The 113,935-nt window shown below is 41.5% G+C and overlaps 5 protein-coding genes across 5 annotated transcripts; 3 read left to right on the top strand and 2 right to left on the bottom strand.

Annotated features, from left to right (window-relative positions):
• The first annotated feature begins 4,411 nt into the window (after positions 1-4,411).
• hip1 (huntingtin interacting protein 1) lies at positions 4,412-30,904 on the top strand. The gene is made up of 31 exons (XM_030776337.1): positions 4,412-4,745; positions 16,685-16,748; positions 17,413-17,555; positions 17,967-18,023; positions 19,059-19,139; positions 19,412-19,488; positions 19,915-19,976; positions 20,845-20,985; positions 21,182-21,239; positions 21,461-21,536; positions 21,743-21,886; positions 22,198-22,295; positions 22,449-22,521; positions 23,118-23,301; positions 23,888-23,976; positions 24,352-24,468; positions 24,651-24,740; positions 25,313-25,507; positions 25,678-25,825; positions 26,039-26,125; positions 26,295-26,402; positions 27,191-27,327; positions 27,703-27,813; positions 28,027-28,085; positions 28,389-28,482; positions 28,652-28,752; positions 28,926-29,031; positions 29,300-29,423; positions 30,071-30,132; positions 30,242-30,359; positions 30,719-30,904. The coding sequence occupies exons 1-31, from the start codon at positions 4,626-4,628 to the stop codon at positions 30,727-30,729; spliced, it is 3,135 nt and encodes a 1,044-aa protein (XP_030632197.1). The 5' UTR covers positions 4,412-4,625; the 3' UTR covers positions 30,730-30,904.
• Positions 30,905-38,061: 7,157 nt separating this feature from the next.
• ypel2b (yippee-like 2b) lies at positions 38,062-39,916 on the bottom strand. The gene is made up of 4 exons (XM_030777766.1): positions 39,809-39,916; positions 39,461-39,504; positions 39,129-39,237; positions 38,062-38,151 (listed from the first exon to the last, which is right to left on the bottom strand). The coding sequence occupies exons 1-4, from the start codon at positions 39,914-39,916 to the stop codon at positions 38,062-38,064; spliced, it is 351 nt and encodes a 116-aa protein (XP_030633626.1).
• A 6,028-nt stretch (positions 39,917-45,944) lies between these two features.
• Positions 45,945-55,552, bottom strand: gdpd1 (glycerophosphodiester phosphodiesterase domain containing 1). The gene is made up of 11 exons (XM_030777809.1): positions 55,462-55,552; positions 55,058-55,206; positions 54,399-54,441; positions 54,066-54,201; positions 53,824-53,869; positions 51,917-52,038; positions 51,520-51,609; positions 50,732-50,865; positions 50,294-50,353; positions 50,073-50,124; positions 45,945-47,508 (listed from the first exon to the last, which is right to left on the bottom strand). Exons 2-11 carry the CDS (start codon positions 55,191-55,193, stop codon positions 47,374-47,376), a joined length of 954 nt encoding a protein of 317 aa, XP_030633669.1. The 5' UTR covers positions 55,194-55,206; positions 55,462-55,552; the 3' UTR covers positions 45,945-47,373.
• Positions 55,553-56,546: 994 nt separating this feature from the next.
• Positions 56,547-61,393, top strand: tmem120ab (transmembrane protein 120Ab). The gene is made up of 12 exons (XM_030777039.1): positions 56,547-56,770; positions 57,011-57,129; positions 57,235-57,351; positions 57,438-57,497; positions 58,703-58,798; positions 58,904-58,993; positions 59,109-59,174; positions 59,492-59,553; positions 59,644-59,736; positions 59,917-59,981; positions 60,752-60,820; positions 61,014-61,393. Exons 1-12 carry the CDS (start codon positions 56,702-56,704, stop codon positions 61,128-61,130), a joined length of 1,023 nt encoding a protein of 340 aa, XP_030632899.1. The 5' UTR covers positions 56,547-56,701; the 3' UTR covers positions 61,131-61,393.
• A 394-nt stretch (positions 61,394-61,787) lies between these two features.
• On the top strand, positions 61,788-103,360 carry tyw1 (tRNA-yW synthesizing protein 1 homolog (S. cerevisiae)). Its single transcript, XM_030777450.1, has 16 exons — positions 61,788-61,945; positions 62,298-62,428; positions 62,535-62,666; positions 62,961-63,062; positions 63,875-64,069; positions 64,215-64,493; positions 65,004-65,123; positions 72,718-72,853; positions 76,191-76,243; positions 76,404-76,522; positions 78,325-78,434; positions 82,882-83,059; positions 85,374-85,509; positions 90,969-91,079; positions 97,051-97,218; positions 103,098-103,360. The coding sequence occupies exons 1-16, from the start codon at positions 61,939-61,941 to the stop codon at positions 103,317-103,319; spliced, it is 2,199 nt and encodes a 732-aa protein (XP_030633310.1). The 5' UTR covers positions 61,788-61,938; the 3' UTR covers positions 103,320-103,360.
• The last annotated feature ends 10,575 nt before the right edge of the window (positions 103,361-113,935 follow it).

The raw sequence follows: 113,935 nt of genomic DNA, 5'->3' as shown, positions 1-113,935 counted from the left end.
GGTGTCATCACTCATCATAAAATCCTAAATAGTTATTCAATGATGACATTACTACCATATTGATGTACATAAAGGTGAATAAAGTACATTCCAATTTTGTTCTATTTTTCCATGAAATACTCGTGCATATAGCTGAATGGTTTCCATTTCAGATTAATAGAAATAGTGTATGTGTCACACTCAAGCTACTGATGTGGAGCATGAAATGGTTCATACAGATTTTTGCAGTTACTTATATAACATAAAGGGACCAACCATTAATTAATCATGTTCACTGGGCAGGGCTATCATGGCTTAGAGCAAACAGTGTGCGATGTGACTGTTTTTGTAGTGATAAATAATACAAAACAAAAGAAAAGGACATGTCCATCCACACTCACTTAAGCTGAGAGATAAACATGTATATGACAATGTAAAGACATGTCATCTTTCCTGCAGACTGAACTCCCTGTGTCCCAGCAAAATTTGACATGCTGTTTTAACAGAAAAATCCTACCAAAACATAAGTAAAATACTAATCTTCTAAAAGCAAGCACACTGTAAACAAACAGTGAGTGTATGAATAAAAGTCTTTTTAAAAGCACATATGCAGCTTTCATACAAAACAAAAAGAGCATAAATATTTTTAGCTAGAACAATGTAGTAAAAAAAATGCAATATTCAGCTCACAGACCTTTGAAGAGTAAGAAATAAAGACAAGTGGACAAACTAACAAGAACAGTAGTAAAAAAACAAAAAAAGAAGCCTGATTAATCCAGCGCTTTCAAGGTGCCTACATAGCCTCTGTTGTGAAAAAAAAATCACACACTCTATACAGTGTAAAAGAAATGAATTATTCATGCATAAGCTTAAGATCCACATATATTGCTCACTAGAGTCATGTATAATTAAAGTGAAGTGAACTATTGGCAAAATAGACCAATATATTAAAAATGCACAAATGAAGAATGACTTCAAATATTGCAGTATTTACAGAAATGAATGTTATTATAATAAATATTGGCATTTGCATAAATAATACGCAAACAAACAACACACGAGAACCCTATGACCTGCCCTGCAGAGGGAGACCAAAGGATTTTGATTAGGCAGTAGGTTCAGTGTGATGTCATCCCTTAGTAGGGGTGGGACCACTTACCTGTATAAAAATATTAAAAACATTGAGTTAAGTGTTGTGATGGAATGAGGTTCCCTTGCTGTGTGCCCTCCTATACTGTCCCAAATCTTATGGCCTGAATTAAGTGTTGGATGATGGATGTGTTCTCACAGGCCCCAAAGGGTGGAACTAACTGTATTGTGAAACTTTGCCACATTTGCTCCATTGCCCTAAAAAGAGGAGCACTTTACCTCATCATGCTGCATTTGGCTCAGATATGCTGCTACCTATTTAAGAGCCAGTTTTTCCCCATGTCTCTCAGACTAGGCCAATAGTACTAACAATTGCTGCAATGTAATCATTTCGGACGAAGAAATTATTCTCCATTTTGCGAAATACCTCACCAGTAGTGATCTGACTGCTTTTGCTGATGTCTTAGGGTGTGTGGTCCAGTGTTTGTGGGGCAGTTACACACAGTGTTTAGAAAACTGTTGTTGACATAAATGTTGAGCATTTTGGCAGTGAAACATGTAAGTAATCTGTGCTGGAGACTGAAGAGAGAGCACTCAGTTTAAAGAGGTACTAGAACCTGCTGACCACTAACATTTCACCTGATGGTAAAGGGGCCTTGAATGGAGATCCTGAGGTCATAGATGTGGGCTTGTAAGAGTATTATGTACCAAGAAGTTTTTTAACACGTCTCCAGCAGCGCTGGAGATCAAGGGGCAGAGATGAGGAAGGATGAGGGAGATGTACTTGCATATAGTTTCATGGAAGGTGGGTCTGAGCAGGAGGATGGAACAATCTGACCAAGGGACAAGATAGTCAGAAAAGGCAGGTTTATGAGTGTGCTTGGGTCTGTTATTGTTTATCAAGTTCTATCCTGCTTTACCAGGTAACATGCCTGTTTCACCACTAGGGCGAGCTGTTGGAGAGACAAAAATAGGAAAAAACATTTTTTTAAATATGCAGCATTATTATGAATATAATAATAATAATAATAATAATAATAATCATAAAAAGGCGTAGAGGCTGCTGGAAATCAGTAGTGGTGTTTAAGGGAAAAAAACAATAATACAGGAGTTTTGACAGACCATTAAAGAAAAGATTATTCATGTTGGTATGTCCATGTTAGTGCAGGGAGTATTTAAGAACTCGTGCACAATCTTAGGACTGATCATGCTCCCTCAGGACTTCTTCAGTGATGTGTTTAAATACAATGCTATTTGATACATCCAGTGGGCAGACAGAGTTGAAGGAGTGCAATACCTTTCACCTGAATCGGAGGTCAAACAATTACAGATATCAGTAAAACAAAATATTCTGCTTTCAACTTGAGACTCAGTCTTGTACTGGAACCACTCAAATGTCACATCTTAATTTAACATATTTTGGGGTGTACTAGGTAAAATCAAAAGGTTATGAATACAGTTATACATGATCAAAAAAGCATCACTACAATCAGAACTGGTTGTGTATCACAGGTATCAGATCAGATACCATAAGTGTCATTGCACTAGTTTGGGATTTTGGCAAGTCTCCTTGACATCTGCAGCTGAGAAGAATATGGATTCTCCTTTGTGAGATCTCCTGCTGGGGGGATAGACACGTCACACAAAGATAACTAGGGATGCTCTCTCAGCTTTTATTCCATCAAATCTACGAAACCTGATCCGTACTGTCATCAACTATGTTTGTCTTGCGTCAGGTAATTTGATTATATTGCAGCCTGTTCAAAGTGACGAAGGACATTACTGGACTATGGGCGACCGTGGCTTTCAAAATGAGCTTTGCTGAGTCGAGACGCGACAGTCTTTCCCAGCATCATCCCCATTTGATCACTCTTCAAGCTTAGTCAAGAAAAAAAATGGGCGAAGGTTATTTCTGACGCTTTATTTACTCGGTCCATAAATAGAACTACAGCGGTGTGTCACTGCTAGCTGAAGCTTGCCGAGAAACGCGTTCACTCCATTTAGAACGGCGCTCAGGCTCAGACTCGGGCCCAGGATTCTTTACCCAGGGAATGAGTGAACCCTTCTCGACAGGATCAAAAAGAGATTCATTTGCAGTCTCTTTCGATGACCAAATAAATGTTTCCAAGCATTTCTAATGTACATTTGGTGGTGTTTATATAACATATAGTTATCCAGACCAGTAGAGTAGCATTTTGATTCATGTAGGTTGTAATGTACTCTTTTTCAGTTCTACAAAGCTGGGAATAGTGAAGCAAATCGATCCTGTATCATTAACCGTATTAACCATAAAAGGCATGCAAAGCTTATCAGACGAGTGTCCTTTGTACTTTACCGAACAAACTGACGTGCTGAGTACAACACGAAAATGACAGTCCGATTTAAGATTAAAGTGCAAAACGACACATCTTACAATATTACGTAGGAGAATAAATCGTCGGGTACTTCCATTCCAAGCTCTGCCAATAAACAGGGGTCGATGTACACTAGGTCACACATCGCTCGAACCCAAGTCCTATCTGAAAGATGCAGATGGCAGAGATGGTATAGTTAGTATGGCTGTTTGTCTTCAGGCATGCAGTTCGTCAGCAGGCGTGTACTAGGAATATGTAGCATATATCTAACATCAAGCGTCCAGGCTGTGATTCTAGATCACATTTTCTTATTGTTTTCCTGAATTATAATGGTTTGGAAATTTGTCTTCCATTGAACGCAATGTGTAATTTCAATTACAGTGGAGGAATCAGATATTTCTTTTGCTATTAGCTGTATTGCGTTGACATAAAGAAAATCCTCCTGAGGCTCAGACTGAAAAATACACCAGTTATTTTAGACAAGGCAAGACGATCTGCATGATGTGTATTCACTAAATTGTCTTAAATCGGTCAAGTGGCAGTCTTCATTTGAAAAGTACACAATTTTTTGATTGATCTGGGTGCATATTGTATGTAATCAGTTCTAAGTATTACCCAGCAATGTTCAGTCAGTTCGGGAATTTTGAAGGCTATTTGACTTTTATGAACCGGTACCGATAATCCGAGGGTGATTGGCGCATGTACACCCGATGTTCAAGCCAATCGGTAAGTCTTTCCGTATCAGTAAATGTCAGTGTTGTCGTCAATCAACCAATTTTTCGTGGTTGAAAACAACTGGGTTAAGCAAACGTAAAGATAACTGTCCTCGTGGGCGGGCACTACAGAAATTCAGCCAGTCGTAGACAATGTAGGGAGGAGTCTTTGACAGTTGCTAGTCTAGGCAGAGAGTTTACACGTTCCCCAGCGTCTAACTGTGCTGGATCACCGCTGATTGATGGCGCATGTGTTCTACATACCGTGCCGTGATTCAGTTTACAGATTTGTGAATATGTTTGGGGACCCATAGTTTGAACGCCCGAGACCGTACCGTGGGACCAGGGTTGTGTTAGGGGGGCGGTGGAGAGAAAAATGATTTCGTCGAGAGCATGGAATTTCGGTGTTCTGCTTTAGATCGATTATCTCCGTGATATTTTGATTTCAGTTGCTTGTTATTGTCACTAATATTTTGGACAAGATCGAAAAATGGATCGAATGAAGAATTCCATGCAGCAAGTCCCGAATCCAATCCCCAAAGTGCTCAGTCGCCGCACTGGTGGAGCGAACAGTTTGGAAGTTGAAAAGGAGAACTTCGAGCGCAGTCAGGTGAGAAATTTGGGAGTTTAAGTTGTTGACATGGCATCTAACTGGTATCTTCCACAGTTCGCAGTCTAGGAAGGGCATTGGCATTGGAGTACAGAGATACTTCCAACAGCTTCAATTGAGGCGCACCATCCATGTTGGTCTAATATTAGCCCATTCGTTGTAGTAAATAATCAAAAAGATTAATCCGCTAGACAAACCGCTCCGGTAATTCAACGTTTCATCTAGCCTTATTTCAAACAGAGTAACTTGAAGAGCGAGCGTCATGCTCTACTTTGACTTTGGGAAATTCAACTGGGCCAAGTGTATTGATTGCAATGCGCTCGCTCAGTCCATGTCCATTAGCTCTATAATAAATTTGATTTAATAGCCTCTCATCACGAGCTACGTATTTAAGGATAATGCATCGTGTTTACTGCTTAAATGCTCTTTTCAGGAAATACAGTGATTTAGATACCTAAGACATTCCAGCAAATACTTGGACGAAGGCCATGAGTTGGTTGTTGTTAAGCCTTGATTGCTTCATTACTATTTAGTTGATCCACTCCCAAACAACAAACTCGTTTGATAACGTATTAATACGAACCACTAATTAGCGTTTCCTTCTTGAGTTAGTACTGGGTTTTCATATCTGTGGTTCGTCTTGGTATCCAAGCTCGTCTGAAATTAAAGAAGCATTTTGACTTATGTTTGCAGGCAGCACAGATCATTCTGCCAGCTTCCAGAGGCCTTAGAAGGCACGCGCTTCCACAACTATAGCTGTTTTGTGGATCCAAGGTTGTGCATATCACCATTTTAGGGACTGTAGGTGTAAATTCGATTGTACATGACTTATCACAGTTTTTTTCTGGGTTTATTTATTTATTTATTTATTTTTTACAGTCAGTTTTACATTTTTCATTCCGAGTTTGATGCTGTGGACCTCTGAAACAGAATCTATGTTTTGCTCCCAACCTAAGGAATGCTGGCAAAATGTTTTTGTGTGGGGCTTCTACACAGACTAACGTATATCAAGCATCTTTAAAAAAAAAAGAGACAAGGAAAAGCTTTTAGTGACTCAGAGATGGAGCACTAAAACCATTGGCCTGGGTGTGATGACTGTGGATTCTGGGAAGAGCCATCAGCCTACATTTCTGATAAGAGGGGATAATACTGAAGTGGTTGGGAGTTTGATTTGAAGTGAAATGGAATCTCCTTCAAACCAGACGTTTTGGTATGAGCTGGAAGTGGCAGGTGTTTTTATTGGTTCTTGGGTTTAGTTTAGTGGGACACTGTCCAGAAAGCCTGACCTCAAAGTGTGTCCCAGGCTGAGGAAATGCATTTTCATTGTGCTTGCCCACTTCCCACTACTCTGGGGGTCCTTCCCCCTCCCCACCCTGCACCAGCCAGCAGAAAAGTAGGTCACATGAATCAAGCTGCGGTACACGGCTATGCTGGTGGATTCCTATAAGTGTTTGACATGCCATAAACAGCTGTCTAGCTGCTGTATATCCGCTATTGTGAGGTATAAATATAGGTAGTTGTAAATATAATTTTGGACTTGTTTTTCTTTTTTTTGTACTGTTTCCTAAAGCGTACCACCTCTCCTCCCTGCACGCACTGACACAAAACCATAAAACAGTTCCTGCTTTTGTTTACAAGTGGGATAGTGACATGGATTAGAGAGAATGTGTGGTGAGACGCATGCGCTGTTTGTCTTTATCAGAACTGGTCACTGAGTCGGGCACATAGTGTGTTTATCACAGGGTTCATCCAGTGTTATTAGGCACAACATGGTTTAGTTAAGTGTCTTTGCAAATGCGGCCTATTATGCTCCATACTAAAAAAAAAATGTATTCTATACAGTATCACAAAACCTTTTGATTTACAGTAGGATTGTGTTTAAAAAAGGGCCAAGGAGATTATGAAAAAATCCTTTTGGCAATTGGATGATTATTTTTGTAATATTAATAGATCGAAAGTTTGTTGTTTTACACCTGGATATTATTCAGCTGTAAGTTACATTTAAGTGCAGTTATATTTTCTCAGCTGTTCTGTTAGGCGTCATATGCTCACAATCCTTCTCTCCAATCACATTTTCATGAAAAATTTGACAGTAAATTCTGAATCACTCAGCTTTGACATGCATGAGAGTTTATACTTTCTTTTTTTAAAACATGTTTTCTAGCCAATTTGGCTATAAACATCCACTTGGGAGTAGGTTATGAATTATGCTGAACCGATGAACTCAAATTATACTTTTGGTCGTTCAGATGCGTAATTTAGGGCTGACTTTCAAGTATTTCTGGAACATTTTCATCTGGAAGTGTGTTCACATGTGATAAAGGCCAAAACCAAACTATGTGGTGTGCATATGCCACAATGCTAATATATTGAACTGAAATAGGAAGCCTTATCATTTGTTAACTTTGTTTTACATTTGTTTGTTTAGTGGGAGGAAATGTCTCACCCAATGACATCTCAACTCATTTTTTTTTTTTTTTCGGTCTTTCCTGGAATGCCTCAAGTGAGATTAAATTGTTACCCTGTGGTCAGGCTGTATATTAAATGAGAGGGTGTCATCTCAACTCTCTATAATGACACAAGCCTGCTTGTCTTTGTGGCTGGGTGTTAGCAGACCAGTTTCTACTTTAGATAGGTCACAGTGGGAGAAGTGCCTCGTAAGGGGATCTTTGTTGTGGCTTGTATTAGAGTGTGATGACATCCGGCCAATCGAGCCAGTCAGTGGAATCCACATGCGTGGAATCAGCCATTCCTGCTGAGCCGGAGCGGTTGAAAACGGATATCGCATGCCATCGCTAAGCTCCCAGTGGAATACTTTTATCCGTCTGAGGTACTGATTAGTCCCAACAGCCCGAACCATTTTGTAAATTTAGCAGGCATGGGCTGTGTGTTGCAGTCCTGCGCTCCACAACACTACCATCCCAGTTTCTCCAGCTGCTGCTGCTGCTGCTGCTCCAATCTCCCACTGGGGTTGGTAGTTTTCTCTCCTCTTCTTCTGCTAGAGGGACAATCCCCCCTCCAGCCACAAGCCCTGTTCTCAGTCTGTGCTTGTACAGCTTTCCGTTCCCCTCTCGTGATTCTGCGTCCTGTTGGCTGTGCTGGAATTCTTGGGAGGAGCCTGGCCTTGTCCCTACAGCTCTTAAAGGCTCCACTTAGGAGAGTCAGACATACATTCTAATCCAACACCTCAGCTCTGCTCTCACTGCAGTCCTCATACACAGTCTCCTTCTTTCGCCACATTTAGTCTCTCAGTTACTTTTATATTTAACAACCCTCAAACTTTTGTTTGTATTCTTCTCGCGTGCTCTCTCTCTCTCCTTCTCTGTCTCCCTCCTCCTCTCGCTCTTTTTTCTTTCTTTTTTTTTTTACTGTCTCTGTGTCTTTCAGTTAGTAGGGGGTTGAGAGGTTTTGATTGAGTGCAGAGAAAGAGAATATATAAAAAGCCCTGAGACAGCAGGAAATGCGGGCTCAGTCTATGCCCTCAATACCATGGCTGTGGATTAAAAATCCTCTATACACCAGCTGTGTGTTTGTTAGAGACAGCGCTGAGGTCAGACTGCTATAATGTGTTGTGACTGAGAATGTTATGGATGTGATGTCTGATCAGAGAGCTACCCTGGTAACAGAGAGTAGTGCAGCTGAATAGTTGTATTAATTTCAAGTGATTTCAGAGAACTATATCAATGTAGTTATAGAATACATATAGTCATTTCAGGTGAGGACTTTTTTTTTTTTTATAATAGCTGAAAAAGAAAAATTGATTTTAAGTAGGAAAGTGGCCATGAAATCTGAGTTCCTTTGGTTTCTGGTGGTCTTACACTGGTAAGTGGAACAGTGTATTCTTCACCTGTTTTTATTGCAGTATCAACCTTGTTCAAGGCCGTCATATGCACCTTGACCCACATGATGACTCAAAAGTAGAGGATGATGAACTCTCACGTACGTTACTATTGTGTGGGCCGCATGCATTTCCCATGCTCATTAGACAGCATGAGCTGTGAGTCCCTGTAACTTCTGCTTGTTTATACTGCACCACAGTGTGACTCACTGGCTTGGACAGTGTTCTGTGGCCTAAGTTGCCAGACAATAGTGGAATATGTATGTGACATATGCAGTGTCTCTGTGGAAACAGTCCCGATGGGCCTGCCACACGGTACCAGGATGTGAAGTGACTTCGTGTTGAAGAGCAGGCATTGTTCTCTCAGCCTCCACATTGCCATGAGTTTTGTACATTTACAGCAAACAGCATTAATGCCTCAAAATGTTGAACAAAGAACTAAACAACATTTTTCAGTCCACACAATAACACGATGCCCTCTATATCTTGAACTTTATAAAGTGCATGTTTTGGGAGCATTTACATTTCTCGAACTGAAACGCATTGTTGTTAATTTGATTGAAACCATTTTTGTGAAATGTACCACCTTTGTCTCAGTTACTGATAAGTTGCAAATGCTGGAATTTCATCTGGGTGAATCAGTGTCAGCATGTGTCCGTTCACTCGTTGTATACCTGAGGATTTCTGTCATAAAGATATGGTCTCCATATAGCCAGAGGAGGGCACCATTCACCTGAGTTGTGCAAAGTCATAATGTTGAGTAGCCTACTTAAAAACGTAAGTGGGATAGTACTCCTTCAGCTCTCTGATGTCTGCTTCAGTATTTTGTAATGTACAGCTCACAAATGAACATTATTCAGAACATAAATTTGTTAAATCATCTTGTGAGCTTAATGTTAATTATGGAATGCATGCGGGCCGCACCTAGTAGCTGTTATTGATAAGCCTTCGTTGTAAGGTTGGACAGTCACAGGCAGGCTTTTAACAAACGAAAAGTATGTTGTATCTCTCAGACTTTGATTTTCATTATGCAAGGTACCAGTATATGAGAAACAGTTAGCCAGAATGTGCTCTGTGGAGCATCGCCACAAACGCTGAGAAAGTGAATGGGCTTGATTTTCCTCATTTGTAGAAGTTTGTAAAGATGGCTAGGGATAGCGTTCTGTCTCATGCACTCTGGCGCCTGCCTTTGGTGGCGTTTTACTCGTAAATCACTTGTGAAGAGTTGTTTAATGTGGTACAAAAGCGTTCATCACAAAACAACACGCATGGAGTAACCACACGCAACCACGGTCCCCCCTGGTGGAAATCCTTTTCTAGACAGTTCCTTTCCGTGTCTCGTCAGTCGGTCGCTGTAAACGTCTACCGCTATCTGAGTTCTGGGCGGCGAGGACAAGGGAAATGAGAGCGCGGCACGGAAGGGATAGAAGACTGACCATTCGATACCAAATCTGGACACATGTTGAGTTAACGGACCATTCCACCTCCGTCTCCCTCCCGTAGCACAATCGCCTTCTCTTTCCCCCGTTTTTGATCCCCGTAGAAGGAGCCTTGATTTCCTCTTGTCTGCATTCCGCTCTTAAAAAAAACTATGGATCTGAGTAAAATGGTAGGTTCCCAATGTATTTTGTTTGCTAACCAACGGAAAACAATAGATTTAAGGGTGCAACAGATCTCGCTGCATGTTTGGGGGTGGGGAGCAAATTGTTTTGGGCTGTTAGCGGGGTAATTTTGTTTCCAAAATTCTTTTGAGTGTTCCATTATTGCTATCAAATTTCTAAGAACACTGGATGTGTAATGTAGCCATAGTATCCACATTGATACTGTTCATGTAATAAAACGCTACATTTAAACCTCGTTATACTACTGTTGTCGCTACAATGTTGTTAGCCTTTTAGCCAGACTGCACGGGTGTGTGGGTATCAAGTATTTTCATCATTTTCTCCATATGAATGGGTCCTCTGAACTGTAACGCATATTGCACTGCATAATGTGAGACGAGTCTTTAAATGTGTGTCTGTATTGAGTATGGTCTTTGGTACACAGATGTACACCGTAGCCTTTGCTGATATACCGTTGTTTTGGCAACTCGCTTTCAGTTAAAATAATCGTAATGCAACTTCTAAGAAAGCCCTCTTCGAGGAAAGGATGAACCATGCCCCTGAATGTTACGCTAGATCACTCCGGAATGCTCTCCTTTTGAGCACCACTGATGATACTTCAAAAGACTAGAAACAAATTATAAGTCTTTGTATGATGTTAGAGTAGCTTCGGTGCTTTGAAACTACCCGTGGTTGTGTTTTTAAGTCTACAATAATGTAATGACAAAAGAATCCGATCTATAAGATTCTATATTTGAGTACTAACTGAATGTGTAATGTCCAAAATGGTATGGAGACATTTCAAATTGTTGTGTAGACCTTATGCAGCCATTCCACCCATATCTCAAAAGCACATAATTGAATACAAGAAATGTAGATTTCCCATTACATCCTACAGTCTGTCATCAAGTATATTGGGAGTGCAGTTGTAAATAAGAAGCACAGTAGTAAACGGTTTAAAAATAAAGAACTAAATAAGCGTTTTGCTATTCATTGGGCTGATTTGTTTGAAGTATTTCAGTTGTAATAACTTTTTTTTGGCCATGCCCTTCTCTTTGAGCTTTCCAGCAGGACTCTGCATGGGATCTCCAGAGCAGGTGCAGGAACTCTCACTTTGCTTAAGGTCTATATTCCCTGTTCTCCCTATAGTGGCTCTGTAGAATACCACCACTGTGCTATTGAGCTCAGTTGATGGACTCGTTAAATTCATAGTAGAACATGTGTTTTCTAACCTAACAGCTTCTTTTCTGATCACTGAGAATGGGGCCAAGACCAGGGCTCTGGAAAGTCTGTACTAAACCTTGTTGTGTTATCAGTATGTGCTTCACTGTTTTGGCTTGGATCTTTGCCTTTTTTTTCCTCTTCAAGGCTACTCCTTTATTTCCTTCACTGTAACCTTATTCAGCTCTGTCCTATGCCGGCTTGCTCTTCCAAACAGTTGTTTGGTAGGCACTACTTAACTATGGTATGAAAGCAAGTCTTGGCAGGAATGAGATTCTCACTGAAGAGATTGTGATGTCTGATTGAAGTCTGAAAGTAGTAATGTCCAATGCTTAAAGCACTATCCTAAAAGATTGTGCCCCACTTTTGACTAGTAATCAACTAACTGAGCTATCATTGTACATTTATGTGGGAGCTGGTCCTTCATAGAAAAGTATCATTTTTGAAAGAGCTTCCCATTCTTACTTTTCATTCTTAAAAAAAACTTTACTTGGTATTTTATGCTGAGTGGTGTCACTCAACTAGTAATCTAGTTGAGTAATGTCTGTCATTGCACCGTTTTGGATGTACTGTATATGAACTTAATTTTGAAGCTCTCAAAAGCAGAGAATAACTGAAGTTATGTTTGAGAATATTGCCTTTGATGCTGTTAGCTTTTGTGCATTTTACGTCAACTCACTTTTGAAAGGGGGCGTTCAGTCAGAGCAAAAGAGCATTTCAGCGTTTTGTTTGTGGCAATTGTGGCCATATAGATAGTCTGATTGCTCTAACCTAACATTCTTCAAGAGCTTAGCAATACTGTGACCCTAAGGTTTATGGTTAAATAATGCCCCCGTTATATGACCATCTCTATTCAGATATCTCTTGCCTGTCCTTTCCAGCACAAAAGATCATTCTGTTTGTATTGTCTTTATAGCTAAGCTGTATAAATGTAAAAATGTTTGTTATTTGGGGGCGTTTGCACATAGCACTTTCCACAGAAGTGCTGCCTCAGACTAAGGAGAAATAGACCAAGTTTAGCGATGAGTAATTGTATGTGGGATTACATCACTGTTTAGACGTCAGTCAGGGTTGTGCGTTCACATACATATTTTTAATGACGACAGCTGATTGATCCTGTGAGGATTGTACATAGCGAATTTCCATTTCAGAATAATAATGAGGTGTTGAGTGACTGTTCCATGAGGGCGGATGTTTGAATCAGATGTGAGTAAATTATAAAATGGTCTTTTAAAGGAGTGGAAAAAAGCTTAGCAACACAGTGGCTGCCTTTTAGTCAGTGACCTTTTTAAATGGGTGGAGAAGAAACTGACAAATGTGCAGGTTAAAACTAACTTTATTTGGGGGCGGGTCATGACTGAAAGTTTCACTCTCGGTCAACAAAGCTGTACATTTGTGTGTGTTTGTGTGTGTGTGTGTGTGTGTTTGTGTGTGTGTTTACCTCATACAGTCTAGGTTTCTGCAGTTTTAAGGATGGTTTGTGGTTCTCTCTGAATGTATGACTGATTTGATGCGATGATGTGATGTGAACTTGCCGCCACATCAGGAAGTGGACGGATATTTTTAGTTCTTTCGACAGTGCTGTTGCACCCATACCAGAACGGAGGAGAAAAATTCTCAGACAGTTAACCGGCTCATAGGGCTCTCTGTGTGTGTGTGTGTGTGTGTGTGTGTGAGAGTGTGAAAGGGGGTGGGGGCCTTTTGGGTCTACCCTTAAAAGGTTGGCGAAGGGAAAAATGTTTTAAGAAGGGAAGCGGGATCTGAGAGGCTTGTTTTGGTTGGCCAGGTTTAGCATGTGGGAGAACAGGAGCAATGCCAGGCATTCTCCAGCCAGCAGGAAACGGGCAGAACAGGGTGTGCCAAGACAGGAAGTGTTGGAGAGTACCCCTCACCCCTAAAACCCTCCTCTCCCCCCCCCTTGTCCTGTTTACCTGTTCTCACTTTTGGACCCAACCAAAACAAAGGTGCAAACCGTGTCTCTCAACACCACCCCCTTAAACTGTAAAACTGTCACAGGGTCACGGATCAATTGCTAATCGTGGTTAACAAATCTTGACTTTGATATTTTAATGCCACACCCAGCCTAAGCATTAAAATAAGTTTCAAAATTCATGACTAGTTCCTCTTTTGGTCTGCACTCCACCCCAGTCTTTTACTAGGTTGTTGAAAACTGCTTGAGCTGCAGCATCAGCATCAATGACACTTATGTGGGTGATTTTTTTTTTTCCTTTCTCATTTAATCATAGTGTCAGGCAGATGCTGTTATTGATTTATTATTTTGCTTACTTTGTCAATGTGCATCACAGAGTTGGACAAGGAATCGATATCACAGAACTGGGTGGATTAGTACTTTTTTTTTTTTAGTTTTCAAAAAGTAAAGGCAGGTAAAACAAAAATGAAGCAGTGAGTGCTGGGTGTATTTTTTTTTTTATTTTTTGGAAAGGAATAGAGTTAATCAAATCCAGAGAGATGCTGGAGCAGAGTCTGTCATTGTTATTTGTTCAGACACAGACACAGTCTCTTCGATGGATTTTTTCCTTTTTTTTTTTTTTTTTATAGGCTACTCGTTCATGTTTGGCTTTTTTTTTTTTTTTTCGTTCGCTTTAGGCATTTCTGTGAACCGTGTGAATGCCGTTATGTCAGCGAAGTTGAACAAAAGACTTTATCTACGGCTAGCTATTTTCTTACAGTCTCCTTTCCAGGACCAACGGTTCATCCAAGGACAGCTGAATGTGAAATCCATGTGAATGCCGTTGTTGTCGTTGGTCCTATTGATGTGACTGATGTCGTGCATTCTTTTCACCCTGAGCCATTTCGTATAAGAGGAGCCGTCAGTACGTCGAGAGACAGATGTTTTTAGGTCACACAGATGCTCTCCTTAACATGTATCCTTAAGCCAGCTATAAAAAATAACTAGCATCCCAGTCATCGTAGGGCTAACAATTTTCTGTGACTGCAGGGAGAAATGCTTAAGTAAACGATGCACAACATGGCAAGTCATTATCAGTGCTTCTTTGAACCATGTGAACTAAATGACTCAATAGCGTACCCTGAATGCTGCCAGGGATTCCAAGGATTGCTTAATAATTGCTAAGTGCTTAATAATTTATGAAGTCAGAGCGATCTCAAATTTCTGTTGCCGGTTGGTTCAGTTTGGTGACAGCGTACACCTTGTAGTGTATATGTAGTTACAGTACGTTCAGCAGGTGAAGAGCAGTGGCACATGTAGGACAGTGATGGAGAGTTTGATTTCTATTCAAACGTGTAGGAACATGTTATAATGACTGCTGTCGTGTCATCTCTCTCACTCTTGCGCTCTCTCTCTCTCTCTCTCTCTCTCTCTCCCTCTCTCCCCCCGCTCTCTTGCTTTCTCTTGCGCTCTCTCTCTCTTTCTTTCTCTTACTCTCTCCCTCCCCTCCTCTGTCTTTCTTCCTCTCTTCATTACAGCTCTAACTTAATTTTAGCAGTCATTACTTCACCTCATCAGCTGCTGACACTGGTAAGAGAGATAATAGGGCGTCGATGCCTGAGAGCCGTCTTGTCAATGCCAGGATGCCCGGGCAGCTGGCAGTCTCATTCACACAGACGACAAAGTCTCAGTGTGGGCAGATTGGGGCTAACCCTTGGGTGGGAACCATTTGCAGTAGCGCTAGAGCATGTCCTGTAGTTTCTACATTTTTATAGGAAAAATTAGCAGCTGTTTTCAACTACAGCAACGTGTGAAGTCATTCCATTTCCTCTGTTCCTCTCTGAAAATGTGAAAATGTGTTGTTAACAGTTCTTGATCATTAATCTTCATTGCGCAATTCCGTTCAGAATGAAGTGATTTTTGAAACTGCTCCATTAACCTTTTTAGAACGTCTCTTTCAAACAAGTGCTCAAAAAGAGATGAAATGTAGCATGTATCAGGCCAACTCATTAATCACAGAGAAGGGGGTTGTGTTTTAAAATGTCTCTCCACCACTCAGTAAAACAGGAGCTGTTTATTTTAGATAAGATACAGGCCAAATACCTCCTCATCTTCATCCCTTCTCCTCCCCCTCCTCCTCCTCTTTCTTCTTCTTCTCCTTCTCCTTCTCCTTCTCCTTTTGCCTTTTCCTGATTCTTAGAACACAGCTGTGACTTAATGAGACACTTATCCTTCAAATCCATCTTATAGATACAAAGCCTTTCCTTGTCACCTTTGGCTGGGTGTCTGGCAGCGAGTGCCGGCGCAGAGGATCAGAAAACAGAGCAGAGCCTCATTCACGTCTCTCAGAGCCCCATACATGTTCACTAAACCCCTCCACTCACACCACAGCAACCTCTTCCCATGCATTCCACACAAACCCGTTCACTTCTGCAAGGTTCAGTCTCACAGCAGTGGTTCTCCGCTCTCGTCCTGGGAATCCGCAGAACGACTCAGTTGGGTTTTTGGGTTTGTGGGTTTGGGGTTTGTGTTATAAATTCAGTATATCTACTGACGTATGAGATTTGACCCATGGCCTGTCTTGGGTCAGACAGAGCTTAATGTGTATGTTGGCAGGAACTAGGATGGAAAAAGATTACTGACCTCACAAGAGCTGATCTTTTCAAGTGAGCTGTATCTTTGGTTGGGGTTAGGGCTGTTTCCTCCTGAGTTACCGCTGCAGAGAGGTTTTTGAACCGGTCACCAAAGCTCTTGACACAGAAACGGTCAAAGAGGTTTGTCGACTGCAGTATCACAGATGCGGCGGAAGATTATATCAAAAAAGCTTTTTTTGGGGTGTGGCATGTACATCGTGCAGATAAGCGAGACAAAAGGAGGAGTCTGCCTGCCACAGAAATAAGTAAACCATCAGAGGGAGCACACTGGGAGCTGTGCCTTTACTGACGGTAATTTGGGTGCTCAGGCTAATGGAGAACAGAACAGTGTGTTTGCAACAGATGGCTGATGGCTTTGTGATGTCTTTCTTTAATTTATACAGCCTCAGGGCTTTTACGGCACTCCCACGTGTGTTGACAGTTGAGACACATTGGAACAGGAGGCCATAAAGTGTAAACCCTTGGGGGTTTGGAAGCAACAAGTGTTTTAGGAAATGCTGTCCCATATACTGTTTAAAAACAGTTTACATTAAGTGACATTTCTTGTAGCGTTGGGGTGGGGGGGGGGTGGGGGGGTCAAAGTAGATTTGACAAACCGAAATGCAAGTTTGCCTGAGTTCCTCAGTATATGCCAGCATACACTGAATGTGGAATGGTGAAATGGATGACTAGCATTAGGCCTAATTTGTTTTTCTTTCTCTCTTCCTCTTGTGCAGGCGGTAAGCATCAACAAGGCGATCAACACGCAGGAGGTTGCCGTCAAAGAGAAGCATGCCAGGAATATCCTTCTGTGTCTGTCTGTGTGTGTGTGTGTGTGTGTGGGTCTAAGTGTGGGTGCTTGTTGCTATAAAACAGAGCAGTAAAAAGAAGTTATAGTTTTGATTTGTAAGAAGAGAAATGGGGAGGAGTTCTGATTTGTTTTTCTTTTGATGCCTGAATTGAGTGTGTTCCTGTTAAACAGTTTGGAAAAAGAGTTTCAGAACTGCTGCTGATTACTTTTTAAAACTGAATGCAAGCTGTGTTTGAGGCAGAGCAAGATAACGTCAGACTGCATACCCGCAGTATGAATTAGACCGTAGACAGTTTAAGAATGCTTCTGTGTTTTACTATAAGCCATGTAGATTAATCAAAGGTTAAGCTGTATATAGTTTGCAACACTGTCTCCTTAAACAAGGGGTTTCTAATTCTTCCCTCGGTTATGTAACTGACTGATCAGGTAATTTTCCTGACGGATCAGATAAGCCACTTTCCTCTCTTTGTGTGTGTGTGTGTTCTGGGCAGGCCTCTAAAGTCGCCTGTTGAGTAGGCCAGGATTAGAAGTATGTGTTGCTTCTCCATGTACTCTGAAGGGCACATGCTGGTGCGCGCCCTTTGTGACCCCATTACTCCTGTCAGGTTACGACCTCTGTCTTGCACTGGTTCTCTCCTTAACCGCAATGTTCACCTTGTATCTTGGGCACTCACCACGAGAAGGGAGCCCACACTTTCTGGGCAGCCGTCAACCGCCTTCCCCTCTCCAGCAACGCGGTGCTGTGCTGGAAATTCTGCCATGTCTTCCACAAGCTCTTGAGGGATGGGCATCCAAATGTGAGTAATAACCCAGACTGTCAGTATCTGTTTTCCATCAGCCTGTTTGTTTGGTTTTTTTTTTCTAAACAGGTCCAGCTTAAACCTTGCCCAAGGGTTACACTGATTTCTGCAACTTATTTTTTGATCACGCTTTGAATTCCAGACAAGTGAGAAAAACATCACAGGAAAAAAAAACACACACACACACAGACTGTCAGTGCAATGCATGTTGGAACAACACAGTAGGACCTTTGTGTTTGTTAAGCTTTTTCTCTGTGCAGCCTTTACCCAAAAAAAAGAAATAAATAAAAAAGTATCACGTGTGATGTGTGGGTATGATTAAACCTGAGTTCGCTGCTCTGTGCCACAGCCTTTGCCCTGTGTGTTTTTTTTTTCCCTATCTTAGCGTTTGTGTGTCTCCTCCACCAGGTTATAAAAGACTCCATGAGAAACAAAGCTGACCTGAACGACATGAGCAGGATGTGGGTAAGGGTCCCCGTATAATAAGGCTGATTATGCACACCACATATTCTATCAGTTTCTCACTGTTATCTGGATTTGTTCTGAAAGCTCAGGATGGCAAATTAGAAAAGGCAGGCTGATGTTTTAATTTTGCATGCATGTTCGGTTTCATATGCATTTGGGTCAGTGTTGTCGTATGCTGCAGTTAGCATTAAATGTGTATGTATCGCTGGCTGTCACCTCACGGTTCGACTGATTTTAACCGACATCCGTGTCCTGTAAATCTGCTAATTTTTGCATAAATTATGCCCTCTCCACTGATGTCATCATAAAAAGAAAGTCCATAACTTGAGAAGGAATATTGACATAGAATATCTGTAGAGACTGTATCAGTGATAGGAAGATGATTGACAAGTTATGACAAATGGTTAAACATGTCAGGCATGCCTAAATCTTGTGCGCCACTTTCTCATAAAATGCTTCTCAAGTGACAATTTAGACGCTGACTGTGTGTTAGCACAAAATCCATCCTTCATTAAGCAGCAGGAAGGATAGGACAGAAGGTGGGGAAACTTGCTGACTGATAAAGTTTAAAAAGTACATTTCTAATTGTACTCTCTTGGTATTTGCTGATGGCATGGTGTATGAGTAAACCGTAGAAGTCTTTCCTGTGAGTGGTGTAATATCCTTCCTATTATGATGTCACAAACAAGTTTATGGGAAAAGGAAGTTAGTAGCTGAAATTCTATTGCTTAACCCACTGCCCACCCCAACACACATGCACGTTCACACACTTTTTGGAGATTGCTCTCTAATCACCCTCATGAGTCATTGAAGTAATTCTCTCTCTCTCTCTCACGCACACACAAACACACACACACACACACACACACACACACACACACACACAGACTCTTATAGATGCAGTTTTCTCAGTGAACTAAGTGAGTACAGAAATTGGTCAGCCATAATGATCCCCTTCTGTAAGCGAAGACTTGATTTAACTTTGATGTTATCATTCACTCTCATATATTCTCTTTTCCCCCCTCTATGCTTTAGGGTCATTTGAGTGAAGGCTATGGGAAGTTATGCAGCATCTACCTCAAACTGCTCATCACCAAAATGGAGTTTCACATCAAAGTGAGTGCTTTATCCAGCATCAGACCTCATTAGAGCAGCTATCTACCTCTCCTTGTCTTTTATTACTCTTTCTCAGTTACCTGTTCACGTCAGCTTGCTGAAACCTGCCTCCAATTAGGGAATAAAATGCACGGATGTGCAAATGTACTCCTCTTGCCTATGCAAAATTTAGAGAAACTCAACTTTGATTTGCAGGCATGTTGTAGTTGTTCTGCAGCCGGAGATGTATTAAAACCTAATTTCTTCCCCCGTGTTTTTTCTGTCTCATTCAGAACCCTCGTTTCCCTGGCAACCTTCAGATGTCAAACAGACAGCTTGATGAAGCGGGTGAAAACGACGTCAACAACTTGTGAGTGTTTCTTTGTTTCTCTGGCACAACTTAATCTGCCACTCAATGTCTCAGCCTTTAGAATATATTGTCTCGCTCCAGTGAGAAGGGTGTTACAATCTTAGATGATCAGAACAGCTTTCCTTTCCAGAAGGACCACAGGTTTCTGTCATATACGTCATATAAGACCTTAATTACAAAAAAATTCTCACATTGCAAGTCAATTACAGTTCCCTGGTAATTCTCCCAAAGACCAAGGAATAATAAATGTCTTGCCATTTACTTTAAAATGTCTTTAAACAACTTTTTGCTTACTGTTTGTGTTTGTGTGTGTGTGTGTGTGTGTGTGTGTGTGTGTGTGTGTGTGTGTGTGCGTGTGCGTGTGCGTGCGCGCGTGTATTATGTCATCGCTCTCATTCTCTGTGTCTTTTCCATTTGTGTGTTAAGCTTCCAGCTAACAGTGGAGATGTTTGACTACCTGGAGTGCGAGCTGAATCTCTTCCTTGGTGGTAGGTGTTTCTTTTTTTTTTTTTTTTTTTTTGGTGGATTTTCTATGGAAGAGATTTGATAAAAATGTGTGCGCATTGGGAGCTTAGACAGGGATAAACGTCTCAGTAATGTGTGGAGAGGGGGGCTGAATATGTCTGTGCTTGTCAGTGGCTTAAACGTAATTGGATTTGCGGGAGCTGAAGCATGGTTAAATGTGTCTTCGCTGGCAGCTGAGAGACAGTCGAATCTGCTCTGGTCACCGGGGAGCTAAACGGACCAAAATATGTCAGTGTCTGTTTTTGACTGCAGTTCCCTGAGCCCTGGCACAGGAAACCACACCTCTGTGTGTAGAGAAAAGCCTGTCACATAGGACCCTGCACCAGAGCAAGCGAAGCAAGTGAACGAGGGAGCGAGGGAGGGCGGGCGGGAGGGAGGGAGGGAGGAAGGAGGAAAATGGTGTATGGTGATGAATGTGAATGAGGGAATGGAGATTGTGAGATGGCTGGAGAGAGAGGAAGCATAAGAATGGGTGTCAATGAGGAGAGGATTTTACACAGTGAGAACATGAAAACAAGAACATGGGGACAGAATGGAGCCTCGAGTTAGCCATTTTGATTCATTAAACTAAACTGATTTCAGACTTATTACCACTTGTTACATATATATATATTTTTTTCATTTTAGTTTGAGGCTTTTTTTTTTCAACTGATTTTGGAATAAGTTGGTTTGGTCTTTTCAATATCCCATTAATAACGTGCAGTAAATAGATACCATTCGCAACCTTTTCTTTTGTGTGTGTGTGTGTGTGTGTGCGCGCGTGTGTGTGCGTGCGTGTGTGTTCATTCATTTGTGTGTCGATTAATGATTGCACACTCTCTTGCCTGTCAGTGTTTAGCTCGCTGGACATGTCTCGCTCAGTGTCGGTAACAGCAGCTGGCCAGTGTCGCCTGGCTCCTCTTATCCAAGTCATTCTGGACTGCAGTCATCTCTATGACTACACCGTCAAACTGCTATTCAAACTGCACTCATGTGAGTCCTTTTTTTTTTTTTTCCCCTCTGCGGTCTCTGCACATTAGCGGCAGTGGCATTCGTGCCTCCAGATTGTTTACATCTAGCAAAATAAATACGCGGTTACAAATACATCCACAGCCAGTTGTATATACAGCGTACACAGCTATAACACAGTCGTTCATGCACGCTCTCCCTCCTGCTTCCTGTTTTCCAGGCCTTCCGGCAGACACTCTCCAGGGACACAGAGATCGCTTCCAAGAGCAGTTTAAAAAGTGGGTTTACCCAAAACTTGGTGAAGGGCTGCAGAAGCCTCTTGGGAGCCTGTGAAGTCTGTGCCTTCACACACTTTATCAGTGTACTCTTTACACAAAAGCCAACTGTCTCCCTCTGACTGACTTTCTGTCTTCTGCTCTCCCTCTCTCTCTCTCTCTCTCTTTCTCTGTCTCTCTCTCTCTCACTCTCTTTCTTTTTCCTTCTCATTCTCCGTTTGTAGGCTGAAGAGTCTGTTCTATCGTTCCAGTAACCTGCAATACTTTAAGAGACTCATCCAGATCCCGCAGCTTCCTGAGGTAAACTCAGACGTTTCAAACCAAACAAATCAAAAACCTGTCTAATTCTCACAAGTCGTGTCATTTTCCTTACATATCCATATTTCCCTTGACCAAAGTACAACAAACTGCGAAGTCACTGAGCGTTTTTACAACAGTCATGTTTACAGTCCGTGCCGTCCGGTCATGCTACGCACCACCCTAACGTTCACCAAATCCCTCCACAGAACCCTCCGAACTTCCTCCGCGCGTCAGCGCTGTCAGAGCACATCAGTCCGGTGGTAGTCATCCCCGTGGAGTCTTCGTCCCCCGAGAGCGAGCACGTGGTGGAAACGGAGGATCTGGTCGACACAGACATCCCAGTCCAGCCGGTACAGTACCAACACAGCCAGACCGCCGTCTGTCCGGTTCCTCCGCTCCATATGGATACTGTCTGTCTAGTGCTTGCAGTCAGCTCTATTAAAACATGTCCAAACATGTCCGGTATTTTCAGGACCAGAGAATTTCAAGGTCAAACATTAGCAGAATGGATGACTCACTGATTCAGTGAGTAACGGCGCCGTCGCTTTTAGAAAGCTGCCGTCTGTTAAAAGGGAGAGTTTGAGGCTGTCGTGGTTTCACATTTCAACGGTCATCGTTTTTAGCGGTTTTTTTGTTTGTTTGTTTGTTTGTTTTCGTTCAGAGTGCCGTGGAAACCAAGTTTGATGACTTGTTCGGAACCTCTGCAGCCACCGACCCTTTTAATTTCAACAGTCAAAATGGCATGAGAAAGGATGACAAGTAAGACACTTCAGCGTACCTGTGTCCTGAAAAGATTTCATTTTTTGCTTAATGATGTTATATCTGTGAACATTAATATTGTTCCTCACATGATCTATTCATATTAATGTTCAGAAGGTTGTATAACCTGGTTTGTGTCCTCTCTCTCCTCAGGGATCGCCTGATAGAGCAGCTCACTGCAGAGCTCCAGGCCTTGAAGGAGGAGCTGGAGTCCTTCAGACTGGAGGTGAGGAAGAGATGAGTGGGAGTGGACACTGGAGGAGAGAGAGGAGTGTGGAAGAGAGGGATTGAAAAGGGTTTAAAGGTGTAAAAGGAGAAAAGGTCAAAGGACGACCGGGCCGAAAGTACACTGGTATGGAAGACAGGGATGACGGGGGAAGAAAGGGGGATAAGAGGAGAGAGGTGGAGATGGACAGCAGTATGATTAATAAAAGTCGGTGCCCGTGGTGTACACTGCGATCAGTGAGAGGTAGAGGCATTGATATGTTTGTTTACTGTAGTCGCTACCGTGCCATTTAATGAACACGAGGGTTGAAATTGTACTCATTTTCTTGGTTCGTCTTCATATGTTGATACTGACATGGAAGTTCCCACATGGATCAGTAAAGTATCTTATCTGTGAGCCTTGTACTGTGCACTTTGTTGCCATGGCGATCCTTTTACACCACTAGCATGTGAATGAGATCAAGGGACAAAAAAAAACAAAAAAAAAAACAATGAGTAATCCAGAATGAACCCATGCATTTCTGAATTAATGAAATGGACTTCCCAGTTTAAACACTCACCTTGGTTTCATTCGACCTCACTTCCTCTCGGCATCAGAGTGGGCGCTTGTGCCAGGTACTGAGGGGTCGTGTGAGCGAGCTGGAGGCGGAGCTTGCCGAGCAGAGTCACCTAAAACAGCAGGCATTAGGCGAGAGCGAGTTCCTGAGGGCGGAGCTAGACGACCTTCGCAGGGTCAAAGAGGACACGGAGAAAGAACAAAGAAGCCTAACAGAGATTGAAAGTGAGATTCCATTTTTCAGTTTCTGTTTTGTTAATGCTTCAAATTTTTTTTTTTTGTTTCCCTAATTTTTGTCTTTCGTTTTAATGAATCATTCTTTTTGTACTTCTGCACGTACTGTGTTGGTCTCCCAAACGACAGCTCCATTTGCAGTGACAGCATCACTTCAAAAGAGTGGCTTAGTTATTCTGTCTTTCTGTCTGCCAGCATGATCACTTTGTGTGTGTGTGTGTGTGTGTGTGTGTGTGTGTGCGCGCGCGCGCGTGTGTGTGTGCCAGAGAAATGCTAAATTTGCTGGGCTAGCTGTATTGCTTTAGCCTGTTGAAGTAAACAGAACCTGACAATACCAATAAACAGGATTTATGGCAGTGCAGTTACATCACCTGCAAACAACCAACCAATCTACCAAAGTCCTTGAGTTTCCTTGTGTGTCTGTATGCATCTGAGGTTGTACTTACAAGAACACACATAATTTGGTTAGCTGTAAAACCCCAAGATTCCGCTTTTGACTGGTCCTTATGTGAAATTAGTAGAATAAGGTTTGTTTCATCAGACGCTTTGAACTAACTGGTTATCACGTGTGTTACAGAGAAAGCCCAGGCTAATGAACAGCGCTACACTAAGCTGAAGGAGAAGTACACAGAGCTGGTCCAGAGTCACGCTGACTTGCTGAGAAAGGTATTACCTCCACTCTCCTTTATGAGACATTGATATTCCAGCCACACACACGCACGTCCTGCTGGAACCTCTGTAGTTTCTCCACCGTGTCACGTATACCGCCTGTCTGCTCCACTCCTCTGCCGTTCTGCTCTCAGATGTCCCTGCTGCGTTACTCACACAGCTGTAACTTGGCATGAACTCATTGTCAGCGTAAAGCTAAGGCGTTGCAGTCATACCCTCTGCCTCGGGCTGGCAGACAGCGGCATTTACTCTCTGTCCTGGGGAAATGGAAATGGGGCAGCCAAGTATCTGTGTACTTTAAATGGTTACAAAACTGCAAATGCATGTGTGTAATTGTGTGTGTGTGTAATTGTGTGTGTGTGTGTTTACCAGAACGCTGAGGTCACCCGGCAGATGACTGTGGCGCGAGCAGCACAAGATGAAGTTGAGAGTGTGAAGAGGGAGATGCAGGAAAAAATGAGGGTGGCACAGGAGGCAGCCAATCAGCAGGTGGGACACGTCTCAAACACACACACACACACTAAACACACTGTACAGCACTATATCTTAAACAGTAGTCTAGCCCATAGATTTGGTTCTTTCTGTTCATGTGTGTCCTGGGACAATTTTTATTCTTTTTTATTTATTTATTCATTTATTTACTTATTTATTTACAACGACCATGTCTTCAGGTGGGACAGCTCCAAGCTCTGCAGGCTGAAGTGGAGAGCAGCAGGACAGAGCTGGAAACGCTAAGAAGCACCATGGCCTCCTCCCAACAGGTCGGCTCCCTCTCTTTATCCCTCCGTTCATCCATCATTCCACATTAAACACACACACACACACACAGACAGACACACATTCTCATCATGCATCCATTCTTCCCTCTCTGCACTTACACAAAATATATGCACACATTCAAAGCTCTCTGGTCTCTGTTTAGCTGATCTCTCATAATGACACTTCTCTATGGGGAGAGAGAGCAATCTGAGAAGGTGAAGGTGACTAAAGTTATTTTCCTTTCTGGGGAGTTATCACCGTTATCTCAACATCTGGTGCATTAACATGGAAAGCAGAGTACCTGAATGATGTATACAGACAGTGTGTAGGAGGTGATCTCTCTCCAGCGCAATGAGTGAATTCATCACCCCATATTATTAGTCTTCCCCCTCTTCCCACTCTTCTGTCATCTTCATCCTGCTCAGGTTGTCTTTCAACCTTTTCATTTTATTCCGCCTTTCATTTTCCTCCCTTGGCAATCTCTCTGCTTCCTGTCACGTTCAGTCTTTCTTTCTCTCTCCCTCTCTCTCCCACACACTCCTGAACTTTGATTCTTGACTCTCTCTTTCTCTAGTCAACCGAGGAGCTCAGCACCCAGCTGTCTGCTTTGGAGACTGAAAAGGCGGAGCTTGTCGAGACGGTGTCTAAGAAGGAGGTGGAGCTTGCACAATTGGGGGAGGAGCTAGGGCGCATACAGGAGAGTCTGACAAGCGAGAGGGAGAGTGGCGTGAAAGCCGCAGAGGCCCTACAGAACCAGCTCAATGAGAAGGTAAGAGAGGCCACATACGTTTCAGGGATTTTATCGTGCGGCGCCCCCTGTGTTAGACCTCCTCTAAGTCAAATACATTTAATCGAACATCCATAAGAGAACCTGACCGTACCATAGTGTCTGTTGAACCGACTGTACGAGCGCGCCCACCTCTTTGTGTTGCTTGACAGGAAAGTCGCGAGCAGGCTTTGGAGAGCCAGCTGGTGGCGTTACGCTGGGCGACAGTGCAGGGGGCTTTGGAAGAAGCTCAGAGGATCATACAAGACAGCCTGAGTCTTATGGATGAACCAGCGCACATCAGCTGCACCAGCTCAGCAGGTCTGAGTCATAACTGCCACCTCAAAGCAATCCTGTGCTGTCTCTCTCTGACCACACTGCAGCTTATGAGTAGCAACCACAGGGATCAGCACAGTTCTCTACAGTGATATCAGTCCTGAATATAGTACTTTTTTTCTCATTACGATTTGACTCTGTATGTTTGACATTTTGCCCCTTCTTTCTGTGTTTCTGTCTCTCTCTTTCTCTCTCTAGATTATCTTTTGTCCAGGTGCCAGGCTGCGTTAGACTCCGTGGACAGACTGCAGTCAGCGAGAGACGGCTTTGTCTCTGATAACACAGGTATACACAGCTATGCAAACCTCACTCAGTTCAGCATCGTGTTTCCAGCACTCAGACATTCAGCGTTTATTCATAGGTCTAAAAACATGATAGCCTTACTTCAGAACAGTGACTGGAACGGAGGCTTTGGCGTGTGAAACTGACCGTGTCTCTCGGGGTGGTTTTATAGAAGTCGCTGGACTAGTGCGGGCCGTGACTCAGTTTGCCCACCTGGTGGGCGACACCATTGTCCAAGGCAGTGCCACCTCCCACATGGTACCTGTGGATCAGTCTGACTGTGAGTATAAGAATTTCATCCAAATAGAGCACTTAGATTTTGTCACTTTGACGAGGTAGCGAAAACCTTGCGCGTAAAAGTACTTCAGTCAGCGCACATAGATATCTCGTCAGCTTACTGACAATATGCATTCATTTATTTTGTAAACAACATAAATCTGTAGTTATCATCTCATGACATTAACATATGCTCCAATACAGTGTTGTCATATTTTACTGCATTTTTATCGTGGCCGTTTGCATGATGTTATTGTGTCAAAGGGCTCGAGTTGAATTAGTTACAGAGTAAGTATCCTTGTCTTATTACGCTGACTCTTCACCACTCAGCCCACATTGATCTTCCTCCCTCAGTGGGTGTTTCTGTCTCTGCATCACTGTGATATTTATTGCCTGTGGCTGGTGGGTGTGGACTGAGTAAACGATCTGTGCTTTGTCAGACCGTTCAGTGAGTCCTGTGGAGGATTGGCCTCTCCCCTCCAGGAGGCAAACACACTCATCCCAGTTCCCAGTCTGAGCCACAGAAAGTGCTCTCTCTCACAGACGCACTGAGGCTCCGAAACACGCACAGACGCGCTCTCACAAAGTCCACATCCACAACACAGTTATACACGCATAATACACATGGACAGGGAGTGTGTGTGTTGTGACTGCCTGTCTGTGTGTGTGTGTGTGTGTGTGTGTGTGTGTGTGTGAAGCCAGATGGCCTGTCTGACTGCTATGTCTCTCTCCATGTGTGTCTGTATGTTTGTGTCTGTATGTTTGTGTCTGTGTGTGTGTGCGTGTGAGCAGCACTGACTGAGAGTGTGAAGACCTGTGGTGCGGAGGCCCTGGCATTTCTATGCCAACTGAAGGAGCAGGAGTCTGTGGGTACAGCAGATAGTGCCAAGATAAGGGCATCCTTGGATGGCATCATGGGTATAGCTGAGGTGAGCTACACAGCAACTGAGACGCTTTCTGCTAAAAAAAAAAAAAAAGAGGAACCACCAGTCTTTTATGCAGAACTATTTTAGTGCCTCTTATCAGTGTGCAAACTGAGTGAATCATAAGGAAACTTCAGAGTAAAGCTTTATAGGTAGAACAGTCCTGGACTGCATGTATACGTTTCTCTATATATTGTATGTCACCACCATGCCTTGAATGTTTTCAAATATTTATGAAGATTATGAACATATGAGAGTATGTATTACTTGTACACTTACCTATACCTATACTTATACTTATACTTACCTTTTTTTATTTCTTTGTTTTACGTCAAAACTGGTCTCCCTCTTGACATTGTGGCATGAACCCTGTCTTTCCAGAAGCTGCGCCCGCGTGGTTTAGAGTTGCAGCAGGGTGAACTGGGAGATCTGGTGGAGCAGGAGATGGCTGCCACCTCCGCCGCTGTCGAATCAGCAGCCGCCAGGATAGAGGTGACTAGCTTGGCGTATATTTCATGGCCTTTGTTTTAAGGATAAAAACACTTGGAAGCTTCTGTTTCCCACGCATTGCCAGACTGTCCCGCTGTGAGTTTGTGGGTGGGCGAACTCCTCGGTTGGTCTGCGCGTTTGTGATCGTAATTGTTTTTATTTATGCTTGCATCCGTTCTGCAACTGAGTCTCATCCTTTGTGTCTCTCATCAACAGGAAATGCTTAACAAATCTCGAGCGGTTGACACGGGCGTAAAGATGGAGGTCAACGAAAGGTCAGCTATACTTAGTAATTACAGACAAGCTCGTGTTCTTTTTTTGTCTTGTTTTTTTAACCCCTGTATTTTTCTTCTAACATGAACTGTCATACTTCTATAAGTTAATACTAACAAATTTCTCAGTAAACTTAAATGCTATGTCTTGATTCCAAGCTTTTTTAAAACCTAAAGAAAAGTTCATTTTTAAACCCAGCTGAATGTCTTGTGAGAAATTCTAAAGAGGCATGTCTGTGTCACACTCTGTGGTCTTTGATGTAACTGACTTGTGAAGCTTCCTGCTCCGTTCACTCTCTTCCTCAGGATTCTGGCCTCCTGCACAGAGCTCATGCAGGCCATCAAAGTGCTGGTGCTGGCATCCAAAGACCTGCAAAAGGACATAGTGGAGAGTGGAAGGGTGAGCAGAATCCTCACATTACTGAAACTGGGAACAAAAGGGAAACATGAAGGGAAGTTAAAAGCGTTACAACAGTAGTAACCCCACAGAGGTCAATGAAGTCTTAAAACTAGTTGACTGTGTAGTGTGTCGCAGTCTAACTGTTCTGTTGTGCAAACCCCTCCTGTAGGGTGCAGCATCTATGAAGGAGTTTTATGCCAAGAACTCACGATGGACTGAAGGTCTGATCTCGGCGTCTAAGGCCGTGGGCTGGGGTGCCACGGTGATGGTGTAAGTATGTGTGTGTTATTGACAACGCGGCGATGTCATTGCACTATACAAAGAGGTCGTTGAGCAGCCTGGTTTCACATGGGTTGTAATGTTATGGCTGTGAGTTATGAGGGTTGTAGGGGCCGTGACATTGGCTGGGTGAATGAATTGTGACTGCGATGTTTATCCTGCAGGGATGCGGCTGACCTGGTGGTGCAGGGCAAGGGCAAGTTTGAGGAGCTGATGGTGTGTTCACATGAGATCGCTGCCAGCACTGCCCAGCTGGTGGCAGCATCAAAGGTAACTGAACACAAGCATGAACACATGATCATCTGATGATAGCCTGATAGTTTGACCTGTTGTCACATTTTGATCATTTTAATCGTCTTCATAACTAATCTCGATTATCCCCCGCCCCTCCGCCCATCTCTCTCTCTCTCTCTCTCTCTCTCTCTCTCTCTCTCTCTCTCTCTCTTATACTCACACACACACTCACTCTCACTCTCTCTCATTCAAACGTATTCCCTCACTCTCACACACTCACTCACTCTCCAACACGCCCACACAGGTAAAAGCAGACAAGGACAGTCCTAACCTGACACGCTTGCAGCAGGCCTCCAGGGGAGTCACTCAGGCCACTGCTGGGGTTGTGGCATCAACCAAGTCTGGCAAGTCCCAGATAGAGGACACTGGTGAGCGCGGTTTGAAAGCCTCTTTATTTGATAGCTTAAAAAAAAACTTGTCGAGGCGTGTGACTTTTGTTATACTTGTAGACATTCATTTGTAACCGCATTTGAAGAGCAGAGCGTGCTTCTGATGAAGAGAGAGAAACGCTATTTTGGTTCCTGTTGACCTTCACAGTCGCATTGCCCCTATTCCGTATTTAACTACAGCACTGGAAACTGGTTTATTGTGCACTCTAGAGAGACAAGCAAGAGCAGAACAGTCCACAGAGATCCTTCTCCCAACACACACTCTTATAGACACATGTTTAGATCTGCTTAGACAGAACTGTCACTCAGCAGTGGGGTCAGGCACATTTAGAGCTATATCGATCTCTCCCCCGCAGTTAGAGCTTCCTATCAGAGGAACAGAAAGGACATTGACCTACAGGAAATCACTCATTTATAAAAATTTATGCTGATACATGGTTGTAATTCACACAGAGTTGCCTGTAAAGGTCGTCGCAGTGACTTTCGATCAGATGAGCAAATGAGAGCACTGTCAGTGATTCTAATATCCTGTTTCACTTCTTGAAAGCTAGGCCTTGTGTTAAGTGTACACCTCCCTGACCTGACTACAAAATTGTTTTCTGTTCTTATTTTTTTTCCTGTGTTAGACACTATGGATTTCTCCAGTATGACGCTAACTCAGATCAAGAGACAGGAGATGGACTCACAGGTAAAGGGATGAAAGCTTTTCAGAGTGTGAGGGAGAGGTGTGTGTGTGTGTGTGTGTGTGAGTGTGTGTGTACTTGTGAAGAGATGAGAGCCTTTTTTTCTGTGTTCAGGTGATGGTGTTGGAGTTGGAGACGCGACTACAGAAAGAGAGAGAGCGTTTGGGAGAACTAAGGAAGAAGCACTATGAGCTGGCGGGAGTGGCAGAGGGCTGGGGAGAGGAAGAGGAAGGTGAGATCACACAGACACACGGTGGTTTTTCATTGTGTGTGTGTGTGTGTGTAATTGAAAAGGCTTAAGATTTCAGAATCTTTCAGCATCATTGTAAATCCATTCACTGGCCCAAACCCCCCCCCCCCCCCCGCCTCTACGGTCATTAGGGCAGCGGCATAAAGTTCTTAAGCTAGATCACAGAGGCCCTAAGAAGACAAATAAAAGTAAGCCCTTGGGGAACTGGCTACATGGATGCTGTATAATTACTTTTGCCAAGGGTGTGGTGCACTGGGGTGTGGTAACGTCTGTATACATGAAAGCAAGAGTAAATGATTCACAACCACTCTCTCTCTCTCTTCCTTCCTCTCTCCCATCAGGAACGGGTTGAGGCCTGCCCTCCATCTGCCTTCCAGCCTAAAGATTCGGCTTCTCTCTCCTCTCTGATTCCTACTCACTTAACTGTTTGTACACCCACAACGGTTCTCCCGCTTCCCTTTTTCATTCTAATCTTAACTCCTTTTTTTGTCTTATCATGAATTGAAGCCAAATAAAAAGGTGCTTTTTTTTTTTTTTTTTTTTTTTTTTTTTTTTAAACTTTCTCCTTCCTCTGCTTGCGGAGTGAGATGACTTCCATGAGGACCGTAAGGAGATGACGTGGTGAAACTGGGGGAGTAACTAAGCGATGTGGAATGTGTAGCACACCACCTAGTGGACTGAGGGAGAATTGCACGCTTGCTGATTTACCAGAGTATTTATTTGAGGGTTGTTGTTTTTTTTTCTTCTTCCTCTTTTTGCTTAATCCTCCTCCATATGTGGAATGCATAAAACTCCACGTTCACCTTTTAGCACAATTCCATCTTTCGGTGAGAAAACATTTCCCAGGATCCACAGCAGAAAAGGGTGACTCAGCTGATACACATGGAAAGATGACACTGTGCCATGACCTTCCAAACCTTCGTCACTTTCAAACACAACATAACTGTGTGACTTCCACCTTCTCTTCCAAGCTCATTCCTCAGTGAACATCTTTAGACAACAAGAAAAAGGGGAAGAGGTGTAGTCTCAGAGGGCTTCCCCAAACATGGGCCCCTGTCTGGGGCCAAAGCTTCTATCCCTCTCAAACAGTGGCCTTGCCCTGGACTCTGGACTAATAGAGAGTGTTGGACATGAGATTACCAGATTACCCTCTGTGGACTAACACATGTATTCATACACATACACACACAAACACTCAGACATACACACAAAAACACTAGCGACTGTATGAGAACTGAACTCTCTCGCTCTCTTTCTATGTTTAAGTGTTTGTATTTGTCTTTTTTTTATGTTTTCTTTCAGTTCACTCAAAACAATGTATCCTAGGCAGTAGCTTCTAAAAAAATGTCTCTGACTAGTTTTAATCTGTGGTCTTTTAACTATTTCACTCTCGTATGCCTCATTATGGTCTTGAGAGATATTAGTCATCATAGTTCCCTAGTTTCACGATTTGAATGAATGATCCGTGGAGAAACAAAAGAAAATGTGTCTTTATGCATTTAATCCGATTTTAAATCCATGACAACAAATAAATTGACTGTTTGAGACCTCATGCTGTAAACCAGAACTAGTTATAGCCAGGGACTCTAGTTCTTGTCCTGAAGAGCAATCATAGGTCAGTGTGGTTTAATGCTCTTTCATAAACCGTATAGTGAATGGTCCTCTTCAGGACCAGAACTGGAGACACTTGGTTGAAACTTGATTTGAAAGTGCTGTTAATATTGCCACTGTCTGTCTGATATTTTCCAAACTGTTTTCTACTTCCGGCTCTATGTGCACAACTCTTCAGTACGGAGGCGGGAGGAGACATCCGTGCCTTTCAAAGGGAAAAGGGTCAAGGGTCACATTCCCTCTTACAGACTTTTCAAGGTTCTCTGAAGTAGCAGGTAGAATTTTTCTTTTTTTTTTTCCAGGCGATTTCTATGAGTTGAGCTGAGGGCCTGAAAAGCTTTTGACTTTTTGATTTCCTCTGAAGAATGTTCTGGAAAAGGAACGGTACAGATTTCTGTACCAGCGACTGACTGTTTTAGTTTTGTCTGTCTGAGCTTCCTTACTCAACGTTCTCCGGCTCTGCAGGTCCGTAAGCCTCTCCGAGAGGAGAAGTAGAAAGTGCGAGATTGAATGAAGAGGCCTTTTCGGTGTTTTAGCCAGTTCTTGTTAAAGCAATGTAGACCAGATAGCCTATTATCACCACCATTGTCTGTCTTCAGTACTGCCCTTCTTCAGGCACACTGGTTCAGGGTGAGCTTCACCAAGCTACAGGAACATGCAGTCCTCATTTAACTACACACCATGGTTATCTCAGCTGCTCCAAACATGCTAAACAACCATATTAATTACCTAAAATTTAAGATGAGGATTTGACAATATGACAGTTTGGGCACCGTGAGCTTGAGTGGGTAAAACGATGAGTGTGTGCGTGCGTGCGTGTGCATGGTGTATGTGTGTGAGGCGTGAATAAGATGAGCTCAGTTTGTGTTCCTATGTCTTAATTCTCTCACAAATTTTTTTTTTCGATGCACTGCTTTGGCTGTTATGTAAAGTTTTGACACTGGGTATTTAATTATTATTTTCGAGAAATCATCACTTCCTTCTCGGTTTTGTCCCACCTTGTAGCCTTGGTTCATGTCCATAGTCTTACCAGCTCTGCCAGCCTCTCAACTGCCTCTCACTTTAGATGACAAAATATTAAATATTCAATAACATTTTGAAAACAAAAATGTCTTTGTATGATATACTAAAAACTATCTGTGTGGGTTTGTTTTATTTTTCAATTTTTAAATAAATATTTCAAGTCATTAATAGTATTAGTGGTCTGTATGCTTTTCTGATATTGTCTAAGCTATGCATAAATTTTATATATATATATATCTGTGGTTGGATTCTGCTCCAGTTTGTTTTCTGTGATAATTTAGTTTGTAATCTCTCTCTCTCTCTGGTTGTTCAGTCTGATAGTGTGTTCCAAGGTGAGGGGAACATTATGAAACTGTTAATCATATTGATTGATGTTACTGACTGATTCAGAAAGAGATTAAGACTCAATGTTGAGTAATAGTTCATTTCACTGGATTAAATAAGCTCCTTTTGTGCGTAATCCTGTTATGTAACTATGATACCTTAAAATTTAACTCTTGATAGTGCAACAGGTCTTGTGGGGTTTTTCCTTCACGATGGTAGCAAATTTTCTATATTATGCTATGTTTTCTTGGTGGCGTCTTTGGTCTTCAAACAATCAAAAAAAAAAAAACCTTCCTCTACAATCCACCAGATGGCACAACATATCTTTGTTGGTAAGTGCACTTTACACTGAACTGCTGAGACACTTGGTTTGGCATCTCATTCAGATATTGCATTTTATTTCAATGGCACACTGTTCTGCAACATGTTGTCAGATTTCTGTTGAATGTAAACCTTTTATATTGACCACACATCTGTTGCTCTGTAGTCCTAAGAGCCATCAGAGGGTGTCTGTCTACCACAGTGTATAATGTGGGGAAACCAAGTTACTGTTCCATAGATATGAATATGAATTTAGTAATGTTACTTTTATACTGAATGCAGGTAATGTCTCTCATGTACAATGATTAAAATAATCCAGCGCGCTCACCTCATGCTCTCGCAATATCACACACAGACACATTACAGTCACACTTTAAAAACAGACTCCAAGTAAATCAGTTCATATGATCTGAAAGAAATGCAGAGATTGTGAGCATCCTTAACCAGAGGGGAAAATACTACTCCAGATCGGTTATTTGTTCTGCAGCCTTCTCATTTTCATATTTACCACTAATACCGCTAGTATCCATATTACTTCCATCAACAAATAAATAGAACTCTTTCAGTGACGTGGTAATTAAGTATTATTTCCTCTTTACATTTTCAGTGGTAACTGTAAGCAAAATCGACAACGTTGTTTGACAAACATTTTTCGAATCTTCATAAAATACACTTTTACTGTTTAAATGGTACACACACTTTCTTATAAATGACAGCTTTTCATATCTGGGTATTTGAAAGTGAGGGCTAGTGGCCTATGACAGATTTATCAAAAATGTGTTTCTACCGTGAACCCTGCCGCTCCTTGTCAATATAATATTTTAGCTTACAGTGTGGCATTTTGTTCGTTTCGTTTTTGACTAAGTTTCTCCCTTGTTTATGGTGCATATCTAAACGGCGTTGCATTGTGCCTGACAGGCTATTTTCCTTCCCCTTTTTATAAGATGCAGCAACAGAGTGTACATCTTAGTCGAAGAAAGAAGCTTGGTGAGCAGGGCTGCTATTTTTAGCTGCCGCAGTTCTAGCTAGCTCCTTAACGGGTCTGTCTGAATTGGACCTCCGTCTCTCGCCACAGGGGGAATGCCACCCTGAGGATAAAGAAGTACTTATAGAATAACCTTATGAATGTGCTCTCTGTTTTGTGAAATGGGTGGGTTAGCGTGTTTGCTTCGAAAACAATAAACCATCATCGCATCAGTCTCCCACGGAGCGTATTGCTCTCCATTCCGTATTCTTTCCGTGCTGATCGTACAGAGCTGCTCTGTCGTGCATACGGTAAGAAGAGGTCGATGAAGATGTGAGGTCATAGCCGTAAAAACGGTGTCTGTCCGAGAGGCTTGTACCTCCACCAGTAAACAAACAAAACCCTGCCCATATCGAGTTCAGTTTCTTCTCCCTGCAGCACGCTTCATCGCGAACAAGAAGCGATCGTTCCGCGCTCTAAACTCATCGCTTTGCAGCTGACTCACTCTCTCTGGAGAACGTAGCAGACAGCGAAAAAGATTCTCATCCTTGAAACCACAGATAATGAAATATGAATTTGTGTGGAGGAGCACCTACAGGTTTTGGGCATTTGCAATCCTCTAGAAGATATTATTTTATTTAGTTATTTAGCCCTCTTTTAAATGTAATGCGAAAAGAAAGTGCTCTTTAATATGTTTCGCTGATGGCAGAATTAAATTACATTGCATCCTATGGATGTCTGATTCATTCCTCGTTATTGTTTGCGTTATGCACGAGGTACGTCTTTACTTTCAGACAAATACAGACAGACTGGGCGGGAGATGTAAGTGTCAGGGTCCCAGGTCAGCTGAGGTCTGTAGTTTCGAGGCCCAGCCTTAAGACTGCGATTGGAGGGTAAACCGGGTCACTACCATATGAATGATCAAAAGCTATATTAATCAACCATTTTTAACTTTTTTCCTTACTGAGGGGCATGATGATCCGTGCACGATAAAACTCTCATCCGTTCATTCACACGTAACGCATCCCACAGACCTCAAACAACCTCGCTGACTGGGCTGTGCTGCGTTGTGAGCGACTGCGTGCGTGTGTTTGTGTATGTGTGAGAAATCCGGCCCTCGACACTGAATGACACCAGCCCTTCACCACATGCGCTTGCACACGCATACACCGCCTCCTTTGCAGTTTGAGGAATGAGAAACCCAGTTGCTAGGAAACCTCGCCCCAAGTGCAAACAGAGAACCATCTGCCACAGTAAACAGGAGACTGTGGGGCAGCTGAGAGGCTGGCACCCTCATTGGAAAAACGGAGAGAAGCCACCATCTTTTTTTGTGCCCCTCCATACTGAAATGTGGCCACTTGCATCATTTAATCCCTTCTCCATATTTTCAGAGGCCTGGTTCAATAAATGACAGTGTATGTTAGGTATCCCAGTAGCATGTCAAATATCACATTACAACAGTGCTGAGGGAAAGGCTAGAATGCAAAATCCTAATTTTCACTAATCCCATACAAGTGCTACATGTTATATAGTAAAATCTAAATTTAAAAAAATGCACAGGCAAAAGAGAGTGTTTTTTAGATATTTATTTTTCATTTTGATGAAGTCTCAATAATGTTGTCATCATCTCCTCATCCTTTAAAAAGATGCATTTTCAAAGAGTAAAAAAGTAGCAAATATTATATACCCTGTGGGGGATTCCAAACAGAACGCAAGGAATACGCTAAAATGATACTCAGAATCATAAATAACAAACATTAATATGACTATTTACATTTTTTTTGTAACACAGAGATCAGCTTAAATCATAACACTCTTGATGAATATATATGTACGAATGTATATATATATTAACATCTGTCATTTACAAAAGAAAATAATGCATTTTATTATAGAGAGAAAGGCTATCAAGAAGCTTGGCTTTCCGCAATTCTTAATCCCATGCTTTGCCACTCTCTGCCCCCAAGCAAAAAGGACATTTTTGTTTGGTCGACTAATTGTAGACGGATGGCTTCTTTGGTTATGTGTCGGGTAAAACTTCAGAGCAATATTCGGTGTCATAGCTGTCATTCTGTTGCCTTGGATACAGAGGGGTTCTACTGTCATAATGGCGATGAGGCCATTTGGGTAACTGTTATTTGGGTTTTGTTATTTGTTTTACAGAATGCTTGTTAGGGAGAGAGGCACTGTTAGAGTCTGACCTCAAGTTGCCCAAAAAAGAAAAGATCATCCCACACTGAGCAAGACCTTAGAAACACCCTCATATCTTGTCTTTAAACTCAAACGGAGCAGAAGTACAGGTACGACAGAATACAGTGAAAAGTGGGACAACCACAAACTGCGTTCACTGAGCACTGGAGTGAGGTTAAGACATGATACCACGTAAACAACCACGAAAAACAGGTTTACACATCTCTATGTGTACGTGAAGTCAAAAGATTATTAACTGGTATCATCGACTTCTTACTCAACAAAAAAAAAGAAAAAGGCATGACAGGTCATTTATACGCTTCTGGTTTTTTTTGTGGGTTTTTTTTTTTTTTTTTTAATCTGTCGGCCCTCATCATGTGTAACAGCTCATGTTACTCACTGTTCTCCTCAGAGGCCCATACAGACATGGGTATAGATATTATCTCTGGTTCTCCATGCTCCCCCCCTCCCACCCATGCCTCCTTCAGACCCCTTTACCCTGTCCCCATAACCGGGCACTGTGCCCCTGTTACCCTTCAGTGCCAGTTTCGCTGGCCCATCTGGCAATGGCCCTGACTTAGCTGGATTTGGGATAATCATCTTAGCGGTTCTCATTCACACACAATGGAGAGAGTCCCATCAGCTCTGTAACACAGGGACCCCCTTATGTTGCCAAGGCTTACACTCTCTGCAACGACACCCCGTCACACTCACACACGGGGCCGGACTGAAGCGAGTGCATTCGGGCCGGGGTGGGAAAGACATGCAAAAGGTCTCAGTGGGTTTGTTTGTGTATGAGTATGTTTTTCTTGTCTTTGTCAGTGAGTGTGCATGTTCATACATGTACATAAATGTATGTTTTCTGACTGCGTCTTGTTACTGTTTTGGTATACATGTCTTTTTTTTGTACATTTTTTTGTGTGTTTTCATGTTTCCTCGTTTACAGTTGGTACAGACTCTCTCCTCCAGACACACACAGTTCCTACAGACGACCCTACCCAGCCCCAGACCCAGGGCAATCTCTGTTCTACACCTCCCACCCTTACCTCGGAGACTAGGGGTGTGTGTGTGTGTGTGTGTGTGTGTGTGTGTGTACGTGTGTGTGTGTCAGCAGGAGAGATGGTATAACAGGGGGGCAGAGGGTAATGGCAAACAAAAGTCACACATTCACCCATTCATCCGCCATTTGAACTCCTATCATCCACTTTTTTTTTTCTCCCGCCCACCACGGTGATCCTCCAATCAGCCGGCTCAGTCCCAACCGTTGTCCTTTATCATGTGGGCCAGCTCAATGATAAACTTTCCCTCCTTGTACTTCTGACTGCTCTCAAAGGCATGCTCCTGGCAGGAGACGAGGGGAAAAAAGAGGGAGGGTGGGAGGAAGGGAGAGAACGAGACATGGAGAAAACATTGACATCAGCTTCGCATAGTCTGGCAGCAGTCGGTATGCATTCAGAAGTATTCTGCCAAGTGTAAACTTCTTAAAAGTATTCCTTTCACGTATTGTGTTTTAATAGTTTCAGTGTGCCTGTCCTCAGTGAAATTCAAACAACGCGTGAGACACAACAGCGTGAAACACAACAGCGTGAAACACTTGGCCCTGCAGTGTCCTCTGTTTGTGGCTTTGCTACAGGTCACTTTCGTAGCATGGTCCTTTAACATCTGTTTGTTTTTTCTTTTTATAACTGATGGATATGAGCAGCAGTCCACACTCATCAAATGACACAGTTTAGAAGTGCACTAGGTCAAGCTTCCCTGGAATTCTCACATGGAAACGCTGGAATGGTCAAGCCAGGATTATTAATATCTGCCCTGATAAATATCTGGGCCACAGTGGGTGGCACAGGTTGGTGTCATTTACGTCTTTGTGGTTGTGTATTTGTCTGTAAAAAGACTCCAGTAGCTCGACTGTCACACATGAGCGGAAATACATTAATGCTGGTATCTGTACAAAAAAAAAAAAAACCTCACGCATGTGGCATGCGAAGCAGCTGGTGATTAAAAATGAACACATGCTAGGCATGTCCCCTGCTTTGAAACACTTTCAGTACAAGCTTTTAATTGCAGAACTGTGTGAAATAACACCAGAGCTGTTTATTTTTGGGAACCCTAACCAGCAAAACTGTATCATTCAGTTCCTCCGGTGTTATGCTCAAATAAGGAGTTGTAGTTGTACGTGAAACTATTTTATCAAGGAACTACAGTAATACACATGCACATCAATTCAACCTTATACAGTGTTCATTATTAGAAAATTCAAGAGTGAATACTGTCCTTTGCAAATTCTAGTATTGTCTGCGTGGGAAGGTTATACTCACATATTTCCAGCCAAGAGTGGTCTTGCAGTTTTCACAGTAGATATCTGCTACGGCGTGTAAACCTGTTAGCAGAACCCTCTCTTCCGCTGGCCCACAGCCCACATTCACTCTGAGAAAGTTAGAAAAGTTAACAAATGAGGGCTAAAATATATTAGTGTTAGTCTAACAGTCTGTAGAGATTTGAACATTCCTATCTACAAAACTGACTCATGCACCAACTCGTATCACATATTGCCTCTAAAAATGTGCGCTGTAAGCAACGTGAATTGCCAAATGCCCATGTTCTGAATGACTCACTGTTTAAAAATCTGAAGCACGAAGCAGGTACTTACACTGAGTTGAACAGATAAGCTCTGCCTTGACTTCCTTGAAAAGACTGAGTAGATACGGAAAAGAAAGTTAATTCAAGATCAATACACTAACCATTCTCTTGATTAATGGTTTAAGAGTGATTATTTATGCAACTGTTCATCGTATGATCAAAATGTATGTGAACATTTACTAGAAGAAATAAAGTGACATAAAGCTTTGTCCAACTATTTCTCAGCAGGGTATCGAACCCATAGCTCTGCCTAATGACGTCAACAGTTGTGTTGACGTCCATTTGGACCTCTGTTATCGGGAAGAGGTTAACAAAGACTGGGAAACAGCTGTTGTCCTGGTGACAGCTCGTTTATCACCTTGGAGATGAGCTCGTCATGGTTAGCCAGGTGCGCTCTGCAGTGGATGCAGCTGTAGGTACGATGGCAGCTGGGCAGGTAAGCCTGGAAGGTCTTGGATCGTGTCATGGTGACCGTGGGCGGGGTTGGCGGGCGGTGCAGGAAAGGGCTGCCGGCCCAGGTCGGCTCGCAGGGGAAGCACCGCAACACACAGGTGAGGGCCGTGGTGGGGCGAGGGGTGGGAGGCACACACCTGCATGGGAACAGAACTGGGTTCTGGACCGGCTCTTTCTTGACACATGGCAGTTTACAGTTATTTTCATCTAAGCAGAAACATGGACTTCCTCCATCTAGGGTGGCATCTGTCTCATGCAGCTTCATCTTGATTGACACTCTAGGTACAGGTGCAGATGCAGCTCTGAGAATAACTTGCTATTCGTCATGCCATTGGTCTGTGCAAAGTGTGAGCCTGTCTGATGGCTGTTTTAGGGCTGCCCATCCTGGGGTGGCTGAGGTCAGAGTGAAAATGACCGTTTGCTCCAGGATAAGAGCGGCCCTTGTGTTCTCTCTATTGTTACCCAGCCAAAGGCGTGGGCCTGGGGCATAAAGAGACTACTGAGTGACTGTGGCCCATCCTACACACACCACACACACACGCACACACACACACACACACACACACACACACACAACATATGCATCCATACGCACTAGCTCACACACACACACACACACACACACATACAAATAAACCCTCTCATTACGATGCAAGCAACCTACTCTCACCCTATTCCTCCCTTTTTCCACACCCAGCACAAGGGTATGTTAGGATTCGAGGAGTCCTATGTCAGGGTTTGTGTTAGGTCACACGACGGAGCACAGCCTATGGTGTTTTATTACAGTTTACTGTCAACTCAGAGCTGTTCTCAATGACATCAATACGTTAACTTCCTAATGGATGAGCTCTTAGAAAAACACACACTCCAGCTTACATAAACAGTCAGATAATCTAAGAAGATTTTAATATTTCAAAGACTGTCGACTGTCTGTCTAACACTGTAATTACTGCTAAAAGAACCGCCTCTACATATGAACAAAAATTCTTTTTTTTTTTGGGTAGCAACACCTTCACAATGTGTCTCTGGTCTTCTAGGACCATGAAAACTGAAGAACTTTTGTCAGTAAGGAGGGAAAAATTGAGTGCTGTGTGTCTGTTGGGAGTGGACAGTGCTGTACTGTTTCTTTCCCAGTCAAATTACCATTCTGTCTAACCTGAATTATTAATCATTTTCTCCATCTCCCTCTCAAGAACTAACATTTCTGATGAATCAGTTTTCCTGATTTATCTATTTAGGGGTAATAATCTTAAAAATGCTCTGATGAATGGTAATGCAGTACAGAGGCTATGAGTGATGAATGTTTGGCTGACATGTGTGGGCTGAACAGTCAGAGTCAACACATCATCAAGTCTATGACCCAGAATACTGACCACTGATCAGCCTTAGGGCAAAACCAGGATCCCAATCAATTCAAATATTAGTCATGAGTCCAACAGGCAAATCAGTCCCATGCACATGAACCAATTTTAAAAATGGGTAGTCACTGAGATTTAGAGGCGGCGTTTTGTTCATACCGATAGAGCCGACGCGATAAAAGTGACTACAAAGAATACGAGATAGAATTGGACTAACCAGAGAAAGCTATTGTGGTTTCACACCAGCAGTCTTAACAACACATAACACGACCCTCAGTGGCTATCAGATGAATGCAAATCAGACTGAAAGGGTGATATTCGGTTTCACTGCAGCAAAGCGGTGATGTAGGCCAATAAGTTGCTGTGTGCACAGAAACATTTGCATAAACCATTCACATTTTAACTACTTTATCATGCTGTACCTCTTTATGTAACCTGCCCCCAAAACACTCTGCTGATTAGATCGTGTAAACCTGTTATCCCACAACTAACTATCCATTCAGAATCATTTGAAAAAGAACATGAAAGCCTGTTTGATAATGGGCAGTGTTTGATAGACTTAAAGGGTGGATGTGTCTCTTTGAGGCTATTTTATGTGCAGTTGAGCCTTCAGACACAACAAGAAGATACTGCACTGAGACGAGCAGCCCCCGCTTTGAAACAAGGCTGGTTGTTTGTGTGTGTGTGTGTGTGTGAGAGAGAGAGAGAGAGATAAGAGAGAGAATGCCTTCATCAACGACCTCAGAGGGTAAGGGCTGATTAAAACTGTTAACTGACAATAGGGATGCTTCCCTGTCATCTCCCCTGAGAGAACACAGCACCAGACAAAACTCATTCTGGACTGTACAACCCGTATGTAAACAACAACATACAAACAACAACAGCATTACAACAGTCCAACGTAAGACTGTATGTTTAACCTCCTAAGAGACCGTAACAAAATGATGCTGTTTCTCTCCTCTTCACTGCCCAAATGCCAGGAAAGCAAAAATAAAATGGCAAGTGTAAACACCAGCATTTAGTCAATTCATTGCCCCTGTTCTCTGTGTCTGGGTACATTTCCTGGGGGGCTGGTGAGTGCTCTGACGCAGTCTGTGTGACAGACAAGGCTATGCGCTACAACACTCATCTTTCCAGGGCTCGTGCACCACAACAACCTTACTTATGTAACTGGAGAAGCGCTGATGGTGATAACAGAGAGAGGGGGGAGAGAGAGAGAGAGAGAGAGAGAGAGAGAGAGAGAGAGAGAGCGTCCTTGTGCACCACCCTGTCCTTCACAGCGGGGTGCCTGAAGTTAGTCAGCCTCTAGAGTTTGAGTCAATCTGATCTACGTGAGGTTTGTCACAGCTGCAGTATGCAGCGTGTGCAGTATCAATTAATGTAATAACTATAATACTTGATCCAGACTGAGCATACCTGATGTCAATGTCATGATTTCAGATCTCCTTATCCACCCTTCATTCAGTGAGCGCTTTTCTTTTTCTTTCTCTCGTTCTTTCTTTTTAAATTCAGCTGTATTAAGTCCAGCTACATAACAATAAATTACATCACAAGGATACAAACAAATAATAAAGGCTCCTCTCACTTTGAGTGGTAAGTGCAGATCCTGCATAATACATTCCCCCTGATTCCTTTCAGTCTTGGTTGTAGTTTTATGCCTTGCAAGTGGAATGTGTGCTGTGTTTCTTGAGTTATGGTTTAAGACAAAAAAGAAATTCTCACGGTCTATCTAATAAACCGAATAAACGCATTGGTTACGTCTAATAAACCAAATTAACCCTTATTGCTGGTCAAAGAAGGCCAATCAATTGCCAGTGCTGGTCCAGTAAACCCAATGATATCATCATGAAAACACTGACTCTCCTGGGAGCCTCCATATGTTTTTTTGGAACTTCCAACTCTGCAAATTTAATTAGACCAAACAGTGCTGGAAAAATGATTTGTCAGCATACCAAATGCTCTGTTGCTCATTGAATTGTTTTTTTTTCTTTGTATGTGTCTGTGTGTGAGAGAGAGAGAAGTAATTAAATGCTCTGTAACTTCTCAGTATTGCATATATTTGCATTTGAGCTCTGTTTTCCATGGTATACTTGCATATATCTGAGAGTGCTGGCTATCTGTATTTGTGAACCAGGTCAGAAGCACTGGCAACAATGTACAGGCTACACCACTAGGCAGAATTTAGGGCAGCATTTCAGCCAATACAGTGAACAGATGGCATAAATGCCTTAGCTGGGAAATCTAAACACAGACAAGAGAACACTCAAGACAACATACACTATCAAAAGTGGGAACATACAGACAAGATAAAATTAGAGCTTCCTCTGTTACACTGACTATAACGATTAAACTTGATAGTTTGCTTAGGAAGTTAACTCCACTTTTTCATGCCATCTCCATGTTCCTTTTGTCGACTATTACACTTACAATTTAGCATTTCTCTTCATACTGAATTGAAAACGGAAAATAGCTGATGCCCTGCATCCAAACAGAAGTACTGCATCCAAATAAAAGCAGACTTGGACTACAAAACGTGTTGACTCAGTCAATAACCCTAAGTAGTAATGCACCTTTCGTCTAGAATGAATAATTAATATCCAAAGCAAAAGAGGAAAACATTGTGATCTATACTGACTTCAGTAACGTGTCAAACGCACCAACTTCTACTTTCAAGATACAAAATGCATGTAACGCTCCATTTCTCTAGAAACAATAATAAATAAGGTATTATTTAAGCACAAAAACAAAATAAGCATGACGTCCAAAGAGTCAGAATGGAGACAGATTTTGAAAAAAAAAACTTGTGCTCCATCAGCTATGACGATCTTTGTTATATTAACAGTAACATCACTCTTGCACGAGCGTTAATGATAAAAGAATGACATTAAGAAAAAAATACTGTCACATTATGACAGTAAAATGCTCCATCCAAGACGCAGGCGATGCGTCTCTTTTCACTGCTGCTGGTGGCGCAGAATCACGCCACGCGCTCTTAAGGTTAGGAACGGTGTGTAATAACAAGCAGCACCACTGCGGACTTCGTCATCCCCTGCCTGCAAGAAAACATCTCGTCTGCAACATCCATCATCGAACTTAACTGAGCCAAGAAAATTAAATATGACAAGTGGATTAAAAGCTCAAGTCAGGAGAACCTCTAATATTTAAATCTACGGTTTATAGTTCACTGTGTTTATTGCATCACTGTAGTTTCCTATCTGACTAAACAAACAATAACATCTCATATTTTACCTTTGAAAAGAAGAAGATTACAACGATATCGTTTCCCCCTCCTCGTGGAAAAGGTTTATGGACAAGAAGTCTTGCGCATTCCTTGCGAAGCAAATTTCTTTTATCTTCGCAAATTGCGTGGACGAGCTATTTGGGGAAACGATGTATAAACCAAACCAAGTTTAATGCAATCGAGCTGGATCACACTGTACTTCAGCTACGGACAAACTGACAGCTGTTTCCACCAACCCATAAAACGACAAGGCCTAGCAACACTGCACTCATTGGCTAAAAGAGCGCACAAACAACCAATAGTAGGCTACGCTGTTATCTACCTGCAGCTGTAATTTTGTTCTAAGGAAAGAGTTTTCAGAACTGAAAGAACCAGTTAGCTGGCTCGATGTGTTATGTAGTCTCTTCATGAAACAGTAAGAAGTCGTCCACCTCGCTACAAATTATACATTGTGAAATAACAGAATTGCAGTACATTCTAGTGTCCTGTAACTGAACATGAAATCAACTCGATTCTTTAGAGTTCAAATGTTGTCAATTTTATGCAATGGATATTTAACAGAGAAAATATTGTCCGCGTAATGTTACCACTCGCATAAAACTGCGCTTATCAAAGTCGCTCGTAGCGTAATGTACAAGATGCAAATCTGGCACCCGGGCTGATTAACGAAATGTTAACAGAGAGAAAATTGTCTACTCAGCTGCATGCTCTTTTCACAGTAATGGACAAGTGTTAATAGATGGTGCCATCTCGTGGCCTTTAATGTCAGTTTTAACACCGATTCTTCCTCAGGTAGCGACGTTGTTCCTTCAGAACAAGGAAAATACTTTTAGAATATAAACCGGTGCGTAATATTGTACAGACAATAATTAACATCAACAATTGGTCGCTAACTTATACAAAATGTTCGTCTAAAATGATTACACGAGACTCAAAAGTGCTTTTGAAATATTTTCATTGAAAAATATATTAAAAGACAAAACATCTACAGACATGAAATTCAAATCAATATTTGCTGGCTATGACAAGAATTCAACGTTCACTACTTCAACAGAACATTTCTATCAACATTAAATGCGTCTTGTGAATAGCTTTACATTTACTGAATGTGGTAGTTTCATCCCAGAGAACTGAAAGACTGCAAGTCCGTTCAGAACTCTGTACAATCAGTACAATACTCAGTACAATTCAGTACTGAGCACAATCTATTGCAGCTGGACAAGAATATGTGAAAATATGCAAAGAGTATGTGAAATTCATGTGGCATCTGAAAAAAAGGGATTGCCATTTTACTTTCAGATTGCTTTTTAGTAGCAAAGATATTTTTGAGGTACTTGGATAGCAAATCTGCTGTAGAATTTCACTCCTCTGTTTGTCAGGTAAATGTGATTACCAGAAATCAAGGAAAGCACAACAAAAACACACTGGGAAAACAAAAAGGCTAAGTGTTGTTGATTCAATCTTAGTTCAGCTCTGCTTTTGAACACTTCATGGATATCAAAATCTAGTCACGTGGTTGCCATTCGATTGACAGGAGTTTTTAGGGGGACTGGAATGTTTATGATATTCTATGGTTCATTAACAAAGTCATGGTAAGAACTGGTCTGTAACTAGCAGACATTCTCCCAGGCCTATGTGGTTTTAAAAAGCCATTTCGTAATGTGTCTCACATGAGTGCAACTGACAATGTGGACATCATTAAAGAACTTAATTAACAGTGTGTAGCTATCACTAATACACAGTAATACTTAAACCCATCCACAGGCAATACTGTACAAGTGTTTTGTCCCTTAGAGGTGCCTCACAGGCTAACTCTGTAGTATTAGTCCCACATAGCCAGACAATGAACAGCAGATTGAATTCAACAGTTCAACATCTGGCCACACAATATTACTAAATCACCAAAGACTGAATGGTACATATTAAAGAATATTGCAAAAACATGGTGCAGAACACTTGTCTCGGGGGTTCATGCTTAATGCTATTTCAGGCAGTATGTTTGATAATGCAGAGGCCAAACTGCAAAGTATTATGTCAGTGTTATGTTCTAAAACAATTTAAATAACAAAAAAATAAAGGCATCTGCATTTTGCAGACGATCCAAACCAACCTCAAGTAACTGGCAAGATATTTTTAAAAGTCTCATTACAGAATAAGGCCTTTTTGTACACCATGGAGCAAACACACAGAGAAGTACATCACAACACATAGTGGTCAACAATCATACTCCAACAATAACATTCGGGTGGTTCTTCCAGCCTACATTCATGCTAATGCCTCCCACAGCAGTTATTTATTGCCTCTGTAACAAGTAAAACATACACAATACTGCAGTTTTTCCATTCGTAACTGACTCAACAAAGGCTGTGCAATTAAGTTGGGAGTTCCGATTTCCAAGTAATTACAAAATTATTAAATGTCTTAATCATTAAAGAGAGCACTCCGCTCTTCTTTGTGCCAGTAGACACAAGCATAGAGTTGTAAACTTAATCAAAAGGTAAAGAATAACACTGTTCTAAAAACACCTGTATTAAAATACAGTCTGTGGAGTACTGGAGAAATTCGATTCAATGAAAAAGATTTTCCCAAAATACCATGCAATCAAATGTAATCAAACTTCTGAACCTTTTTTTTCATAGGCCGGCAATTTTCTCCAGCTTGTTGTGCATATCTTTAGTAGCTTATGGATTCTGTCACAGCTACTGATCTAAAAAAAAACAAAAAAAACAAAAACAAAAAAAGGCCATCATATCCTTAGCAGCCACTTAAGCTTTCACACCTATGGTTAAAGTGTGGGTGAATGCCCTGTTGAGAGCCAGACAGCGAGTGTTGTTTTAAAGACTGACTGGCGACGCAGGACGGTTTGGCAGTTCAGTTGGATTTAGGAGTGTTCTGTTTCTCCATGAACTCCTTCAGCTTGGTTGGGAAGTCCGTCATGATTCCTGTGGCACCGAGGTCGAAAGCACGTCTGAAATCCTCCTCATCATTCAGTACCCATAAATATACCTGTAAACAGACAGATGCAGTCATTTCAAAAACTACTGATATCCTTGACAAAAAGAATAGTGGCTGGATATTGTAATTTGTGTGCTCTCTTCTGTTATACTGTAATACACTTGGTTAGATTTTTTTTTTTCTAAAGAAGCACCAGATTTTTTCCTCAAAAAAAGCTAGTGGTCAATTTTTTAACAACCATAAAGATTATTAGAAATACAATCAAATGCAATTAAACCAGGCCATCCATAAGAAAAACAGTTTGAGGGTGAGAGGAAAATGCCCTGAAGTCCCACAGTTGGAAATTTGGTTACATCATCACCAAGTCTCCAAACTGACAATTAATTCCTTCTTCGTGCCAAGAGGCTATTTGGAAGGATTTGGCAGAGAAAAAGTTTTCACTGACAATCCACAAATATATGCGCCTAGTGTTTGCAAAACAGCACTAACTCTTGGACTGGAACCAAGCGCTATGGTCTGACAAGATAAAAATACAGCTCATTGGTAATAGGCACAAACTGGAGGTTTAGTGTCTTTCAGGGACAATGGCATGATGAACTCTGTCCATTACCAGGACATCTTAGCCAAAGACTGTTTGCTTTTTCTAGGACATTGAAATTTAGCTGCATTTGGATCTTCAAACTAGAAAGGGTGCCAAAGAAGTTGAGGACCCAATAAAAAATAGTTAACTGACCAGAAACCAAGCATTTTTCTATGGCCATATACAGTACCCTCAGAAATTAGTCAGACCACTTCTTTTTTGGTTGTTTTATAGACTTCATTCAAAACTAATTTTTTTTTTTTTGCTCTCAATCAACACCAATACCCCATAATGACAAACGGAAACAGAACTTTTGAAATTTTTACAAATGACTAACAATAAAAAAAAAACCCCGAAAACCATCATTTGCATAAGTATTCAGATTCTCATGCAGTGACCAGTAGGACAGCCTTTCGCAGCGATTATAGCCGCAATTCCTCTTGGGGATATTTCTACCAGCTTTGCACTCCTGGATTTGGGCAGTTTCTCCCATTCCTCCTTCCACGTCTTCTCAAGCCCTGTCTGACTAGATGGGAAGCGCCGACGAAGTTCCATCTTCAGGTCTCTCTTGATAAAAGACCTGAGGATGAACCTTTAAGCATTCGCCTCCATTCACTTTTCCCTCTATCCTGACAAGTCTCCCAGTCAGTTCCACTGTGAGGCATCCCCACAGCATACTGCTGCTACCACTATGGTTCAACGTAGGGATTATATTAGCCAAGTGATGAGCAGTTCCTGGTTTTCACCAGATATGGTGCTTGGCATTCAGGCCAAAGAGTCCCATTTTTGTCTCATCAGATCTGAAGATCGTTTCCTTCGCGTTCACAGATAACCATTGGTGTCATTCATTCTCCTAGCAAAACAAAGCCACAGGGCTATTCTATTAGAGGGCTTACTACTTACTCTGAATTAACGTAACCAGAAGTTACCTGGATAAGCCAGTTACCTCGCTTTGTAGTACAGCCCTCAGATGGGCATCATATATCATTTACTCAGGAGTGGCTTGAACGTAATGGATTGGTTTTTGCTCTGCCGCGCACTGTCATCTGTAGAACCTTACACTGTTAAGTGTGTGCCTTTCTAAGCCATGTCTAATTAAGTGAATTTGCCACAGGTGGACTCCAATCCAGTCCTAGAGACTTCTCAAGGGTGATCAAAAGAGATGGGATGCACCTGAGCTCAATTTCGAATGTCAAAGGAAAGTGTCTAGACGGTTATGCAAATGACAGATTTCAGTTTCTTAGTTTTAATACATTTGCAAACATTTCTTGTCTTTTCAATGTGTGTGGTTGCTATGGGGTGTTGTGTGTTGAATGATGGCAAAAAATATCAGTTTTAAAGTAAATCTTAAAAGTGTGGAAAAAAGTGAACAGGTCTGAAGACTTTTTTAAGGCACTGTATGTCTCTGGTTTTAAGTCCCGTTGACAACATATGGTACAACTGAAAAGATCTGGAACATCTTTCTATAGAGAAATGGTCTGAGATCCCTTTCAATGTGTTCTTACATTACAAAAAATGCACAGTGATGTTGCCAAAGGACATTGCAAACGTACCTACCTAATGACTGTGATGCTCCATTTTATGGGAAATCAGTGTATAATTTTAGCATTGTGTGCTTTTAGTTGATTCCACTGAGTGGTTAATAAGCTACAACACAGCTTGCGTGTTGGGAAACTACAATACAGCCCAGTTCTAATATAATTATAATATTTTATTCTTTTTACTTTCTTTTTGTTTTCTTTTTATTCTCTTTGTATCTTAATGAGGTTGCCAGTAATTCTGTGAGGTATCATGTGACTTTCCATATCATCGTGCACAATGACAGCTCAACATTAAATTTCTGAGTTCCTTGAGTAACAGGCATAAAATCACTTAGAGCTGTGTGGTGTTAGACCTGAACAAACACTTATGTTGTGTGCTTGTTAGCACAATTCAAACAAGTGCATTTTTCATTTCCATGGCTAGCTTTCTATTCTCTGTCTAAATGCAGAAGCACTGGATACAAAGACATTCCTGCAAAGCAAACATCACATACCTGTACCCCCCTGGCCGTTAGGTGATCAAACAGGGATTTTCTCATTAGCAAGCTGTGAGAAAGAAACAATTCAGTCAGTGTCTCTGTTGGTCACAGTAGATATATTCTGTATGTGAAGAGTAATAGGACAAAGTGTCTTCTCTTATAGATCAGACCATATGAGGGGAAAATATTTGCAGTAAGTGTAAAGCGAAATGTTTCCACTGTTGATTCACACTTACATGTCTGCCAACCAAGTTATGAAACGCTGGCTCCTGGTCATACGGTCAGGGTCTCTCAGTCTGCAGGACAGACAAGAAACATAGATTAACAGCAAAAGAAAATTGCAGAACAGTCAACAATTGGTTAATACCTCCATAAAAGGGCTAATGTTTTGGTAAAAATACAGGAAAACTAGGTCCCACACAAATCACCATAAGTACACTTAACACCGTCTACATAACAAAAAATTTGCTTCGCTAAAAGCGTAATGATATATTATATAGAAGAGGGAAAGGCTTAATGACATATTATATAACACAGCAAAACACAGGCTCCTGTGTTATAGTCATACACATCTTGATATCCTGGAGTGTCAAGAATTTTGCTTAATTTTTTTCAGTGATTTCTTTCGGTTCATATCTCAGCATAAATATAAATGTGAGAGGTATAGGGCTCACTTGGTGATGATGGAGGGCATGGGGATCTCCAGAAACTGCTCCTTAAGGGGAACGAAGGGCAGCAGGCCTGTGTAGAACAGCCCCAGCAACAGCAGCACTCGTGGCATACTAAACAAGACTGGGATACGTGGATTCTTCCAGAAGACAGACAAGAAGACAAGATGAGCTGATTTGCAACTGTACACATGACTGAAAATCGGCACACCTCCAGGCAAGGATAAAAGTGGTAAATCCAAAAATGACCAGAATGTGAAATTCTGAATCACGCCTATGTTTCGGTCTGGTCGGTTTTCTGTCTGGTGACTCTCTGTCTCATATTTTGCCCTTTGACTGCCGGGTACAAGGCTCTTTGAGACTTTGTCTGTGCTCTGTCAACACGAAGCAGATTTAGAATGGTACATTCTGCGTGTCTTTGAGTTGCAGAATGCAGCTGGTAATTAGCGGCTTAGGTGTTTGTTTGGATGGCCCTCGTTTTGTAAGAGACACTGTCATACAAGCCGCTGCACTCCTGTGAGAGATCCTGTGATCCATGCTGATACTATGTATTAAAACACAGTTTTCCAAGAACCTGACATTCATTCCTGACAATATTTAGTAATTACTGTAAGTAAGTAACACTTTAACATAACACCTAAACTATGATTATACAATTACTCACTTCAGTGCTTCGGTGACACTCAAGGTAAGGTGGGAAAAAAAAAAGAAAAGAAATGTTCTTAGCAGGCAGTCAAAAGACTAGAATATACTTTGACCGGCACTGCCCTGGTTGATTGGCACAGAGTCCTTACCTCTTTGTAGCACTTCTGAACAATCTTGTTACTAGAATTTCCCCAAACTGTCAGATCTTCTCTGTCATATTTAATCACCAAATCTGAGACCTGCAAGGTGGAATCTATTCAGTATTCAATATTCCATCCTCATGTTCATATCCCTATAAATCCAACACATCAAATTCAGCTGTGTTAAATGAACAGTGTGGTGTCACTGGTGACTTTGCTATGAACTTTTCATTAATGTTCAGTCGCTTTATTTAAATATTTTAAAGCAGAGAGGGACAGAAACAACATTGAGTACCACTATTAACAACTGTTTGGGAGCTTTTTAAAAATATTAGCCCATTCTGTTTTTCATAATATTTCCTCATTATACTAAAACCAGATAGCTGAACTTACAAATTACACCCACCTTCTTAATAAGGATGTCATTGTCTACTTTGATGTCAATGTTGATGGGGGTTTTGGGGAAAGCCTCAAAAACATCCCTCAGTAGTGGTATTTGTTTATCCTCTCCTCCTTCACAGTAGCATTCTGCAGACGAGGTTAAATGAATGGCCACGAAAGCATGTTTCCGTGTACAAGAACACCAGTGAATCACTGAGATGCGACACACTCACAAAGTGTAAATCAGACACACAGTTAACTGACAAAATGAAGGAAACACAGACGTCCAGTGTCTGGGCCGTCAGGTTCAACATAAACCTCCAGAACAGTTTCAGAATGCTTCGGAACAGATTTAACAGGCATCTCAAACTCTACCGGAAGGATATAACACCATTCCTCTGACAGAAAACCCGTCGTCTGGCGTTTTGTTGATGGTTGAGGAAAACACTAACTAAGGCACCGCTCCAGAATCTCCCAGAACTGCCGCCAGAACCCTTCTCTGTGGGAAACAAGCACTCGGATCTGTTGGCTTCTTTTGGCATGCGCCACACGCTCACTCACTTGTTGAGAACAGAGTGAAGGATGATTCATCTGACCATATGACTTTTTTCCTTTGCACAACAGAGCACAGACGATGTTCTTTATATTAGTTTACTCACAAACATGTATTTTTGGGTAATAAAGAGTTTAAACCTTGAAAGGTTTTCATAGCATCTCTCTCTGTAAAGTTCTTGACAGGCAGCTCTTGATAAAGTTGTCTGCCAATGGCCTTGACTGATAATTACAGTCACTGGATTCATCTGCTCTGCCTTGAATCTCAGACCAAAGACCTTTGAACTACAGCTGACTGTACTTAATGATGTCTTTCCTGCAGACGTCCATGGCAACATCAACCTATTCACCATTCACTGGGAAACAACAGCAAGTTCAGCAGACTTTTACACTAAAGCTAGTCACCCAATAGCAAAGTTAGTGGGCAAACAGCTCTTAGCACTGCAACGTATCATTTCTATAATCGATCGATCAATCTATTGAAGTTTTTTTTTTTTGATAAATTGACTAATCTAATTATCGTTTTCCTAAAGTATTCCATCAGGGCTCCTGCCATCCCAGAGGTGCACGAGTACACATAAACGTGCCAGAGAAACACCAGGAAAAATTAATTACTGATATAAGTAATAGTCCTGTTTTTAGAATGCAACGTAGAGAAGTTAGCCATTCAAATGTAATATAACAAATATCAGAAAAAGCACGCAGAAAAGACCGGCTAGTCCTGTATTTCACTTATTTTACAACACTGAACATAACATCACTGAAACATCAAGCTCCCTCAATGGGACATTCTGTTTTCCAATATGTGGGGTAACCCAGTGTTAACCGGATAAATATTAGCCAGTTAGTTGGTAGTTAAAAGCACTAGCTAACTATCAATAGGAGGAGAAGATGCATCGTAGTACAGGTGCTTTGGTTTTAAATGTTTGTGCATCACTGATTAGCTGCTGTGAAATGCTATCTCTGTTTTGCATACGCTGCACTTTACCAAGCTGTTAATTACATGAGGGCCGACGTCACCAGTTTGGTCGAGTAACTGTTGCACCCCTACCAGCTCCGCCAAACTTTTTTGTGGGTAAACGTAAGCACAATGGGTTACTTAACCATAAGTGGTTAATTAACTCAGGAATCACACCTCTGCAGAAGCGCTCTACAGCATGAGAGTTACACACCTATTGACAGTGCTTCTACAGAGGTGTGTAATTTGCATGAATGTCATTTGCATTCCAGATTTACTCAAGTGTTTCCTTTATTTTGGCAGTTACCCGTAGTTTTCAAACAGATACAGCTGTAGGATGCATCCAGAAATATCTAAAATAAAAAAACAGGAAAACAATAAACCCTGAGTTCCTATAATCTCTAGAATAATGGAAACCCTACCTTTCTGAAAAGTCACTCCAAGCCTGCATAAATAAGGTGGGAGTTCCTGCAGTGAATACACACACAAACTCTTTCAATACAAGTTGTATCAACTTCCCTATACACTGGGTCATAGCTATCTAGTTTTCCATTAATTGCAAACAGAGACCAAATGTCAAAGGATCGGTGTAAGATTAGTGTGAAAGTGGGCCGTATCAGGTAGCTGTTGAGCTTTGCCTGGGCTTTTGCCTTATTCAACTCACAGCATATGTCAGGTCTGAGATGTAGGCGCTCACACCAGTCGACCTTTTCAGGTTAGAGTCATGTAACACCACCACCTCTTCATCTTTAGTTAGATGACAATCCAGCTCCAACATGTCGGTGCCGAGAAGTACTGCACTGTGAGGAAAAACAGAAGGAATAGTGGGACAAAAGAGGAGGAAGAAGAGAGAGAGAGAGAGAGAAAGACCAGAGAGAGGGATGAGTGCTGACACACAAAGAACTTGGCATCAAGTTAAGTTAGGTGAATGTATATGACAAATTTGTGATTGTGTTTGTACCGCACTGTATAATAGGAATGCAGCAAAATTACTCACTGTTTAAAGGCTGCCATGGTATTCTCCAGGTTTTCCCCAGCACCTGAAACGAGTGCAAATATCTTCACATAGTATTGACAATGTATGACTCAGCACAATTCATCAGAGGACTTCAGCAGGCTCGACTACAGAGTTAAAAGGTTACTAAAACAAGGTCATTAAGGACATCATTAGGACTTGAAAGGCTTTAATCTACAACGTGTTTCAGGGCTTATGGATTTTGGTTAAATGCATACTAATACATCTCTAGATTTACAGAACCATCAACCAAGTATTTCTATCTACCGTTCTTAGGGGGAGTTTAGAATTACTGAGCGTGCCTTTCATCTGACAAAAACAAAAAGTCCATTTAACAAAAGCTTAGCTTAGCCTGAAATGTATAACAAGGCAACCTTTCACCTGACAGGCAAACTGGTGTTATAATCTCAAGAGCTATTGGATAGGTTCATTAAATGATTTCAGTTATCATGGCATTAGAGATGTTAAACAACTTGCTACTAGAGTGAGAAAACGACGTCGACAACATCAAGGCAGTTTGCAAGCCTTTCATTATATCCACGCTAAGCCATGGCAAGTCTAACTTCAGACAGGAACATCAAATACACGCAGTGCGACTCAATAGAGAATGTAAATATTATGGAAAATCGCACTCCACTCACCACCGCGATGCGATATATGTCTGCTGCGAAAAGCAACCCGCTTCTTTCGATGCAGAAGTGACGGACATTTCAGTAGTAAAGCAGAGGTGAGAACATATCCAGTCACCGTGGACAAAACGTAAACCGCGGCACTCATGCTTGGGCAATGACTGTTGGAAAAAATAAATGTGAACAATGCAACAATATGAAAACAATTCAGAACTACATCTGAATATATTACGCAGTTACAGAGCTATGGTTTTGTAATTCGAGCGTCCACTTTGGCTTGCTAAAATAGATTTCTCTTTATTTAGTTAGCGAGCCTGGTGACAATTTCATAGAGCCGGAAGTGCAAAATGATCACAAAGCCGATGGGTCAGCATTGTGCGATGTCCTACTTCTTCGCGATACAGCAGGTGTCTTACCTCTGCCACCCAGTTCTTTCATGTACAGACTTGGTTGTTCAGTGTTCTCCGTTTTGACAACGTTTTGCGGACATCGCAGCTGATAAGATCGCAGTTCGCCTTACCAATGAACTGCGTGCATTCAAAGTACGTTCAAAGTCTGCGCATGCCCAGTAAAATACTTAAACGAAAAATCCAAAAGAGTATCTGTACGGAAATGTAACTGGACAGAGAAATAGACGAGTGAAAATGACTGCAAATGCTCAACCTTGCATGTCTTGCTATCGCTTCTTAAAGAAACAGTGCTCTAAATTTTCGTGGCGGTATTATTTCTATGGAAATATAGCAAGCAACTGTTAGATGAAACCATCAGTTGGATGAAACCATCGTTCAGTCATTCGAACTGAAATTCCTTCTTCCACAAGCTGGCGTCGTAATTCTCTGATATTTCAGTGTGTTCCCCCCAATTTTCATTCCGAGGTCATTTCCCGGCGAACACAAGCAGAGCTTTCTGTTCACGTCCGCTCTCTGGCATATGTAATCTAAACAGTATTATTAATAACACGCCCTCTCTTGGCGACCATATTAATGTAATCAGGACTGTCATGTAGTCTGCGGTTGTCCTTGTGTTACGAGTGGCCTTAACTGAATTACAACAGCAACATACTCTTTGGCAAAATAAAATCTAATAATGATGACAACAACAACAACAACAACAACAACAACAATAATAATAATACAGATTCGGTGGCTTGTAACAAAGAAGTAAAATGTCCGTGGAGCCAGTCTCTCATGGGTTGATTATCATACTGTATTACGAAATTAAGGGCAATGTGTGGCAGCACAGAACGCGTTACCACTTACAATCATAAAAGAACATTCAACGTAAGATAAGCAAGTGAATGCTCTTATCAAGGTGTTACCAACTTTATATGAATGGCTAAATGAGAAAGAGACATCCAAAACTATTAAGCATTGCGTAGTGTAGGTTACCACATTGGTGTCAAAGGTGAGCCAAGTTGCAGCAGTCAAAGTTCACTGTCTGTCATAAACAGAGTTCACAGATTGCTCGTATTGCTCACTCTGACTCATTTCAGTTCGACAGCTATGAGGAAAATCTGAGAATTTGAAGCTCATCAAATAAAGGATTCTCAATAAACCAGCTGTCTGTTTACTGATTGACGTTAAACACTAGCGGCCTTTGTCATCGTGGGTCACTTATTTATTGAGTGTCGTTAGGAATCAAGACAAACTACACAACATGTCTTCAAGCTTAACGGCTGCCTTGCAGGAATGGGAGAGCCTTGATAAAGAGTTTCGGAAGATTCAGGTAAGATTTCTTTCATAATTTTTTTTATAGAAAGGACACCTTTCTAAGACTCAGGAACAAACTGATGCCAATGCAATATGATGTTACAAAGCCATGGATAATAAATACAGTTGAAGGTTTTATTGTGTAACAAGATAGTACAAAAATACTGCAATGAAGATTTATACAATATAAAGAGAGGACACAGAATGCAATGAAGGCATGTACAATGAGGACACACGTTTATGTTTATGTTTCTAGGAAACTCAACGGATTTACATGCAGAAGCTGGATGAAATCTCCAAGCTTCAGCAGAATTTCACAACCTCCATAACTCAACACAAAAAGAATCTACAGGATTTATCCAAATCTTTGGACAAGTGGGTATTAGTCCCTCACCTCATGCACACAAACACAGAAAGTTGAATACTTCCCTGATTTTGTTCTCTTCATCAACATTTGACATCTTTGTCTTTTATTCACAGGTGCAAGAAAGGGCTTACCGAAGATGAGACCAAAACATTAGAGGGAATAAAATCACAGATTCGAGAGAGACCAAACAATTTCTCCGAAATGGAGGCTTTCCTTCCAAAGAAAAATGGGTATTTGGACATCATTACTCTTTAGTTGCTTCATAGGCATTTGACAGATTTGCTGAATTTGTTATATCTGTGCTTTTGTCCTCCAGACTGTATCTCAGACTTGTTCTTGGAAATGTAAACGTAAATCTGCTGAGCAAGCAATCAAAGTAAGTAATGTCTGAACGGCTCTCTTTTGTTTAATGTCCTCACATCGCTGTTTTTTCCTTCCTTGTATTTAGATGTATGCCTAGTTTCTTGTCCATCATTTCCATACATAAAACTAAATACCATTGCACAGCCACAAGATGGGGCTGTTCACTATTATTTTTAAGGCCTGAGCACCGGCGGTGCTGCACCTTCGTTGTCCACCGGAGGGCGCATGCACCGGAGATGTAGGGCCCTGTTGTATCTCCTAGGATTCTTTATTCTTTTTCTTCAAGACTTGGCCATTTTTGAGGTGGTTCCCATGGGCGAAAACTCGTGAAAATTGGTACACACATCAGTGATTGTGACAGTTACTCAGGGACAGAGTACATTTGTACATTTTGACACGTTACATTTTGACATTCTCCTCCTAGACGGTTCATTGGATTCATGTCAGATTTGCGACGTATGATGTTAGCACGTTTCTGATTTTAAATTGCAAAGGGGTTTTTGATATCTTGCAAGGTGTTGAAATGGCGAAGCAGTGAATTTATATGTCTCGCCACACAAACAGGACTGCATCTTAAATTCACCATGCATTGCTTGATATGGCTCAGACTTCACAGGTTATGCAACATTTATCACATCTATACAAATTTCACTTGCTTGATGTAAGCACAATCCAGAATCTAAACTTTCCAGATGTGCACTGATGATATTAATTTGTGTGCTGCAGCACACTAGACAGTTGTGGTAGTTATGCTGCTGCATCAGATGATGACATTCAACCTTCACAGGATTATTTGCACATTGAGCATAATGCCATCTGCATGTGAAAAGTGTGTCTATGTTACAGTGCCACCATCTGGAAACAGGAAGATGGTGCTCCCAATGTATAAAAACTCATGAAATTTGGCACACACATCAGATGTGAGTGCATTCTTTGATGCACTCAATGTCATGGGTTGTGGATTGCCAGAGGTGCGAGGGCCCCCCCATCACCGCTTGAGGCTTTAATTACAATTGTTACTGGTGCTGGACCTAGATAGGCCTTGGGTGAAATCAGACTGTAACCACACTGAAATTTGTGACTGTATTAAATGTTGATTCTTTAAGTAAAAGTGTTGGTTGTAATAAAACTAGGAATGTTTGGTGGTGTAAGTTTTAAAAAGTAGAGATACAAAACAGAATGAAGCTTGACACAAACTTTTTTTTTTTTTTGCTCTAGATCAGCCTACAAAGATGAATATGAAAAATTCAAGCTCTATGTCACTATTACCCTCTTTCTGATGGCCTTCCTGTGTCTGTTTTTTGTAAGTTCCAGGTGAGACTTAAACTCTTATTGCAGCACAAGATCTGATTCTAAACTTTTCTAAATACTCCTGTGTTCGTGTGTCACACTGTACTTTCTGTCACATGTTTTATGTAGACTATTCGATGCACTCCTGAACTTCCTTCTGGTCTGGTACTATTGCACCCTGACAATCCGAGAGAGCATCCTTATCAGCAATGGATCCAGGTTAGCCTACTCTCTGAACGTTTCTGAAAATATAAAAAATTATATCTGCTTGCATGGATACTCAATGGATAACTTCTACTTGTCTGAGGAATGACTGTAGTCTTTGCTGTTTCAGAATCAAAGGCTGGTGGGTCTTCCACCACTACGTCTCGACCGTTCTGTCTGGAGTCATGCTGACGTGGTGAGTGTTTCTAGATCAGCTACTGACAGGGTGGACGGTATTTGTGTTACAGTATTTCTTATATTTCCTGTATGGCTTTTACATCAGACACTAAAAGAGTCGACTTAAGTAATATTTTCAGTGGTTGTCATTGAATAGAAATCTAATTCATTACACATGTGGGAAGTCCTTGACAGAATTCATGAAATTGAACATGCTTCATAGAGGGATTAGTTCTCTCACAGAACCACCAATGTACGTTAATATGTAAGATAAACTCATGCAGCCTCCACAGTCAAAGGTGACATGACCTTCCCTTTGTTCTGTGGTCTATGCAGGCCTGATGGTGAACAGTACCAGCTTTTCAGGAACCAGTTCCTCACATACTGCTTATATCAGAGTAAGTTAAAAAAAAGTTAACACATTGACTTCATGAATTCAGATAGTACCTGCAGGCTTGTGAAAAGGTTATGTGTGTTTTAATTTTCAGATTTTGTACAGTTTCTTCAGTACTACTATCAAAATGGATGTCTGTACAGACTCAAAGCTCTGGGAGAAAGACGTAACCTGGACCTGACTGTAGGTGAGTTTGAATTCAACAGCCCACACGGTCATGACGTATACCATTTTATCTAATATTTTGTCTGATGTACCACTTATGCATCTTTTATATTAATCTAATGTAGCGAAACAAGAAAAATTTCATATATAATTGTCACAGTTGCACCTAATATGACTTACAATATATTGTTGTCTCCTATAGAGGGATTTCAGTCTTGGATGTGGCGAGGGCTGACCTTCTTGCTTCCCTTTCTGTTCTTTGGTCAAGTGAGTGTGTGGTTCACTTCATGCCCATCACATGAGAACCTTGCTTACGAAGAGAATTTGAAGCCTAAGATTCTTGTAAAAGTCACCATTTGCTTGAAGGATGTTTCCTCAAAACAAGTTCCAGTCTTACAAAGCTAAGAGCACAACACCTCACAAGCCACCAACAGGACACATCTCAGATTACATATATATGCTTAAAGTTTATATGACTATTCATTTAGGCTGTGTCTTAAATGAAGCTGAAATAAATTTGTTATCCCAGGCAGCATTTTTGGTGACAGAGCAATTTACTTTCATTTTTATTTATTTATTTGCTCGCTTATTTACTTACTTATGTACTTATATATTTGTTTGTGTGTATGTAATGGACAATTTGAGAGGTGCCTTGCTTTTGACATCACCATTTAATACATCCAAAAAAAAAAAAAAACCCAAATGAGATTCCTCAGTCAAACATACATCTTTGCTTTATTTCATTTCAAAGAAACTAAACAAAACTGGTTTTAAATATTTATACATCTAATTAAATCTCATGCCTTAGAAGCAGTCTAGTTGCTCTGGCTATTCATCATCACAGTCCCACAGAAGTCTGTGAAATCTATTTGCAAATGATACCAAGATTTCACAGACTGATCTTAGAATGCAGATTTTTGTTTTATTAAAATAGGTTTTTTTATATTATCTTATAACTCTTTATATTATAACTGATGGAGGCACATTACTTGCAAATAATTTGTTTGTTTTCTTTCTCTGTGTGGTTTGTGTTGCAGTTCTGGCAGCTTTACAATAGTGTCACTCTGTTCAGAATGGCCCAGGTCACAGAGAAAAAGGAGTGGCAGGTCAGTACGCCCCCCACCCCCGTTACAATCAGCAAAAACTGTCTGAGACTTTACTGAGCATGCTAAATCTTATTTTGGTCCTCTTTAAACACTATTATACGGGTGAACATACCCTACATTTTCCTCCATTTATCCTTAAGATCAGCTCAGATTAGTGCAGATTTTTAAACTTCTGTTGTTCTGTCTCTTGTAGATGTCCATGTGTGGGCTCTCCTTCCTGGTTCTGTTCCTTGGCAACTTCCTTACCACTCTTGCTGTGGTTCGACACAAATTAAAGAGCCAGACACAAGGAAAGCCCAAAACTCCTTAAAGAGAGACATGATAACTTCAGACTGGCTATTAACCGTTCTATACCCAATATAATGTCAATGCACTTACTATCATATGATATGATATTGTAAAGTGATCATTTTGTTTTTGATTACAATTTTCCAAAACTGTAAGACTTTCAGAACTGTTTTAGCCACAATGCTTTCTCTTTACATTGCTGTGAAACAAGATGCACTGATCTTTTGTTCAATTATTTATATTTACGCTATGCTGTAGTACTCCTTGTCATACATTGTAACGACAAATAAGCACCAGTTACTATCGTGAGGTGGTTTGATTAAAAACCTTTACGTCCAAAAACACTGTGCACGATATACTGTGTTAGTACAATCTGACTGCGAATTGTGATAATCGGGGCGGGGGGGGGGTCAACTTTTTCTCCAGGACTACCATCGGATAAATAAATGTTTCGACCCCCCCACAACTTTTGTTTTTACCTCTTTTGGGGGGATCCAAGTCCTAATTCTGAATCCAATGTCTCTATATAAAATTGTCCTAATGAAATTATCTATAGCTAAAAATGTTACGTGTCCTCATCTTAAGTGCAACATCAGAGCGCTTCTCACTGCCCCTGTTGGTGACCGAAATTAACCTTCCTATAATTCAAATACAGCAACAATATGGCTGCGCCCTCGACTGCACATCGCTGAGGTTCCAAGTCATACGTATCTGTAGTAAGACAAATTCACCGACCATTTATGTACAAGAAAACCGCGGGACAAAACAGTGGACATAGACAATAAACAGTGCAGTCATAAAGTTTGTTGTCTAACGTGATTGATGCCGAGATGCAAGGTGAGTATTCGCCCGGTGGTTTGCTAGCGGCCAGCCGAAGTACATGAGGCTATCATTGCTAGCCAGCATGCTAACTACTTAGCAATTACCTGTTCTGCGATGTGTGGTGTATAAAGTGACTCTGATGTTCATACAGATGTATACATAGGTGGGATGGTGTTAACGTTATTGGGTACTAATTAACCACGGCTAACGGGTCAAATGATTGAGTCCTTCAAAGTGCACAATTTTGGAACCTCAACAACCTATTGCTTAAGTAGCGCGTTGAAATTTCACGATGCTACTGCATCATTGATTATTATGCGATGTGTATACTTAATCCGGTTACTTTGCCCCTTTTGTGAAATTTTAGGGACAGTTGAAAACATTCGTGGCTTCGCCGATGGGTATTTTTTGCTGGTATGGCAGAACAGGTTGTACCTGTACACCGCTGCAGCTGTTCTCATAGGACTGTGGTTAACTTTGAGCATGGCTTTTAAAAAGGTAAACATATAGCTTTCCCTGTGATACTCAGTGGTCTATGTGCCAATTATTTGTACAAAGCAGAGAGTAAATTTGGGTTTAATTGGTCTTATCTCCCTCTCAACAGAAAAAACTAGTCAGTGTTGTTCCATGGCTCTACAAAACCACAAAAAAGAACGAATATCCTCCTGAAAAAGAGAAGGTTGTTCATGTCGCAGGTGTTAAAATTTTCTTTGGATCTCAGACTGGTACAGCAAAGGTATTGTATATATATACTTTTAATTAAGTTGTAAGTGCATTTACTTTGGTTTCTTTTGGAACTGAAGTGAGACTTAAAGCATTTTATTGAAATGAGGAAGAACTGAAGTACAATTTCACCTTATGACGCACTAAAGACAACTCTGTTTTATCAGCATGGAGCTGTGCAAATAAATATGTTTATGTTCCGGAACATAAACATATTTATTTGCACAGTGAGTCCAACTTGTAGCTTTTTTGGATGCAGTGAATGTTTGGGTTAGCTGTAAATATAAGAATATGTGAATTTTTTCAGGGGTTTGCAAAGGAGCTAGCTGAAGATGTCAGAAGTCTTGGTTTCCAGTCTGAGATAATTGACATGAAAGATTATGACCCAGATGACAGATTGTCAGAAGAGGTGAGTTCTCATTCATCTTGACTGACTGTCATCAGTTTATGGCATTTTAGACACACACACACTCACACACACAGTTTTTACACAGAGAACATGGAACGCATCTCTCCAATCCAGATGTTAAGCATCTTATTCAAGGGCACATTTGCAGTTAACTGGGAGCATGGAGCCCCCTTGACGTTACTGTCTCATGTCAAATGAAAATGAACTGTCTTGTGCACAATATTTTGAGATTCAGAGAGCGAAGTAATGGAAACGAATTTGCCGTACAGCACGTGTGTGAGATATCATATCTCTGGCGTTGTTATGTATTCCTCTGCTTTGTTATGTATTCCTCTCAGCACAGAGAGATTAATTGCCCCCATCCACACATCAAATACCGCACAATGCAGGGTCAATTTGGGGATCGTTTGCTGAGGCAGAAACATTCGTATTTGTACAACAGAATTACTGCCAGTTCCATGATAAGAATATCACAGTGAGAAATTGTCATGGGCTTGCAACTGGCCTTCTGCTGAATTATAGATTCACAGTACATTGACCCTTAGTGTCCACCTGTCAGTCACTGGTTGCCGTGGAACTGCCATGCTCAGTCAGGGATAAGCTTAGGAAGAAAAGCCGTTATTGTTGAACAGATCTTCATTATTTTTGTAAAAGGATTTGCATAAGGTCTTGTAACTGATTTATTCTGTCTGTGATCTTCATTGCTTATGGTACATTCAAATGCCATAGCAAGCTTGATTAGTTTTTTTTTCTTCTTCTTCCTTTTTTCGTCACTGAAGCCGCACTAAAGTTTTATTTGCTTCTTTTTCCAGTGCACAAATAAAATGGTGTGTGTGTTCCTCATGGCCACATACACTGATGGACAACCCACTGAAAATGCTGAGTGGTTTTGTAAATGGCTTGAGGAGGCTTCCACAGACTTTCGATATGGTAAAACCTACCTCAAAGGGCTAAGATACGCCGTCTTTGGCCTTGGAAACTCTGTGTATGTCGGCCACTACAACACGGTAAGAAAAACACACAAGTCTTGTTTGCAGAAGTGAAAAGTTCATTTTTTTTATCCATCTCCTGTTAGTGTTACAGCAGACTGCCATGTACATGCACAATCTCTTTTGTGAAAGATGGTTATAACCCCTTATAATCTTATTTCAGGTGAGCAAAAATGTGGACAAGTGGCTATGGATGCTTAGCGGATCTCGTATCATGACACGGGGAGAGGGCGACTGCAACGTGGTGAAGAGCCGTAATGGAAGCATACAGGCCGACTTCCAGGCCTGGAAAGCCAAGTTCCTGAGTCGTCTACAAGCTCTGGCTAAAGGGGAGAAGAAGGCATGTAGTGGCAAATGCAAAAATGGCTCCTGTAAGAACAAAAAGAAGCACAAAGAAGAAGCAGATGATAACCACTCACAGCCAGAGAAGAATAGCTCAGAGGTACGTTAGCTTGTATCTCGAGATGCTGTTTTAATTCTTGTAGTCATGGTAACAGGTTTTTTGGGTTTTTTTGTTGGTTTTTTTGCTCCACACTCAGAGTGGCAGCTTGTTCCTCTGCTGCCCATTACTCACAAGTGTAAACGGAATGTGAGTAGTTACGGTGACATTTTGCAAGGCACTTATCACAGTCATGCTTCCAACATGGGTCCTCTGTTATCCTCCAGTCAGTAGAGAGGATGCACATGTTGTGCAGCATTTCTTTAAAAGGCATGTGGTCTTGTTTGAATTTGGTGTTCACAAATATGCATATGCTTTCTCTTTGCATTTAAGTAAACATGTAAAAGGTGACAGCTCGTGCTGATAGTAATTTTAAAACATATGGCTTCGCCTTAAATGACATTGTTCAGTTATTTTCCCTTATATGTTAGTAAGAACTGTGATCTGAGGGAGGTCTTATGGGGGGAGCAGGTCCTGTGAGGTAACAGACATTGCTGTGTTTGGGGGTCTCAGGCAGAGCTGATAGAGTCCAGCAGTGAGGAGGAGTCTGCTGCAGAGGAGGACACAGGCCATGGTTCTGTCATTGATATGGAGGATCTGGGAAATGTGATGAACAGCATGAAGAAAGCTAAGGTAAAACATCAGCCTCCATTTATTTATCGGAGGTATTTACAAAATACTGAATGTTCTGTTTTCATTTTCGGTTGTGCAAAAAGCTTTTTTGGGTCTGGTTTCATGTATTTCAATGCATTTTTCAGTGTCATTTGTATTATTCACAGCATTCAATAGTTAGAAAACTAAATTTCTGCCTCACAATGTACATGCAAATTTGACCAATTCAAACCAGAAGCCAAAGTGAAAGAGGTCTATTACCAATGTTTGAATTGCCAGAGGGAAACCTTAAGGGTAGCCCATAGTTAGAACTTGTTATTGAAAGTTTTATATCTCAAGTTTATACCAGGCAGCACCCAGTCTGTTAAAATTTGATTACTATCAAACTCACATCACAATCAGTTTTAATCCACCAAGTGCTGTATATGTACTAGGAATTTGTTTTGGTGTCATTGGTCAAGAGCACATAAAAACAGTATATCTAGGGTGACAGAGCATAAAAAGCATAAACCGTTAGACAGTGAAAATCAGAAGACAACACCACTTACATTAACGAGGAGAGAAGTTACATGCTAGACCATATCCAAAAATACGCAGAAACGCATGTTTCTTCACCCTGAAGTTGTACTGAGTTGTAGTATAAGGCAAACAGCATCCAGTCACCTTCTCTGAAGATTTGAGAACCCTTTGAAGTGTCTGCCCTTTTTAGAGTGTACACACAAATCCAAATCAGACCATGTCTGAGGATGTGAGGGTGCTCTCCGCTGTAACCTTGTGAAACTGCACCAACAAGTGCTGAGTGACCTTGATTTTCTTCCAGAGGCTGAGGAAGTAAATCCGTTTCTGAGCTTTTTAAGTGATGTTGGTAATGTTGCCATCTCATTTGAGTTGGTGGTTCCCAAGAACTTGAATGAATCTGCCACTCTCAGTGCTGTATTGTTGATTTTTAGTGGGGTGAGTGAAGGGGGGAGTCTGTTGGCCTGTACATTTGAACTATTTTCCATGTTAAGCTGGAGATAGTGGGCAGTGCACCGTAACACTAGATGATCCACCCCTGTCCTTCACGCAGTCTTGTCTCCATTAGTAATGAGACCTAATAGCGTGGTGTCATCAGCCAACCTCAGTCATTTTATTGCTGAGTCTGTGGAGATGAAGTTGTTGTTGTTGTGCAGGGAAAACCGCAGAGGGCAAAGCACACAGTTCTGTGTTGCTTCAGTGCTTACAGTAAGTAAGAGTCTGACAGGTAAGAGCCCAGCCATCCATACTGCCTCCTGTCAGTCAAGAAGTTGGTCCACTGACAGATGGAAAGTGGTATATTCAGCCTAGACAGTTTGATGTGAAGGATTTCTGCAATAATAGTAGTGAACGCCGAGATGAAATCCACAAACAGGATCCTTGAATATGCACCTGGAAAGTCCAGATGCTGCAGGACATAGCGGAGACCCATATTTACAGCATCTTTTGCTTTGCTCTTGGCTCTGTATGCAAACTCCAAAGGCACCAGAAGTGTGTCTGTGATGGACTGAAGGAAGCAGAGCCACCAAGTGTCGACAGCAAGTGTCCATATATTTTTATGACGACAGATATGAGGACAACAGGTCTGTAGTCATTTTAAAAACTGGTTATCATGTATTTCTTGGGTATAGGTACAATGACAAGAGGATTTAAAGCAGGCAGAAACTGTACACTGGTTCAGAGACTGGTTCAACAGACCTGTGAACAATTGTGCTAAATGGTTAGCACAGTCCTTCAGTATAGCATGGGGGACTCACTCTGGGCTGGTTGCTTTTCAGCTTTTTTGGCAGTTGAAGAGCTTGTACACTTCCCATTCTTTGATGAAAAGAGTGGGGTAGAGGGAGGTGCAGTTGACAGGCAGAGCCTGTGTTGAATTTATTGAATGCGTAGCCATTCAACAGATTCACAAGTACTACACCGTACATTTTTTTTTCTAAGCCCTTCAAAACAGAGGAAAGAAGAGGAAAGAGTGGTTTCATTGAGGGAGAGACTAGGGTGGCAGATGGTTTAGCAGCTACAGTAGACAGCAGCTCCAGCAGGCAACGGGAGGATTTGCGTAACTGTGAACTGTGATCGCTGACGCCCACTCTGCAGGCCTGTGTGGAGGAGAGATTCAGGAAACAGGAGCAGGGAGAAATCTCCCCCACTCAGTCGCAGCCACTTCTGGACCAACGGCTGTTACAGGGTAGAGCCGCAAGGATCCCTCTCCTCTTACCAAGTCCAACATGACACACTTAGAGCGGCATTTTTATACCATAATAAAGTATCTGCATCCTTAGCAATGACAACAACAACAACTGTCTCTAATTTGAGCTTTTTTATGGGGTTTCTTTGGCTTTAACATGATAACGTGGCTTATTTTCACGTCTTGGAGTGACAAACCACAAAATGATCACCTGGAATTTTGTACTTCATGTAAGAGCTGGGGTTGTTCTGGATGACAAGTCTCATGCTGGTTATTGGTTGCTTTCTTTTTTTTTTTTTTTTTTTTTTTTTTAAAGCTCTTTCTGTCCTGGAGATTCAGTGTTTTAGTTCTCCGCTGAGCTGTCTGACAGCATACATGCCCAGACCACAGAACCAGTTCCTCGGATTCACATCAGCTGTCTGTTAAAAACAAATCACAGCCATCACACACACGGGCTCCCTCAGTTTTCTTTCACCATGTATAGAAGTATTTTGTTTGCAGATGGAGGAATGTAGCCTTGTTTGTTGCTTTCTACAGATTTGCTGTGTATCTTTCATTTGGTGTTTGGCTACGATTGCAGCACTCTTTGTAATTGACAAAAGCAGTCTTTATGAGTCAAAATAAGTTTGATTAAAAGTCCTCATCAACTGTATTTTGAGCTCTCATAGAGAATATCTCTCATTCAGGGTGAAGCTTTTAAAAATCACACTATTTATCCACTCAGAGGTTCCTTTGTCTTTAAATGAAGTGTGTAATTACTTGGAGCATATTGCAACAGTATCTGAACAGAAAGATACAGCATGAAGTTAATAAGCTTTGGGAAAGTTTTTTTTCTGATAAAATATTTATAACCAGTTCTAAGGGCTCTGTTAAGATAAGATTCAAAAGGCCATGGAGGGGAACTTCATGATTCAACAGTGAGTCGTTTTTTTCGTGATGAGAAGTCATTAATTCATGAACCTCTGGGGAGGCATTGAGAATAGTGTTATCAAATACTGAGTGAATGGATTGAGTTAATTTCATTTTGCCTCAAAATATTCTTTCTCAGTGCGGTCTGTAGAGGGCATTAGAGATGCAGTTTTGAAGGGGCTTCATGTGGAGAACTGGACTTGAGTAATCCATTCCATTTTTACCTGGCAGCACTCTCCTCTTTGAAAGATAAGATGTTTCAGTGGTTTTCTGACTTTTTACAACCTCTTTTTTTCACAAGTCTGTCGTTCTTGTCATATGCAGCGTGCCCTGTTTTTTTGGAGAGTAGGCTTAAATGTTTCTTGAGGATGTCAGTAGAGACAACCAGTTGTACATGTTAAATTTCTCAGTGCCTCAGATGTGGACATGCGATGCATTGTGTAAGGTGTGTCTACAAGATTTTGTGTAGGCTGTGCTTGGCTGTAACTATGTATAAAGCTATAGTGCTACTTTATTTCAGGCAGAGCTTCACATTAGCACTGGGTATTCAGGAAACAAAAAACAGAGTTGTAAAATTAATCTTATCGGTTGTTGGGAGTGAATTTGTGGTGGGTAGTGTTCAAAGCTCTCCGTATGAGTTTTTCGTCGCTGTATCTGGCAACCAGTGTCTAACTTGCATTGGTTTAAATGTTTGTGTTGTCTAAATTTATACATAATACATTTCAATCCACGGAAATTTAATTTGTGGCAGTGCTTTAGGTCTGTCTGTGACAGAATATTGGTTGCTCCAGGTTAAGGTTAAAAGCATTTCTCATATTGCTCTGCCAGAGTTGTCTGGTTTGCTGCTTGAATGTGTTGAGACTACCACCTGGCTGCCAGTATGGCGTTGCCTGGAGCAGGCTGGGGTGTATGTACCTATAGTGCATATGGTAAAACTGATGGGTACCACCTTGATCAACTGTATACATGTGAATGTGAGATGTCTTTGAGTCAGCTGTAATACACAGAATGTGAGATGTCTTTTGGTTAACCAGTATACGCATGACGTGCGATGTCTTTTGTTCAGCCTGGATGTGAGCTGTTTTTGGGTCCTCAGGCACAAAGATGGTATGGCTCACTACAGGGTACAAAGATTGAGTCAGGGCAGTCATTGGGGAACCCAGAGTAATTAATTACCAATGGCCTGTCACGCTGCAAAGTTGAGACTGTTTAATGTAACACATCGCTCAGTTGATGACAGCTTGTTTCTCTTTCTTTGATTTTTGTTAAAAGTTATAACTCTGTGCATAAAATGCCCGTCCAGGTTGTTATATCTTATTCCGTAGTTATTTTATATCTGTTTTTTTTTCTGCTCTCCATCTCTGAAGGAACACTGGATAAGTCAGTCATCATTCCGGCTCAAGCCTCAGTAACAACAAATAGCGTTATACATTCTACTCGTATTTAGAGGTATCAAAAGATCTCCAAGGCGTACGTTTGTTTTCTGTTTCCTGTGTCTTCATACGGGGTCACTGAGCAGCAGGTTTTGGTTCATTTATCATAGCGTGTTTACTGTTGTGTACATGACACAGAGGAGCAGCGATGTGTGAGCCCTGGTCTTTGGGGCTCTTTTGCCGCTTTGACCCTGTTTGTGGGGTCTGCTCCTGTTTCCCTTCTTGGAGGAGTGTTGAGGTTAATCAGATCAGATATGGTTCTGGTTCCCTGCTGGCCCTTTTCCCAATCTAATTTGGAACTGGTAATTAGGGCTTTGGGACCTTAAGGATGGGAAAACGTCTCTCGCTCCTATATCTGCCGTAAGATAAGATGATAAGATGATTGGCAGACATTCTCCACTGGCAACCTCTCATTAGCCTTGACGCTAGTGTCAGACGCTAGCAAACCTCCCCTAAGCTACTGTATACGTGTTCTCTTTCTTTCCTGTCAGAGCTGGTGTGTTTTCCCTGAATCGTATACGAAGGAAGTACACTATACATATTACCTAATAACTAATATCTAAGACTTGTCCTTTGTAATAGCATGTGTTTGATGCTATTATACAGTTTATACTTTATAATTAATTGCCAAGTTATAAACCGGTTTTCTGCATCTCCTAAAATACTCATTGCATTTATGTGTATACATCTCGGTAATACTAGAATGGTCTCCATTGAGACAGGTGCTGTCCCACTGGACTGCTGGTTTGGCTGTCTTGTGAGGTAAATGGAAGGCAGCAGTGTGTGGGTAGCAGTGGCGGGATGGAGAGCAGGCCGATCGTCTCGGCATCGCCGCGACTGGGTGTCAGTCTGCATGTGTCAGCTGCCAGGCCCGTCCTCTCCCGGGCCGCTGCCCACATCACCGCTGTCACTCGCATGGGCAGCTCCGGGGGAAATGGAGCGTCTCCGGCGGAGGAGAGCTGCTCCGGTTCTGTCAGTCCGGGGAGAACGCACCTCCTTGCCTGAGCTTTAATAGCGCCGGTATGCGCGGTGACAGCGGGATGGATTCTGGGTGATGGATTGCAGCCTGGTCAGCTTTATCTTAAACGTTTCAGCTACGCGACAGGTCTCGCTGTGAACGGCCTTATCATTCACTTGCCAACCCCCCCACCCCACCCCAAACGCACACACCGCTTGTGGTCTTCTTGTTGGAGTTTACTCAAGGGACACTCGCTGCTCTTTAGCCAATCAGCAGAAGCATAGTTGCAGCAAGAGGAAACATGAAGGGATTTCTTGTGGCACCTGTCTCACCTGGAAAGAGAGGTCATTGGGTACAACCAGAGCAGCCACATTACAGGACAGGAGTCTGGTAGAGGAGGGATTTGAATAGTAATATGAGTTCTAAAAGGAAAAGGATAGAAGAGGATCAAAAGCATCCATTTAATTTATTAACATTTTGGTAATATAGCTATTTTTATTCTTTCTGTTATATTACTCCGGGCGTCCAGTCACGTCTTTTATATCTTGCCCCCTTACAATGGCCCCCAAGACTCCTTGTTAGCTGAGAAAGAAAGGAATTCGCCGGTGGAGCTGCAGCAGCCGAATCCGTTTTCAGCCCGTCTGGGGCCCGGGAGCGCCAAACAGCGTGATGGGCTACTTATCCTGGGACACACATATTTTGTTTTTTGGAAAGCCCAGCATGTTAAACAGGCCAAACCCCCTGGAACATATCTGAGAATAGTTCTTTCTTTGACCAGAGGTCACCTGGATTTGTCTGACTGGAGTTAGGAGAGAAAGAATATAGCTGCAAGGCACAGCGGCTCGACTTGAGCACAACAGTCTGCTCTACAAACAGAGATCATCAGTTGCATTTTAACTCTGACAGCAGCCATCTGATCTATTTGGCCCATTCATGAAATGACTACCCTCCAGCGTCGCCAAGAGAATATTGGTTCTGAATAATTTTATGCCTTACCTGAATTTAAATGGTATGGCTCATCTCAACTTATGAATGGTGATGTCATGCCCAGGTCACGTTTCCCCCTCTCGCTCTTCATAAATTATGACATCCGGTGTAATATTAACTTACGTAAAACTGGCTAAAAATAGAGAGGTAATCTCCATTTACCTGTCAGGTTTTACATATTGCAGATAAGATCATCTGACTGACCTGTAACCAAGTCTTTGCCTTTTCTCAGATTTGTCCTCTGCAGTTGAAGCTGTTTAGCATTTCAAGAGGCTCTGAGAGGAAATAGTCACGGTAGTTCAAAAAGGAAGAATAGGGTGCACTTTGAATGTGATATGATGTTACATCATCCAAATGTCCAAAAAATGATTTCATCTCAGTTTTAAGGAGGGTTTATGTCTTAAATATCTTTGAAGGCCTTTGGACTTTTTCACAGCCAAAGAACTGCCAATTTCTTTTTTTTTTAATGGTATTCCTTAATAAGTATAGATACTATAGGTTCTTTTTTTTAATTAGGTGCTGATTCAGAATATTAAGAAAATATTGTGACAGAGATGATATTAATCATAATTGTTGCTTAAATAGGTTTAATTTTGTTATTTAACACTCAGATGAAGCTGATTAATTAAAAGCAAAACTTCTGTCATTATTCGGAGAAGCATCGGTAAGACAAAGCAGTATCACTATAATTAAAATGCTCCCAGCATCTCTACTCAGAAATTTATACCGTCATGGGAGAAGTGAAAGAAATTGCCATTAATCGAGGTTACGAAATTAGTCCCACCTCGTGACCCAGTTTAAACCCCACACGCACTTTAATTTAGTGAATGAAGTGTCATCCTGTTCTTTTTGTCCCCTGAGCTTACTATATTTTTGTAACATAGTAAATATACAGAGAATTACTGTTATAATTCTTAAGATTTATCCCATGCAGTTTCTATGGTGTTAAGGAAAGACCAACATTAGGATTGAACAATACGTGAAAAACATTCATCTGTCGCTGTAATTTTACGCGCAGTTGAATTCCCTCTGTAATGTTTTGGTTCATCCATTAGCAAATTTGCCATGAGCTACAGAGCTAAGATGAAGATGTTCGTGTGTATCCAACCCCTGGGTTCTCTGTTGCAGAGAAAGATGGAAGGTGAAGAAGAGGAGTCTCACAGGGTTAGAGTGTCCAAACTGAACGGTGTGAAGAAGACTGAGATGGAAGAAGAGAGGAGAGAGATGATCACTCCTGCTCTAAGGGAAGCGCTCACTAAGCAAGGTACGATGTGTGTGTGTGTGTGTGCGTGTGTGTGTTAAATGATTTTAGGTGTCTCTGACGACCTGTCAAGCCCCATGGCTGTGCCAGAGGCAAAATTATAGAGAGAAGTAATTTCATGTGTGTTCAGGCCTCAATGTCAAATGTTTTAAAGGTTGACACAAATTAGCAGCTTAAAACATGCAACTTCAGTTCATACTGAAGAGAGTTGTTTGCTCCTTTACTGGAAATTGTTTCCTGTTTCCTCAATTGTATTAATTGCTTGCCTGTGTAGCCTTTTTTTTCCCACCTGTCAAACTCTCAGGTTTCTTGACATCAGCAGTAATTACAGAGGACTTCTGTGCCATGAAAACATCATACGTGGAACAACACATCTTACTTTCACTCATGCTTCAATTTTTTTCACCCTGTCATCAATTTCTCACTGTGAGGCTATTTCAAATTCAAGTTCCTAATGACGTAGCCACCTCACTGCAACTTTTACCTTTGCTGTGAAATAAATCCAGCCCCCCTGGAGTGAAATTGAACCACACTTTGATAGAACCAGCTTTTTGATGTGACTGTGCCTAACGGGGCTTAATGATGCAGCAAAGTCCAATTACACCCCCCCCCCAACCCCCCACACCAAGTGCTGGAACTCCCCAGAGTCCTGGAACTCCACACCTTTCATTAGCACCGCCTGTCTCCAGCTTCTACACAAACTCACAAGGGCGATATGGCTTCAAGCTACATAGCTCTCACTCCTGCCTCTCTGGCTTGAAGTGTACGCTGAAGTGACTTTGACTCGTAATGAACCAAAAATGCTTTCCCTCCTCCTCCAACCTTTCTTTTCTGTGGTTTATATTATACCGGTATTGTATGTTTCATGTATATTACATCATAATGTTGCAAAAAGCGTAAATATTTGCCTCGAAAACGAAGGCTTGTCGCCCTATTTGCCTGAGGTGTTCTGGAAGTGCTGAGTATTATGCCATACCAGTGGTGTGTGTGTTTCATACGAGTGCGCTGAATAGACCCTCACACACACACGGATACATAAACCATCCGCTGTAATTTTACTGAGATCCCCGATGCCGCGGTAGACCTAGCCTGGAGTCAGGAGGAGAGCTACATCTATGATCTTATGTAACTAACTATAATAAGGCCTTGGCTTATAACTTTGCTTTTTTTTTTTTTTTTTTTAACTTATGTACGTCTTTAATGCTAAACACAGATGATCCCATCAGACTTTATTAGATAAGATTTCAAGATGTTTGAGTGAGTTGGGGTTCGCAGGCTTTTAAGGCGTACCGGATATGGAAATGTAGCGTTTTCTAAGAGAATACTGAGCAGGAAGTAATGACAGCGCTTTCGGTGGAACTTTGGATCAACAGCCAAATATGCCATTTTAATCTGCGTTCAAATTATGCTGTCAGTATATCATAGATTTCCGTATAACATATGAAGTTTTAGGGTATGTTTGCAGAAGAGTTGCTGGTTTTCTTTATTTCTTGATTGTCGTTTTAGATAAAAAAAGATCTGTAGTTTTTCGGTTTTGTTACATACAGGATGGGCATTATTGAAAAAGAAAGAAACAAGGATGGCGATCTGATGATTTCTTGGTAATTCTGACCTCTCTTCTGAGATTGTGCTGTTGTCACTTGTAAACCTGAAATTCATCACCGTGCTAAACATGATTTGCTTAGTTTTGTACATTTACATTGTGAACCTTTAGTGCTATTGGCCTGTGAGGGACAGATGGAACCAAATACCTTATTTTTCAATTCGTATTTAAAATTTGCCTCGTATTCGGCTTACGGCACTTGCCCTTGGTGGCTCTGAAGACTAGATTAAGCTTTGAAAAAGGAGGAAAAAAACACACCTATTTTTCAGTTCTTCATGCGCGCTGTTTGTTAATCGGTCGAGCAAGAGTTCTTCACAGCTTTGTTTAAACTGACCAAGCACTAAACTGTTATCCAGAGAATTTTGGTCCAGCATTCTGCTCTGTGGCACTATCCAAACATGGAGTTATTTAGAGAGCTGATCTAGCGCACCTATCCTTGCATCATGACTCCACCGAGCTATTTGCAGACATAAAAGACGAGCGTTTGTTTGATGTAGAGTTTACCCTAATGAACACAGGGGGGGAAAAAAAAAAGAGACTTTGCATTAGGATCATTAACGCACGGCCCACTCGCATGCTTCCCTGCTTTCCACTGCTTCCAGCACTCCTTCAGCCTCCATCACTCCCTTTCATGTAGCTGAGGAGAGCTGGGAGAGAGAGATGTTGGAGAGAAACGAGGGTCCGTATTATCTTATCCTTTGGGATTTTCACCATCTTAACTGCTCAGCAGTTTACTGCATTGAGTTACTTGCTTCCCTTTCCCCCCTTGTGTTTTTCTGGCAGTTTCCCTGACATGTAATATTTATTGGATACATTTATATTCCATAATATTTCTAGGACCGAATGACTGTGTGAACTTTTATAATACACACTACCCTGAGCGTGTGCTTGGCCTCTTGGATAGCCTGTGCGATGGCCCTGGAGTATGAGGTTAAATACTAAATTGAGTTCAGTTCCCTAGTGGGTACTTCACATTGCTGGGAGAATGTACCTGTGTACCTTTAGGATGACAGAAGTTACTTAAGAGACATTGGAAATCACACCGTGCTTGGACTTAACAACGCAGGAACCTGTATCCATAGCTCTCCAAGACAAATATTAGCATTCAGTACGTGAGGTTTGTTCGCTTTTCTTGCTGAATTGTCTGGAGTAGAACGTGTGTCGTAAAGAAACAGTCTTCTTGCTGAATGTGTTTCTTTCTTTTTTTTTTTAAATGGGTTTTAGATGTAATGTGCTGATGCATGGGCCGGTCTTGCTCGGAACGTTGAGAAATGATTAAAAGGGTACAAATAAAAGTATTCTGTTTGATCTGCTTACATCAGAAAAATCTGTCAGAGTAAAGGCTGAAACTCTTCAGGCTGAGACCGTATCATCCAGGCTTGATCCGATGAAGGACTATTGGGGATTCCTTAACATGAAGGCTACTCTTAGAGTCTCACAGTCATTATGTCGCTGAAGACGCTGCGTGTCGATACGGTGAAACATAAGAAGCTGAGGTGTTTGATATTGGCTTTTACATGTATGCACTGCAGAAGTCTCGGAGAAGTTGTGGAATTATTTTGAAACACTTCGCTAATGAGATCGTGAAAAAGAAATGTTGATTCACCTACTTTATCTCAGCGTGACCCTGGGGTATTTTAAGCGTGTCAATAATGAATCTGTGGTAAATCCAATTCTCTTGATGTTAATATAAGTAATCCCCGTTTCTGTGTTTCTCTGTCTTGGTCTGTTTTGCAGGGTACAAACTGATAGGAAGTCACTCAGGGGTGAAATTGTGTCGTTGGACTAAGGTAAGAATTTGGCTCTGAATGACTCCATGTTACATCACCTAACGTCTCTATCCTGATGCATTCTCTCTGACAATAAGGTATTAATAGTCATTCAGAGAAAGTCCTAAATTTATTCTCTTGGGAAACACCTCCCAAATGACATTTTCTTTTTCTCCACAAGTCAATGCTTCGAGGAAGAGGTGGATGCTACAAGCACACCTTTTATGGCATTGAATCTCACCGTTGTATGGAGACCACCCCAAGCCTTGCCTGTGCTAATAAGTGTGTCTTTTGCTGGAGGTAAGATAATGTTGTTTTCTGCTTGTTGAAAATGGTTTCTATAGACTTTCTATATTCATCCGGGCAAGTTGCATCCTGGAATCGTTCATGAGGCTCTTCCTTACACCTGAACAATTTGTTGCTCGCTCTATGCTGGTGAAACCTCTAATCATTCTAATGTCTCATTAATAACGACGAAAACAATCAACTGTTTCTGGCATTGAGTGATTCCAGCACTTAGCGTCAGAGAACCCGTAGGTCCAACAAACTGCATTGATTAATAGCCACACTAATTGAAAGTGCAAAGGTAGACACAGCTATGCTGATTCGTGATGACACTGGGGGGGAGCGCTAGGGTTAGCAACTCCTTAGTTCTCATCTAATGGAATAAAGGTCTCCAGCAGTCTGTATTACAGTGGAGGGCTGTCACACACAATCTCCGCATCTCCGCTGAAGCCGCGATCTGGGATGACTCCTTTCAACACAGAAATGTCGATTTAGCCTGTGGTATTACATTTAAGCCAGTGGCGCTGAAAGCCAGGGGAGTGAGTAAAAAAGTTCAGGCAAGAGAAAAATGATATGACTAAGAGCAAACTTTAAGGTTAGTGTGTGTGTGTGTGTGGGACAGATGTAAAGTCTCTAAACAAACAATGCACGACGCCCTGCACACAGGATGTGCAGAATCTTGTTCTGCTGTCCAGACGTTTGACGTGCCCTCAGACCCGCTCCCGAGAGCGCGCTAAAATAATTGCACCTAATTATGTGCTGATTTTGTCTTGTGATCACCGTTCATTTTTGGACCTCATACTTTTGGATGTCGTATTATAATCAGTTATTTTAGGTCTGTGGACATGACAAAAATATCTGGAGTGCAGGGTGGTTAAGACTACACTTTATTTGAAGTACATTGTGGGACTAAGCCACGGTGACTCAGTTATTTACTTGGTAATTTAATTTACTTTTTTTTTAACCCATTTCTTCACCACATATTGTGTGAATCCTCACATCGTTTACAGCAACAGTAGAAGACAACATTTTAAATTGCGCTCAAGGTTTTGAAATAGATTAGCACAAGGCTCTAAGTAAACGTTAGATTTGTAGAAATATCGAACTGCTTTCCAGAACACTAATTCAGCCGAGTGGGGCACTTGAGTAAATCAATCAGAAGAAGGCCAGCACTGCAACGGCTGGTGGAGTGTGTTTGTGTCTCTCTCTCTCGCTGAGCGGCGCAGGAAAACAAAGATAAAGCGTTTTTTGGTGGTGAATAGCTGCTTTGCTCCCTTTCAGGTCAGGGTGCCAAGGAGAAATGTTTATGCCTGCTGTAATACTTAAGGGAACGGGCCGGGACGGATATGCAGCGGCCCAGGAGAAGTTCTTAAGGAGTTAGAACTTAGCCATGAAACCAGTGTACTTCTGGGGTCCTTTATCCGTGCCATATTGACTTTTTTTTTTTTCAATCTGGCTCACTCACTAAATCAGTACTGACAGCAGTGTCAGTTGGCATAGTCTTTCGTAGATGTGAGGAGAGTATGAATAAATGTGTCACCGTGTGGAGAGCAGGGCTGAACTCTTTTTACTTTCTCCACGTCACCGGTCAGCTCGGAGGCATTTCTGTTATAACCTTTCGGCTGATGTGAGAGATGCTCATAAGGTAGTCAGAGGCCAATTTAAAGGGCGGTGGTCTGAGGTTCAGATGGCTCAACTTGTCCCCCTCCCCTCCTCTCCCCCTTCCCCGGGAGCTTTGAGAGCACCGCCTGGGGTTTTTGAGGTAAGGGACGGAATTTTGCTGACAGGAGCTGTCCTATCACATTGTCTCACCGCAGACACCATACCAACCCGGTGGGCACAGAGTGGCGTTGGAAGATGGATCCGGCTGAGAAAATCCTACAGGAGGCAGTGGAGAACCACCAGAGCATGATCAGACAGTTCAGAGGTAAGTGCACGATACCCTGACAGCGTCTGCCCTCGCCTTTAAGACCTTTTACCAACGCTTATAATCAATAATGATTAAAGTTATAGAGATCTGAATACAGTGCCTCAACGATTCTGTATGGTGTACCGTCGTCGTTGTGGCTGGCTTTTTTTGTAAACTGTTGAGTGCTGTTTAAGCTAGATGGAAGTATCTCTTTTACTCATTCGGCTGACCTGCTTGTCTTTTGAGGGAGGAGAGGAGAGAGAATGCAGTATTTATCTTCCCGGGCCTGTACTAAAGAAAAAACGAGGCATTTGGATTATGACTGCCGTCGCAATAATACGCTGTGACAAAAAGCAGTCTACGTCTTGGGAAAAAAAAAAAAAAAAAACCCTCTGCTCTCTGAGACTTCCTGAGTGACGCAGAGAGATATTTGGCTGTCACATTGTCCTGAGCAAGGCAATGATATTGGAAGCTTTCAGCACAGTGAGACTCAGGCCTAATTTATTCATTTGCGCCCTGTCAGTTCGCCTGCAGTCAGATGCTTCGAATTGTTATTGCAGCCATGCCAGGCTGCATTATTAAAAAAAAAAAAAAGAGACGTTTTGATTTGATCAGCTTGACAGCACGAGATCAAATAGTTAACACATATTTCCCAGAATTCATTTACAGCCAGCCGAGAAGACAGGAGCTTCAATTTCCCTGCGTTTCCCCGAAGGTAACTTTGTGCCTGCCAGGGCCTACTCGCTGACTTTAAGAATTGCCTATCTGGCATTGATAACCTAGGCAATGGTGATTTTAAGCCAAACTGCTCCTTTTAGAACCAGCAGGAATACCATTTGATTTTTATTTTGTTATTGCATATTGAAAAACAGAAAAATCTCATTTAATTTCATTATCTCTCAATTAGTAATAGAAAGAGGATAACATTGGATTAGATTACATTGGATTAGATTAGATTCAATTTTACTGTCATTGCACATATTACAAGTAGAACAAAATGCAGTTTTACGTCGAAGCAGAAAGTGCAAATAGTAGAAAAAGGTGCTGATGAGGCAGTATATACAGGTGAGAGTATATCTGATATATGGTTATATAAACATGAAATATATACAGATAATGAAAATAGGTTGCCTATAAGGCAATATTTACAGATAAGGTACAAGGGATAAGTTATACATGAGTTATATACAGGTGGAGTGAAATGAATATTATATGTGGGAACAAGTACAGACAAATGTTTTGTTGTTGTTTGATAAATGAGTAAATAAATAAATAACTTGTGCAAAGCAGATTTGGGGGGGCAGGCAATGATACCCCGAGGTAGATACTGAGGTATAAATGAATTGATGGTCGTTTCTCATTTGTACATATCAGATGTTGATGCCAAACGAAGAGAAAAAAGCAGCTAATTATTCCCATCTCTCCCATGCAATGATTTTTTGGATGCGAACCAAATAGTGGACCTTTCCTGTAGACACCCAGTGAACAGCTACTGAGCAGCTGTCTCAGATAAACCTCTGCGCTCGCAAAACTACATGGACCTGTTTGAATCAATTTCTGTGGATGACTTCCCCTGTCAGCTATCTCTAAAACAATGCCATAAGGTTACCACAAGCCACAGTCTTGTTGTATGCTTAGGCTACAACAAAATCCCCCCAAAGAGATAAAAACACAGGCCTTGGTAGTCTGTATCATTATCTGTCCACAATACTGAAACCACCCTGGAATTATTTCACAAATGACATAATTCTATATAATTTTCAATATATTTTATATGATTGTGGTGCCCAGCAAAGAGGATCTCTGTATGTGTCTCGTAAAGTCCTGGCCAGAACACAGTTCTTAGAGCCATTCCTGTGAAACGCAGACATTTGTAAATAGTTCGATGAACTTCTGGAAATGTTATAGGGGATCAACTGACATAGTCATATTATTGACATTTAGTTATAAAATATCCGAAACAAAATGTAAATGTCAAATGGTTTGTCAGTACCAGCAGAGTTTATCAATTCAGTGCATTGAATATCTACATACAATTCATGTTCACCTTAGATCGTGTCAGATGTAATTTATTCCTAATGTTCAGAGAAACCCTCTTCCAACTGACCATGGTATTGTATGACTAAAATGGGCCCGTAGGCTACCAGGTAGATTACAATTTAATTATAAAACTAGCACTCAATCATGTAATCCAGTCATATAATCAAGTCACACTTAAACCATTACCAGTGTGCCCCGGCTGTGAATTTGTGAAAGTGGCTTAGATTTTCAGTTCACACATGTAGCCAGTTTCATCCTCTCTTGATTGCACGCCTATTCTTATAGACAAACAGTTAATTAGATACAGGTTAGACTGTAGGCTGATTCTACACAAAAGATGAATGCCTTTGTAGCCAGTTGTAATAGATCAGGAGTTACTATGCAGTTTGCTAAAATAAGCTTAGGTATGTAAGCTAATCAGTACGTGTCAGAAAAAATGATTACAACCCAGCATCTCCCTTTTCCATGCCCATGACGTCAGTGTCTGGAGAAAACTGGGGAGTGGTAGCTGTTATTTACCTTTTGCCCTTTGTGATCTAATCTTATCTCCCCGAACTCTTTTATAATAAATAGCGTATGAATAAAGAGAACCAAATGATTTTCCTGATGTTACGCCGGGGTAACGTCTTATTTGTTCAGTAACCTCGGTGTAGAAAACGGAAAATGCAAAAGCATGTTTCAGAGCTGAGAGAACCTCCTTTAAGCTGTTCTCCAATACCCAGACGTTTTGACCTCTGGACCTGGCTTATAGACAGTCGCAGTGCAGTTTGACTTCCGTCCAAGCCGGGCGAGAGGAAGACGGCCTGGGGGCTAGGGCCGTCATCGCGTGGCTTTGATGGAAATGACTCCTGATCGCTTTGGGGTGATTTGACTTTGCCATCATAACATTTCCTTTCATACACCTGTTTTTATTTCACCGCTTGACTCTCTTCTCGGCGTCTCAGAATAGAGCGATTTAGAGATTTTGTTTTGTTTGTCTGTTTGATGTTTTTAGCCCCTCTCCTCTGTTGTTTGAAATATTCATGCACAGTGAATGACATGAGAAGAAATGCAGATCTCTTCTTAGCTGAGGCTCTGGTGTTGCTCTGGAAACGTGGGCTTGAAATGTCACTTTTCAGAGTGGCGCAGACTGAGAGTCGATTTTGAGAGTGCGTCTCTCTGGAAGATTTGTTTCTGTTTTGGGAACGTTTGCTGTTTCAAAGCCTGATGATGATTATGATGATGGTGATGGTGATGACCTACATTACAGACATTTGTCTTTCGCTGATATCACTCCATTTCAAGTTCATTCCAGTTCCACTGCCTCAGTAGTGTTGCTGTTTATGTTGTGTTGCTATTGGCATTATGATAATGAAACACAGCAAGCGGAGAATGCAAGACAGCTTATCGTACGAGGCATGATTTTAGCTCCCTCGCTCACCAGCGGTAAGAGCCTTTTAGAATACATAGCGCTTTTATAAAGAGATTGGTTCTTGGTCTATTACCTTTATTATCAATTTATCACCAGCAGAACTACACAGCAACAAAGTAGCTGTATGCAAAAGCATACCCTGGTTCCCCACTATGTCCGTGTAAATAAACGATTGAATGCTTTGATGCATTTGATTCAATGCCTGCTGTGGTAATATTGATTTCTTTTGTGGTGGATCCTTTATTTGATGCTCAATAGACACCGTGAAAGGGCAGGATGTATGTCGGTAAGCAGTGGCAACACAACCTCTTTTGTTTGCCAAGAAATCAGCGCTGATGTATCTGAGCCAGAAAGAATGAGTGCTCCACTGTGGAGAGTGGTGGCCTTTGTCCAATCTCTGAGGCAGGGTCAGGTGTGTGTGTGTGTGTATATCTATGTGTGTGTGTGTATGTGAGAAAGAGAGAGTATGTTTGTGTGTTTGAACCACACATGATGCCCCCCTACCCCTTCTGTCTCTCATATAGACTGCATCTAGTTCGGTTCCATTGCATAGCTGACATTTAGCAATAACATCAATACAACAGGCAGCAGGAGTGAGACATGATGACCTGTCTGTGAGTGAATAAGCATACTAACAAATGAACACACACAGAGTAGATAAAAGGCCAGACAACAAACTGTGCTGTGGGTACACAGCTTACATGTGAACGCCAGGTCCCTCTCGAGAACTGGCTGGGAGGGGGGCGTCTGCTGGCCTTTGTGAAACCAAAGTTGCGACCAAAAATAGCGGCGGATTCGGAGTCTTTTCACCTGAGCGCTTTAATTGTTCCGATGCTGAATTCTGCTTTCAGAAACCTTTCTTTAAATGTGTTTATGTCAGCACATAGCCACATATCACTGTAATTACTCAAAGTATGTACCGATTATAGAACATGTGTTCTGTTCATTGATAGAATTTCCTTGTAATTAACAATCTTGGAGTGTTATAAGTGAGCGTGTTGTGTTTATTGACAGGGGTTCCTGGCGTCCGGCCGGAGCGGTTTGAGGAAGGACTGATTGTAAAACACTGTGCCCTGTCTCTGGTGGGAGAGCCCATTATGTACCCTGAGATCAACTCCTTCCTGAAGCTTCTGCACCAAAAGCACATCTCCAGTTTCCTGGTTACAAACGCCCAGTTCCCTGAGGAGATTAGGTACAGTTAAAGGTTCCACATCCAAACACCTCCACGCCCTTGCCCCCTTTCGCCCCATACCAGTCTGCCGCTCTCCTGAATATGATTATTATTCGATGAGATTTTGTTTCAGGGTTTAAGTTTACCTTCTCAGATACTGGTGTGTACACAGGCACATTCATTATTCATTTGTCAGAGTTCAGTACGCATGCAGAGAGACGGAAAAACAAATTGGTGTCAAGACTCGTCTCTAATTTATTTGGATGACCCTGAAGCTTGCCAGTCCTTACCTACCAATCACATCGAACTGACTCTCAGAGGAACGTCCAATGTGTTTATGCCTCTGTGGAGTCCCTGTGATTCTCTTTGTTTTGGGCTGTTCCTGGGCCAATAAAAGTAAATCAGGAACAGAATTGTAAGTTATAGCCCTGTTTGTGGTCTGCTCCTCAGCAACTGACGTAGGAGTTGTCCAGGAATTTTTCCATCAGCGGTATATGTGTAATTGGCTTTCTACAACCTCTGTGTAATGCGTCCTGATCTTCCCTTGTACACAACTTCTGTTTGGAATCTGAACACAGATAAGCCCCAGTTATTTTTGGCACAGAAATATAATGTTGGATAATGGGAACAGATTTTTTTTTTTTTTTTTGAGAGGAGTAAACGCTTGTCAACTTATGGCAGTATTAATTTTCGGGATGTGTGCCATTCCGGAGAAGACGATAAGACACACGTCCCCCTGAAACACAATTAAAACGAAGTCCAGCGGAGGGAACAAAGACATTTTCTCCCTCACTATCTTTTTTTTTTCCTCACTCATCTCAGCACTTTGCCTGCCTGTGTCAGACACTCAAGAGCCCCAAGTGTCCCAGCCTGAGAGACACAGAGATGGTATTTCATTGAGCATAATGAAAGCCATGCACCCATTACATTATTCATATCAATAATACGGTTTTCATGTTTTGCTTATGTTGTCCTTCAAGGGTAAGTTGTCGTACCAACCTGCAGGCCACAGTTTGTTTAAGAAAGTGTTTCCGCATGGTTTAAAACTTTGTGTAGACACTAAACGCTTCACTTCCAGCAAGATCTGAAGTATGCTAAGTAATCATGGTTGCCGGTTCATCTTCTCTCTTGCTGTAAAAGTTCGTAAAAGTGATGGTGCTTTTCTGATGTTCACTTGCCTCTTTGTTCTTCTTCCTTATTCCCTTCAATTCCCTTCCCCTGAATTGCACAGCTCAAGAATCAGTGGTATCAGTGCAGGCTCCCCTGGATTTTAAAACCACATTATGAAAAATCTCACTTAAATGCAGACGTTTTTAAGACCCGTGGACTCTTACTAAATAACCGACTCATGAAAAAGTCAGTTTGTAACGTGTTTGCTTTTTGGATTACTTGAAATGTCATTCAGTTACAGTAAAATTATGTATTTTCAATTTTTTTAGTCGATGTTTTTACATTAATACATACATCTTATCTTGAGCATCTAAATAAGTTGAAATGTCATTAGCTGAAACGCTAATTGTCTTGAACAATTTTTTTTTTTATGCTGTATATTTAGTTTCAAGCCGCTAGATAAGAAACCCATATGTAGTAAGATGTTTCTCACTGACCTGAATGCTGATATTTCCTTATTGCCCATCAAAAGCTGCTGAGGAGGGAAATCCAACACCCAGTCACCCTGAATTTGAAAGGGTTTGGATTTATAGAGCTGGACAGGGTCATGTCTTGATTGGACGTTTAAGAGGGTTGGGTCGAAGCAAAGTCAAATTTTCAAATTCTGTAGCGCTTGCCTGGATTTATGTGGCTTTTAATAGGATGTGCATTCCCTAGTCCATATTATATTAAATGTATTTTGTATCGATTTTTTTTTCTTTCTTACTGTGCTCTAGTTTGTATTTTTTTTACGTGTGCCTTGCTCACCTGATCCCCTGTTGTGTTCAGACTAATGCATTTGCTTTAACAGTTTACATTTAATGCAATTGAGCATGTTCACTCAGTGTAGCAGAAAGAGATGAGAAGGGGGGAAAAGTGTTCTCTCATGCTCTCTCTCTGAGTAAAGTGCTGGTGGAGAGAGTGCACAAGCCCTAATGCCAGTCTGATTCGTTGTGTTTTTCTCCAGCTTCTCAGTGACAAAGCAATTACTGTCTAGTTGAAGTCTTGACAGTAATCCAGTCAAGTTTTTAAGTTTATCTTGTTAGCATGTTAGAGTGGGGCTCTCAGCAGGCTCCCAGTGTTACACACAGACAGGCTAATTCGATCATTTCTTGACTTTCTGTCTACTTCATCTCTCTCTCTCTCTCTCTCTCTCTCTCTCTCTCTATTCCATCTGCATCTATAGGAATCTGGTTCCTGTGACACAGCTCTATGTCAGTGTGGATGCTAGCACCAAGGACAGCCTGAAACGAATTGACCGTCCACTTTTCAAGGACTTCTGGCAGCGTTTCCTGGACAGTCTCAGAGCTCTTGGAGAAAAGGTGTGGTCTCTATGTTCATGACTGTAGTTGTCACACTGACCACAGCGTTGCCTTCTAGGCCTTTATTAACATGGGACTCTTAACGGAGGACTATAAATCATCCACCATGACTTTTGGGAATTTTTTGACCTAATTATATGGGTCCATAACTCACATGACATTGGTCCTTCCCCCTATGAGATTTGTACATACAGTTGGTTTTACTGTCTGAAAATCAGAGCTTTAGTAGTGAATTATTACATTTAATAGTTATTGCATTTTTTTATGGAACTATGATAGCAAACCTATACCATAAATACTACCTGCCCTTAATTCTGCAGTTCTTCATTTTTCTCCCCCATGCGTAATGTATGAATAAATATAGAACTGATCAAAGAAAATCTAACCCTGGTACTGCTTACATGAAATTCATTATGTAATTCACAGCTTGCTTTAGCGGTGTGTAGTCTGACGTAGACCTGTTTTGATAGAAGAAATAATTTGCATAAATATGTGTGATCCAAATCCACTAAGCACAATGGGAAAACTTTCTCCTGTGTCTGTCCCAAACCAATAGGAGGTTCTAAAACAGAGACAGGCGATGCTCTTTTAATTTGAAATTTCAGTGTTGATGTAGATCTGTGTAGGACAGAGATGAAAAAGAGGTGCTGTCCATCATCAGTTTAAATTCAGAAAGCGGGGTTAAAGCAACTCCAGATGACAAAAAGGCCGCTTTGTTCCCCCCGGGGGCCCCGACTTCGCTAGCTGATTATTTTTAAATACCATTATTCAGGAATGATTCACGGCGCCTTTTTGCTGAACTGCGCCTATTTACCGTGCTTCGAATGATGGCTCGTCTCAATGCGCTATTGAACACACCGGCGCTCCTGTGCCCCAGATTCTCATGTTTTTTTTTTTTTTGTGAGAGCGTGTGAGTCATCATCAGAGAATGAAGCAGAAAAGATCTGTCTTGCTTCCCTCTACTGTCATTTTCAGGTCGTATGAGTGGAACTCACCCCTGGTGCCACCTCTGGGTACCGTGTCTGAAATGCCCACTGTTGCCCACAGTGAGTCATACATTATTAGTCCATTCAGGTGTTTTTTGGGGGGGGTGTGGGTTTGTGACGCGTTGGATGTTAGCGAGTGTGGGAAGCTCGACTGACCGACCCCGTCACGGGCTATACCGTCACGTCGCGATACTGGTCTTGTTCTGTGCCTCGGGTCAGGGAGAGAGAGAGAGAAATAGTTTCCTTTTACATCCACCAGTAGTTTTGGGTACAAGAGATCACAATGATCTTGGACAGCAGGAAGATTCTGTCAGCTTGAGCTAAGACAACAAGCGGCAGAGCCAACAGTCAGACCCTGACACGTTCACTTTAAATGACGCTAACCAGCCACCATGGTCTGCTAGGCTTTGTTTTTAACTGATTTTGCCTCCAACAGGATTCTACAGCACGTGAACACACGAGTGACCCAAATCCAGGCACTGTTAAATTCAACACGTCAGGACCGCTGCAGGCTTTTCACAGAGAAAGCAGAGAGGGTGGGCTGGGCGAGTGTGTGTGTGCGAGTGTGTGTGTGTGTGTGTGCGAGTGTGTGTGTGTGCGTGCGCGTGTGTGTGGGGGGCGGGGGGGGGGGGGCATCCTGCATTAGTGGCACAGCTCCGCTTTTCTCTCTTTTTGTGTGATGTCATTATCTTTATTAGCAAATTCCTGGAAAGCACGGCCAGGAAAAACAAAAATGTTCCCCTGTCTAGCTTAATGACCTTGAAAAAGAGCTGGGTTGTAAAATCAGTCGTAGGGAACTCTCTACACCAATAATCCCAACCCCAAACACGCTTTTAAAATTAGCTTTCCTCTCTTACCCCTCGCCCGTGCTTCCAACTGTAGCTAAAGTCGACGTTCAACTGTCAGCTTGAGCAAACTGATATGAGTAGGGATGTCCAATAACAGACAGATAGTTGTGAAGGCTGTGTGTCATTTGCTGTGTGTTCTCGTTCTGTTTTTCATTGATTCTGATACTGTTATTGGAAATCTGAACATGGTGCATTAGGGTAGGACAGAGAGATGCTTTGGTCCTGTAGGGTTCCATTTATGTCTGACTAACTGAAGTGGATGCTTTGAGATATTTCGATGCTTTTCTGGGCTCAATGGGGCTGCTCAGGCTAATTAAGCTACAGCACGTAGTCTCACGGGAAGTACAGAAACAACCCTCAAAGCGTCTAACAGCGAACTTGTTTACTCCTCTACTTTGGGATAACATGATTCCCTAATTTCATTCCGCTTACGTTCTGCCCATACAGTTTAAATGAGGACAGTCCTTCGCTGAAATTATATGAGGACGTGAATTAGATGTGCGTATGTCCATTGAGATGGACATGGTTTTTGTCTTTTTTTTGTTGTTGTTGTTGTTGTTGTTAGTTTAGATTAAGAGGGGTCATTACTTTGGAGCAATAAAAGCCTCTCAATAGAGACCTCCCAGAGGTACCTTATTTATGTCAGAAAGCATAAGTAAATGTAATAATGCTGTATCAATGTAGTGGAAATATCCCGAGGAAGGGTGTTAGGGAATGGGTGTTTGCTCTGAAAAACACAGAGAATCCCAGCTCTATTAGTTAGGTCCTCTATGAGCTGTGTGCCCAACACCCAAACAGCACACTGGTCTTCTTTTCTGCTCAGTGATAAATAGCTTGTGTCTTACCTTCTCAGGTCTGTCTCCAGGAACACCCCACTGGGACAGGTTCCCTCAAATAGTCAGATTTTATGATGATTTTTTCACCTTAAAGTCTATAACTTCTCTCTCTCTTTCCGTACCGGAGCAATAAGTTGACATTTTTTTTATTTGCCATTTTAAATACAGTACTTCAAGAAACCCTAGCAAGAGAAGCAAGAACAACTGCTCAGAGAATTTATAGAGAGTTTTAGCGTGCAGAGGAACTCTGTCTATTAAAAAAAAATAATAATAACCTGAGGGCAGATTTGTTATATAGGCTAAGGGAAAAAGTTATACCACTGCCTCCCCTCATCTGAGGAAAAAAAAAATAATACCAAGTTATTTTTCTTTAAAACCATGCTTGAAAAACATTGAAATTCATTGCTGGCTCTTCGGGTATCAGCAAATTTTATGCTGGCCTCTGTAATTGTTTTCGCGCCCTTATGTGGTCAAGTGAGCCTGTTAACCTGATATTCTCTCATGTTTTGACATAAATGGCGACCTCTATTTCATATTAAATTTGCCCTTGGCAGGTTTTGTCCTCTGTAAGATGAGTATTGCTCTAAAAGACTGTCTCAGCACATTCTACACAGAGGACAAGACCACCATCTTCACCCATTCCACCTGTAGCTTTTCTTGTAAGTCTCCTTCTGCTAATTGACTGTGGCCTTTTATATCCTGTCTGAGACTGCAGTATACTGACATTTGAAGGGACGCCTGTTCAGAAAAAGTGTCAAAAAAGTGATGAGGAGTGACATGGTACAGGTTGTTCATCAGAGAGATAAAATATATTACAATGTGATGTGAATGTCTACATTCATTCTGTTGAGGCTTGGGTTGCTGATGAGTACCCTTATTTTGCAGAGAACTGTGGGGGATCTGATGGAGGAGGTTAGCTGGAGTGTGCTTGAAACAGGCGAAATCGGGGGTGTGCGCAAATGATTGACAGCACTACAGAAATGAGCTAAAATGGAGCTCCCCATCAAACGTAGTTGTTACCTGATCTGATTCTCATAGATTCCTCCATGAGAGAATAGCAGGTGGAGTGAGGCTTAGCACTGCATTGATGCAAGAAGTGGTTATACTGACCCGTGCCAGATGCTTACGCTAATACTTTATCATATTATCCCGGGAATGCCGGCTGACATAAGCCTTTAGCCTTAGCTAGCTGTCATGGCAACCTGTGTCACAAAATTTGACATAAGTCAGATGCACAATACTGTTTTATGATAGATGCTGTGAACTTACATAAAGTGTCATGATTGCGTAAAATATGTTATAACAAATATAAGACAGTGTAAAGTCGCCCTTATGATGGAGGGTTCAAGTAGAGTGTTCCTAATTTAAAAGAACAATAAACATCTCCTCATGTATGTATTTATCATGTATTTGGGTGTTTTTGGACTTCTCGGAAAGTTTGAAGGTTATGGCCAAGTAATAGTCGTCACAGCACTTATCCAAACCTGTAAATATGTCTCCCACCACTTCCGCCTCACCTTTGTCACTTTGAATTCTTTCCTCGTCTACTCTAAATGACTTTGACCTTTTCTTTATGGAAATCACTTTAATTCAGGGTGGATTTTCCCAGGCACCAATTAAGCCCAGTGTAGTACTGAAAAGAATTTTCCGTGGAGTATACCCATGAAGAAACAGATTTGGTCCACAACTACACTCAGTCTGTGTCCAGAAAGTTTGATAAGATCATTTTGTCCCAGCCACCTGCCATATTTCTTCTCCAGTCTTTAAGTCACTCTCACTGATATCCAGCCTGACCCAGCTCTCCCGGAACAGGATTGATGGACCTTTGCTGTCAGATTTAAAAAAAAAAAAAGAAAGAAAGAAACACAGCTGTAAATACCACACCTGCAGTCATCGCTCTCCAATCAGCTCTCTCTCTCTCTCTGTCTCACACACACACACACACTTCGACAGAGAGAAAGGAGTTAAAGCGCCCAGTCGAACAGATTCGGACTGAATCTGTCCAGCTGTTGTCGGCAACCCAGGGTCAGCAGCACCACTCTCATTAGCTTCCTTTCTCTGCCTGATCCATTCGTTATTATGGAGCTGCCTTTGAAGCAGAGGACAGTGTAGACACAGTGCAGACATTTGCACTCTGTGCTCTGCTGTGGCAGTTGTAGCTAGGGAATAGCTAGTGTAGCGATGCAGTTACCTGGGGGCATGTCAGTAAGTGACAGAAACTCACCAGGATGTCACTCTGACAGAGTGGAATAAAAGCCAATAACAGACGTTATCACTCAAAAAAAAAAACCTTTTTTTTTTTTTTGAGAGGTCCTTTCTCCTTAGGGGAACAATGTAGGTTTCCAGTGAGTAATGATGGATGTGTCAGTGTGTGTTTGTCATGTTGTCATATATTCACCCACCACTGGCAGGCTGAAACCTATCAACGCAGTCTAAGAAGCATACTTGTCAGGGTTGTCTTCATTAACAATACCATTTCTAATTAATGTTGCTGTTCATTAACAGACTGTCACAGGGATTTTCCTATCAAAATTATAAGCTACCATACAGTAATATCTTCAGCGTACAGCATTCTTACAGTGATGTGCTATTCCTTTTTTGTTACAAACTTCTACAAAAAAAAATCTTATCTCCTGCTAAAACTACAGGAGAGTCTGCTGTCTGATGACGTGTGCTCCAGAATATGTGCACAATCTAATCGACACGTTTTTGTTTTTCAATCTTTGAATCTTTCCGTTCGTGAGATATTGCTGTCAGTAATATTTCCTTCTATTTCTGCCCACATCCAGCAACAGCGCACAGTGTACAGACTGACTCTGGTGAAGGCCTGGAACGTGGATGAACTGAAGGCCTACGCCGAGCTTATTGCTCTTGGACAGCCGGACTTCATTGAAGTGAAGGTGCGTCATTTACCACTGAAGCTATTTTCAGTCTGGGCATTTGCTCTCTCTCTCTCACTTTGCTCCAACTCGCTGTCCTGAGGATATTAAAGCTTTGTCAAGGTGATGGCAGAACCCCTTACACTTCTCTTTCCAGCTCATTAGTAGGAAATCAAGATAATGACCAGACTGATTAACCTGGCTTTTCCGTCGTGTTTCCGAAACAAGATCTTGAGCAGATTGACTTAATCTGAGCTAAGATTAATTAAGTTAGATTTGGGAGAAATGGCCTTTGGGTAGGATGCTCTAAATCTGGCAGCATTCTTTCTTAATGATGGTATATGGTACGTATGATGTGCAGTTCAGATGGTTCTAACTCAGTCCATCCAGTCATGTTTGAAACAATATGGGAACAATGAGGCATCACACTTTGACTTACTCTCCAAGGGCACTTAGATTCCAGCCCATTCAATTTTGAAATTGTTCTGTGATAATGCATTAAAGCCACAGGAGCGTTTGAAGTTAACATACCCTGCAGGAGGATTGGGTTCCTGCCCATTACTTTTACCTCATGGGCTGCTCGTGCAATCAGTGATATTGGTTCTCTTTCTCATTCAGACCAAGATGGCTTTGCGGTCTTGCAATGGTAGTAATTGAAAAGAATCTAGGTGAATAATTAAGATTACTTTTTAATGAACCTCCAGGTTCATCACATGACGAAGGCCTTTAAATCAGCCTCTTCCCTACATAAATATTCTCTCCTTTTTCTAAATGTAACTGACAGGAACTGCCTGCAGTCCACTGATGTTGGATTTGCTGCCATGGAATAAACAGTAGACAGTTGTCTTCCCCACCCTGACCAGTCGACATTCTTGTGTTCTGATATTGAGTTCCTATAGCTGTGACTACAGGTCTTAAGTGTGAAGTAACTTACAGAGGCCACAGCCCGTTCCCTTGTCTCCGCTCTCAACAGTCTTATAAAAGCACCAACACCTTTATACTGGCCTTTGGATGCACCACCTCAGATGGCTCTGGAAATATTGTAATGTATAGTAAATGTCAATGGAAAATTTGTTTAATATTCATTAAATGCTGTGAAAATGTTAACCTTTTTCTCTGCACATTTTTTTTTTTTTATTGGAAGAAAATGTTTTATCGATTAAATAACCAGTCCCACTCAGTCCTTCAAGGGGAGGTAGAATTAGCTCAGACAACTCGTACATAAGGCACTGATTTATTTCTGCTTTCTCGCTCTACCTCTCTATTCATCGACCTATAATTGGTGTCTACGCTAATTTCTTGAGGTGCTTTGACCGTCTCCTGTACACCTCTTATCTTTGCCATTAGCATTTTCTTCTCTAATGGAGCGGAGGAAGGTCTTGCGTAAGATTGTCATGATACTTTTCCTGTAATCTCATTACCAGCAATAGCCAATGAACATCTCCAAGAACCCCTGCCCCACAGGGAGTCTAGCGCATTCTCATTCAAAGCAGAGAGGCACTCCAAAGCAAAAACGAACTTCAACTATGACATCCAGTTACCTAGCAACAATAATCGCCCACTTTGATAGACTACAGGAGCTGAGGATTGATGCCCGCCTCTCTACTAAAATAAAAGCTATGAAAGAGTGCAAGAAATATTGCTGAATATAACCAAACAGCATTTGGCTGTCTGAGACCTCGGTGTGTGGTGTTTTATAACCAGCAGGCCTCTGTTTGATCGATTCTTGCTTCTCATTTCGTTGCAAAACTGTCTCCTTCAAGTCCATGATCTTGTCCATGTGTAAAAAGAAAAGCGAGGAAAAAGGATTCTTAATAATAAAGCAAAATCAGTTAGCATAGTGTGATCTTAGACCAGATTTGCTTATCTCTTATCTCTCGTATTCCTGTACGAGCTTTTAGCAGCTCTTTAATATTACATTTGTCCGAATAAAGTGGGTTTACCAGATGACTTTCACTGGGCATGTTCTTACACTCCTAGCTTTGCAGTTGTGAGAATGTTAATTATGTTGGCAGGATTATGCTGCTGTCAACGGAAGGTCAGAAAGTAGTGGAAGAGTGGCTTGCCTTTAACACGCAGTTTTTCGGTGTCCTAACAAAGGAGCAAATATGTCACAGCCTCAAAGCTCAGATACAGTGTCCTTACCAACTTTGTAATGTTACAGCGTCTGCCGCTGAATGTATTGCCTTGCACTAACTGCCGCTGTTTGCATTGGCCACTCATTCATTGTGTGTCCCCTGTGCTCTTCGAGCTTAGAGATAAATAGTAGTGTAGATATTTTCAATACTCTGGGAGCGGCCTCTGTTCTAGGTCGCATTGGTCAAAGAACGTTCATTAATTGGACGGTTTGACCTGATATAGTTAATGTATTGCGTAAGTGGCCTTGCCAGCCATTGTGCTGTGTAAGACTGGACTCAGCCCTTGAGACTGCGCACTGAATGGAAGAATGGGAACTTTTTGATTTATGTTGCTGATAATGAAATTCGGTGGGAACAGGACACACTTCACAGTTCCTAACTCACTCATGAGTTATCGGCAGCTTGGCCCACTCCAGATGTTCTTTCCATTCTTATAACCCTCGAGTAATTAGATCTCTGATCTACATCTGTTTACTTACTCTTAATATTTTTCAGTGTTTTAAATCCCACACGAGCCTAAAACCTAGGCAGCAGGTGTCTTCTGCTTGGAAACAGTGAATTCAGAATAGCTAACTTTTCACATTTGTCAGTTTCTTGTTTTTGCTTTGGCCCAAAGGGATTTGTAATTAAAGAATTCAGTGTGGTAGTGTGGCTTGGGCCCACTCTGTCGCAGGAACTTTTTTGAAAAATTACCCTAGTTGCTCAGTCCACCACCAAGGCCAGGGAGAGCGTCTGGCTCCCTTACAGTTTAGTGGTTAATCTCATGTTGTTCTGCCTTCCTGTAGCCGTCCTGTCTTTCACGTGAGTGCTGATGAATTGGCCGGCTTTGGCAATATTGATCAAAACATTATTCCTGTGCAATTAGCATGTCAGGACAGTGTTAGGGCTGACACTAAGATGAAACACTTTTGCTGAGATTTGAAATGAACTCTGTGTCAGTGATCCATGAGGACAGCTTTATCTATGAGATGTGATCAATATCTTAACGGTGTACCACAGGTTCCTCTTTTAGCGAAAACACACCATCATTGATATAGTATGTATTCGCCTGGTAGTCCATGCAGGATGAAATATGACCATTAAACATTTCATTTCTATACACTGCTTAGGCCATAGGTATTGGTGATTTGTAATCAAACAATCTATCATGTTTTTTGAAGCGATATTAAAAGCCAGCTGTGCGTAAGTTTGTCTGAAATGGATCTGAAACTCAGCAGGGTTAGGCTCACTGAGAGATAATACGGTCCTTCTCAGCTGGACATTGGACAAAGTTGATATATTCTATTCTATCAATTATCTATCTATTCTATCAGGTTGCTGTGGTATTTTGAGCTTTCAAAAACCTTCTCACAGCATGGCCCTCTCTTTCTCTCTCTCTCTCTCTCTCTCTCTCTCTCTCTCTCTCTCCCTCGGTTCCACTGATTTATCAATGCAGCTTTGTAGGTAATCATTATTCCGCAAGGCTACAGTGCAGCTTGATAAGAACAGGGGCTCATCAATTCTGTGAGATGTCAAGATTATCGTCCTCGGAAATCAGCCACAGTCCAGAGAACCAAATTGTGGATGCCGCAAAGCATCTTCTCCTCATTATCCTTTAAATGTTGCTGTCTCTATTGTCCTAGGGATGGATAAGAATGTTTTCATTTCTGAAAAAGGATAAATGGATTATGTTGTTTTTGGTTTGAATAGGTATCACAGAAAAAAAGTAGTGGAAATGAGACAATTTGCTGGTACCCAAAAGTTTATGGTGTTTTTTATGTGTGTATTCGTGTAGAAAGCTGTATTGGAAAATGTGCAGTTTTTTTTGTAGGCTATAAAGTCTGAATGTGCGGTATTTGGGTCAAACTGAGTGCAATCAGTCAATTACAATTCATTTGTCACTTAGCCTTTGCTAAATGTGTTTAATTGCTGCTAATCTATACAAACAAACGTAACTGCTTCAGTCATTTTTCTCCTCTTTAACTCCGTTTTATCTCCCTTATTTTTGTCCTTGGAGACGGAGTAGTTTGTGTCACCTCTGCAGTTCCACACCATGGCTACAGAGACTCCACAGATTGAAACTGATGAATATACAGCAAAGTTTGTCCTTACATTTTGTGAAAAGCTTAGCCTAAAATGCACTCTCTCTTACAGTGTTTCTATCTGTCTCCATTCACAAATACTCGCTGTGAAAGATAAACATTGAAGGCGTGCAGCACTTCAAACAATGACACACTGCTGTTTCAACACAATCTGAGCACTGTTCTGTCAATGCCGTTGATTCTCCTACACCAAACTAAGAAGCCCACATGGTATAATGAGAAACGTGTTCAGATGAACCCACACCACCTACAGACTGTGGATGTGTACGTTTCACCGTTTCATTACTTGTCATTGACGTTTCTGAGGTCGTTCCTACCTTGGCCTGAAGCTAGCAGAATTGGATAAAGAACTTTTCTAATTTGGAGCTTTGACAAAAACTAATCTCTGTGCTATTGAAAAGCTCTGGTGTGAAACCGTGGTTGTGACCTCAGGAGAATACACCACTGATTTGTGAGTAACGCTGTCTGATACCTCCTAAGTTTGAATGACCTGAATATACCCTACATGTTGTCTTTGTGGGAAACCTGTGTGGCTCATTCCTCCCGATGGTAACATGGCAACATCTGTGAGGTGCAAAGTGAATGCAGTCCTTTCTGTCTAGTGTGTGGGCGTTAGTGAAATTATCTGGCCCTTTCTGTCTTTCTCTGCCATCCATAGAAAACTCAATCAGCCTTCATATACAGGCGTTGTCCTTGGGCTGTGTGTGCACAAATATGATTTATACTGCGTTTGTTGTTCAGTTCTACCTTTTACCGTGAGGCATTGCTAACTAGACGTCCTCTGAAGATATTTCTTTCCCCCCCGATTCATTCCCTCACCTATCCATCACAATCAAAATTTTACAAAAGTATAGACTGGTCACAGCGGCCTCTTTATTAGGTACACCTACTTATTTACACAAATAACCTGCTCCTCCCAACAGCAAATCATATGGGTGCAACTCAGTAAATGAAGAATGGAGACGTGGCTTAGTTGTTGTTTGACTAAACATTAGAGTGCCTAAGATGCCTGATTGAAGTGTCTCTGACTGTGGTATGATTTTCGGGTACCGGATGTGGTGGTTCTGGCATCTCAGAAACAGCTAAGAACAGGAAAATGAGGCCACTAAAATTGGACTAGTGAAAAACATTGTCTGGTATGACGAATCTCAGTTTTTGCTGCAACATACAGATGGTATGGTGAGAATTTGGCATAAACACCATATATTCATTGATCCATCATGCCTTGTATCAACGGTGCAGGCTAGCAGTGGTGATGTAATGATGTGGAGAATGTTTTCTTGTCGTACATTCGGCGACTGAATACCAACTGAACATCATTTGAGAGCCACAGCGTACATAAGCGTTGTTACAGACTATGTGCATCTCTTCATGGCCGTAGTCTACCCTTTTTCAGATGGATACTTCCAACAGGATAATGCACCATGTCACACGGCACATATCATCACCTTTGAAATTAGGTAGAGGTTTGCAACATGAGCGTTTGGTGCGGCCAAAAAATCTCCTGGAACTTATCAATGTTATGGAAGCCACATGGACCAAGACCCCTTAGGAATGTTTCCAGCACCTTGTTGAATCTGTTCTAAGAAAAAGTCAGGCTGCTCAGTAGGGAAAAGGAGGTTCTACCCAATCCTAGATAGGTGTACCTAATAAAGAGGTCACTTAATGTGCCTTCACTTCCTGTATGTACCATCTGCAGCTGTAATTCTGATTGGATTATTCTATTTGGCTTGAGTAACTGGATCATCATCTTTGCCTTTCTCTGTTCCATAGGGAGTGACATACTGTGGCGAAAGCTCTGCCAGCAACTTGACCATGGCTAACGTGCCCTGGCACGAGGAGGTCATCTACTTCGTGCAGCAGCTGGCCGACCTGCTCCCGGAGTACGAAATCGCCTGCGAGCACGAGCACTCGAACTGCCTGTTATTAGCTCACTACAAGGTAACACACACACCCACACCCACACATACCCCTACCACAAGAGTTTCGTCACCCGATGGATAGATAAAAAGATCAATAGATAGAAAGGGTACTTGATTGAGTGGAAAAAAATCGAAAGTTCAAGTTCAAATCTGTTCTTCAACTCAGACCACCTGTTTTTGGTCCTTAAGAGGTGGTATTAACTTTGAAGAGCACTCTGGTGGTTTTCAGTGGGTCAAGAGACATGTTCTCAGTCAGCACCTTTAATCATTTATCTCTGTTGAATACCTCTCTTTATAATGACTCCTCATATTCTTTGAATAGTACAGCAGTGATTGGACAATTAAAATGAGCCAGCCATGGAATTACAAGGAGGTTTTTTTTGTTCTTATTTTCTGGGCACTGAATATCCTTTCTGCTGTCTATCTCTTTGATCCCTTTGCGTGACTTGTCACTCTTTGCCTTAAGAACTTGAGTCTGTGGGATTTAACAACAGATTACTGTTAAAGGGTTTTTTTTTTTCACTCCACATCTTTCCTCTGACAGCTTTCCTAATGGTTTGTGTGGGAGGCAAGCCTTTCTTAGCAATCATCTCTTGCTAACAAGTAGCCTATGTGAACATTCACATATTCACCAAATCTTCCACACCTGTTTTATTATTTGCTATTTATAGTGAAATAACTACACACAGGTTTAATATGTGTTTCCATTGCAAATTTCTGTTTTCTCAGGCAAGCACAATGGGACCCAGTGGGGTTTTTTTTCTACATCTATGTAAGACATACAAAACAAGGGCTCTGTAAGGTCTTTGGTCATTATCATTGTTTTTCCATTTTCTGGTTTGATGCCTTCTCTGCCTTTGACTTGGTTTTACAGAGTCCCTGAGTCCCTCTGACTTCACTGATCTGTGTAACAACGCACTACCAAACAGTCATCATTTAGGAATTATGATTGATACGCCATGACTCCTAGACTTCACCCAAGTTCACAGCCCCTCAAGGTTATGATCTGTTTTAACGGAGAAGGTTTGGCATGTGCTGAGGGCACTGTGAAATGCCAAGCCAAAGACTCCACATTTTTCTTCCATCATTCCCTATTTACTACTCTTTGTTTGATACGACCTCCCTATCATAATTATCTCAATTCCACCCATGTCTGTCTGGATATTCACCCACATCTTTCAGCCCCTAGACTCCTAAGCCCTTTGGAGAAGCAGGCAGTGGCAGGGTGAAAAAACTTGATGTGATTCTAATTGCATCTGTCTGCTAGCACTTGGTTTCTCAGACAGTATTAGAGCTATCCAAGAGTGTCCTACTGTTAATCCTCTTCTTCTTATGTAAAGTTGGCAAATATTAAAGTTGTCAACTTAGAACTTGTTGAGTGGGAGAGTTCAAAGCAGTCACCAGCCAAGCACAAACAAGGTCATTCTCTTCCTACCTGCTTGATGTTGACAGACAGGCAATCAGACAGACAGTCAGGGAGACAGACAGACAGTCAGGCAAACAGACAGGAAGACAAACAGACAGACAGACAGGCAGGTCTCTTGTCTGTGTTCCTGCAGTGGCAGCGGGGTTGATTTCATACATGCTGACAGAGAGGAGAAATGCTGATTACATGCCTCACAGGTTTGTACCCCTGTGCTGAGACTCTAGATGGATGGATTAGCCTGTGCTAAAAAGCATGTGAGAACTGTCCCCTTAGCAAAATGTGACTGTTTGACAGCTGGACAACCCTTAAATCTTTACATATCTGTCTGTAAACATGCAATCAATATCAAGCCTGTGTTGCTACTTGTTGGTATACTTTTCACCTGTTTTTTTTTTCAGCGCTCTTGGTTGAAATTGGACACACACACACATTCTTAACTGACAGTTCGCAAAGCCACCTTGGTTGAAATTTGGTAAAATTTGAATAACCTTAGCATAAAGTAGGTCACCTTGACAACAGAACCTTACACAACCAGTAGAGCAGTGATTAGCATCAGGCTTTTTGTCCTGGCCTCATGTGTCTCACGGGCTTGGCTCCTGAAGTCAGAAAGCTTGATTGAATAAGGTGGCATTGAAGTGAAGGTGAAAAATGAACTCCCTCTGAGTTAGTACCAGGCTCACAGAGGCTAGCTCTCACCCTCCATTCGGTTCCGCCTGGCCATGACTCACAAGGGTGCTAAAAAGCCCATTGTTGCTGTAATATGGAGCAGTTTTTCACATGAAAGCCTGGAAGGCCATAGTCAGTAATTCATTCCATTGATTTTGTTTTGCCACCTTTTTTATTTATTTATTTTTTTTTATTCTCACCCAGTTCTAATGCTTCAGCCCTTAATCGGTAGTGGTGTTGACACCAGGTAAAACTCTGCTATTAATTTACAGCTCCTCACGCTCGGAGAGAGACAGACTTTATCTTCATAATATCCCTGTGTTTTTGTCCTCCTTACCTGCCCTTCCCCTCAATATCGCACATAAAAATGACCGAATCGTGCAGCGGTAACTGTATCCACAAGACTGATGCGTGTTCCGGTTGAGGTTTTTTTTTTTTTGTTTTTTTTTTTTTGATGCAAGGCTTTTCTTTTTTTTTCTTTTATTTCTTTTTTTTTCTTTTATTTCTTTTTTTTTTTTTACAGCAGCAGTGCAAAGGCCTTCAAACCAGGGGTAAATAAGGATTTAAATCCAAAGGGATTCCGCTGTTTTAACACTTCTATAGTGAAATAAAAGATTTAATGGTGGAGTATACACTATGTACAACAATAGCCCGTTAGCTGCTCTTGTGATTATTAAATAATTCATAAAAAAGAGGAGCTCTTGAACATTATGAGCCCAGAAACCCTCTTAATCCCTTTTACAGAGTTTGCAGATGAGCTACAGCAGTGCAGAACCGCTTCAAGTGTCTTTGCTGATTGCGAAATACATCAGGCCACCCTTTGCAATTTAGACTAATATTGATATAACATCTGCAGTGTACAAGGAAAGAAAGAGAGACTGTCCCTTTTCTTTTTATGTTCATTACATCCTTGTTGGAGTCTATGCGAAGACTGTGGAAGTAGATGTTCTGTTTGTTTGCTTTGTTCAGGTTGTGAAATCTTAACACCCTGAAGTTCACGCTGCTCCCATTAAGGTTGTCAAGAGAAGTGTTCACTGAAAATATGCCACCTGAAACTCAAGGAAGGAAAGCAACTCCTAGTAATTATTTTAGATTACTTTGTTAGTGAATTCTTAAATTTGAATTTGAACTGAACCATCCATACCCCTTAAGACATAAAACTGGAGCGATAGGACTGGAACTGACCCCCCCCCCCCCCACACACACACACACACATTCGCCCCAACCACACACACACAAAAAAAATGATATATCACTCACTGCCAGATGTCCATTGTCCAGGTGGAATTGAATTCCACAATTTTGAATCAAGCACAAGCCTGTTACACAGTGAGGGATTTGTCCATCCGTGTTTCTAAATACAGGATTGAATACTTCACACTAGCAGTTTGGTGTGATTCTTAAGCACCGGTGAATATTTAGAGGAATGAGAGAGCGAGGGAGAGAAACACATGGAGGTGGAGGATAGATCTGACCTCCTCCTGCGGAGAGGAGCCAGGCCTCCTGGGAGCCCTCATCCTCACTCTGTCTTTTATCTGTATTGGGCCTCAGACCACAGGGAGCTCACCGGGGTGATTCACCTCAGCAAATGACTCTGTAATGAAAACACAAGGCTTTTGGAGACAGGCCCACAGAGGCCTTCACTACTGAAAGACTTCACAGACTAACTGCCGAGATAGCATTTGAGTCTGCCTGTGCAAAGCTGCAGGTGAGTGGGATTGAGGCGATAGCACGGCTTAGAGATGAACCTGACAGGTTTAGCGCTGCGCTAACAGGACGGGGTGGCGTCTCCAGGGGGTTTTCACACGGAGAATTCAGACCTAAGCCTGAATTTTGCCCTGCTCTGTAAAACATGGCCGAGCTGTCAAGCAAGAGTTGCTGTCAGGAGCTCAGACTATCTCTCTCTCTCTCTTTCTCTCTCTTTAACAGAAACAGTAAAATCCAGACATGGTCGCTTGTATTTCTTTTAAAGATTTCATTAGCGTCTGAGTGAGTCTTCCCCCTCGGTGCTGACAGCGACGAAGTGTCTCAGTACTGGAATAACTCCAGACATTCCCTCTGTGAAATAAAATAGTTCCGCTCATGTCTTTAATTGGACATCCTTAATGAGACATATAGATGCATTATTTATTTATATTTATCACTGAAGGGATTGTTGAGCCCTCTTTCTGAGCTTTTACTTTCACTGGTTTCCATTTTATGCCGGTTCAGCCTTTCTTTTCTTTTTTTTTTTATGTTTTTTGTTTGTTTTTTGTTTTTTCTGTGGGTTAGGGGATTATGTGTTTCCTCAGAGCTTCTCTTGCTTAATGGTGTCAGAAGTGATCAGTCACAGAAGAAAATGGAGGTTGTTCGGTGGTTTTCACCCTGAGGACAATAGTAGCTAAAAGTAAAATGCCTCCCAATTCCCAAACAGCACTTCTTTTTTTCTTTCTCTCTTCTGCCATTTCTCTCCATCAGTTCAATCAGACATTTTAGAACAAACCAGAGGAGTATATGGCCACAGAGCCAGAGGTACACGGAATAGCATTCGCAACCACATATCTCACACACAGCCTGACTGTATGGAGGGGAGAAGGTCAATGAAGGAGGGGGAATGATGGAACAGGTTCGGGTCCCGGTTGCTGATTGTATCACCCGGGATGGATTTTATTATTGTGTTGTGTTGGTCTAGGTTGGTGCAGTTTGAAATGTAATCAGTAATCACTACCCACCTCTGTTCTCTGTGGGTTCAGCACAGCAGAGTTTGTCTTTGGCAGTGATGGTATTGAATTAAATTCATCAGAACACCGTCAAAATGAACTTGTTTTTCTGCCTTCCTCTGGCCTCAAACCAGAGTGTCCGTGGAGGCTGAAATTTGATTGGGAGGGAAATGTTTGGGAAAGTTTGGTTGTAGCGAACCAGTAGTTCCTAAAACACATGTAGCTCATCTGGTACCTTATTCTCAAAGCACGAGAAGTACTGTGTGTGGGGGGCGTGGCGTATTCCTAAAGTATTAAAAAAAAAAAAAACTCCCAGTAACGCACTGTAAACAAGCTCAGGAGTAAAATGAGTCCTAATGTAGAATGGGAGGTATTTAAGTATTTATATGTTTATTCCTACTTTCACCCAGCAGTAATATTAACCTCCAAAAGCATTTCTTTGTCTAGTTTGCAAAAGTTGAAAAAGTGAAATGGGTTCTGGCATTGATGTATTTTGCTCATTATACCCATGTAAAACTGCACTGAGGTAATGTCCTCTCTAGTTAAGCCTCAGATCATGACAGATTATATGCCTTCTATCAATGCCTTTGCCATAACACTGTATCAGTGTACCACTAAATGATGTTTTTCCTTTCACAAAACGCTCTCAGATGTTGCCTTTTCACTGCTGCTGTGCCAGTTCTAAAGGGCTTAGAAATGTTGAAATTTTGGTTGATTTACAAGTTTGTGTAAGCCTTAGGGATTTTTATGAGAAGCATCATTTCCCAGCGTAAAACTAAGAGCAGTTAAGCCTTGTTCACAGAATCTTAGCACATTTAGGAGTAATTTAATATTCTTATTCTCAACAAATACCCACATAGAAGACCTTAATTTTCAGGAGTCCCGTTCTTGTCTCTAAGACGGGAAGCGAATACCGCTGCAAGAGTTTACTCCATTCTTTCGCACAGTGGGGGAAATGTAACACTGAGAGATATACCAATGAATCTTATAAGTCAACAAGGGCCTTCACCAAAGTTGAGGCTTGCTGAAGGATCCACTTGTATCTTCTTGTATGCCTTGTTTAGAGCTTCCACTCAGCTGTTGTCTCTCTGTGGTTTGTCTGTACAGTTCAAAGTGGACGGCGAGTGGTGGACATGGATCGACTACCCCCGTTTTCAGGAGCTCATTCAAGAATATGAAGAGAGTGGGGGCACCAAGACTTTCTCTGCTCAGGACTACATGGCCAAGACCCCCAGCTGGGCTGTTTTTGGCGCCAAAGAGAGAGGCTTCGACCCTTTAGACACTCGCTGGCAGAGGAAGAATAAGACCAAAGATATCTCAGGATGCTGATGCTGGTTTTACTGGCAGTTATCAATCCACTGGAAGGTGATTTTTTTTTTTTTTTTTTTTTTAAAGAACTCCTCATAAATAAGATACCTTTTTTTTTCAAATCATCCTTGGAAATCATCAGATGTCTTGGATGACACTGAAATTTGGACTGGTGTAGTTTTTTTTTGTCCTCGCTGAAGCTCATTAGTTTGCCCTCTGCCATCAGCTCAGCGGTGAAAATCAATCTGGAATGTAACTCCTCATGCCACCTCCACCAACGCTTTCCATCTCTCCTCTCTTATAATCCATATAGATCCTCAATAGTGCCCTTTTTTATGGTCATTTTATAAATGTCACCCATTTGATTTTTAGACCTGGATGCTTTAATGGAGAGGCCCACAATTTAGGGGATTTTTTTTTCTTTTCTGCTTTGAGGGCTGGCGGCTGGTTAACAGCATTGCGGGCTAAATGTACCAAGCTGTGGACATGTTTGGACTTGTCGGACTTTCCCCTAGGATATAATGTATCAGCAACTGTCTATGCTGACCTTTGCTCCAGTGCACTAGTGAGGCACTAATTATCCACAGCAGTGAGGTGCACAGGAGCTGAAAAGAATGGGTTTTGCACAATGTAAGTCGCTCCTCTAGATCTAAGTAGCGCAAAAAAACGGTCAGAGAGCCAAAGAGAAAATAAAGTGCATCTGTGGCATCGATATTTTTTTTTTTTACAAAGTCTCTGGCCCTCGTTTTTACGAAATCTTAGGGAGGGTATCAGTATTTCATCAAGGTCTTTCCAGAATGTTCTGTTTTAATTGCAATAACTTTACACCAGCACTGCAAGAGCGAAGGGATTTAATGAACGTTGCCCTTCCTCAGACATTGCATAGATGGCACGGTTCAAAACTTGGACGACACCTTGGTCTTTTTGCTCGTTAGATTTGTCTAGGTGAGCTTGTTGCACTTACAGCAGGTGAGGCTTGAGTGCTTTTAAAAATGATTTTTTTTTAGCCACGATTTTTCTTCTCCTGACCTCCGGTGAAAGTCACTTGGGAGCCATGCTCTGAAAAGAACTTGTGTGTGTGTGTGTGTGTGTGTGTGTGTGTGTGTGTGTGTGTGGCACTGCCTCTGAGATTACAGCAAGCTGTTGCATGAGAAAAGTATCGTCTCCTTTGCTACTGTGGTTGGTCAGAGAAGGGTGTATGCTGTTTATATGAGTTTAAAGATTAAAAATTTAAATTGAACCCTATTTTTTTTTATGGTATTCCCATGTTTTAAGTTTTGTAACTTTTTGTGCATTGCACTGATGTGGTGCTTTATTTGAATAAATGCTGTTTAAACTAGGGCACATCTTTTTGCCTGTGATCTGTTTTTGAATGAGTTTTCTCTTTGAATGACTCTTTTAAAATAAAATAAAATAAGATAAATGATACATGTCACTTCATACAGTGTTTATGTAACTCTGATAATGTGTGACTAAGTCAAATGACTTATCTCTCCTGAACACAATGTCATCATCTATCATATTAAAAATTTATACGAGGAATCATGTATTACAGTACAGTATTACAACATCAGTGCCTCACTTTTTCACAGGAGGTTTCTGTGGAGTGCTAAATGGACTACTTATTTTTCAATAATCTGCTCTATCAGTATGACTAGACTGACTGCAGAAACGGGACACATTCAGTATTTACCAGTAGCAGAGCTGAAATGCCACTTTGGTGGCAACACAGTGGTGTCCCTGAATCTGTTGAAGTCGTAACGATTTTATACAGCAGGTTTGTTTCTTTGATTTATCTCAGTCTTTGTTCAGTGTTGTTCAAGGGGGTGCACACAGCAAATCCATAGACTACAGCAGGGACACATGTCATACTCAATGACAAGCAGCCTGAAAAGCTATTGATTTTTCATGGATGCTCCCCCCAGCCATAAAAGGCGTCTATCTTTGTCTGATTTCTCCACACAGATCGAAGTTAATGCACATCTCTGTGTCACTCACACTTATTTTGTCAATGAGGCTCCAGGACCCTCCAGGAAGTCCTCCTGCCCGAACCAAACTGACCTTCATAGACCACATAAAAATGTTTGGTCACTAGCTCTTGTAAGACTGCTTTTTATCTAAGTGTTTTTCCATCTAACTGACAGAAGATGAGGAGAATTAGGAAGAGCAACTATGAAGGAAATATTGACATAAATACATTAAGCGTCGACAAACATACCTGATGACATCGTGAGGTATTATTTGCTAAGCTTTAATCACTTTTTATCGTCATCTAATCTCACTGGGACTGTTGGTTAAATAGTTAGAGTACCCATTCGACATCCGCAAACGCGATTGACCGCAACCCATTGTCCCAAACATTGCGCCTTTATGATGTAATCTTTATCTTTTGTTTGTATTAAGCACCATTTGTTTGCACAGGCTTAAAACATATTGTGGGAGTTTAAAGAGGCGCACGTATTGTAGTAAAAGCAACTTTAGCTTTGGTCCTCAGGGACCGTCCATTTTATTTCTAAACCACCATTATCACAACCCGTGGTGATGATGATAACATTAAACTTGTCGACTTATTAACAAAGCTGAATCGAGGGTGTGCTGAGTTGCCAAAAAAAAAAAAAAAGGAGTTCAGTGGAAATGAGAGTGAAAATTTTCAGAGTGAAAATGACTGATCTATAGTGAAGCACAAAATCTGATTTAAGAAAATCGATTTTTAAGAATCACATTTTATGAAGCATTGAAAGGGACTGCACAATACTTGCTCTGGTTTGATCTGTGGATTGTTTAACGCAAATCTGTCAATACAATGGGCTCGAAAATTTAAAGGCTCAAATTGGGAATCCTATAGACATATCAGGTGAGTAAATTAAAGAATTAGTGGCTGTCAGTAGCCATGTTAAAAGAAATGCAGCATTTTTTTTATTATTATTGTTGTGTTGTAATATGGGAGAGATGTGATGACATGATATGTCTAATGGTGCTTTCATTTCATCAAACTGCTCCACTTGAACCCACTCAACGGGAATAACTGTTTCCCTGTGTGCCTAATTATACAGCCTTTACATTAAATTAACTCGTATTAACTTACTCTCAAACTATAGTTCAGCATAATGTTAGCATTTTGTTGGGACACATTAATGTACAATAAGCAAAGCTTATGTCCATAACTTAGACCCATAACTACAACCATTTATACATACATAGTGATATAAAACAAGTTCTCCAAATAAACACAAAATGATCCAAAGAGTTTTCAGCCTTGGTGAGTTTAACATCCCTTGCTTTTACAACTCCGATTTTGCTCATTGTTTTTCTGATTCCACTACACAAAATCCTAGAGAACTTACATTGTCTCAGATAACAGTGATTTGTAAAAACTAGGATGGGAAAGGGTTGAAAGAATTGGACTGAACTGGGACAGTTTAAATAGTAAATCCAGCGCTTTTGTTCTGATCCTCAGAATATAATGTGTTTTATGAACACCAGAGAGATCTGGAGCCTCTTCGTCTAAAACATCACAGGACGTTTTGCAGCTGACACACCATGACTAAAAGCAGACAAGCAGAAAAGAAATTAGCTTGAATTCACATCATGTTTTTCAGCTCTCACATTTCAAAGTAATGCAGAAGTAATGCAATAGATCAAGGACTCAATGTCTACATCCTGTCTTTCACAATCAATGACGGATCCATTTCGGTGACTATCACTACCATCTTCATCTGTTATCAAGAAGCCGTTGTGACGCTCAAGTGTTCTGTGGACAAATTCTCCTTGAAGAGGGATCAGCTCAGGAGAGTAAGTGTCTTCCTACTGGGAGGACGATGTGCTTCTGCACCAGTTGAGTGAGTGAGTGTGAGAGTGTGTGTGTGCGTGTGTGAGTGTGTGTGTGTGCACTTTAATGATGCTTGCAGATGGCGAATCATGTCTGTTTCTGGGCAGACACTGAAAGGATGTGCAGGCAGCGTTGCAGCCTTCAGCGGCTTTGTGCTACAGCCATCCATCTGCTCTGCATTTACAGGAGGCTCTGTCAAATATATGGATTCTGACTGTTGTTTGGGTCCAACGCTTTCACATCTATTTACACACACACACACACACACTCTCTCTCTCTCTCTCTTAACTTAAACTCCTGAGCAGCATCGGAGTGTGACAGCATTGTGCCAATGGCAGTTCTGTGTTGGCAACAGAGAATAAGATCTCTGGCTTATTGTCAAACTAACAGATTTCAAAGTCAATTGAGCCAAATTGAAAGCTACGCTTTGCCAAATAGGAAAATGCTTAAAATGAAAACAACAGTCTTAATTCAAATCTGAGCAAGGACAGAAATGGAGACCCTAACAGAATTTGACTCTAATCGGTGTCTTTGTGAGGTGGAACTCGTAGCCTCGTTTTGGCCTGTAATAGTTTGTACAGAGTTATGGTTATTGACATTTAAAAAACGTTTTCTTGACCGTTTTCTAGTAGTTTTTACAACCTCAACTACATTAAAACATCAGTGGGCTCAGTATTTATGGCTAAGGCAAGTGCTACAGGGCTAATGTAGCCTGCTATTCTAATTGGTCAGTAATCCTGTCATGGTACTCAGTCATATGTAAAGTGAGATTTAATGGTGTTCTTTGACCTCTTGAATGATACCAGCTGCTGAAAATGGTCGGGATGATCACGGATCTCGTATGCGACATAATTCCAGAAATTGCGTGAGCGGCACCAACGCTAATTCTCTTGTTAAATGAAGCAAGTCAATTAACCGAACAGCAGAAGCTCATGCATCTTGTCTGGTTTACTGATGTGTAAGGGTTTTTTTTTTTTTTTTTTTTGTCTTTTCATTTTGGCTGTTAATTTGCATTTTAATGAAATAATGAACTTAAAATACTAATGACTCGCTCTGAATCCCAAACATCCCAGTAAATTAGAGTTAATCCATTTTATTTAGGACAAGCAAAACATGAACAAAGCGATGTGCTGTCACCCATTAACCAAAGATCTGTTGATTATGTCTTTCATCAGACTGGACTTGACCCGTCACATCAGACCAATGCTCGCGCCCTCAGCAGCCGAAAAAGCAAAGACTCTATAGGAATCTATAGGTTGTTTAGGGATGAACCAATCTGTTTTTTTTTTCTCAGGGACATGAAGTCCAGAGAAAAGTGTGAGAAGGCTCTGAGCCAGCACTCGATACTGAATTGTATTTGGGATTAATATGTTTCTATGTGCCTGATGGGTAACCCTGCAGAGGCATGCTGGCTAACATGGTGGCTCTTGCATTGCACATTGCTTCAGCAATTAGAACTCTGACAGTGGGTACTGTTGTGTTCTCAGCAGCCAGGTCCTCCCATGCGGGCTTGGTCATTATGAACCATTTCACTAATCACATCTCAATTACCGGTTGTGTAACGCTGCATGATTTGTATTCAGGTGTACACACATGCATGCTGTCTCATGCTGATTTAATGGCATTCGTATGGGAACTGTGTGTTCTAGCGGTCCTGTTCTTAGCAACATGAGTCTGACAAAACTCTCTTCATGAATGTGGAATAGATTGATTGTTGGCTACTGTAGGGATAGGGACGGCGCGTTCCTTTTTTTCTAAGTGAACTGTTGGCTGTCAGAAAAGAGTCGTATCCCACATTTCACAACATCTCACTTGTAATCCCATGTATGATATGTGTTAGGAGTTGTGCTGTGCAGTTTTGAGGTGCGATTTGCGTTATGGTAATCTCTCATGTTTATATATGTAATTCTCTCCCCTCTCGTCGGTAACGCTGTACCAGTCCTTTGGGGACGAATAAAGTTATTGGATTGAACATATCTACAGGGAAGAACGCCAAAACCGTAACTCATATCGCAGCGTGTTTGTGAGCTATAAGCTGAATAAGGCATTCTGTGACCCACTGTACTGCATGTTACCGCAACACACAGTCTGTGTGCAAAGACCCTGCAGATGACTTGTGTCAGAGGTAGTGGGAGCAACTGTTTACCCTGCTGGCCTTTGCGTAAGAGATCCTGGCAGTACTGAGAGAGCCTGAGAATAGTCTACAGCCAGACTGTAGCCATGGTAGCTCCGGAGGGGGAAAGAGAAGAGGGCAGCATCGGTGCCAGATGACATAATGACACGCCAAAATGTGTGTCCGTGCTCCACAGTGCCTTCGTCCCTGTTCCTGCCCCCCCACATGGACTATCCTGAGAAACCAGACTGCCACCCCCCTCAACCCACAACCTGTCTGCTGAACTTACTGATCAAACTACCCAGGTGGTATTCGCTGTAGAACAGTCAATATACATAATTTACCATGGAGTGCCCAAATTAGCATGTGTGCATACATTATCCATTTCCACACAATGAGTCACTGTGCTTTACACTGAAAAAAAAAAAAACCTCAGTGAAAGTTCAATTTAGATAACACATGAAACAAATGTTTACCCCATCGGCATCTAGCGCTTTTATTTAATGATACTAATGCTAATAATTAGATGACCAAGGTTAGAAACCGTATAAATGTATTTCAGGAGATCTGGATTTAACAGGTTGTTTTATGTGAGTGAAAAAAAAAAAAGGTTGTACAGAGTAGAGTTTGTAGACAACACAAGTTATACAATTGTAGAAAACGGCCACCCTGCTCTGAGTGTGAAGCAAAATCGGAACCAAAAAATGAGATCCGCCATCCCTCCTTTCTTGAGCAGAAATGATTGTAGATAATGGTGAAGGTGCAGATAGAAAATAACCCTTGTGTTTCTTGTTTATTCCTCCCTGACTGAAGGACAGGTCACACTCAAATCAGTCCCAAGATTAGCCCTAGCTAGGGACAGCCCCCTGCTTTAACAAAGATGCACCGTCTCGTTGACACATGTAGACACACAGAGGGAGACTAGTCACGACTCAGTGAGCTGAGAGCTGAGCATTAGGGATGTGTAATGGAGTTGCTCTGCCCTGCACCTGCCTGTCATCCATCTTCTCTCTGCTGTGACACAGGCCAGAAATGATCTGTGCTCCTCCACCTCAGCTCGGGGAACCTCCTGCATGCCAAAAGCTTTATCTTTCAAAGCGTTCATCACAACACCAATTCAAATGTACACGCTTCTTTTTCCACCTGGTTGCTTTCTAATTTATGAACTATTATTCTAGGTTGCTTTCATACTGAGGGGAGAATGTAAGCATAGAGCTACAGCTGAAACTGGGCAGGAGAACCAGTCGAGATCTGCACAACTGAGTGGCTTTTAAATAGGGATCCGTAGAGTGTAGTAATCACCTGTTTATCACTTTCTACAAACTCAACCAATCTTTATCAACATATGTGTTTAAATTATGTGCATTCACAGGACAGATAAAACCCTAAACCTGACAACAATAAACACCATGCATCAGCAAAACCCGAGCCTCCAGCCCAGCCGATAGCTCTGACTGACCAAAACAGTTTTGGGTTTTAGATGCAACAAATCAATTGTACCAGGAACAGTATTGAAATTTGTCCTCTGGTTCCTAAAATAGCACCGAGGGAGTCATAGAGTGATGCATTGGGTTGAGGTTACTGAAAATACAGGAACCATCATTTGATCCTTTTCTGTTGGCCAACTTGGGTAGCAGGTTGCCCTACTTTGCTAATGAGAATGAATGAATGAATTCTTCTTATCTCACTCAGCCAGTTACAAGCTATATTTCACAGATTCTCTTTTAGAACCAACAGAAATGTATAAAACCTAAACCAGATGCTGGATTCCTGATGTTCTCACATATGTTTCTTTTGTCATGTTCATTTTAAAAAATATTCCTCTCCAAGTCTGTGTGTTTATGTGGACGCGCTAAGAAATCGGTCTCCTTGTTTACCCAGTGATTGTGTTTACTACTTTAATGAAAATGAGCTGTAATAGAATGTGACATCCCTACATTGCCTCACTCTCAGTGTGGAAAAAATACACTATGTCTAAAAAGAACAGCATGGCTTATTTCAATAATGCAGCTGTGGTTAAGCTATACAAACCAAAGAGAGACATTTACTATTGATGTGAGGCTTGCTGCCTGAACAGTGACAGCAATACAGAGTCTCTTCTTTCTTACGTGATCCGCGGTGTAAATAAACATTATCAATGGCTTATGAAGTGCAATGCAATTACTATAATACAACAAGTTCACATTTCAAACCTCAAGTGAAAATATATGAAAATACAGCCAGTGAGATAAAATTAATATACCATTGTCCCTCTCCACTAAAAATACTCTTTGAGGGAAAAAAAAGTGAGATAAAATTGAGATGCATTGTTCCTTCCTCCTGCTAATAAAATATTGTTGATGTTTGCCTCATGTGGAATGGTGTGTAATCTTAAGGAATTATGTCAGAAGAGAGCTTTTTCACTTCTAAACCTAAGGACAAGAGAGCAAATGTTTCTTTGTGTGTTTTCAATATAAGCCTGAGTTGGAAATCTGAAAAAAAGACAACATTAAATGAACTTTTTTTTTTGACAACCATGTTGCTACACCTCCCAATATATTAAAATCACTCATAATTCTTTCTGTCTTATTTTAACAGAGGTGCCTTTTTTTTTTATCAACTAAACGATGTCTAAACTTAAAAACCCTTTATTCTGACAAATGTTAAATTATTGTATTCTTGAATTATATAATACAAATCAGTTTGTTCTCTCTTCTTTATTCCCCATGTAGTGAAATTGCCACATTACAGCAGGGACAGACACAGTATTGATTACAGAATCATTACACTGTTTGGAGCAGTTGGAAAGAGAAAAGGCATCACACAGGTGTACACTGAATTCCTGTGATGTCACCTGATACTTGAATTTAGTCTCATGTTTACGACTGAAAGGCCTTAGATGTCCCTCTTAGCTTCGGCCTGATGTCAGTTCGATATTTAATGAAAGACTACACACACACACACACACAGACACACACACACACATATATATGTCACATACATTGGTTCTCCAGCATTGCAACTATGTCATAAGCAAGCTTGCCTAAGCTTCTTCTCTGCTCTTTGGGCTTGAGCTCAGTCTATGATATCTCTTATTCACTGACAGCAAAATACTCTTTTGAGCGACAGTGACTTTAAAGGGACAGGAAGTCATTTTAGATCCCGAAATGGTTTGCATAACACAAATAAACTGAAACATCTCCAACAAAGTGACCAAAATAAGCAGCCTGACATGACAGTTAATCAGGCGTTGAAAATGTTTCCTTGCACTGACTGTCACCTCTGTCCACTGTGTTGTGCTTAAGGAAGGTGGTATTTAAGGTTTGTCACTTAAATCAACCAGTTGTCAGGGACATTCAGGCTTTAATCTCAAGGCCAGCTTGTCCTATGTGGCTCTTTTTGACTCATGATGTCTACCGAAAAATCCCATAGGGTCTCAGTAACACGCTGTGACTCACTGATTCAGCTCCCCTGTTAGTGAGTCAGCTGGTGGAAGCATTTAGCAGACACTGCGACTGAGAAATGAGGGGGATTCTAATTATCACATCATAATATCACAGTGCTGTTCAGTGAATGTGCCTTACTGAATGGATGTGTGTGTGTATGTGTGTGTGTGTGTGTGTGTATGTGTGTGTGTAAGTGTGTGCATGTGTGTGTGTGTGTGTCAGAGTCTAATAGGTCATAACGTTCTCTGTGAGGGCTGAGCTGACAACTCAAAGCCTAAAATAATTGCATGTAAAATGTAATCATCTGGTGGGGTTTTCAACTAATGCTCTGTAGCTTAAACTATAGAATTTCACCTAAAGGTTATACCTCTGACACCTACGATTAGTATTATTCCAATATTTTTGCATCAAATTTTTTCTGTGTTTTTAGCTAATGGAATCAACTGGTGCGCAATTTCGCCCACAGAGTGCAATGAACGAAATGTATTCCATGGTTCACTGTACAACATGAAAGCAATTTTGTTTATTATTTGCTTTTTATTGTATTATCCAGCCTCTAGGGGAAAAGAATCTGTGGTTTAGAGATATATCTTCTCTAATTTAATGTGTAACCTCCAGAGGATATGGTTGTTTTCTTAAGATTCTTATCCTTCAAGAGATAGACAATACATTATATCTTGCTTGTGCCTCAAGATGTCCATAAAGAAAAGCAGTTGACTGAATGATACATGGGCAGGCTGATGTTCTCATCCTCGGCAAACAGTGATTAATGGGTGAGGGGTTACTGTTGGGGCTTGTATTACTGACCTGAGCGTTTTTGTCTAATTTCAGTTAACTTTTTAAAAAAGTATTTATTAACTCATATGTTTACTTTCTCATCATGTTCTGACATTCTGTAATTCACATTGTTAGGATACTTCTGTAAAGAGATAAGCTTTTTGTGTAGTATTTCACTCTATTTATAATGGATAACAGACGGAGAGGTGGCATTTCATGGGATGCCTCTGTTCGTGTCGCATTCCCCAAGACAGTCATTAACCTAGATACATGTTTTCCATGTCTTTATGGAGTTCATAATGATGACAAATATTATATAAGTGTAATACGTACCAGAGAGGAAATCGTATGATTCGGATTAGATCCCACAGAAGAAGTACCCGTCACTTCTTCAGTTTCTCTCACCATTTTTTAGTCTTTTTTTTTTTTTTTGTCCTAGTTTTCGTCCAGTTTATCTTGTCGCTGTCGCGCCCCCCTCCCCCAAGTCTTGCTC

Source organism: Chanos chanos, chromosome 6 (genome assembly GCF_902362185.1).
Source record: "Chanos chanos chromosome 6, fChaCha1.1, whole genome shotgun sequence".
Classification (NCBI taxonomy): Eukaryota; Metazoa; Chordata; class Actinopteri; order Gonorynchiformes; family Chanidae; genus Chanos; species Chanos chanos.
This window is presented reverse-complemented; position numbering and strand designations above follow the sequence as displayed.

Bases quoted from the DNA above. Each gene is read 5' to 3' on its own strand.
- tmem120ab (XM_030777039.1), top strand. From the start codon at position 56,702: ATGTCTTCAAGCTTAACGGCTGCCTTGCAGGAATGGGAGAGCCTTGAT. The intron at 57,130-57,234 runs GTGGGTATTAGT...TTTTATTCACAG, and splicing joins TTATCCAAATCTTTGGACAA to GTGCAAGAAAGGGCTTACCG. The intron at 59,737-59,916 runs GTGAGTTTGAAT...TGTCTCCTATAG, and splicing joins TAACCTGGACCTGACTGTAG to AGGGATTTCAGTCTTGGATG.
- hip1 (XM_030776337.1), top strand. From the start codon at position 4,626: ATGGATCGAATGAAGAATTCCATGCAGCAAGTCCCGAATCCAATCCCC. The intron at 22,522-23,117 runs GTGAGGAAGAGA...TCTCGGCATCAG, and splicing joins TGGAGTCCTTCAGACTGGAG to AGTGGGCGCTTGTGCCAGGT. The intron at 26,403-27,190 runs GTGAGTATAAGA...GCGTGTGAGCAG, and splicing joins ACCTGTGGATCAGTCTGACT to CACTGACTGAGAGTGTGAAG.
- ypel2b (XM_030777766.1), bottom strand. From the start codon at position 39,916: ATGACACGATCCAAGACCTTCCAGGCTTACCTGCCCAGCTGCCATCGT. The intron at 39,238-39,460 runs GTAAGTACCTGC...TAACTTTCTCAG, and splicing joins GCTTATCTGTTCAACTCAGT to AGTGAATGTGGGCTGTGGGC. The intron at 38,152-39,128 runs GTGAGTATAACC...GTCTCCTGCCAG, and splicing joins CCACTCTTGGCTGGAAATAT to GAGCATGCCTTTGAGAGCAG.
- tyw1 (XM_030777450.1), top strand. The intron at 64,070-64,214 runs GTAAGAAAAACA...ATCTTATTTCAG, and splicing joins ATGTCGGCCACTACAACACG to GTGAGCAAAAATGTGGACAA. The intron at 78,435-82,881 runs GTAAGTGCACGA...GTTTATTGACAG, and splicing joins CATGATCAGACAGTTCAGAG to GGGTTCCTGGCGTCCGGCCG.
- gdpd1 (XM_030777809.1), bottom strand. From the start codon at position 55,193: ATGAGTGCCGCGGTTTACGTTTTGTCCACGGTGACTGGATATGTTCTC. The intron at 54,202-54,398 runs GTGAGTAATTTT...TTTTCCTCACAG, and splicing joins ACCATGGCAGCCTTTAAACA to TGCAGTACTTCTCGGCACCG. The intron at 51,610-51,916 runs GTGGGTGTAATT...TCCACCTTGCAG, and splicing joins ATGACATCCTTATTAAGAAG to GTCTCAGATTTGGTGATTAA.